This window comes from Trifolium pratense, linkage group LG1 (genome assembly GCF_020283565.1).
Source record: "Trifolium pratense cultivar HEN17-A07 linkage group LG1, ARS_RC_1.1, whole genome shotgun sequence".
Lineage (NCBI taxonomy): Eukaryota > Viridiplantae > Streptophyta > Magnoliopsida > Fabales > Fabaceae > Trifolium > Trifolium pratense.
This window is the reverse complement of record NC_060059.1, coordinates 43,438,355-43,582,533: the sequence shown is the minus strand read 5'-3', so window position 1 is coordinate 43,582,533 and position 144,179 is coordinate 43,438,355. Positions and strand designations below refer to the sequence as shown.

General features: G+C 35.2%; 9 protein-coding genes, 1 long non-coding RNA gene and 1 other non-coding gene across 29 annotated transcripts; 5 read left to right on the top strand and 6 right to left on the bottom strand.

Annotated features, from left to right (window-relative positions):
- Positions 1–5,680: 5,680 nt before the first annotated feature.
- On the bottom strand, positions 5,681–6,550 carry LOC123894598. Its single transcript, XM_045944639.1, has one exon. It carries the CDS (start codon positions 6,548–6,550, stop codon positions 5,681–5,683), a length of 870 nt encoding a protein of 289 aa, XP_045800595.1.
- Positions 6,551–11,439: 4,889 nt separating this feature from the next.
- Positions 11,440–18,505, top strand: LOC123918054 (OVARIAN TUMOR DOMAIN-containing deubiquitinating enzyme 10-like). 12 transcript variants are annotated; one of them, XM_045970081.1, is made up of 12 exons: positions 11,476–11,655; positions 13,347–13,440; positions 13,544–13,737; positions 13,835–13,986; positions 15,077–15,150; positions 15,615–15,669; positions 15,883–15,957; positions 16,059–16,132; positions 16,236–16,284; positions 17,496–17,580; positions 17,778–17,834; positions 17,945–18,505. In XM_045970081.1, exons 3-12 carry the CDS (start codon positions 13,716–13,718, stop codon positions 18,007–18,009), a joined length of 708 nt encoding a protein of 235 aa, XP_045826037.1. In that variant the 5' UTR covers positions 11,476–11,655; positions 13,347–13,440; positions 13,544–13,715; the 3' UTR covers positions 18,010–18,505. The 12 variants fall into 12 exon arrangements, with proteins under 12 accessions (XP_045825986.1, XP_045825964.1, XP_045826004.1 ...); XM_045970030.1 differs by having other exon boundaries at positions 11,440–11,655; positions 13,347–13,737; XM_045970048.1 differs by having other exon boundaries at positions 11,469–11,655; positions 13,347–13,737; positions 17,940–18,505.
- A 4,140-nt stretch (positions 18,506–22,645) lies between these two features.
- LOC123884941 (transcription factor TCP11) lies at positions 22,646–23,737 on the bottom strand. The gene has a single exon (XM_045934170.1). The coding sequence runs from the start codon at positions 23,641–23,643 to the stop codon at positions 23,026–23,028; it is 618 nt and encodes a 205-aa protein (XP_045790126.1). The 5' UTR covers positions 23,644–23,737; the 3' UTR covers positions 22,646–23,025.
- Positions 23,738–38,724: 14,987 nt separating this feature from the next.
- LOC123887316 (RNA polymerase sigma factor sigF, chloroplastic-like) lies at positions 38,725–44,451 on the top strand. Its single transcript, XM_045936620.1, has 9 exons — positions 38,725–39,091; positions 39,766–39,917; positions 40,169–40,293; positions 40,411–40,575; positions 40,681–40,972; positions 41,047–41,277; positions 41,960–42,100; positions 42,290–42,490; positions 43,827–44,451. Exons 1-9 carry the CDS (start codon positions 39,004–39,006, stop codon positions 44,112–44,114), a joined length of 1,683 nt encoding a protein of 560 aa, XP_045792576.1. The 5' UTR covers positions 38,725–39,003; the 3' UTR covers positions 44,115–44,451.
- A 6,454-nt stretch (positions 44,452–50,905) lies between these two features.
- Positions 50,906–55,084, bottom strand: LOC123923082 (cell division control protein 48 homolog E). Its single transcript, XM_045975723.1, has 9 exons — positions 54,865–55,084; positions 54,572–54,737; positions 54,121–54,349; positions 52,938–53,704; positions 52,630–52,851; positions 52,420–52,491; positions 52,054–52,335; positions 51,507–51,866; positions 50,906–51,419 (listed from the first exon to the last, which is right to left on the bottom strand). Exons 1-9 carry the CDS (start codon positions 54,891–54,893, stop codon positions 51,120–51,122), a joined length of 2,427 nt encoding a protein of 808 aa, XP_045831679.1. The 5' UTR covers positions 54,894–55,084; the 3' UTR covers positions 50,906–51,119.
- A 6,077-nt stretch (positions 55,085–61,161) lies between these two features.
- Positions 61,162–64,231, top strand: LOC123894591. Its single transcript, XM_045944627.1, has 5 exons — positions 61,162–61,521; positions 61,579–62,310; positions 62,359–62,952; positions 63,110–63,633; positions 63,745–64,231. Exons 1-5 carry the CDS (start codon positions 61,162–61,164, stop codon positions 64,229–64,231), a joined length of 2,697 nt encoding a protein of 898 aa, XP_045800583.1.
- An 815-nt stretch (positions 64,232–65,046) lies between these two features.
- Positions 65,047–77,085, top strand: LOC123894582. Its single transcript, XM_045944616.1, has 4 exons — positions 65,047–65,199; positions 74,725–74,949; positions 75,328–75,649; positions 76,544–77,085. The coding sequence occupies exons 1-4, from the start codon at positions 65,047–65,049 to the stop codon at positions 77,083–77,085; spliced, it is 1,242 nt and encodes a 413-aa protein (XP_045800572.1).
- Positions 77,086–93,265: 16,180 nt separating this feature from the next.
- On the bottom strand, positions 93,266–93,372 carry LOC123903369. Its single transcript, XR_006807946.1, has one exon. It is a non-coding gene; the product is annotated as a small nucleolar RNA R71 (small nucleolar RNA).
- A 24,705-nt stretch (positions 93,373–118,077) lies between these two features.
- Positions 118,078–122,894, top strand: LOC123902644 (membrane magnesium transporter-like). Of its 4 annotated transcripts, none has more exons than XM_045952422.1 (5): positions 118,079–118,328; positions 118,441–118,493; positions 118,594–118,694; positions 121,122–121,158; positions 122,859–122,894. In XM_045952422.1, the coding sequence occupies exons 1-5, from the start codon at positions 118,256–118,258 to the stop codon at positions 122,877–122,879; spliced, it is 285 nt and encodes a 94-aa protein (XP_045808378.1). In that variant the 5' UTR covers positions 118,079–118,255; the 3' UTR covers positions 122,880–122,894. The 4 variants fall into 4 exon arrangements, with proteins under 4 accessions (XP_045808374.1, XP_045808378.1, XP_045808377.1 ...); XM_045952421.1 differs by lacking the exon at positions 122,859–122,894 and adding an exon at positions 121,279–121,506; XM_045952418.1 differs by lacking the exon at positions 122,859–122,894 and having other exon boundaries at positions 118,078–118,328; positions 121,122–121,506.
- A 10,814-nt stretch (positions 122,895–133,708) lies between these two features.
- On the bottom strand, positions 133,709–137,099 carry LOC123894567. Its single transcript, XM_045944596.1, has 3 exons — positions 136,877–137,099; positions 136,212–136,801; positions 133,709–134,482 (listed from the first exon to the last, which is right to left on the bottom strand). Exons 1-3 carry the CDS (start codon positions 137,097–137,099, stop codon positions 133,709–133,711), a joined length of 1,587 nt encoding a protein of 528 aa, XP_045800552.1.
- Positions 137,100–138,866: 1,767 nt separating this feature from the next.
- Positions 138,867–141,287, bottom strand: LOC123903206. 5 transcript variants are annotated; one of them, XR_006807866.1, is made up of 7 exons: positions 141,254–141,285; positions 140,649–140,688; positions 140,482–140,542; positions 139,725–140,144; positions 139,448–139,597; positions 139,236–139,338; positions 138,867–139,144 (listed from the first exon to the last, which is right to left on the bottom strand). It is a non-coding gene; the product is annotated as an uncharacterized LOC123903206 (long non-coding RNA). The 5 variants fall into 5 exon arrangements; XR_006807865.1 differs by having other exon boundaries at positions 139,725–140,542; positions 140,657–140,688; positions 141,254–141,287; XR_006807862.1 differs by having other exon boundaries at positions 139,725–140,542.
- Positions 141,288–144,179: the final 2,892 nt, after the last annotated feature.

Genomic DNA, 144,179 nt, shown 5'->3' with positions numbered 1-144,179 from the left:
TTTTTCAATTATTGAATTGAGGACGTGTGCCTGCGTGCTTTCCGTTGTCGAGGAGTCGGGCTCGTTGCTAGGGGATCCGAGCAGCCTTTTAGTAGTGTTTTTTAGTTTGGCAATAACTTAGCTATAATATTGTTTTAATTTTTGTGCGTTCCAAGGTCGAGGAAGTTTCTTTCCTCGAAGATCCTCGAGATAATATGCGCCATTTTCTGTTTTATCTATGACGCGATATGGTCCTTCCCAGTTGGCTGCGAGTTTGCCATCCTGGGTGTCCTTAGCATTTCGTCTTAGGACGAGGCTGCCCACTTCAAATTCTCTTTTGATGACCTTTACGTCATGTCGGGCAGCTATTTTTTGTTTAAGGGTGGCTTCCCGAAGGGATGCCCCCGTGCGGATCTCTTCGACGAGATCAAGCTCTTCACGGAGAGCTTCGTCGTTCATTTCTTCTTCGAGCGGTTGCTCGGTTCGGCGAGATGGCTCGCCAACCTCCACGGGGATGACTGCTTCTGTTCCATATACCATTCGAAATGGAGTCTCCCCGATCGTGGAGTGTGGTGTTGTGCGATAGGCCCAAAGGACGCTCTCGAGCTCCTCGACCCATTTCTTTTTATTTTGGTCCAATCTTCGTCCTAGGCCGCGCAGGATTACTCTGTTGGCAGCCTCGGCTTGCCCGTTAGTTTGGGGATGTTCCACGGAAGTGAAATGTTGCTTGGTCCCTAGGGCAGCGAGGAAGTCTTGGAATCCTTTGTCCGTGAATTATGTCCCGTTGTCCGTGACGACGACTTGTGGTATCCCAAATCGGCAGAGTACGTCGCGTTTGAAGAAACGGAGTATCCTGAACGACGTTATGTCGGAGAGGGGTTCTGCCTCTACCCACTTGGTGAAGTAGTCCACGGCGACTATTAGAAACTTGTTTTGGTGGAGTCCCTTTGTGAAAGGGCCAAGTATATCCATGCCCCACCAAGCGAAGGGCCATGGCAACAACATAGATTTGAGCTCATGGGGAGGAGCTAAGTGCATATCCTCATGTCGTTGATATTTGTCGCATTTTTTGACATGTTCTTTGGCGTCTTGCTGCATGGTGGGCCAGTAGTATCCTGCTCGGAGAGCTTTCCTGGCTAGCGATCTCCCTCCCAGGTGTTGGGCGTTGATCCCCTCTTGTACCTCGCGCAGGATGTAGTCGACTGTTTCCTCGTCGACACATTTCAGGAGCGGGATTGAGAATCCTCTCCTGTACAATTTTTCGTCGAGGATAATGTAGGCGCATGCTCGACGTCTAACGATTGCGGCTTCCTTCTGGTCGGCCGGAAGGATTCCATTCGCGAGGAAGTTGTAAACGGGGGTCATCTAGCAGTTTTTGTCGCCGATGACATTTATGTCAAGGACGTTGGTCAACTTCTCGATGCTTGGTCGAGGGAGTATTTCCTGAATGACGGATTTATTTCCGCCTTTCTTTTTTGTGCTCGCCAGTTTGGACAGGATGTCTGCCCGTTTGTTATGCTCGCGTGGAACGTGTTGCACCTCCACGGACTCGAACTTAGTGATTTTTTCTTTCACTAATGCTAAATATTCAGAGAGATTATCATTTTTGGCTTGATATTCTCCCAACACTTGTGACGCGACAAGCTGTGAATCTGTATAGATTTTAATTTCTTTTGCCTCTATGTCCTCGGCTAACCGTAGTCCTGCTAGGAAGGCTTCGTATTCTGCCTGGTTGTTTGAGGTCGGGAAGGATAGAGCTAGGGATACTTCGATGATGATCCCGTTCTCGTTTTCCAGGATAATTCCTGCTCCTGCTCCTGTGGCGCTCGATGCTCCGTCGACGAATATTGTCCATTTGTCTGCCTCGCTTGTCGTGGAGGATGGACTCGTCATTTCGGCCACAAAGTCTGCTAGGACTTGTGATTTTAGCGCTTTCCTGCTTTCGTAACGAATGTCGAATTCGGAAAGCTCGAGGGACCATTTGAGCATCCTGCCCGCCATATCTGGCCGACCAAGCAATGACTTGATGGGTTGGTCGGTTCGGACTACGATTGTATGTGCTAGGAAGTAGTGACGTAGTCTTCTTGCTGCGTTGATCAAGGCAAGGGCCACCTTCTCGATTTGTTGATACCTGAGTTCGGTTCCCTGGAGAGCCTTGCTCGTAAAGTACACTGGTTTTTGTCCTTCCGTTGTTTCACGGACAAGAGCTGCGCTGACGGCCTCGGATGCGATGGAGAGGTAAATGTATAACACTTCCTCGACATCCGGGCGTGAGAGGATTGGGGGTTCGGACAGGGCCTTCTTTAGATGTTGGAGGGCCTGCTCGCACTCGTCCGTCCATTCGAACACAGCTTCTTTCCTTAGTAATTTGAAGAGGGGCAATGCGTGTTGAGCAGATTTTGCTACGAAGCGAGATAATGAGGTCAGCATTCTGTTCAGGGTTTGGATCGATTTTTTGTTGCTCGGAGTTGGGAGCTCCGTAAAGGCACGACATTTGTCGGGGTTGGCTTCGATTCCTCGTTCTGTTAAGTAGAATCCGAGGAACTTTCCTGCCCGTACCCCGAAGGTGCACTTCTCTGGGTTGAATCGCATGTTGTGTCTTCTGGCCTGCTCGAAGACCTTACGTAAATGGGCGGTATGGTCGATTTCCTCATGGGATTTTACGATCATGTCGTCCATGTAGACTTCGAGCATGTCGCCTATTTCTCCCCGGAATACCCTGTTCATCATCCGCTGGTATGTAGCACCAGCATTTTTTAGACTGAAGGGCATTACGTTGTAGTAATAGTTGCCCGACTCGGTCATGAAAGCTGTTTTTTCCCTGTCGGCCACAGCCATTGGGATTTGATTGTATCCTGAATATGCATCCATAAAAGACAATAATTTAAAGCCAGAAGAATTATCGACTAATTTATCAATGCAAGGTAAAGGATAAGAATCTTTAGGGCAAGCCCTATTGAGATCGGTATAGTCAACACACATTCTCCATTTTCCATTAGATTTTTTCACAAGTACAACGTTAGACAACCAGGTAGTGTATCTGGCTTCAGAAATAAAATTTGCCTCTAGGAGGTCTTTTACAGCTTTTTCAGCAGCCTCCGCTTTTTCGGGAGACTACCTACGCCTACGTTGCACTACGGCACTAGCAAGTGGGTCGACGGTGAGTTGATGACATGCGATGTTTGGATCCAGCCCGGGCATATCAACAGCGTGCCATGCAAACAGATCAGCATTTTCTCTAAGGCAGGCTTTCAGCTGCTTCCTTGCCAAGTCGGGGAGCCCTGTCCCAATCTTGACTCCTTTTCCTGGATCCTCGCCAAACTGGACTATCTCGAAGTCTCCATCAGGGATGGGGCGGTAATGCTCTTTGCTCGCCTCATCAGACTCCTTCTCCTCCTTCCTCAGCTTTTTCTCCTCCTTATGCTCTTTCTTGGAGGTGCGGCTGTCGAGATCAACTGAGGTCACATTTGGTGGGTGATCACTGTCGTTTCATGATCAAAATAAGTTTTTAATTAAGAAAAGTAGTAACAAGGTAGTTAACCTTGGTCGTCTCACAAGGACCTCTAATTTAATAATTAGTAAAAATAAGAACAATGAATAACACAATTAGATGGGGTTTTGGTTTTTAGATTGAAAGAGTATTTGAAATTCAATTGATAAAAAAGACGATCAATCCATTGGTTTTAGGCAAACTTCGTTCATTATATATCCATCATAGGTTACTGATATATTCGTTCAAAGGTCTATGCTTGGCTGGTTACTAAACTAATTAAACAAGTGATAATCAGGTTCGTAGGAATTCATTCGATTAAGCAAGGAATGTGTTCAACCAACCATGGGTAATGAACAAGCGCCATTAGAACACAGTTGATATCATTACAAAATTCAGCCAGCCCTTTTGGTAAGCGCAAAAGCTTATATCAATTCTATTCAAATTAATTTAAACAAGCGGAAAACTAATTCGAATAATCTCAACGGCATAAACCCATCACAAAATAATTAAGCATCATTAGCAATGAAATTCATACAGAATAAAGAGACATGAAATGATATAAGACAGCATAGACATGTAAACAAAATTATAATTAGAATCCGAACCTCAAGAACACATGAACGAAGTTTCCATATACCAATGAATCAACCTAGGGTTGCTAGTTCTCCATGAGAAAGTGGCAGCCTCTCTTTTCTATTTTACGTCAACTCTGCATAATGAACCCTAGGCTGCGTTTTTTGGCTTTTATAATACATGGGAAACGGGCTCTAAAAGTATCGGGCCGAAAATTAGAAGTTTAACCCGAAATTACATTATTATCACTAAGTCTGGAACATAAATGTGAATAAACGACTCCTTTTCGCTCTGAACTGGATTTCGACATCAACATGAAAGTTGTAGCTCTTTATCTTAGCTTTCCAACACATCTTCCCGCGCCTCAATCCGATATCCGTAGCTCGAGTTATGGTCTGCGCAATGAGAAGGTGTCAATATGTCATTAAATACGAAAATTGGTCAAGTAAATTCATTAAGGCTCAATTGTGACCCAAAACTTAGAAACATAATAAAAACTCGATATTATTGTAGAAAGACTACTAATATGCTAAATTATAATACTAGAAAATATGTGCCAAAATGCACTGATCAGTGGGGGCACACTTGGTGGTGCTTTCGGGGAAGGCTTTGGTGGCGTTTCCGGGGAAGGCTTTGGCTTCTTTGGTTCAGGAGCTTTGCCAATGAAATTGTTGCCTTTGGACGCTGCGTCGAAGCACCTCCTCGCGACTTCAATATCCCCGTGTAAAGTAGCAACCTGCCCCTTATGAGTGTAATACTTCATCTTCAGGTGGGCAGTGGAGGGGACAGCGATCAGGTCTGCTATGGCTGTCCCATCGATGATGCACTGGTAGAGGCAGGGGCAGTTCACGACCAAGAACTTTACTCTGATCGACTTGGCAGTGTCCTCGGAGCCAAAGGTGACGATGAGGTCGACATAACCCCAAGGCTTAGTAGTTGCCCCATTTAATCCTGTGAGATCTGAGCCCAGGTATGGGGTGAGATGTGTCTCGTCCAGCTGCAAGGTCCTGAAAAGACTGGCGTACATAATGTCGCAGGAGCTCCCCGGATCGATGAGGACCCGACGAACGTCCATGTTAGCCATGTCTGCCCGGACGAGGAGGGGAATTTGGAAATTGGCTGACCCACCAGGCAGCTCCTCGAGATAGAAGGCTAAAGGCATTGATCGCCCCTTCGCCTTATCCAGCGTTGCGTTCATGTTCGAGGACATGTCGATGAGCTCCTCGAATTTTCTTTTTATTGATCCGATGGTGTGCTTGTCCATACGACCACCGGATATGACGAATGAGTCTGTAAAATAGTCCCACGTGCTAAGCGTAGGACCAGTGTAGATGTCCCCGAAACAGCTGGGGATAGCAAAATCTTCTGGCCGGGATACGCTCATAGCTATCTGCTTGGCGTTGTTCTGCCCGACGGGTTATAGAAATACCTCCTCGACCGTGTGAGTCTCCGCGGCCTCTGGTCGAGGATCGTTGTTTCTTTTGACGAACTCTCTCAGTTGTCCGTTCCTTATCATTATTTCAATAGCATCCTTCAGCTGGATGTAGTCGTCGGTCCTGTGACCATAACTCTTGTGGTATCTGCAATACCTATTCTTGTCTTGGCCAGGCTTCAGAGGGGTTGGCTTTGGTTGCTTCACACCTGCTCTGTTGAACTCGGAGATGTGAACTTCAGCGAATACCTCTCCCCGAGATTTGACGAGGGGGTGTAGGTGCTGAATGTGCTTGTAGGGCCACGAGGCTCTCGTCTTTCGCCCCTCCTTCTGTCTCTGCCCCTCTCGCCACCCCTATCGCCGCCTCTGTCGTTTCCCCTGTCGCCGCCCCTATCATCGGTCCTATGGGAGGACTCGCGGGCAGGGTGGCCGCTTCTAGGTCGGGCAAGGCGGGCGACATCAGCTGCCTGGACTTCCTCGTACTCAATGTACTTTTGAGCTTTTAAGAGGAGGTCGTCCCAGGTGGGTGGTTTTTCTATGCCAACAGCTTTGGCAAAATCGCTGCCCGGGCGAAGGCCCCTCTGCAGCAAATACTTCTTCATATCGTCGGTCGTCTCGACCTGCACAACCTCTTTATTGAACCTCTCGACGAAATTGCGGAGAGTTTCTTCCTCGGCTTGGTATATGGCCTCCAAGGCATGCACAGTTTTTGGGTGCTTGCGGGAAGCAGTGAAGTGTCTACAGAACTGTTCTGTAAGGTCCCTCCACGAGTGGATAGATTGAGGGGGCAGGCTTTGGTACCATGCCATCGCTCCCTTCCTCAGTGTGGTCGGGAATAGTGTGCACCTAATGGCACCGCTAATATTCCTGAAATTCAGGTTAGCGTTGACATTAGCTATGTGATCGTCGGGGTCGGTAAAACCATCGTACGCGGGGAGCGTAGGAGGTCTCTCGAAGCCCTTTGGGATATGCTTCCTCAAGATGTCTTTGGAAAGGGGGCATCGGGGATCGCCCTCGTCACTCCCGTTGGGAGAATAGTCCTCGGAAGACCGAGGAGAATAATCGCCGGGCATTGGCGTTGGACTACGAGATTTGTAGTTGCGGGGATGGTAGCTGCCCGACGCGCCCTGCTTGGACATCTGCGCCAACCCTTGAGGTGAATGGCGGCGCGGGGCTTCGTGTTTCCCTTTCTTGCCCGGGGAGAGTCTACCCTCGCGATGAGGAGGAGTACGATCTCTCTTCCGAGGAGTAACTTCGACCCTCTCTAGATCGGGGCGTCGATGTTTGACGGCCGCCAGACGGGGAGGGGAAGGAGTAGCCCGGTGTCTCCGCGGGGGAGAGTTAGTCTTTCTGCGGCGCCGGCTCCTTTCCAGCGTGGCGATTCTTTCATTCTGTTCGTCCAGTCGACGACCTTGAGCCTGCATAGACTCAGTTGTTTGTTTTAAGGCTGCGATCTCAGGATTGGCCAACATTACGGCCTGCCCAGCGTTGTCTGTCGGGGTTTGTTTAAGCTGGGGGCGTTTGCCCACTTGACGTTCGGTCAAGATTTCAACGTCCTCTTCATCGGACGAGACGGAGGTTTCCCGGCCGTCGCGGAGGTCGCTTTCTGGACCACGTGTTGTGGTGGTATTGTCACGCACCGGTGACAAAACGGTGTTATGCTGCGGCGGCGGAGAGGGTGGAACGTTGAGAACGTTCTCATCGCCGGTATTGGTGTTGAGTTGCTGTGATGAACTAGCCATGATGGAAATTGTTGAAGAACGGAATCGGTTTTGATCTTTAGAGTCTTGAATGAAGACAAAAGAAGGGGAGGAACTCAGTCCCCACAGACGGCGCCACTGATCTAACCTGATGATCAGAAGAGGTTGATGGCCGGTCCGTTGAGCAAGCTTCCACACCGAATGGGAGGTTTGTACCTGCAGGTGCTCCGATGCCTAAGTCAGCAAAGAGTACAAGAGATACAAAGAGAAGAGAGAGAAAGTATAGTGAGTAATGAATCAGAATACCTGGCTCTCCTGTCTAGGAGAGCTTATATAGTGCCCCCAGCGCTGGGCCAAAGGTTGGACTATTGGGCCGGGATAACCGGCCCAATAGACTCAACTGCCAAGATAGTCCCTGTATCGTAGGGGAGGCCGTTATTTGCCTCTATCTTGGTTGGAGCCGTTCTGCTATTCGCGGGTAAAGGATAGGCTCCGTGATGGATGTGGTTGGATAAATGAGTACGTGTTAAACGTGCTGCTTAGCTGTTAAGTTATGGAGGAATGGATCAACATGTGTGGATAGATGAGCACGTGTTTAACGTGCTACCTATCCGTTATGCCGAGCAGGACACATCATTGGATGACGTGTCAGGGAGGTCTCCCCTTATTGGATTGTGCCCCAAATGTCGGGCAGAAGCGATTGGGCCAGCTCTTGGCCCAGTCCAGAACAGTTACTATCCGCATAGGTTGATATAGTGGTGATTGGTGAAGACCTGAAATCTAAGACTTGAAATCTTAGAATTTGTTTTTCTCAAGTTTTTTTTTTTTTTTGTCAAGTAGCCTAGTGGTTAGAAAATTCACCTTAAATTTAATTCTTTTGATTTGATCGGATTTTTGGACCGAATATTCAATCTTTAGAAAAAACTATCGTGAAGATTAGCTTAAGTTGTGACACTAATGCAATGATATACGTCTCATGCACCCTTACAACTTGCATGACTCATTTATTTATTTTTGATTAACTTGCATGATTCATGAATCATGATATACGTACAATACTATTTTTTATTATTGGCATGCATGAGTCATGATCATATTAAGTTACTATTTAAGTTAATGTATGTATTTTTTTTTGTTTGGATGTACTACTTGTATTTCTTCTTTCATGGTATATAAAAAATTTAGGATATATAAGGACTAAGGAAATAAAACTTTAGTCCAAAAAATGGCACATAAGAACTTCAAAAATATCAGTGCAACTTCAAAGTCAAAAAATAGGGTTCTCTTATTTTATAGAGAATTCAATAATGGATGATGGTTTAAATTTAGGATCTATTAAATTTGAGACATGTCTTTTATCAATAAATCAAGTCTTTAGAGTCGGTGTACTTATCGATCGTTAGTTGGTTTAGTGGTGATTGACGCTGAACTTGGTAGGAAGGACTGCGGTTCGATCCCCACAACTGCAATTGAGAGAAGACTGGAACCACTTGATGTCAGAACTGACCCCGAACCAAATTAAACTAGTGGTTAAAAAAAAAAAAACAATGTACTTTTCTATAGAAAACAATTAATTTGAGGAGCTAATTAACAAATTCTCTCCATAAATATTTAAGAGCGAAGATTCATTTTGATCTCTTACGAGATAATTATGTTTCTAACGAAAATAAAATTCAACTTAGCCCATACATTTTTATACCGAAGACGGTGGTTGTTATAATGAATCAAGGACTATCTTTGGTGTCGAAATGAAAATATTAAAAGTTAATGTAAGTTTTATTTTTGTAGAATCCGAATTGATCTTTCAGAAATTTGTGAGAAATCAAAATATATATTTAGCCGATATTCAAACTGTGATTCGATTGATATGTTTAATTAGGATCCAACCACCACGTTAATTAAGTGCTAATTATAACTGGTAATGATTACTCAAGGGAAGGATTATAATTTTATGGGTCATGCTAACCGGTGTTCTCGGAACACTAGTTAAGGATACCAAAAGGAATAATTTTTGCATTGAAAAGAGCATTTTTTATACTTATAAAAAGTATATTACACAATTTCCAATACATTCATACCTTATTTAGTTCCTTAACCAGTGCTCCAGGGACACTAATTAGCATTTTCCTAATTTTATAAATCAAATTGGTAATCTTGATTTGTAATCTCTGTGACTCTGTGCATGCCTAAGACCTAAAGTTTTAAAAAAAAAAATTATTCTCTGATTCAAACCTTCACAGTCACACACGTGATTGAGTTAACTTATTCATTGATTAATGACAGAAAACGAATATTGTACCGTCAGTGCAGTCCGCATAATGATATAAAGATTCTCTTTCAATTAGTCTTAGTATGTGACCTTAAAAATGGGAAATAATATAGATCCTTTGCGGTGACATATACCGTAAGGTAAATAAAATATCTTCATTTTAATGTGTATTATTTTTAAAACATTTTAATGTGTATTAAAAATTAAGAGATGTCATGTACCAAAAAAAAAAAAAAAAAATTAAGAGATGTCTCTATGAGGTAGGAATGACAATGAGTAGGGTATGGGTAGGGTACTATAGTACCCGTCCCCATACTCGCAGATTGAAAAAATACCCGTACCCATTCTCATACCCGCGTGGGTAACAACTTTTGCCCTCGTCCTCATACCCTATGGGTACCTAGGTACTCATACCCGTACCCGTTACCCGCATTTTTACTAAAAATAAATTGATAATTATAAAATATCATATAATTTTAATAGAATTAAAAAAATTTCAAAGATATTAATATTGACTAATGAAAATTATAAACAAAATTATTACTAACCTTATGTTAAAGTTCATATTTATGTTAAATATTCACATTATTTTTATATTATGTTATAAATAAACATTTTTATTAAAAATATATAATAGTTTAGTAGAGTTGTATTATTTTAAATTGATTTACGTATATTATAATATAATAATATAAATAAAATAAATAAATATATATTATGCGGGTATGGGGCGGGGTGGGTACTAAGGTACCCGTACCCGCACCCATACCCGTTCAGTTTTGCGGGTAATTACCCATACTCATGCCCGTACCCAAAATGCGGGTTTTTACCCTACCCATTATGGGTACCCTCTGGGTATGGGTCAAATTGTCATCCCTACATTATGAGCTTATCTCAGTTGTTATGGACATTGCACTATATGGATAGGAATTGGAGTTCGAACCTTAGATATTTTACTTATTCATCTTTAAGATGAATTTTCTAGTCACTAAAGTACTTGACAAAATAACATTTTAATTATAATTCTCTGATTTAATTCGTAAATAAATACATGCATTTTTTAAAGACTTTAACGAACCTACGTAGTGTTTTGCCATTGGAAAAAAAAACTATGCCGGTGTAAAGTAGGTTATTCTTCCACATCATGTCAATATGAGGTGATTTAATGAAATACATAGTCGTTATTGGATGACTGTGTAATTTTACATTGTTAGTGCATGTCCCATTTTCTCTTTCAAAATATTCCTCCATTCAAACCTACTCTAACAGATATGTTGTGAACATATTTTACACGATCAACCAATAACAATTTTGAATTCCATGACATTATTGACTCTATTCAACTTTAATGGTATGACATGGAAGAATAAACCATTCTCATTGAGTATCTATGTAAAATTAATTTACACCGACAATACACATGCTTTAAACTCTCGAGTTTAATGGAGATGCACCGACAGTGTAAAATAGTTGTACACGATCATTCAATACTCTTTATTCATGGCGCGAAAAACATGAGAGTGATTGGTTAATAGTGTAAAATTATTTTATACCGTCAGTACATATTCTTTTTTCTTTTTACTCTTTATTCTCACTTTTCTTAAAAAGTTTAATGGACACATACTAACACTGTAAATTAATTTTACATGACATCAAATAAAAATCAAACATCGGTCTCCGTGACGACATAGATATTATAAAGAGTAATTTAACAAAAATACATAATTATTACTGTATTTAACTAAGATTGCATATCCTATTTTCTCTTTTCTTAATACACCACAATTTGTCTTGCTTCAAACCGGAAAAAAAAAAAAAACCATTTAGTCAATACTGCACCAAACCAATCACATCACAGTCATTGTATTTCATACCTTCTTCATTCAGCAACCAATCACAACCGTCAAATTACATAGCATTCGTAAGCTTCCTTACAACCATAATAAAATTTAATTAATTAATTGAATCATATGGTAGGCAATTAATTTATGTTGATTTAGATGTTATCAATTTTCTTGTTAATTAAACAAATCCAATAGTAAAATGCCGCCCAAACATCGAACTCTATATAAACGCGTCAAACTGCGTTTTTTCTCTTCTTTCTTTTTCAACAAATAACAACATTCAATTCTTCTTCATCCTTATCTTCAATTTCATGCTTCTCATGTTTAACCTCTCATTTCTTAATTGAGTTGCTGCTCAATCAAAGGTATGATATGAGAGTTTTCATCTTTGTTGCGTTGTTTGTGATTTTTCTTTAATTCTATTGTATTGTATCAGATCATTTGGTTTTGGTATTTGTATTCCAAGTTTGAATATTTTGTTTTGTTTTGCTTTGAATTTTTATTTTTTGTTCAATTGGTATTAGTATTATTATGACTTTGTTTTAAAAATTAGGTTGATTTTTTTGGGTTTCAATTATGGTTCATGTTGTTGTTTTTGCTAGAGTTGAATTGAAAGATGCAACAATACTTGATGTATCTTATTACACAATCACGTTATGGGGGTATGGATTAGTTTGTGCATGTTGTCCTTTTTATAACATAGAGATTCGGATTCGAGTTAGTTGATGATGATCCAGGTAATAATAAAGCTGGAGAAGTTTGTTTTGATTTTCCTTGGACAGTTGATGCAAATCTTAGTAGGAAGACTATGACCTGTTTGGATTAAGTTATCGGCTATTTTTTTTTTTTTTACCAAAAAGCCTTTTTTTCTCCACCACCAATATCCAGTCCACTGAACCACCTAATCTGGTTTGGGGTCAGTTCTGCCCCGACCGCAGTTGCGAGGGATCGAACCGTGGTTATCCCTACCAAGTCCAGCGCCAAGCAGAGAGAGTTTACGGAAACAACTTATGACATATCCATAAGTTGCTTTCAGATTATTTCTATAAGCTCTCCGAGATAGCTTGTGTAAACAACTTAGAGCTTATATAATTTGACTTTATTTTATCTTTTGTTATAGAAAAAGCTTATACATAAGCACTTATATGATAAACACTTTTGTGGAAGGATGCAGTTGTTTGATCTTAATAATTATGAATGAAGCATATGCTTGATGCTTTTTTTATATACCCTGGATTCATCCTCTCCACATGGCCTTATGATGAGAAAATTTTGTTTATATTTCTCTCTTAATAGTCATTAAATAATTCAGATCCTATTTTATGAACATTTATGAAGCGAGATATATATATAACATGATACTGAATTTTAACATTAGAAGGATTCATTTCCATTAAGAATGCTTTCTGGTCAATCCTACTGAAGCTATGTGCATTTGATATCTTCAATTCCTTCCCAAAACCATAAATCAAAGCAGATATTTAAGTGCATATTCGCATTGTTGAAATCAATTATCATTTTCTTTTGTTATTCAAATAATTAGCATCATATTATCTCACTGGAGTGACTGTATTATAACTTGTGTTAACTAAAATTGAAGTCAATTCCATGTCTGAAGTTGAAAGGTAGAGTCTTTGGTCAGTTGTGCCGGAACTGATAGTTATGTTTGTTACTGCATTTGGAGATTCTCTACAGATAGTTATGATCCAGATAGTTAAGTTTGTGACCATTGATTTTTCTTTTGCTCTATTTTTTTCATTAAAGTTTAATGGCAGCCATAGAGCATGAGAGTGTATATAATAAAAAATTTAACTTGTCAAAACCATTCTGATGCTAATTTTAGTATACAGGACAAACAAGTATATTTTCCCTTTCTTTTTGGAGATTTACATTCTTTGATTTGCATTATTTAATTTCTGTCCTCACTGGTACTCTTTAATTTGACAGACAATACCTGGTTTGATGTATTTCATGTTGTCATCTGTTCATGATAGTATATCGTTGTCTTCATTACAGCTAAAGCTCCAATCTCTAAATGCAAAACTTATTTTGGCAGGTGTGGAATCATTTTAAAGAAGACATTCAAATTCACTGTCATTGTTAATACTTAAAGATGGCTTTACATGAGCATTCAGATGTTTTTCAGTGGGGTATGAATCTATTTGATGTCGATCCTTGTTATAGTCCTGGATACTATGGTGACATAATTCAACATGACACTGGTGATGTCTACCATGAACACTACTTTCACAGCAATTATGATTCTGCTGAAAGTAACCAAGTAGAGAATGATGAGATCATTGCACGGACTCTTCAAGAAGAGTTTTCACAGCTTGAGATCGCTGATGAGCGTTCAAGTTATTCACAGGCAGATGTAGAACAGTTTAATGCTTCTGTGCCTTCATATGATTGGCATAACACACCGATGATGAACTATTGTTCAGGAGGTATCGGTAAATGTATAAAATTGTTGTGTTCTTATGTATAGTTGAATTTATGTTTTTGCATAATTTGGTTAATTCAATCAGAATTTTACATGTGCAGGTCATGATTATGTCCATGAAGGAGTTGGTGATGTAGAAACTTCTAGTTCAAGTAGTCCTGGTGAAGTTGGGGGATGCTCATTGGAGCTTGTTGACAATTATCCATTTGATGATGAAATAGGAAGGAGATTGAATGAGATAACTCCCATACCTGTATGTCTAGCTTCTTGATTTATGAGTGAATCGATAATTATATATTTGTCACCTTTTAATGGTTATTTTGTACTTTTGTCAAAAAAAAATGGTTATTTTGTACTAAACAACTTATTCACTATGTTCTATTTTTGTTAAGATGTAGCAATAATATTCTTTCCAAACTACATTTTCAATTCATTACATAATTTAATACTTAGAGTGAGTCATTATTTATTTATTTATTTATTTTTGTTTAAATTTTAACTACGGATTTTCAAATCATTTATTCCTATGGTTAAATAACCAGTCTTATACACACCGATGATGAACAAAAGTAGCTTCTAGTAGTTTGAATCTTCCACTTTGAGACAAAGTGTTCATTTCTGGAGGGGGTGGGGTAGAAACATAAAAAATACTAAGGGCATGTTTGGTATCAGAAAACGTTTTTTGTTTTCATTTTTCAGTACAAAACTTTCATCTTGTTTTCATTCCATTTCTTGTTTTCAAATATTTGTACAAGATAAAGTGAAAAAGTAAAGGTTATTTTCATTGTTTCCTGCACAATTCTTTGAAAATGAGAAACACACTAAAAGCAAGGTGACCTTTGTTATTAAAAATGAAAACAAAGTGTTTTATCCAATCGAACAAACCCTACTATTCTTGTATTGCCTTCATTCTTGCATAGTGGTTTCTTCAAACACTCAGTTTTAGTAGTTCCATATGTGGTAATTTTTTTTGTTTTAGGATGTATCCTTATGATAGAACAAGGGCAATTGTTTTGTTAGTTGGTTAGTCCATTAGTTAGGTTTGTTAGAAAGGATTAGAAGGGAATATAAATAAGTGAAAATCAGATTAAGGGATTCGTTGAGTAGATTATAAAATTTTGCAAGTGAAAGGAGAAATCCTTTATGAAGGGGAAATCCTTGGAAGAGAGACCTCAGAGACTGACCCTATCCTACTCTCAACCTATTACTCAATAAAATCACTTTTCTTTTTATTCTTTCTATCAATTTCTCTAGCTTCCTAACACCATATCTTATGATATTAGAAAGTTCATTTCTTTTGATCAGTTGTATGACCTGTTAATTTTATTTATCATCCTGTGTAGCACATTCCAAAAATTAATGGAGAAATTCCTTCTATTGATGAAGCAACATCGGATCATGAAAGGCTTCTGGATAGGTAATAGTCATAAGCGTATTTCTATTTGGTTTAAAGCTAATAAAAATGCTTCCATGATGTTTTATCATTATCCAACGCTTTATTAATTTCCATTACAGTGAACCGTTGTCATAGGTGGGCTTCATTTTGTATGTGTGCATGCCCCATTTTTTTTTGTTCTTTCACACTCTACAAAGTTTAAACTAGTTTAAAATTAGAGTTTAAAGGGGATGCACTGCAATGTAAACCACCTTTACACATGTGTTCAATGAGAAACAGTCATTATAAAATGTCAGCCTATACTTGTAACTTAAGAAATTAGGTTGTGTGAAGTGGAAAAATAAATGACTCCTATTGTATATCAGTGTAAAACTAATTTATAAAACTGACAGCCCCTTATTGTCAAAGAATTATTTGTCTTGTCTACATTTTCTTTGTACTCAACGTCAACATGCCAAATTAAATCAATTATATTTTTTAAACAGATTGCGATTATATGACTTTGTGGAGCATAAGGTACAAGGTGATGGAAATTGTCAGGTTTGTTGCTTTCAATATTTACTTTCACAATTAGTCGGTCTTAGAGCCGGATACCAAGTTTTAAAAAAAAAAAAATATATTCACTTTCACAATTTCATTCCTCGATGTGTGCAGAGTGACTTTATTTCTACATTTCAAATCATAAAATTCATTTCAGCTGATAAGTTTCTACATTCATCAATTAATAATTCTTTTAGCTTTATTTCTTATCAGTTTCGTGCATTATCTGATCAATTGTATAACACTCCTGATAACCATAAGTTTGTGAGACGGAAAGTTGTAAATCAGGTTCGTTGTCTAGCAAATTATGTTTCATCATGCTCACTTGAATTGTGATATTTTTGTGCATTATTCGTAGATTCTGATTAATTAATGGTTTTATCAAACAGCTAAAGTCTCATCCAGATATTTATGAAGGATACGTTCCCATGAAATTTAGTGAATATTTGGAAAATATGTCTAGGTAATATTTACATTATTTCTTTCCTCTATCTAAGTACCAATATAAAATATTTCATAAGAGCTAATTAGTAGCAGCTTTTATTTTCATGTTGAATGAAACCTAGGAGTGGTGAATGGGGCGATCATGTCACTCTTCAAGCAGCTGCAGATTTGGTATGAGTTTTGCAACTTACTATACTTCTATAGAACTTTGTTTGGACTTACTATTCATTGTAGACTTCTATCAACTTACTAAACTTTTAAGGCCCTGATTAGATAAACTACTTAATTAAGGGAAATACAAATAAGAAAATACAGACAAATAGATGAAAAGAAATAAGAGATCAAAAAATGAAATGCTACAAAATTTTAGGTAAAAAATGAAACATTACAAACTTTTATACAATTATTTAAAAAATAAATAAATTCAATTTTCCAGTACATATTAAATGTAGGATACGTTGTTAGTCCTATAAAATTGGGATCTTCTGAGTTTAGTCCCTATTTTAAAAAAGAAAGGCTAAATTGCTCTTTTGGTCCCTTAACTAATTTGTTGGTTTCATTTTGGTCTCATAACTAATTATTGTTACATTTAGGTCCCTTATCTAAACTCATGTTAATCAAATCAGTCCCTTCCGTTAACTGTTAACCTAAAATGTCTAAGGTGTACCAACATTGTAGGTGGGTACACCATAGACCTCATTATTATTATTATTTTTTATTGTAACTATTTGATTTATTTTGTCAAAAAATAAACCATTAAATCTTGTAGGTCTATTGTATCTAATAGTGCACCACAAATACCTAAGCGTGTAGTCATGAGTTTGATCCTTGACTTTTGCATACCGAACTCAAGGGAGGGGAGAAACCACTGTGTGTCCCACCGGTTCCCATTTCTTTTAGTTTATCCAGAGCATAGAAAATCTCAAAATCTCACAAGCTCTCCTAAACAGTCTCATACGTGTTTATGTTAGTAAATAGGGAAAAAATAAATGGTACGAGGGAAGGGGCAACGGATTCATATTAGCCTTTGGATGAAATCTTTATTTTATCCATGTATTACTTTTATTCATTTTAAAAACATAAATGACTACCCATGTTGCATCGTATTCGGTCGTGAGTGAGTTGTATTCTTCGCACCATATAGCAAAGCTCTAGTAAATAAGCTCAAATAAAATAAGTCAATCCAAAGTGATCATAAGTCTGTTCATATCATTCTCCTTTCAATTGTGCATGAGTTACATTTTCATTTGCCATTTTCTGCCAGTTTCTTCAAATGATGCAATTGTGAAGTTTACAATAATATAATATTTGAAATTAACAATGTAATATAATGATGTGCCTTTTACTGCGACTGACACCACTGATTTTTTCTCTCTCTCCAGTATGGTGTAAGAATATTTTTGATGACTTCTTTCAAGGACACATGTTGCATTGAGATTCTTCCTAGTTTTGAGAAGCCAAAAGGAGGTAAGATTTTCTTAGTAGTGAGGATTTAGCATATCCCTTACATTGTTTCTTGAAATCTTTCTGAACCTTAAACACAATTGGACATTCTTCTATTATCATTGGTGCTTCCAACTTTTTGGTGGCTCATAATGATTACTTTAGGACCTTTTATTTATTGTTCATCATATAATTATATGCATAATGTGTTTTTGTTGCAGTAATTTTCATAAGTTTTTGGGCAGAGGTGCATTACAACTCCATCTATCCTCAAGGAGGTATATCTTTACAAACTTTTCATACTTAGTTTGAATCTTTATGAGGTTCATTTGTTTATTCTTTCCCAAATATAGTGTATGATTTGGTGATATATCATGTATTAGTTCAGATATAACTTCATGTGAGTCAAGAAAGAAGAAAAGGTGGTGGAGCTTTGAGACCAAGCATCAATAGTGTGGCTGGCCTAGAGAACACCAATTTTCATTCTGCATCTGTGCCTAAAGTTTTGGTGCCCCTGCATTTTGGAGTTGGACCATTGGATTTTATATCCAAATAAATTCATCTAAGAGTTAGCCAAACAGTCAATAAAGATTCCATATCCAAATTTATCCCATTTCAATGCTGATGATTTATGCATTGGCATTTTGGATGTTTTCTGAAATAAATCAGTTTTTATACATAAAGGGTTAAAGTGTAACAGGTAAATAAATTACATAATTTATTGTGCCAAAGATTTTGTTTTTTTCATTGATTTACTTGTTTCGTTGATGCATTACTTTTTTGTAACATCTATAAAACATAGCAGTACTCCAATAATGCAATACTGTGTCACATGAAAATCTTTTGATGTTATCAATCACAATAGTCTAGGGAGTCTTTTTAATGCTGATTAAATCCCAATATTACAATTTCCCCTTATAGTGTAACGATGTAAGTAAGATTTCAGATAGCACAACATTTATGATAAGATGCTTCATTTTATTGTGTATGCAGCTTAATATATTTACCATATAATTTATGTCATTCCAATCAATATATCTTCAGAATCATATGCTATAAAATAGTACTCCTTAAAATCCTCTGAAAGCTTTGTTGTAGTTGTCCAAAGTGTCATTCACCATCATAGTACGTATATCTCTAAGCAGCATATGAATATCATGATCAGCAAGTGGTAAAGGGGACAAATCTCATATACTACGACCCCTAGCCAACTATTCATCAGCAAGTGGTAAAGCTCGATTGCAAGCTCTAAGTAGCCTTTAAAACTTATCACCATGAGTATGATGGAAGACATTGAAATATATTACTATTAGGGATCGCAGAAAAACTCAAACCCGAGAGATCTACCCAAACTCAAACTCAACTCAACGGGCGAAACCCGAGTTGACTGGGTTTGGGTTCAGGTGACACACTGACACCCGATAATATGGGTGTGGGTTTGTTATCAGTCAAACCCACACCCGAAACCTATACACCCACCCGAAATATGTTAAATTACCTAATTACCAGTGTTAAGTAAATGTTGTAATTTTAGTTGTAATTTAATTTCTTGAAAGTCTATGTTTGAATTTCCTTGGAAGACCTTAATTTTAGTTGTAATTTAATTCAAAGTCTATGTTGTAATTTAATTTCTTAAATTTGCAAATTATTTTCAAATGCGCTGCGGGTTTGAGTTTGGGTGGAAAAAATCCGAACCCAATGAGTGTGGGCGTGGGTTTTATTTTTCCACCCGAATAGCCTTTGGGTTTGGGTTTGGGTGATGATTTCGGGTGTGGGTTTGGTAAGTGTCAAACTCGCACTCATGGGAGCCCGTTGTCATCCCTAATTACTATCATATAAAACTAGCGTTTCTGGCCTCTTGGATTATAGTTTCCAAAATTGTTTTGGAATATGTTTTCCGAAATAACTTGTAGAACGGAAAACATTTTCTGAAATACAGGAAAATATAAAATAGGATAAAAAACTGACAATTTCATGTTCGAATGCATATAAAGGGACATTTTCCGAAAAAATTGTGCATTGGAAAACGCTTTCCGAAATAAGTTTAAGGGCAAAATTGGAAAGTTCGTTAATGTAACTTAAAACATAGTTTACTAAGTCACATCTCCATCCCTTCTTTAGTTGTAACTTCGTGATGTTGTCATTATACGACATCATATAGTTTTCGTTCTGACCTCTCATTCTCTGATATGTTAAATGTTGTTGATCAAATATTAATTTGGTAGATATGTAGTATTATGAAAATATGGCCTCCATTTGATGATAAGTTTGGTTGTTATTTTTCTCTTTATTTTCTTCTTTTGGCTACTGCTACAAGTAAGCCTTCACGAAATCGGGACACATTTGTTTGATGTTGTCATGCCTCCTTTGAGTCCAACACCCACACTCGAGCTGTTTGGGTCTTGACTAGACTTAACCCATAAGCCTCCTTTATTTGCATTAAAGGAGTATTTATAGGCCTCTGGCGCCGAGTCACGATTATCAATGTGAGGGCGAATGAGGTCGTTTCGTCATTGATGAGTGTTGGTCTAAATGTCATACTTTTTTTTTTTTTAGTTTAAGGTCTAAATGTCATACTTTATATGTTAATTAATCACCTCTTATTTTAGATGAGTGGTATATGTCTTTTTCTAGTTCAACTAAGGTCTCAAATTTTAATCTAAACATGGACATGCATCATTTTGAGTCCCATAACCACAAAGACTAAAGAGATTACTGATTAGATACAAAGCCGCAAGAGAGGAGCTCTCCACTCTCTCTAGAAATTAGAGTTTTTGGTTTTACAATAGTTGAGCGTCGCACCACCTCTAGTAGGGATCCCTCCTTTGCCGTAGGAGTTGATCCTCTTCGAAATGGAGTTTGTCCTCTCCCTTGTGGAGGTCCTTCTCCCATCTATGTGAGTTTTTCTTCTTTCTTCATCTCGGTTGTCTCCTTTCATTGTTCCACCACCAACTTCCATAATGTTCAATCCTCCCTCCACCAACAACCACCACTCTTTCCTTGCACGAATCAAGCATGCTGTTGTGATCTTAAATCGAAACCCAACTTCACTGACCAAGCATTTGGGGATCAGTGGCTATGAGAAAAGGCACCACCGGAGCCACTATCATCGTAAGAAATGAAATTTCTAAGAGCTTATGTTTGTGGATCTGTTATTTTTATTGTGTTGTATTGTTTTTATCTGTTTTGTATTGTGTGCTTAAGTTTAGTCCATTTTAAGTTTACTCATATGGTGTTTGATGTAAAGCCCCGAAGATGTTTAAATGTAATGGAAAATGTTTTGAGCAAGGATCTAATAGTGGCTGCAGCAAACCAGTCTCTCTTCTTCTCCACTCAACAAATGAATCCTTCACATGTGGTGAGTTTAACCAATTTCAAGAACCCGTATAGTTGAATTTCGCGTCCACAAGCCAAATAAATGATTTATAATTGGGTAGATTTAAAGATTGTGGTTCCTCAACCCACTTATCACTTGTGGAAGAAATTTGCTTAGGACCTTAGTTGCTTGGATTAAGTTATTGGCTTGGTACTACTCTATTGGTTTCTATTTTCTCAAAGTTTATTGATATTAAAATCTTAGTTTGCTTAATTGTTTGTGTTGTTTTAAGAATGTGGATGAGGAATGTCCTAACACATCGTGTCTCTCTATGTTTATAATTCATTTATCTTATCTAATGCTAAATGTTATATCTATCAAACCAAGAAAAGAGATATTATTGACCAGTCTTCACAATTGCGCAAAGAAAATATCCGATTTACAAAAATAAAATATATTCTCCTCTTCCTCCTTTGATGCACATTTCTTTCGAAGAGAGATCTTGTATCCGGGTGAGGATATAATCAAATATAGGAAAATTTTAATATGGATCACCTTTACAAGTGGTGAATCGTGGATCAATATTTTAAAAATATTTAAAATTTTAACGCCAATACGTTATTATCGAAAAGTATAAGTTAATGATTATCTTTGGTGATACTTCTTTGATTAAAATAACAAAAATTAAACGGTAATAACTTAAGTGATGGCCAACTAGAACTAACGTCAATTATATTACTCCATCCAGTCCTTATTATAATAAAAAATTTATTTTTTTAGGTTCATTGTAAAACTAATGTATTTAGACAACATTATAATCCAGATACATTAGTTTTACAATAAACCTAAAAAGTAAAACTTCTCTTATAATAAGGAGTAGAGGAAGTACACCCTCCGGACACAAATATAAGAAAAAATAACCGTTTACGCGGTGTTTAAGAAATTTAGTTAAGTGTACTTAATTTTCTTAATTTAATGCAAAACATGAATTAAGTTTACTATATTACCCTTTGAAAAGTGATTTATGACTGGGAAATCACATAAACTTTTGAAAAGTAAGATGATTATATAAGGATATATTATGAATAGTGGTAAATTCTAATATGGACCACTTCATTAAGTGGTCATGGTGGACCAATCATGAATAACATTATAACGAATACGAATTTTACAAAATCCACCGTTGGATTGAAAGTTTATATCATATCGATCGTCCATAGAAAAACTTAGAAAAATTAAAAATCATTTGATATGTTATTGAGACACATCAAGATTAACGGTTTATTAAATAATGTAAATATTGATGTGTCTCAATAACATATCAAATGATTTTCAAAAAAATTTTAAAAATTTATGAATGATCTATACGATATAAACTTTCAATCCAACAGTGAATAATTTCGTAAAATTCATATTCGATAGATCATTTGTCCACGGTGAACCACTTGTAAAGGTGGTCTACCGTAACATTAGCCTAGAAATAGTAGTATTAATTAGTTTAAAAGTAGTTGACAATTTGTGTTCAAAATTTGAAGTTTTTTTTTATTATATTTGTGTAGGAAGGGAGGATTGTTTTAGTTGTAAAAACCTATAAAAGTCATAATTTTTTAAAAAAAAAATTTGTTTTAAAAAATATTGTCGACAATAGTTACAATCACTAACCAATTTAAGGATTGGGCCACCATCGAATTAATCTTCCAGTTTCAAAACATACATAGACTAAGAACTTCAAGTACTCATGTCTTCCGAAAGGTGTCGGAACTCTATTTTATTTTATGGGCAGAATCGTTTATCTTCCCAATCATCATAGAACTTGATTAATTCATTGATTGATCATTTGATCATTAGTGGGTCCAAATCCAAAGTTTGTAAGTACATGTCCAACAGCCAACACAACAGCAAAGAGTAACATAGAAGTTGATACACTACATTTTAGAACTATTTTTATAAACGATCCATCATCATATAGATCATACTAATAGTACTTCATGAGCTTTCTCTAATCATTTTTACACATTGTGTTGTTGTTGTTGTTGATTTCAACAAACTCCAAAACTAACCTTAAAATTAATCAAAATATTAATAATAATAATAATAATAACAACGAGAGAAACCCTTAAATCTCAATGCTATTCCACAATCATACAGCAATGTCATTGTTCGTTAATGCTCAGAGATTCTTCTTGCTGATTCTCCTCCACCGAACTCGGTTGCAACAGCAACGCCGTGAACGGCATATGATGGTACCGATTCGGTACAGCATACTCCATTCCAGACGGCGGACATAGATCAAGCCGGCAACTCGGCTGCTGTAGCGGGAGAGCAGCAGCAGCAAACATTCCACCACCGCTGGGACCAACAGATGACACCGGCGGAGCAACATTGCAGGACACAGACGGCCTGGAGAAAGAAGACGCCGGCGAGGTTGTTGAAACCGGACCGGCGGGGACAGTGCCGGTACCAGTAACAGCGATGATAGCCGGTTCAGCTTGTCGGAGAAGCCACTCGATTGTTTCACCATCGGAACGGTGACCTAACTCACGTGTCAGCTGGAAAACTCTGGCAGCACAGAGAGGTGGCATACGGACACGGCGGCCACGGCCGTTCACTTTGGTGTGACGGTCTTTGGTGGAACGAGAGGAGGTTTTTCTTTTGACGGTGGTAAGTTGAGCATTGGGATCAGAACTGGTGGTGGCAACGGTGGTGGTGGAGACGGTGGAGGGTTTGGTTTCTGATTGAGAGAATGTTTGGAAAACAACTTGTGAAGACATTGTAGGGTTTGAAATTGATTTGGAGATTGTGAATTTAGGGTTTTTGGTGAAAGTGATGAGAATGAAAAAGTGTTGTCGTTCTCAGAAAAAGAGAATTGGGTTAGATTAATTTTGATGACAAAGTGAGGCCCAGTGAGTGGTTTATATAGTAGCGTTCATTTCAGGTTAGTGGGCCTCTTCACTACCACTAATTAATACAATATTTTATTTTTTTCACTAAAGCACAAATACAATATTTGTTCTTATCCAAAAAATTAGATGGTATTTAATATATTAGAGTTTTTACTTTTTAAATTCATTGATAATTTAACGTATCTAGTCCATATTATAAACTAGATACATTAGGTTCTCAACGAATCTAAAAAATAAAATTTGTCTTATATTAGGGTCTGTTTGACCCTACTTATTTTTCACTTTTTTTTCCTCCTTAAAAGTAGTAAAAAATTGTGTTTTTGACCCAATTTCTCGTTATTTTCCACGTCTTTAATTTATTTCTCTAATTCTTTTAAGGAGAAATAAAGTCAAATACAATTTTCTACTTCTCTATTTCTTTTAAGGAGAAGTAGAAAGTTATTATGATTATCTTTTTAGTACTAATTTTATTATGTGTCAAAAAAGTATTACAGTAATTTTAATATTTTTTCTTTTATAATTCTAAGAATAAAAATCTCTTTTGTAAAAAAAAAAAAAAAAAAACTCTGTTGTAAAGTCATTACGAACGATAAATCTCATGGAGGATTTATAATAGAATTTACTTTGATTGGTGTAAGTAAAAAATTTATATTTAAGTACTATATATATTTTTTTAAAAAACTTGGTATCTGACCCTAAAACCGACTAAATACATATATATTTCAAACATAATTGATTTTCTACATGGAGAACTAATAACTATGAAACTTACCGTCAAGGAACTATAAAACTTATTGAAAATTTACGATGAAATTTACTTCAAATCTAAATTACGAAATTTTAACTTTTTCCTTTTTTTACACAAACGAAATATCAACTTTGAATTCAGTTAAAGTGGATATGAGCAAATATTTTGTCAAACATAATTGTTTATTATAATTTTTCAATATTTATTAGGAAAAAAAATTGACTAACTTTTTAAACTTTTATTGACCCACTTTTATAAATTTAATAAGATACAATTTTATTTTGACTGACTTTCTAAGTTTTAATTAATTTAATTAGTCTCCGTCAAAAGAAATTAATTTAATTAGTAAAAGTTTTAATTAATTTAAATGAATTTAAGAAAAGATTCAAACAATGTAGAGGAAATTTAAGATCACTTATTTTGTTGTTTCGTTTTGGTGTGGTGTTTGTTCAGTTCAAATTGGTAGATTAGATTCGACTCGGTGTATATTCAATTAATGACTTTGTCATTGTCAAAAAAAAAAATCAATGACTTTGTTACAGACTTGGAGACATGGGTGTTCCGAGAATTTCAATTTTGTCATATTTTATAAGTGTTTTGCCGTTATATGTTATTAACATGAATATTGTGATTTGAGGGGAGCCTAAGCTAACAAAAATGATTTTGACGTTGACTAGCCGTTACATTACTTACCCTTATAGAGTTCCCAAAGATGTGGTGGTAAAATTTAATGATTTAATGTTTCCAACTGATTTTGTGATTCTTGATATGGATGAAAACATAGAGATATACCACTTATCCTTGGAAGACATTTCTTAAAACTGGTAGAGCTTTGATTGATGTGGAGTTATTTTTAATGTTTTTGAAACTATCCAACATCAAAATGAAAATCCTCAATATTACCTAGTTGTCGTGGTTGAAGAGTTAGTGGAGAAAATTACTTAAGATGAGCGTCACAAAGGCAACCCTTGAGTTTCAACTTTATTTTTTTTCGCTTTTATTTTTATTTCTCTTGAGCCATTGACTGTTGTGGGAGTCGAGTCTTATTTTGTATTTCCGTTTCTTTTATTGTTGCTCATTTATTATTAATGGATATTTCTGTTTTATAATGATTGTCGGTTTGGTAATAATTCTGTTTGAATGATAGGAATCTCAAAAGGCTTAGAAAAAATAATATTTAATTACATTTTTGGTCCCTTATTTTTAATTTAGGTTTCAAGTTGATCCCTTATCTTTTCTGTCATTCAATTAGTTAGTTCATCCCGTCAATTTTTTTTACTATTACCATTAAATTTGGACACGTGGCAAACAGAAACCACACTTGGACAATTGACACGTCTCACTTCCCCCCAATCACACAACCCGTGATTACAAATACTTCAAACAGTGAGGAGACAACTCCAGTAAAACAAATCTAGCTCCGTACTTAAAAGCTTAAGAGAGGTTTACTAATTACAACTCAACAAAATAGTTCAGCTCCAGCATCAATGTGATACAAGAGTGGCTCACAAATAACAATAAAAGACTAAAACCCTAAAAGATTCTTTTCTCAATAATAGCTTCAGTGAGTAAATTAGGTTTAGCGTCTTCCTTTATATAGTATTAGCACGTCATGAGCTTGATGAACAATAAGACTTCAAATAGTTGATCTAATGGTATAACCACCACACATATTTATAACCAAATCTTTTTTATTCCTTAAATGTTTTAACATTTTAAGGAGCAAGCAATGCATAAATCGCATTATGTAGGTTCTAGAAACTCAATGTTCAATCATTTTAATGAAATTCTGGCACGCAAGTAACAGATGTTGTGTACGATGTTTATAAACACAAGGATAATGACGGAATGTTGAGTCTAATGTTGCGACATCGTACCAACACAGAACATAATGAACAAGATAAATATAAACGACAGAAAATAAATAACACAAGGTATTGTTAACTCAGTTCGGCGCAACATCACTTACTCTGGGGGCTACCAAGCCAGGAAGGAAATCCACTATAATAGTGTTAGTTTGAATCCCTCGGCAAACACCTTAGTTTATGATTTTTCAGCTAATCACAATATGTGCTAACTTCTACATAGGGACTCTAGATATGAGACCCGTCTCACTTCGCCTCAATCACACAACCCATGATTACAATCAAAGACAAACAAGAAGGAGACAATTCCAATGAAACAAACCAAACTCTGTACTTAAAAGCTTAAGAGTGGTTCACAATTACAACTTAATTAAAACAGTCATACTCTATCATCAAGGTGATACAAGAGAGGCTCACAAATAACAATTGAAAGACTCAAACCCTAAAGACATTTTTCTCAATAACGGCTTCAGTACCCAAATTAGGTTTAGCGTCTTTCTTCATATACCCTTAGTGCAATATGGGCTTGATGAATAATCAGGCTTCAAACACAGCTGGTCCATGAAATATCCAGCACACATATTTTAGAACCAAATATATTGTTTCCTTAAATTTTTTAACATCTTAATGAGCAAGCAAAGCATAAGCCGCCTTCTGTAGGTTCTAGGAATACACGCGTCTTGGCGCACAAGTAAGTGTGAGTTTATTTTCAAATAAAATCTTGAAAAGATTTCACGCGAAACAGAGCACATTGTGATGTCGTACTCACATGTTATGACATCTGGTCCAATATCTTGCTAGAACATTGTCTTAACAAAATGTAGCCAACATACAAAAAACCCAACAATTCTAAGAGAAGGGTCAAGTCATTGGTTTTCTTTTTACATGATTCAAGGATCCAAAACATAGAAAATTTTCAAAATTTTGGCTCAAGGGGGTAGCCAAGGATCACACTATCACATAAGGTAGGTTATATTTGGCTAAGTAGTTCATCCAAAAAGAAATATGGCATTGATCATGTACATGATATCCAACACATTAAACAATATCAAGATTCAATTAAAATCAATCGAGTAAAACACGATTGTCGGTCTCTCGCATATATGAACAACGGAGTTGTACACATCTCACCTGGCTTGGTTATGTGATTCAAATTCAATTCATCATGTTCAAAAGAAATCATGGAAATCATGTTATCAAGAGCAACCCAATTTATAGACATGTTACTATCATAAGCATATTTCAATAATAAATCACAAGTTAGCAATCTAATCATTTTGAGTTTCATGCTATCTATCATCACTAGGGATGGTAAAAATATTCGTACATGCGGATATCCGCAGATAAAATTCGCCACAGACATGGAGTGGATAGTCTAATATGGATATTCGAGGGTAAGATAAATTGATATTTCAACCACCCTATAGTGGATACAAATGCAGATTTAATGATATCCGTACCAGTTAATAAATAAGAAAATTATTTAAATATTCTTAGTTATCAAATATAAAAGCGCCTTTTTAATTCTTTAAAATTTTGTGATGGACTTTGTTTTGATTAGAAATGAAATGTATGAATATTATTATATTTTGGTTGAAAAGAAGGAAAATAAATGTGTTGACTTCTGTTGTTAAATGGAAAGTAAAAGGGTAAATGATCATTTACCCCCTGCAAAATAGTCAAATTTTCGTTTACCCCCTACGCAGATTTTTTTTCTGTTTACCCCCTGCAAAAACTAGATTCCCTCATTTTGCCCCCTCGGTGTACGGCAGGACAAGTGACTGTGCAAATTTGCTGACGTTGCTTGTACACGTGGAAAAAAATCATCTATATTTATTTTTTAAATTCCACGTCAGATAATATTTTTTTCCTACAAAATTAAAAAAAACGAATTTCCTTATTTATTTTTTTTCCAAAATAAAAAAAAATCCTACCAAAAAAAAATTAAATTTTTTTTCCTAAAAAATAAAAAAAAAATGAATTTTCTTATTTATTTTTTTTCGAAAATAAAAAAATCCTACAAATCAAATTTTTTTTCCTACAAAATAAAAAAGAATTACTACAAATAATTTTTTTCGTACAAAATTATTATTTTTTCCTAAAATAAAAAAAAAAAACAAATTTTCTTATTTTGCTCCCAAAATAAAGATCTACTCCCAAATAAAGTTTATTTCCAAAATAAAGATTTTAAAGATTTATTTTCAAATCTTTTTGAATTAAAAAAAACAAAACTTCACCAGAATTGTTTGCTTCCACCGTCGTGATCGTATTCGTCGTCAACTTCTTCAATCGTCAGAATCGTCTTCTACTTCGTTATTATCTTATGCTTCTTTCTATTTTTCTAGTTCTAGGGCAAATGGTTTTGGTAGAATAGGAAAACACAAATAAAACTTCTTTTTCTATTTTTTTAATTCAAAGAGATTAACAAAAAAATAAAGATTATGTTTTTTTTTAATTCGAAAAAATTTGAAAATAAATCTTTAAAATTTTGATTTTGGAAATAAACTTTATTTCAGAGTAAATCTTTATTTTGGGAGCAAAATAAGAAAATTCTTTTTTTTTTTATTTTGGGGGGAAGTTTTTTTTATTTTTTTTTGTTGGAAATTTTTTAAAATTTGTTTGTAGGAAAAAAAAAAAAAATTTTTGTAGGAATTTTTTTAAAAAAATTTGTGGGAAAAAAAAAATTGTTTTTTTATTTTGTAGGATTTTTTTTAAAAAAAAATATATTATCTGACGTGGAATTTAAAAAATAAATATAAATGATTTTTTCCACGGGTACAAGCCATGTCAGCAGATTTGCACAGTCACTTGTCCTGCTGTACACCCGAGGGGAAAAATGAGGGAATTTATTTTTTGCGGGGGTAAACAGAAAAAAAACCTGCTTATGGGGGTAAACGAAAATTTGCTTATTTTGCAAGGGGGTAAATGATCATTTACCCAAAGTAAAATGTATGAATGTGTTAATAAATGTAAAGGTGTTAGAGAAATGTATGAATATTATTGTATTTTGGTTGAAAAGAAGAAAAATAAATGTGGTGACTTTTGTTGTTAAATGGAAAGTGAAATGTATGAATGTGTTAATGTGTTAATAAATGTAAAGGTGTTAAATTGAAAAGAAAGAAAATAAATGTAAATGTGTTAATCAAAACAAAGTTCATCAAAAAATTCTAAATAATTAAAAATGCGCTTTTATATTTGATAACTAAGAATATTTATATAATTATTTTTTTTGCTAACGGGTACGGATATTTGCGGATACAAATATCCGCGGATACGGATACCATTAAATCTACATCTGTATCCACTAACTATCGGGTAGTTAAAATATTCATTTATCTTACCCGCGGATATGCATTAGACAATCCACTCCACATATGTGGCGAATTTTATATGCGGATATCCACTGGTACGGATATTTTTGCCATCCCTAATAGCCCTATCACCTCAATTTGACAGCAATTCTCCACAATATAAAAAAAAATCATCGAATTAAGTGAAAATCTTCTGCATACAAAACACAAAGGAAAAAAAAAATATTGAAAAAAATTCACTTGCTCCATATGTCCTTGAGGGAAGTAAAAAACCCTTTGACCAACACCAGGAACATCCACCAATGGTCCTGCAGATGTCTTTCATAGTTGATGCTATGGAAAACATGTGCGGGACCATTGATTGATGTTCTTTGTGTTGGTCAACTGATTTTCTACTTCCCACAGGGACACATGGAGCAAGTGATTTTTTTGTTTTCAATTTTCCATTTTTTTTCCTTTGTGTTATATGTAGAAGATTTTCGCTTTATTCGCAAAAAAATTTATATTGTTGAGAATCGCGGCCAAATTGAGATGATATGGTTATAATTTGAGTCATGAAAATTGAGAAAAATTGAAAAAATTCACTTGCTCCATGTGTCCTTGTGGAAAATAGAAAACCCTTTGATCAACACCAGGAACATCCACTAATGGTCTTGCACATGCTTTCAGTAGTTGTTCAGATAAGAACTATAAAAATAATTAATGTGAAAACCATTGGTGGATGTTCATGTTGTTGAAAAAGGGTTTTCTACTTCCCTCAAGGACACATGGAGCAAAGTGATTTTTTTTTTCTTTTCAATTTTTCATTTTTTTTCCCTTTGTGTTATATGTAGAAGAAAAAATTATATTAAAGGCCTTTTCTGGTGTAATGTCTCCGATGAATATGATTTTCTTTATTAAAAATATAGATAAAATTGTGCATAAAATATGATATGATTTTGTTCTTATATTATAAAATGGTAAATATGATTTATGTGAAACTATAAATGACAGCCACTTATCAATATATAAATAACCTATAATTAACACAAACATATAAATAGCCTCGAAGCAGACATTGTCTAATGTGAACAAGTTAAATAGTTATGAACCATGCAAAAATGTGTTTTTCACTATTGGATCAAATAGTCCTATCATATATTATTTGGTTCAATGACAAAATTCACTAATCTAATGATGAAAACTAACTTATTGTGGTGCAGGAGTTATCTCACTTATGTACCAATGAATTGGCCATTGAAGTAATGAAAATCATGTAAGATAATGGAATGACTACCTTTTTTCTTTTAGTTGATTATTAATTACCTTTTTTCTGCATCTGCATCTTGCCCACATTCAACTACGATGTCTCCAAGCTCAATCAATCTAAAAATAATAATTGTTTATAGGTGTTAGTTAAAAATTATATTTTAAGAACATTGAACATTAATCACACTTGTTATCATTTATAACAAGTGAAATTAAAATTATTTACTCAAGGTATGTTTCATCAATGACAAGAACAAATAATAAACCCAAAACTAAAACTTAAAATATTACCTGCCGCTATTACTAAATGAAAACTCATAGCCATTAAGATATTTAACACAAAGAATTCATATTATCATTTATGTAGGTTCATTGGTAATGGCATAGAGAAGTCCTGCATGGAACTTTTACGTGTTTCGAGAATTGATTTGATATAATATACGTAAAATATAAAATTTTAAACAACATCAAAGTCATATATTTCTTATATAATAAAGAGTGATTTGACAATATACATACTTTACAAAATAAAAACAAGTGAAAATATAAAGGAAAACACCAAAATAAAATTTTAGTATATTTTAAAGAATCACAATTTTATTCTAAAAATACTTAAGTGAATTTTTAGAATGAGAATAAAATGAAACATTGCTACTAGTATTCTCAAACAAAACAAAGTATTTGAAATTACATGTAGTTACAATCAGAAGATCATGTAATTAATTGGCTGCAATTATGCTAATAGCTTAGAAAATTTCAAAATATGAGGATCAGACATTTCATATCTTGTGGTTTATCAAAATATTTTGTGTAAATATAATCCAAATTATGGTCATAAATTCATAACCACCAAAATAGATTTGTTGTAATAATACCACAATTTTTTTTGACAAATAATAATAATAATACCACAATTTAAAACCATGAAATCAAGCTATATAACATATGTAATTTCGTCCACAAAACAAAAAAAAAAAAGTGTAATTAAATGCAGGGCCGGCCCAATATAATGTGAGGCCTAAAGCTAACATTAAAATGAGGCCTAAAAAAAATTTAATTCTTAGTATAAAAAATGTAAGAAAGAATATAAAAATTATATAGATTTTTTGGGTAAATAGACGAAATGACAATTAAAAGAACCGGTGGTCATGACGTAAGAACATAAAAATTATATATATTTTTTGGGTAAATAGACGAAATGACAATTGAAAGAACCGGTGATCATGACGTCCACCCTAATAATATCAGCATTTGTTTTGCCAATTGAACTAGGACTTGTAAACGCAACGTAAAAGTTACTCATATTATATTGGAAGATAAACTAAAAAAAATTGTTAGAAAAAATGAAACAAGTACAATATCAGCTGTATAGGAATCAATGTTGTTACCTCACGCTAAAAAATGAAACCAACTAGGCTACGTAGCATAATCTAATTCTTGTCTGAGGCCTAAACTATATATATTATTAACAGAGATGTTTTTTTTAGGCCTTAATTGCTTTGATAAATAACAAAATATGTTGGGGGCCTAAAGCCCTATCTTTGGTGGCTTTGCCCAATGGCCGGCCCTGATTAAATGCCAAGTTTAAAGGCTCACCTTGCTAGCCTAAAAAATGTGTCAATCGTTTTTTTGAAAGGCAAAAAAATGTGTCAATCTTATTCTTCAGTTTCCTTCCTAATCATCAATTGCATTTAGGATTTCTAAGGTTTAGGGTTTGAAGAATGATTGTTGATGGTAATCATGATGAGGCCGTGAGAGAAGAATGTGAAAGGGAGAGGAGTAATTAGGGTTTCACTCCCAAGCCTATTTATAATATAAGTGAGGGATAATTTACCATTATGTCCTTATCAAACCCCAAATATTCTATCATACCTTTCTTTTTTAATATGGTATTTAATTATTTAAAAATGGAGGTAAATAAAAAAATATCAATTAATTAAGGAAAAAAATAATCTGCTAAAAATCCATCCGTAGAAATCAAATCAAATCAAATCGTTGATTTAAACAAAAAAGGTAAAAATGATTAAATTTTAAAAAATTCAAAGATATGCATTAATTTTACGGTTGACTAACTAGAGTAATTTATAATATTTCGTCTAGTCCTTAATATAAGAAGAAGTTGACTTTTTAGATACATTGAAAAGTGAATGTATCTAATCTATAATATAGTCTGGATACATCAATTTTTCAATGTATCTAAAAAACAAATTTCTTCTTATATTAAGGACCGGAGGGAGTAATATATACTCAAACCGTAAGTCACTAAGTTTGGTCTAGTAGTGAGGGGTTTGGGTGGTATGTTATAGGTCATGCGTTCGATGCCCAACTCATTGTAAACAAAAAAATATATACTCCCACCGTTCCTTTTCAAGTGTCGTTTTAGATTTCTACACACATGTCAATGCACAACTTTGATCACTAATATCTTTAATTATCTATTTAAAAAAATTATAAAAATTTTATATTTTGAAAATACTTGTCGAGACAAATTGAACAACATTATATGCTAATATTTATTTATACTAGCGGGCCAGGCAGGCGCGTTCCGCCCCTGCCTGTGTCTAACTTATATACAAAAAAAAATGGTAGCTATAGGAAGTTAAGGGCAATTATGAAATAATTAAAAAGTCATATAGGAAGTTAAGGATAATTATGGAATAATGAAAAATCTATCTCAAACTCAAGTATCCTTATTATATATATTGTTATAAATTTATTGTTAAGTGTTATTTCAAATGATAGTGAAGGGAAAAATGGACCCAAAAAAAGCCAGGCCAAACTCTTTATCCCCTTTATATATTGTTATAGATGTTATAAATTTATTGTTAAGTGTTATTTCAAATGATAGTGAATGGCAAAATGGACCCAAAAAAAAGTCAGCCTAAACTCCCTTATCCCCTTTATATATTGTTATAGATGATAGTGAAGGGCAAAATGGACCAAAAAAAAGTCAGTCCAAACTCCCTTATCCCCTTTATATATTGTTATAGATATATTAATAAAAAAATACAATCAAAGTAGATTATATGAATAGTATTACACGATTCTTAAACGATACTTAAAAAAAAAGTGAGTATTTATTTTGTTGGCCCCTGATTTATGAGGCTCACTATAACATTTATTAGCTTTTTTAGTTCTCTTCGGTCGTTAGTTCGGTCGTGGATTGACGTTTTGTCGATGGCCCCTCGAAACCTAATACTTTATTTAGTTTATTCATTTAGTTTTTTTTCTTTTCCAGTTGGTGGTCTGAAAGCGCGTTTCTCCTCTATGCAACTTATATGGCTCTTATATAGTATGTGTTTGAGTTGTGTGGGATGAAAGAAGTCATAGAGTATTCCAAAATGTAGAGAAATCTTTATTTCAACTGTTGGACAAAATCAAACTCTACTCTTATTGGTGGATGAAGACAAAGAACATTACTTTAGCCACAAATTTCCATAGTTGGTGGTCGAGCCCACTTGTCTGTTTGAATATCGACTAATTTGTTATTCTTGTTATTTTTCTGGTAGACTTTCTGTGTAAACTTACGTAGTCTCTTTTGCCACGCTTTGTGCTGAGAAGACCATATATTTTGTTTTAATATATATATATATATATATATATATATATATATATATATATATATATATATATATATATATATATATATATATATAGGGGGCTGCTAATTTAGACCCAGTTGGGTCTAAATTAGCAAGGTGCACCTTTTGAGTTGGACAAAAATACCCTTTCTTTTTATAAAAAAAAAAAAAAAACATATTGGCGCTGATCCAGTGTCGCGCGCCTACCGCAGGACCACCGTTACAGACCGTTGATTTCCATCAGACGGCCAAGAGATGATCTCATCATGGCTGTCGGATCAATCAGACAGTCTAGGTCATCCAGCTCCATGATAAGCCAGCGCGTGCACCACACTAGATCTGCGCCAGGAGAGAGAAAATTTTATTTTAAAAAAAGCAGGACACGTGTCAACTGCTGGGTGGTTGGCGTGTTTTTTTTTCATTTAATACTTTAAACTCAATTATTTCGTTGTAAATTAATTTTTTATTTTTTTATTTTTATACCAAAATTCATAATTTTTTTTTGTCTACAAATAGAGACTTGGTTCGTTTGATTTGGACACAAAAAAAAAACTCAATTTTTCACTACCTTTAATTATCTTTATATAATACTGTGAAACCATTTAGCTGGTAGAATGGTTTCACAGTATAACTCTCTGAAACCATTTTACTGGTAGAATGGTTTCAGTGAGTAATTTCTTAATTGTTTGCTTCTGAAACCATTCTGAAACCATTTAGCTGGTACAATGGTTTCAGAGCGTTGTACTTTGAAACCATTTCACTGATAGAATGGTTTCAGGGGAGTTGATTCTTAATTGTTTGCTTCTGAAACCATTTTACTGCTAGAATGGTTTCACAGTATAACTCTCTGAAACCATTCTTCCAGCTAAATGGTTTCATAGTAATATATAAACATAATTTTTCACTTCCTTAATCTCGTTATTTATATGTTCTATTGCATTTTAAATTATGTGTATCGTACTAAGTACGTTACTTGTGTGTTGTAATTTAACACGCACCACTCAATCAACTCACTGAAACCATTATACCAGCAAAATGGTTTCAGAATATAACTCTCTGAAACCATTCTACCGGCTAAATGGTTTCATAAGCAAATAACTAAGAATCAACTCAATGAAACCATTCTACCAGTAAAATGGTTTCAAAGTACAACTCTCTGAAACCATAGTACCAGCTAAATGGTTTCAGAAGCAAACAATAGTTTTTAATTACCGTTTTATCTCATTTAATTAACGAAAAATAGTTTCAGGTCTCCAAAAATTTCATAAAATATACCAAAAGTTCCAGAATATTATCTAATATTTTATTAGAAACAAATAAAAAAACAATTGGTTTCAGAGTACAAATCTATGAAATTATTATTATTATTTGTTAAATGGTTTTAAATAATCAGCGGAATTTGTGAAAATAATTTCATGACTTGAACTAGGGAGAGTGAGGTACACAAGAGGGTTCTAAATAATTCATAGTACTTTACATAAAATTTTGGAAATTTTTTATGGAATTATAATATTTTTAATTACCTTTTTAATCATTTAATTAACTAAAAATAGTTTCAGGTCTCCAAAAATTTCATACAATATACTAAAATTTCCAGAATATTATCTACTATTTTATTATGAAAAAATAAAAAAAAAGTAGAGCTTCCCTGAGGTCGCACGCGCCCCCACGCGCCTCCGGTGAGAGTGGGCGTGGGCGACGCGCACTGTTCATCGTCCCCCCCACCCGTTTTATGCAGAAACGGGTCGCGCGACCCGGTTTTTGACCCGGTTCGATCTCCCTCAATACTCAACGAAACTCGACGTTCCTTATATGGATTTTGATCGTTTTTCAATTTTACAAAGGTTTCCGGTATTAGTTTTTGAAATCGGCGTTCGATTCGCACGTAAAATGAGGTCGAAATTTGGAAGAAATTTAAAAAATGTAATAGTTGTTGTTGTTGCATGGGGGGCGCGCTATTTTGGGGGGCACGCTATTTTATGATGCAAATTACATACATGCCCCAGTTGCTCTATTGTTTCAAAAAAAAAAAATGGGTATTTTTGTCCAACTCAAAAGGTGCACCTTGCTAACTTAGACCTAACTAGGGTCTAAGTTAGAAAACCCCATATATATATTCCATTTTTGCTTGTTAAAAAAACATTCAAAAACTTCATTTTTGAAAAAAAAAAATAACTTCGAAAATCTTTGGTACTTCTTTTCGAAAAAAAAAAATTCTGAGAAAAATTTATGTTCTTTTTTCTGAAATAAAATTAAGGAGAAAAAGAATTATGAAAAAATTTCAAGTTTTTTTCCTTAAAACTTGTCGATAAAATTTCGATACTTTTTTTCCAACAAACAATTCATATCTATTCTTCACGAAATAAAATTCCAAATCTTTTTTGCCCAAAAATACCTCCTGAACTTCTTTTTACAAAAATATATTCGGAACTTTTTTTTCAACAAACATTTTTTGGAAAAAAAATCTCAGGAATTTGTTTCCCCAAAAAATTCTGAAAAAATTGAATTGAAAATGCTTCAGTTGGGGTTCGAAGGGGAAACCAATAATAAGGAGGCGCAAGTTAAATTAAGTTGATATTTATAACTTATTTTATAGGCTTCTTAACTTTGTTTTTCTTTGTTAAAAAAAAGTCCTTATTTTTAGAAGTACTTCTTTTAATTTGTGTTTGGTCAGACTTCTCCTTAAAATTACAAAAAAAATCATAAAAAAATTAGGTCAAACGATACCTTAATACGTCTCAAACTCATATCGCAAAAATTGGTTTCATTGTCTTGTTGACAGAAAAAAGTGCTTCATGGAACTTGTTCACCTACTCCCTCCGTCCCAAAATATAAGCAAAAAGGGGTCAACAAAAGTGAATGTATCTGGACTAAATTTTAAATCAAATTCATCAACTTTCGTTAACCACTTTTTGCTTATATTTTGGGACGGAGAGAGTATTTTAGAAGTATAACGGGGAACTAAAGAGCAATTTTCATGACCCAAATATTTTCAAAATGGGTATTCCAATTCAAAGCCCAATTGTTCACTAAGCATTTAATGCGAAGAATAAGCTATAATCCAAAATTACTTTTTAGGCCCTCCTTTTGCTCGAAACCCCCCCCCCCAAAATCCCAAAATGCCCTCAAAACCATTTCGGTAACTGCAATACGAATTCGCTTGCTTTGGTATGTAACTACCGAAATGGTGAAAATCTGACGAAATAACATTAATTTGGTTACTTTGGTACGTAACTATCAGAATATGCTTCGATTCGGTTTCTATCTACAAAAATGGTGAAAATCTGGCGAAATAACATTCATTTAGTTACTTTGGTGCGTAACTACCAAAATAGTGAAAATACGGCGACTGTTATAAATTTTCAGAAATTTGCTCATGGAATACAAATGTTTATAACATTCATGTTTCTTTTGCCTTCAAATTTTAAATCCATTTAATTTCTTTAGTACAATATAGGACAATTTCATTTCTCTCACTAGAGTCACAAGGGAATATATGTAAGTTCCTATACTTGCATCTACGTGCTACTGAAATATACTTAAAATGGATACCCTTGAATGGAACATATAGAAACCTTTTATCAATATAAAAGATAACTTTTACGGTAAATTCAAACACAAACAGGAATTACACACTAACAAGTTTACAATGGAGAAAAACATTCTGCACTACTTCCTTTGCATCAGCCGTTTGGAATACAAATACAAACATATCAAATCATTTGATTTGAATAAATTTTTGAAACACTTGAATAAAGTAACTTACATTTGAATACTAGAAACATTTCTAAAAATTTATAATAGTCACCAGATTTTCATCATTTTGGTAGTTACGTACCAAAGTAACCAAATTAATGTTATTTCGCCATATTTTCACCATTTTGGGAGATAGAAACCGAATCGAAGCGTTTTCGGAAGATAAAAACCGAATCGAAGCATTTTCAGATGATAAAAACCGAATCGAAGCATTTTCGAAAGATAAAAACCGAATCAAAGCGTATTCTGGTAGTTACGTACCAAAGTAACCAAATTAATGTTATTGTGCCATATTTTCACCATTTCGGTAGTTACGTACCAAAGTAAGCAAATTCGTATTGCAGTTATCGAAATGGGTTTAAGGGCAAACTGGTCAAGACGGGGGGCCCTGGGAGTATTATAAGAGGGCTTAAAAAGCAATTTTCGTGGGAAAAATAATCAAACCAAAGGTCTAAAATAGTCTTACGTTAATACAAAGCCTTTTTTTCCTTCTTCAAACTTTATCCATATCTCTATATCTATCTATCTATCTATCTATCTATCTATCTATCTATCTATCTATCTATCTAAATTATTTATCGCTGTTTCGCTTCATGAGAAAGAAAGAAACTTCTTCTTCACATGCATAACAAATTCATTTTCTTCTTCACAATGAACAAACACTACAACGTAGTGCTTGTATCTTTTTAGTATTATTATGGTATCCTCGTACTTCAACTATGGAATCTGCAAAGACTATGTTTTGTTCTTCTCAACCGTTTCCTCCAAGAATTCACCACTGGAACACTCTTCCTTCTTATACTTCTGGTATAGTACTGTTAATTTCAATTTCAATTACTTTGTTGGTGTTGTCTTTTATTACTGAATATTTTGTTTTTAAATTGAAATTGTAGTATAGTATTGGTGGAATTTGGAAATTCAATAATGTGTCAATATATACATTACCAATTTTCAGCATTATCCCTTTGAAGTTCCACTTATGCTATTTTTACCCTTATATTATCCATAGTTTCAATTAGGAATTTAGGAACCTTTGTAATGTTGTATTATATTCTTTCAAATATGGATAGTGAAGAGAGTTTCACACTGAATGAGATATGACTTGAATATGTGTTCAAAGTGAGTTAGGTTAAATCCAAATTTAAAGATGGTATCAGAGCCTATCCAAGATCAGTTGGACCACCTGCTATCTGGTCGGTAGTTCCAATTGTCCAGTCTTGAGCGTGATAGGGTGTGTTGAGAGTTCCATATTGTGATAAAGATTATTTTATATGTTTGGGCTATTTTTTTCTGGATTTTTCAGTTTATTTCAAGTTTTTTTAGTTTCATTGTGTTGTGAAGAATTTAGTTTACTAATTTGTGGATTAGTTTTTAAAGAAATACGGATTTAACTCGAATAGTGTGTGATTTGTGTCTTCCTTCCCTTATTAGCATGAATTGTAAATCTGTTAGTTACAATGCCTACATTCATAAACCTGCAGTTTTGATGCTCCGGGAACAAGTTGCGCCTACAGTCACCTCCTGGTGTACTAGCTTTTCAGCTCAGAATTTTCCTACTTCGGTTCTTTTACAAGAGCAGTGTGATGAGTATAGGCCTCCATTGCACATTTCTAAGAAAGACAAGACATGTCAGGTTTGTATTTTATTGATTTACCGTCAATCATAAGACTTAGGTTTCTTCCTTCATATTTTTTAGATTTTTCTTAAAACTAACTTTTGAGGCCAACTTTTAGTTTTCTTAGATATGATGATACAATCTTTTTTTTATATGGAATGTAGTTACTGCTCCTTAGCTTCTAATTTATAGATTTTCCCTACTTCATCACATAATGGCATAATACTAAATGGGCACACTCAATATTTTTTTCCTTTGTTTTACTTCAGGCAACATTAAATACAAAGCAGATGGATATGGTCTCTGTTCATGAAGACAATGACACCAGCAACGTTGATCAGGTAGCACGTGACTTCAGGAAGCACCTGCATCTCTTGCCTCATTTAGAAAACTTGTAAGATAAATAAAATTGTTCTTCCATATCAGTTCAATCAGTTAGTCATTATTGCTAATTGGAAATGTTTCCTATTCTAAGTTGTCTCCTTATAGCTGCATAAACTGTATGATGCAGATTAAGTTCCTCGCAAACAGGAGAAGTGGATGCTTCTTTAACTCTACAGCTTGCAGATAGTTTGCAATGTAATGCAGTTTCTCCCACAAAACACGCAGCCTCAGTAGCTGAAAACTTGAGATCAATTAAAGCTGATGAGGATGCTGACAATTCAATATCTTCTGGGTTAGTTTTATCTTCTTGGCCAACTCTGACATTCTTACTTTATTTTTCGTGTTTTTAGGTTAATTTCATTGGAGTTTAATGCTTAAACTTAAAAATTCGCTTCAGTTTAGCCTCTTCTTCCATTTTGGCTGAACCTTCACTTGGAAGAAATAAAACCGTAAGGTCAACACGACATCGAGAGAGACGAGCAAAAGAGAGAAAGGTACCGAAGTCAAAAGTTAAAGACAACGAAACTTACCTTGTCGGAAAGGATTCTAGACAGGAAAAACTACACGTACAAAAGAAGATAAATAAAGGATTGAATCAAAATGGTCTGTTGAAATCATTCTTGCAGAGTCCTGAAGCAAAACAACTTTTAACTTCTGAACAAGAGTGTCAGTTGGTTGCTCAGATACAGGTGTGATAGTTACACCGAATTTTGTTACTCCCTTAAATGAATGAGATGCTCTATTAATGTGGATTATGTAACAGGACCTATTGAGATTGGAAGAATTGAAGACAAGTCTTCAATCTCAATTTGGAAGGGAACCAACTTTAGCTGAATGGGCCGAGGGTGCAGGGCTTAACTGTCGGAAACTAAAGGCACAACTTCGTTGTGGTAACAGAAGCAGAGAAAAATTGATTCAAGCAAATGTACGCATGGTACACTATGTTGCTAAAAGTTACCAAGGGCGTGGTCTCAGCCTCGAGGACTTATTACAGGTAAATTTAGACATTCCATCGCCCCATTATACAAAAGGATATTCACATATTTTTTCCAGATCAGTTTTGTTTTTACATTGGTTCTCAACATAGAATAACCCATATATAAATGTTTGGCTAGAATTGGAGCATATATTGCGGAAAAAGTGCTTTTGTGTAAAGGGTATAACCATTGTCTGCAATCTTCTTTTCAGTTTGTGAATTATAATTACCAGCTATATCTTGTTAGTTCTGGTGGATCTTCATTGAGTTAGTTAATTAGTTTGGCCCAATCAGCTTATTGTTAACTTAGGTTGTGATTCAGTTATAACTACTTTTTGAGTGGGGTCGTATTCGTATATATGCTGTGAATTTCCTTTCCTAGAAAGTCTTGTAAACATTTTTTGTTGTTTCTCAATCTTGGTATCCAAACATAGAATGAAAACATCATTTTCATTGTGATAGTAAATGCAAAGCTAACTAACAATTATCTAACTACCTAAGGTTAAACTAACTAAAGGTTAGTCAAATACAAAGGAAAATAATAAAATGTTAATTCTCAACATGATCATAGTGATGGGATCGACCTCAGTGAAGATATGGGAGATCAATCTCGACAATTCTTGTGTGTCCAAGCTTTTACTTTCTGGAATCTTTCATCTGTCTATGCGTTTTATATTTTCTTTACCTTTCTACTCTGCAGGAGGGACGTACAGGTCTCATAAAGAGTGTTAAAAAGTTTAAACCTCTATCTGGGTCCCGATTTGCTACTTATTCATATTGGTGGATTAAACAAGCAATAAGGAAGGCCATATACAATCATTCCAGGACAATCCGTTTACCGGTAGGTTTAGTTGTTTAAATCTAAGCTTCACTCTTTTGAAATTTTAGTGTTCATTAAAAAATTTATGTGGTTGACAGGGAACAAAAATGATGTTACAATTGCATTAATATTTTCTTTATAGCATCTTGCTTTTTTGCATAGCGAGCATCAATTTCTATTTTGGTAAAAGAAATATTGTTATATCTCCAGGAAAAGGTATTTAACAAACTTAGCAAGGTAATGGAGGCAAAGAAATTGTATATGGAAGAGGGAAATCTTAACCCAAGCAAAGAAGAATTAGGAAGAAGGGTTGGAATGACAGCAGGCAAGGTTGAAAGTTTGTTATTTGTTGCAAGAACTCCAATTTCTATGCAGAAAACTGTGGGAGCTGATACGGATACAATTTTGCAGGTATTGTATGCTAGCTAATATGATTTCCACCTTGATAAGTTGCAGCTTCTTACATCTATGACGCCTAAAAATGAAAAAGCAAGTCCATTATATGCATTTAGAATGATTGGTGAATGTTTGCACAAATTGTTTTGCTTGTACTGAAAAGTAGTAAAGTCTAATTCATAACTCCTACATGAATCTTAAATTTTACTTGGTGATTGCATTCTTCTGTGTTTGATGGAAGAGAACTAGCAGCTTAAAGTATGTTAAGGCTTGTAGAAGCTGATAAATCAGTATCGGGTCACAATGCTGTGTGTTTGGTGCAGCGGTTACAAAAATTTTATTATGTTAAATTGATTCCGGCTAAAAGTGAGTTGAATGTAAAGTGATTTATGTTTGTATTCATTAAGGTAAAAGTGAGTTGAACAATAAATTCAAGATTAAAAATCAATTATATAGACAAAAAATCCAATTCTGGTGACAAAATCAATTCTTTTACTCGAAAACATACAAACATGTCAAATCAATTCTACAGCCCTAGAATATGTTTTGCATAAGCCTAACCAAACTTACACTTACTAGACTAGTAGTAACAGATTAGCCAGAGAAACATTGTAGTTGAAATTTATGCATTCAAAATTAGATTTTATTTCCATTTTAGGATTACTGAAATTTATGCTGGCATAATATACTAAAGAATTATGCATTAATGTTTGAAAAAATGATAAATACAAACATTAATATATATATTAACATATTTTTGTTACAGGATCCATATATTTATAGAGCTAGTTGCCAAAAATATAGCAGTGTTACCTTATAAAATTACAAAGTGTACAGAACATAATTGAGTTAGTAGCTGGTATTCCAATTCTATATTAAAATTATTACAAAACACGCGAATGGTCATGCTCCTATCCTATGGAAGCATTGACAATAAACAGTTTCAAAACTATAAGGCCAATAAAAGGTAATAGAGAAAATAAATATTTGTGTCAGGCTATTAAATTTCAAAATCGATTGCAAGTTGCCGTGAAAGCTCTAAAATCAAGCTTCAGCTGGAGTCATTTTTGGACAGTGGAATTTCTTTGTTTTCTTGAAATCGAAACAACTTTTAAAAAACAACGAATCACGTTTGAAGCAGGAAATGCACGTTGAGGCCATTCCAGTGAGACATACCATGTCATTGACAATCTATAGCTCCCTTCTAGTGATTGAAATGGCCATTCTTCCTTTTTTTGGTTCTTATCAAAAGCACTTGTTTCAAACTCTTGTATTAGCAGTTTATGGAATGTGATTCCATTTTTCAACATAGGAATTAGAATTGACTATCATCATTTTCTTATAACTGCAGGAGATTACTGAAGACACTGCAATTGAGAGCCCAAACATGAGTGTTTCAAAACAGCTTATGAGACGACATGTGCTCAATGTCTTAAATAAATTACGCCCTAAAGAAAGAAGGATAATTCGACTAAGATTTGGTTTCGAGGATGGAGAAGAAAGATCTTTATCAGAAATCGGAGAAATATTTGGCTTGTCTAGAGAAAGGATTCATCAGTTGGAGAACCGGGCACTCTACAGGCTCAAAAAGTGTCTTGTCAGTCAAGGACTTGATGCTTATGCAGACAAGCTTATATAGAAGAGAAGACACCAAGATTATGCATTTCATTTTATATGGTCGAGAGTCGCAGACTTTTTCAAGCTACTTTTTGTAGTCTAGTACCTAGATCGAGTTTTGAAAGGCGGATTTAACACTAAACAGCTGGAATTGAGGACAAATCAAAGGGCCTAATGGCTGGAAATTGTGGAAGAAATCAAAGTAACAGGCAAGACTTATACAAATGAGAACATCTATAGTAAAAATTATTTCAATGACATTTTTTCCAAAAAATAAACATTCAATAAATGGCATTTATATATGTTTAATGTGGATTTATATTATTTTTATTGAATTTTACATTCTCTGGTGGTGCTTATGTTAAATGTCATCATTGTAGTATTTCCAAATGCATTTGATTTACTTTCATAAAATTATAGATTTCATTCATTTGGAAAATTTAGTCAACAAATTTGTTGATGTTCAGACTTGATAATCAAGTCTAACTCATGCATTACAATAGATACTATTTCTACTACATAACTCTTATTAATCTTATTCAAACCACACTATCACCATATTCCGTTGTTGTTGGGAAAGACATGTAAATCATCGAGGTTGAATGTCAACAGAAAGTTGAATTTCAGAAGCCTCATTGATATAATATGCATGAAGAGGATGGTCATGCACCATTTCAACATTGAGACGACGAAGAGTGAAAGTATTAAGAGGAATGCCCCAATATCGTGAAACTTTGCCGTGCAGATCACTCACCATATCAGTCTCCCTCACCCTCACATACCCGTTGCTTCCGTGGCCAAGAAACTTCACCAGAACATGTAGTTTCAGGTCCGATGGTAGCGGATCAACAACAAGAGTAACTGTTTCTGTTTCATCTCCACACAAGGCATAGAATCCTATCTTTTTTTCATTATCCAACTCTATACCTTTGTACCAGAGATTTTGCCTGTGTACTCCCACCTCCAACTCTTGTTTGATTTTTCTTTTCAAATCAAAAACAAGTTCTGATGCCGTCATTTCTATTGCTGGTTCTATCTCTCCGCCGAGTATCTTAAAATATACCATTCTCTAAGCTTTTTATTTTTCCTTCTCTATTATAATAGCAAAGTTGTGTTTTTTCTCTACTCTAGATGAGTAGAATTATTTGAGAGAACTGTGAATTGCATGTTTTGATCACTTCAGTTACATTTTCAAGGGATGTTGCATGCGAACTTGGTTGGTTTAGCTCGTGAAAATTGAGAAGCTGAACTAACAAGGAGTCACAAACCTCGTGTTGTTATACAAATGTTGTGAACTTTCTGATACATTTGACATTTGATTTATGTGATTTTTTTGTTGTAAAGTGACATGTAATTAGATGCCTATATATTGTAATGGTTTTGCTAACTTGCACATAAAACAGAAGCGTCATGCTGTCACATGTCCTTAATGGTTGTATGCTAAAATATTTAAAAACTGAATCAAGAGTTTTATGGAAATTAGACTTGTTATGTTTGGTCTGTAAGACCTAACTCGACTAGTAGATGCTGATATTATTAGGTTAGGTTGAACACTTTTATTCGAATTTAATTGGATATTATTAGGTTAAACACTTTTAATCGAGGTTGATCATTGTTATCCATACTCGTTATGTATGTATTGTCATCACCTACTGTCTTTTTCTTTTTTTTTTAAAAAAAAAAAACAAAAACTAAAGATACCCTATGTGCAATTGCGAAAATTAATCTCTTGAAGTTATTGAGATTCATTTAAGGAGTTGAAAGATTAATCGCTTGAAATTACTAAAATTCTTTTAAAATGTTAACCAAGACATTGTGTTCAAGTGTTTAATGAGCTCCCCTAGGACGAATCGTTCGGGAGATCCTAAATTTGTTTGCTGATTGGAACATTTTTTTGTCAGGTTTTACTTCAACAAATGTTGTTTTATATATATCAACATTGAACCGAACTTTAAACCAAATAGTTAAAGAATTCAATTATCTGTCATTTGACTACACTATACAAGAGACAAATTAGAAGTCAAAGACCCTAATTATGTTACAAGAGACAAATTTGAAGTCAAAAACCCTAATTACGTCATTTGAAAAAGAAAAAGGAAAAAGAATTGATGTAACTTTTTTTTGGTCAAATAGAATTGAAATAACTTGGTCCCCGTAAGGATAGCTTAGTTGATATAGATATTGCATATATTAAGTAGAGATTGCAGTTTGAACACTGATATTTTCACTTATTTACCTTAAAACTAAAATTTAACTACTATAACTTCAATTATTCTGGTGACAAAAAATATAGTGCTTAGGATGGTAAAATGTATAATAACCAAAATCTAGGCTCATACCATTTTCCATATATGATATATGCTTATGACGACAGATGGGTGACAAAAGTAACAGTCAACACCTGGTCCAGAAAATTAGTGGCTTCTTACCCAAGAAGATTTATCTTTTTCTGCTGTATAAATAAGTACTTGCATATAGTGGAAACATATGCTTCCTTACATATATTTTGTTGTATGGTTTCAATTAGGCATAGTAAAAAAAAAAATATCATCATCATTCATGGCATTGCCAGTGGAAGAAAGTAACAACACAAACCAAATCACTGGAAACAATCATCAACATCCTTGCATGTCTTTTGGTCAGAAGTGTAATCGTGTTGTGATGAATCAGAGGGCAAAATTCTACATTTTTCGCCGTTGCATCGCGATGCTTCTGTGTTGGCATGAGCATGAGCACGAGCACGAGCACGACGAAGATTAGCAATGAACATAAGGAAAGGGAAAGGGAAGGGAGGAATTTTATTCACATAACAATTAATTAATTACCAAATGATATTATCGTTAATTATTAGTATTTTTATTATAACATTGGTATATTATAAAGTTTTAGTATGTACAATATAAATTATGTTAATTATATGTGAAGATCTGTTTCAACTAATTGCAAAATTATTGAGCAGATTCTCTTTTTCAAATGTAACGGGTCTCTGAAACTTATATAGATGATTATGTTCTATAAGTCCCTCACTCAGCATTTCTCTACATCAATTCTTAAGTTTTGATTTTTTTTTTTTTCATTTCTAAGGGTCTGTTTGGATTAGCTTATTTTTTAACTTATGCAATATAAATTAGGTTTTATGCTATTTTATAAGTTCACACTAGTGAAAATTGTATTTTTAGCTATTTTATCATAAACTACCTTTACAAACTTATAATAATACATAAAAATTGCATAAGCTGTTTGCATAAGCTCAAAAATAAGATATTTCAAACATGCCCTAAATGAATCCACAAGAATAGTCTGTAACTTGTTTAATTTCGCACGTGTTAAGAAGACTTGCTATGGTGTTTTTGGAGGTGATTCGCTGCACCCAAAAAAAGACTAAAAATGCGTAGTAAAAAAAAAAAAACTAAAATTGAAAATTACAAGCTTTTATATTAATCCATGAAGATTCGGTACGAATTTCTTGGCGGATTTCTTTTCACAATTGAATAATTTTATATGCGAGTTTAGTGTAAGGCTATAGTTCGTAACAAACGCATTATCGTGTTGTGAGGTGATTGGCTTCACACCCAAAAATTGGCTAAAATTGAAAGGTTGGCCTCTTAATATACAATAAAGAATTAGCGTTACGTTTGGATTAGCTTATTTTTAAATTTATATAAATTGTTTATGCAATAAAATTTAGGTCTTATGATATTTTATAAGTTCGTACTAATAAAAATTATATTTTTATAAACTATTTTATCGTAAACTACCTTGACAAACTTATAATAATACATATAAATTTCATAAGTTGTTTGCATAAGCTCAAAAATAAGCTAATCAAAACGGACCCTAGATCTGTGATTAAAGTATAAAGTGAGAATAAATAAGAATTATTTTAACAAATTTATGATTTGTTATAATGTATTGGCAATATTTACCTTTAATTTATTAATATTTTAAATTTTTAAATTTATTAATTAATTTTATTCACTTTATATTCAAGTAAATTGCTCGCTTTAAAGAGAACGGGCCATACATACACCTCCCGTAGAGCCTTAATTAAAAGTAGACCTCTAATTTGTATGTATTTAATATTATTACCTTTTTATTTAATGCACGAATTAGCACATGTGTTCCATACACTTTTTTCTTTTATGATTTCTTAAAAAAAATTGGTCGGTACAACTTCAATATCAAAAAAACATGTTTTATGTTATGGTGAGTTTGTTAATAAAAGATTTTTGCTGCTAAAAAAAAAAGTAAAAGATATTATTAGTATTATGAAAAATTTACAAAAAAAATAATAATTATATTCTCTTTATATGTAGGTATAGATTAAAAGAAAATATGTATTTTTATTATAAAAGTTTTATTAATTTTTTTATCTCAATATAAGTAATTATATTAAGAATAAATCGATAAATTAAAAAATATGATATTGTTTTAATAGAATTAAAAAGTTTTCAAAGATTTTAATGTTGAATTATGAAAATTATAAACAAAATTATTACTATAGGTACAAAAAATGGAGGGGCACTAGACCAAAAACCTCCTTTAACTATGCGGGTATATATATACTATGCGGGTATGTCGCGGAGTGGGTACTTTAGTACCCGAATCCGCACTCATACCCACTTTTTTTGCGTGGGGAATTACTCATGCTCGTACACTTACCCACAATGTAGGTTTTTACCCTATCCAGTGGGGATATTTTTTGCGAATACCTACTAAGTATGAGTCAAATTGTCATCTCTATGTACATGATCAATCTTTAATTTATTAATTTTTTTTGTGATTCCTAATTAAATTTATAGTAATATTACTCACTTTACATTATAAAATTATTTGATTTTTTAAAAAAAAATCATACAATATAGTGTCCCATGGAGCTTTTTTTTTGTATTTAACCTTATGATTCTTAAGGCAAGAGGTTTCAGTAAACCAGAATTCGATCGTGAGGTAAATAAACTTTGGCTAAGATTTTTTTTTTTTTTGAATCAAAACTTTGGCTAAGAATTATTTCCATAAAATATTGAACTCAAATTCTTCCGAATAATTTATTAAAGAGGAGCTAATGGGGTTTTAATTAAATGTAGATTTCTAATTTGTACTTGGTCAAAAAAAAAATTGCAGCTATTAATAGTACCATTTTAATGCACAAAGCCACAAACATCATCCGTTCCTTACTTTTTCTTTTCTTTTACTCAACATGCACTCCTTACCTCGGCATATGAATTTTTGTTGTTAACAATCTCTTTTATTTTTACAAAAACATAATCAACTCTTTTCATTAATAACAACAATTTCAATACAACAAAGAATAAAATCAAAGATAGCACGATTAGTGGAGAAATATTTGTTGGAAGATGTCAACTCTTTAAATAGATCTCAATTATTTCGAGTGAATTATTCTCTGCAGTTACGCGTGCAGGATACCTTTGGTTTACAAAAAAAAAAAACGCACGATTAGACCAGAAACTGATTGCCCTAGCTAAAGTATGAGCCGACATATTCGCTTGTCGTTTTACGAACTTTACCTAGGCATGACAATAAAACTAAATCCGCGAGTATCCGTCCAAATCCTACCCGCTTTGACGGAAAAAGTCCGAGTTGACTGTGTTTGGGTTCGGGTTTTCCCCAATTCCAAAAGACGGGGTTGGGGCGCGTAATGGGGACATTGATACGCACCCCGAACCCGCCCCACTTATATTAACATTATATTTCATCTCTTTTAAATTAGAAATCTTTAAACAATCTCTTAGATTACATTCATATGTTTATTTTTAATTTGAGTAATAAATAAACTATTTTCTCTATTTCTTATTTAAAAAAATATTGTTGAAACAAAATAATTTTGGTCTTTTAACTTTTTTTTTAATTAAAAAAAAAGTAAAATACAATCAAAATTCATGTGAAAAGATGCATAACGGGAATACCCGAACCCCGTCGGAGATACCCGATCCCCAATGGGTATGTGTTTGAAGTTATATGTTTTATCCCCGCTTGGAATTTGGATAGGTTTGAGGAAACCCAAACTTTATGAGTTTGAGTTTGAGTTTGGGAGGGCAAAATCTGACATCGCCCCGCTCTGTTTCCATGTCTAACTTTATCTCAACACAAAGCTCTTAAAAAAATTCTATTAAAATAATCTAAGGTTTATTTAGAATTTGAGGTTTTGATTTTTGTATTTAGAAGAAGATATGAGGTGAACATAAGATAGATTCATGATATTTGGAGGTATAATTGAATAGAAATTTTTTGTTAGGATGATAGATACATCAAAAATAAACACATTAAAATTTACAAAGAATTTTGATCATAAACATCACCATTTGTAATGTACCGTAAGTGTCAACACCCCTCCAATTAGATAAATAATTTTTTTATCAAGTAATTTAGTGACTAAAAATTTCTTCCTTAAAGAGAAACAAGTGGAGTGTCCAAAATTTAAACCCAACTGCTACATATAAAATCCGATTTCCCAAATAACTGTACTAGAAATTTATTTTATTTTGCACAAATATTCATATTTTGTTATTGAATTGAACAAATATTCTAGCCCTCAAATAACTGTACTAGATAATTCTGACGATTTTCAAAAGTATAATTAACGATCTGCAACTTGTTGATTTTCTGAGCTTATAACATCGATTTGCGTTCTTAGTATGAAAAGTAGGGATTCAAAACGAACATTTGAAACCGACATCTATATGAGAAACGCAAATCACTGGATTTTTTCTATTTATTCTTTAAGTTATGTAGAATCATTATTGCTGTTATAAAATGTGTACGCTCAGAAATACAATTGTAATGACACCAAAGAGCTGGAACCTGAGACCATATACGGTCCCAGAAACTGGCCAAATAATTGTTTCAAACCTTCAGAGAGGCTCACACCTAGTGATGTACCAATAACTTTTACGGAGCAATAACAAAAGTAATATAATGTAAGCAAGAAGATTTCTTACAAGCAAATGAAAAGGTACATAAATTAGGAAGCATTGTTGTTCCAGAACAAAAGATAGCAAATATCATTAAACTAACTGTAGAGGTCGTCCTCGTCAGCTCCCCCAGCACTTGCAAAAGGGTCAGCTGAAGCAGCAGCAGCAGTTCCGCCGGCACTAGAGTCTGCAAACCTGAACTCGCTTCCAAACCCTCTTGATTGCTGCAATGTTTGGGCAAACGCTTGGTACTTGCGAATGTCAGCGTCGCTTACACTCCTTCGTGCATATTTCATGGATTCTTCAAAATGTGCAGCTTTGATTTCAGCTACCTCATCTTCATTATCCTCTTCCATGGCCTCGGGATTTTCACTTCTCCTTCTTTCTCTCTCAATATCCTGCACAGAAAAATTGAGGGGGAAATTTAGTTTTGTATTTTATCCAATTAAAAATTTTCTACAGCAGTAATTAGTCAAGGCATGTACCTTCTCAATGTTCTCCCTTATAGCATACTTGCATGCACGTTGGCAAATCTCAGTAATATCAGCACCACTGAAGCCTTGAGTGTACTTTGCAAGAGCTTTGATGTCAACATCCTTTGCGATGGGGGATTTTCTCAAGGCAGCTTTGAATATATTATGGCGGGAATCCTCATCTGGAAGGGGGATATAGATCAACTGGTCCAGACGTCCAGGTCGTAGTAGAGCAGGGTCTATAATATCAGGTCGATTAGTGGCCCCGATAATAAACACAGTTTTCTTTGCTGACATTCCATCCATTTCTGTAAGCAGTTGATTCAAAACTCTGTCAGCAGCACCGCCAGCATCTCCTGAACTACTACCTCTCTGCAAGATAAGGCACACAACAGATTTAGTTTAAACACAAACACAGGAGCTTAAAGGCAAACTAATCAGCCCTCTATATTATATATTTTTTCTAATAAATACTACTATATTAAAAATAAGAACAGAAACGTTTAAGAGCTTCAAGAAACTGCTTGTTAATCTAATCACAGCTCAATAAGGTACAAACCTGAGTTGCTATAGAATCAAGTTCATCAAAGAATAGGACACATGGAGCAGAACCACGAGCTTTGTCAAAAATTTCTCTCACATTAGCCTCACTTTCTCCAAACCACATAGTGAGTAGCTCAGGACCTTTGATACTAATGAAGTTTGCTTGACATTCATTGGCGATAGCTTTGGCCAAAAGAGTTTTACCACAACCAGGAGGACCGTAGAACAGAACTCCCTTTGAAGGTGACATTCCAAACTTCTCGAATTTCTCAGGGTGTTCCACTGGATATTGAACAGTCTGCAAAAGAGAGAAACTGTATTAAAACCCAGAAGATGATGAGAAGAAACAAGCAATGCAATTCAATGCAAGAATTCAAGTTACCTCTTGGAGTTCTCGCTTAACATTTTCAAGACCACCAATATCATCCCAGCTGACATTGGGCACTTCAACAACCTGGATATCATTAGCAAAGACAGTTAGGAATAAATTTTTTGCAAGGTGTAATTCACAAAGATTATTGACCGAGGGAAGGAACAGGAGGACATCAGGTTTAGCATTGATATACAAACAAGAATATGCAACAATACTTACTGTTTCACGGAGAGCAGAAGGATTGCTTGATCCAAGTGCAGTCGAGAAATGTTCATTTGTGACTGCCATTGAGTTCAATATCTCAGCATCAATGGTTTCATCTTCTAGGTCAATCACATCCATTTTCTCTCTGATGCACTGAAGTGCAGCTTCAGTACACAGAGCAGCTAAATCAGCACCAACATAACCGTGGGTTTCCTTAGCAATCTTTTCTAGATCAACCTGCAAATTAAATAATAGAAAAACTTATCAGAATACAGAATGTGCAGATCAAAACACAACTAAGGGGGGTTAGAATTCAAACTCACATCTTCTGAAAGCTTCATATTTTTCGTGTGGATGCGAAGAACCTCGAGACGTCCAACTTCGTCTGGTACACCGATATCTATCTCCCGATCAAACCTTCCAAACCTACGAAGAGCAGGGTCAATGCTGTTGGGACGATTTGTTGCTCCGATAACTATAACGTGTGCACGGGATTTAAGTCCATCCATGAGGGTCAAGAGCTGGGAAACAATTCTCCTCTCGACTTCCCCATTTGTCTTCTCCCTCTTTGGGGCAATGGAGTCTATTTCATCAATGAAGATGATTGAAGGAGCATTCTTCTCAGCTTCTTCAAATGCCTTCCTCAAATTACTTTCACTCTCACCAGCCAGCTTTGACATGATCTCAGGACCATTGATGCAGAAAAAGAAAGCACCGGTTTCATTTGCAACGGCTCGTGCAATTAAAGTCTTCCCAGATCCAGGGGGTCCATACAACAGAATACCTTTTGGTGGTTTCACACCAATAGACTTGAATAATTGTGGATGCCTCAATGGCAGTTCCACCAGTTCCCGGATTTGAGCCATCTGCTTTCTAACCCCGCCAACGTCATCGTAACCAACCTCATCTAACCTATCCTCATCTTCCCTTTTAACAGGCTCTCCTTCACAGAAGATCTCAGTGTCAGGTGCAACGACACAATACTCAGCAGGGTCGCATTCAATAACCTTGAATTCCACACTTCTCATCCCCCCTCTAACAAGGAACATATCACCCTTCCTAACTGGACGATATGCCTCAAGGAAATAAGCTGCAAAAGAGAAACAGGATTAAGTATGCATGATGAGAAAGAATGCAAATAGAATTCATTCTAAAATAGAATCAAAAAGCATTATGTTAGTGACCCAAATCAAAATCAAAATAACAGTACAAAAGTTACAATATGTGCTGCAAACATTTAACTTTTTTCACTAAGTATTTGAAGAATGAGAAACAAAAAATTATTCATAAGGGTCAATGCTAACAAAACAAGATGAAAGTATTCTTTAGGACAGTGTGATTTAGTCATTGTCAAAATATGTTAAGTATCAACAACAGACCCAAAACAAAGCTATGAATATGATACAGTGAACTAGTAGTTGTTTATTCATAAAGGGCCATGGCGAAATACAAAAGCATGTTGTATACAAAAACAAAAATCAATACAAGGGGGAAAAAGTAACTCACGTTTTAAGTAAGCATCAAAGAGATTCCCAGTGACTCCTTCAATAGTATCATCCACAGGAAGAATGTGAACTCGCTTTCCATATTTGACATCAGGACATTGATGAACAGAAACAACATCTCCAAGTCTAACCCTAAGATTGTTTCTAACAACCTTATTCATTCTTATCTTTGGTTCCTCACATGTTTCATCAGCAAGTGCAATACAAATTGTGTCTTTTCTTTTCTTTCCCTAATAAATCAACATAAAAAAAACATACTTTATCAAACAAAACCCTAATTATAATCATAATCAACGAAGAAACACATCAAATCACACATGTTTATTATTCTAACATTATTGCAACTTAAATAAAAAAATAAAAAAACAAATTCAAGGTAAAAAAGTTAGATCCTTTAACTAATGATTTTAAAAATTAACCCTAGGGTTAGTTCGGTAAAGTATTATTATTACCTTGATCAGAATGGTATCACCGCGAAAGAGTGAAAGTTTCTCCATAGTATCAGGATGAAGTGCGACGACGGAGTTGTCATCGTTGACGGCCTCATCGACGACGAGACGATTCGGAGCCTTCTTCCGCTCGAGAATCGCAGTACTAAAGTCTCTTTTCGTTCCCTTGCTGAAAAGTAAAAAAGACAAAAAAAAAAAAAAAAAAAATCAGATTCAATGAGATGACAATCGAAATAGGAATTGGAATGAGAAAATCGTGAAAGGAATTGAGATCTGAGAAAGGAGAAGAAGCTTACGAATCGGATGATTCAGGTTGGTTAGCCATGGAAGAAGAATACGATGAGAATTGAGAATTGGGATTTGGGAGAGAAATTGAGATGTGAAAAAAAGTGAAATAGGAATAAGAATAGTTTAAGAGGGTTTGAGTTGTTAGGTATTATTTATAGTGGATGGATATTCTGATTTTTATGATGAAGTGAGGAGTTGGGTAAGCTCGGTTTCTTGTTACCAAAGTATATCTAAAAAGATTTACTTTATTTTTTGTTTTTTATATTTAGATTTTATATAAATAAAATTAGGAATAAACACTTGACCAAAAAAAAAATGTTTCTTAACAAATTTGAAAAAGTTAAAAATTTATTCCAATCTTTATTTTATCCATTTAGATTTTATATAAAAGATTTTTTTTCACTTGCTTTTTTTTTTTTTTGGTAAGATTCACTTGCTTTTAAATTAGAAACAAAACTAATCCCAAAAAAAAAATTAGAAACAAAAATCACATAAAAAAGTTAGCAATAAAATATCCCGAACCAGATTAAACCGGTAGTAAAAGCAAAAAAGATAAATTAAAAAAATAGCAATAAAATTGCTTCATAAAAAATTTGAAAAAGATAAAGATTTATTCCAATAATAAAACTTTATTTTAACGAATTTCAATAATAAAATATGTTGGATTGTTTTACAGATTTAAATCACATGCGTATAAAAAATAAATTAAACAAGCATGTTGTATTAATTTGTAATAGGGTTAAATATCAGTTGGTTTTGCTCAAAAAATTGTCAATTGATGAAAATCAAAATAATTTAATCTAGGTCTAATTTTGATCGCCTACGTCTTCCGTTTCTTTGTGTGTAGGGTCGTACAGTGACTAGAGCTATAAAAAAAAAGGTTGAGTCTATGGGCTGACCCATGAGCCCACAATTTTGGATGGGGTGGGCCTCAAAAGGGCAGCCCAAATACAATCGGGTCTTTTTTGCTCTAACCCATTTAGCCCATATGAAAATTGAGATGGCGGGGGCTAGCCCACTAGCCTTCTGGTCGACCCACTATTAAAAATAATATCAATGTAAACATAAAAAATCACAATATAATTAAAAATCTATTAAATCTAGATCTAATTTTGATCGTCTGCGTCTTTCGTTTCTTTGTGTGTTGGATAATACATTGACTAGAGCTATAAAAAAATAGGTCGAGTCGATGAGCCAACCCATTAGCCCACAATTTTGGATGGGGTGAGCCTCAAAAGGGCAGTCTGAAATACAATCGGGTCTTTTTTTGCCCTAACCCATTTAGCCTATATGAAAATCGAGATGGCGGGGGCTAGCCCACTAGCCTTCTGGTCGACCCACTGTCAAAGAATTTATGTGATTTTAAAAAAAAATAATAGCAACGTAAACATAAAAAATTATCATCTTGTTACAAATATATAAATCTAGATCTAAAATTGCCTTTGTATAATAACTGTTATTGACTAGGCCTAAGGCTCAATACACAAGGAACTCGTCCATTCGAGCAATGTACTCGACATATTACAATGCATGCCCAAGGTCGCACCCACCTATCAAACGGTCAAGGAAGCCTAAATGTTCAAGCCTGCAAGGAACTTGAAGACATAGTTAACATCCATTGTCTTCTTATAATGCTTGTAATTTTTGGGTGATTTCCACTCATATTCATTGAAGATATCTAGGTCCTTCCATATTCATTTAAGACAGTTAAAATATTTGGTCACTGAATCTTCACCTTGTCGAATCTTTCCTAGCTGGAGAGTTATTTCATACTCTTGAGATTGGTTTTCCAAATCAGAGTACGTTTGGGAGACATTATCCCATAAATCCTTTGGTGTAGCATAGCAAAGAGAGTTTGCACTTATATCTTTGATCATAGAATTGACTAACCATGTCACAACCATGGAGTTCTCCGCATCAGATGTATCAAAGTCTGCACCTTTCTTTTCTGGTTGTTTTTTGTCTCCAATGTTGTATCCAATCTTTCTTTTCCCCCTTGAGATACATGCGAACATATTGCGACCATCGAAAGTAATTACCACCGTTCGTACGAATTGTTGTGATCTAAACATGGTGATTTTCATGGTATGATCGGGCAAGTTGTGTAGACTGAGGAGTTTCAAATTTAGGTGAAGGTGGCGACTCAGAATCAGAACCTGACATATCATATAAGAAGAAACACAATAGAATGAAATGTATTTGCTTAATTATTTTCTCTATGCATATTGCATCAATTTATAGACTAGGACTCTGAAAAAGAAAAAAGATTATGCTGATAATGAATTATTCTATGATCTCCCTATGCATTAACTCTATATATACGTAACTATATCCTAATTTAGAATATTCATACGTAATGACACAAAAATAGTACTCCATCCGGTCACATTTATAAGAAAAAACCACTTCAAATTTTAGTCATTATTATAAGAAAAACTTAACTACTTTAAAACTAATTAATACTAGGCTTAATTAGTTAAATGGTCCCTTAAAGACATTTTAGGTTTCAAAATGGTCCCTTAAAGAAAAAAAGGTCCGGATTGGTCCCTTAAAGACATATCTGTATGTGACATTGGTCCTTTTCGTCAATTTTTAACCCAAAAATTATAAGGTGGACAAACATTATAAGTGGTCTACCAAAGACCTTTATAATTTTTTTAATCTTAACCATTTATTTTTTTGTTTAAAAGAGAACCATTGGATTTTATAGGTATATTATATCTTATGATGAACTACCAACACCAAATTTTGTTATACTTTTCTTCATCTTCTTTCTTGTCACATCTCTTCATGTTCATAAACATCTTCATACCTTAAACAAAAAAAAAACCAAATTTTAAACTCACCCAAAAATATTTGTTAAAACAAAACTAACCCAAAAATAAAATTACGTAATTGTGATTTGGGGCTTTTGTTTCTAATTGTGATTCTTTGTATCCAATGCTCTCCACTAGTTCTCTGTTTCTTTCATCCCTCGCCAACCCTGAATCCATTTCATTCTACTGTACAAAACTTATGTTAAATCAACTATAAATCCCCTTCATTCTATTACACAACCCTATCAATTTCAATCGATCCAGAACGAGGCTTTCATCTCAGCCAGTAACAACCTTCATTCCTCTTTCATGACTCTTTCGTTTCACCGCTAGTAACTGTCACACCGAACTCGTCGTACTACCTCCTCTGACACCACTTTGTCTTCCCCAGAAATAACATACAACCCAGAAAATTAAAAATTAAAAAACAGATAAATTAAAATCCAAACAACCTAAATCTAAATCTAAGTCTAAAATACACATTAACAGAATCCATAAATTATAAGTCAAAGTTTTGATTTTTAACCTAAATCTCTTACTTTGTTGTATCAGATCTGAGCCAAGTTTGGTTTAATTTCTATGTTTTTTAATTTCTGAGTTTGTTTTATCAGATCTGAATTCGTTTTAATTTATGGGTTTTTTTTCATTTTTGAGTTTGCTTTATGAAAATGTTGTTGAATTGAAGATGAAGAACGATGGAAAATAGAAGATGAAGAAAAGTAAAATGAGATTAAGTGTAGGTGGTTTATCATTACATCTACAAGATCTGATGGTTGTCTTCTTAATTAAAAAATCAAATGGTTAACATTTAAAAAATTAATGAGGTCTTTGGTGGGCGACCTATACAGTATAACATCCACAATGACACGTCACTTCATTGACGGCAACTAACGTTTTTGAAAAAAAATTGACGGAAAGGACCAATGTGACATACGGAAATGTCTTTAAGGGACCAATTCAGACCTTTTTTTCTTTAAGGGACCATTATGCAACTAAAAATGTCTTTAAGGGACCAATTAACTAATTAAGCCTTAATACTATTATTCCCAATATACTATTATTTAATTCTATTTTTTTAGGCATTTATTTCACTTTTACACTTTTCAAAAGGGGTAATATAGTAAACTTAACTAATGTTTTGCAAATTTGCATCAAATCAAGAAAATTAACTACACTTAATTAAATTTCTTAAACACCGTGTAAACAATTTTTTTTGCTAATATTTGTGACCAGAGGGAGTATTAATTACATGGATTAACTTTCAACAATATTTTTTCTATGTTGCTCGATGTCTGGCTTGAAAGTTAATTTCAACAAAAGTATGTTGGTTGGGGTTAATATTCATGATTTTTGGTTATACGAGGCTGCGTCAGCTCTATGTTGTAAAGTGGGAAATATTCCTTTTCTTTATTTGGGTCTTCCTATTGGGGGCGATTCGAGGCGTTTGGTTGTTTGGAATCGTTGTTGGCTCGTTTAAAAAATAGATTATCTGGGTGGAAAAGTCGTTTTCTTTCTTTTGGTGGTCGCCTAGTTTTATTGAAGTCCGTTTTGACCTCTCTACCTGTCTATGCTCTATCATTTTTCAAAGCTCCCTCAGGTATCATTTCTTCTATTGAATCTCTTTTAATTTTTTTTTTTTGGGGGGGGGGGGGGGGGTGTGAGGTTTCTAGGAAAACTGCTTGGGTTAATTGGAAAACTATTTGTCTACGTAAAGAGTATGGAGGTCCAGGGGTTAGGCAGTTGAGGGAGATTAACTTGGCACTTTTGGGTAAATGGTGTTGGAGGATGTTAGTGGATAGAGAGGGGATGTGGATTAGAGTGTTGGCAGCTCGGTACGGGGTGGAGCGAGGGCGACTGAGAGCTAGAGGGAGGCATGGGTATGTGTCGTGGCGAGAGATATCGAGTATTAGGGAGGGTGTTGGTGTGTCAGAGGGTAGATGGTATGGGGATCATGTTGTCAGGAGGGTGAGGGACGGTGTCAATACTTTTTTCTGGACCGATTCCTGGGTAGATGAGGTCCCTTTGAGTGAGCGGTTTGAGCGTTTGTTTGAGTTGGCTGAGACCAAACCGTTTACAGTGGCTGAGATGTTCTATCGAGGGTGGGGGATGGATGGGGCGGCCTAGGTGTGGCGTAGGCAGTTGAGGGCGTGGGAGGATGAGATGTTAGGGGAGTGTCAGTCTTTACTTTCTAACATTTCTTTACAGGCACAGTCTTCAGATAGGTGGAAGTGGCAGCCAGACCCCGATACAGGCTTCATTGTCCGTGGAGCATATCAACTCTTGATTACTTTTTGACTCGATTACTTTGGATGAGGCAAATCATTTCATTTGGCACCCTCATGTTCCCTTGAATGTCTCCATTTTTGCGTGGTGTTTACTGCGTGACAGGTTGCCCACTAAGTCAAACCTGGTCACTAGAGGCTGTTGGTGTTTTATGTTGGCCTCATTTTGCTAAAACAAATATTCAAGTTAGATGTTGAACTGAATGTTTCAACATCAGGTACAAGCAAGATGTTGGATAGAATGCTTCAACATTGGATACCACATCCAGTGGGCCGGGCCTGATATTTTTAATCTCGCGTGGAGTTCTATTTATGGAAATCTCGCCTTTTTACTTGTGCACCAAGCAGCACGCCTTTCCTAATGTTCTAGAAGGCGGCCATGACCTAGTTTTGTTTCAGAATGCATCAACTATTTATGGAAACAAAACATTTGATTCAAGAATATTCCTTGAAGTAACTTCTGGACCTGCTGCGTTTTTTAAAGCCCAATTCAAGACCTAGCTCGTGCTAGCTCAGGCTATATAAAGGAAGACTGAACCCTTGTGCAAATCACTGAAGCCGAAATTGAGTTTTACAAAGCGTGTGTTTAGGGTTTTAGTATTGTTAATTGTGTTCCTCTTCTTGTATTACCTTGATGCAAGATTAAGGACTGTGTGTTACTGTGTTGTAATATCTCCGGAGCTTCTAAGCAAGGAGATAGTGTGTATGAACCATTCCTAAGCTTTGAAGTACGGAATTGGTGGTTGTTTTAAGAAGTGTGTCTTCATCTGTAAACTGTAACGTGTACGATCACAGTGGCTGTGATTAAGAGGAGTTGAGTGGAGGTTCTCACACCTAGGTGTGACTTAGGTAGAATGTAGCACGGGTGGTGATTATGTGAGAAGTCAATAAACGGGGCGTTTATTGAGGGCTTTGAACTAATACTATCATAGTGGATTCACTCCTGGATTGGTATCCCCCAGAGTAGGCTGTTATGCTGAACTGGGTTAACAAATAACTGTGTTATTCTGTTTCGTGCATTTTACATTTCCTTACGGTTTGTCTAGTTCAGTGTTGAACACAGTGTTGGATCATCAGATCAAACATACAGTGTTGGAGCATCGTGTTCAACATCGTGTTACTAGTTTGCTAGAATTTCAATTGACATCAGAGCAGGCACCCTGTTCTGGATTTAGGGTGAGCTCCAGGGAAAGTACTTTCTGGTGAAATGAACAAGGAAGGAGGAACAGTTTCCAGACCGCCCCTACTGATAGGGCCTGAGAACTATGACTATTGGAAAGCTCGGATGATGGCTTTCTTAAAATCCATTGACAGCAGAACATGGAAAGCTATTGAAAATGGCTGGGAGGCTCCAGTTGTTCTTGACAAAGAAGGGAACAAGACAACTGAGGTTAAGGCTGTAAAGGACTACTCAAAGGATGAGGATGAACTAGCTCTTGGTAACTCAAAAGCTCTAAATGCCATCTTCAATGGAGTGGACATCAATATGTTCAGACTTGTCAAACGATGCACTGTAGCAAAGAATGCATGGGAAATACTAAGGAAAGCACATGAAGGAACAAGCAAGGTAAAATTGTCTAAACTTTAGATGCTTCGTGCAAACTTTGAAAACCTGTGTATGAAGGAAGAAGAGACCATTCATGATTTTCACATGAATATTCTAGAATTTGCAAACTCATTTGATGCGTTAGGAGAACCCATATCTGATGAGAAGCTTGTAAGCAAAATTCTCAGATATTTTCCTAAGAGGTTTGACATGAAGGTAACAGCAATAGAAGAGTCTCAGGACCTAGCAACTATCCAAGTAGATGAGCTAATAGGATCTCTTCAAACCTATGAGCTAGGCATGAATCAAAGAAAAGAAAAGAAAAATAAAAGTTTAGCTTTTGCCTCCAACACTGGAGAAGATGAAGAATCAGATCTGGAGAGTGATGAAAGTTTGTCAGAAGCAATGGTCTTGCTAGGAAGACAATTCAACACAATCATGAAAAGAATGGACAAAAAGTCTAAGTTCAATGTGCCAAGCATCAAGCTCGACATCAACAAACAGACCAATGATCAAAGAAGGGCTAGAAGTGATGAGAAAACCAGTCAGTCAGAAGCGGTCCAGTGTCATGAATGTGAAGGATATGGACACATCAAAGCTGAATGTCCTACCTTTCTGAAGAGACAAAGGAAAAGTCTGGCTATCACTTGGTCAGATGAGGATGACTCAAAGGAGGAAACTGAAAGTGGATCTGCAAAACATGTCAATGTGTTGACAGGTGTGTGTGAATCTGATGCTGAATCATGTGATGGAACATCCTATGAGGAACTACTTACTACCTATAAGGATCTGTTCATCAGAAGCAATGAAGTTTGCAAAGCGTTGGAAAAATAAAAGAAGGCGAATTGTCAACTGCAGGCTGAGAAGAATGAATGTCTGGTAGCAATTGATACTCTCAACAAAGAAATTGAAAAACTGAATGGTGACTTGGAGCATGCTAGAAAACAAGTCAGAGTTTATGGGTCAGGAGAAGAAAAATTTCAAGCCATGTTGTTGAAACAAAGTGCAGGAAAGAAACCTATTGGTTTTTACTATGAGATTGTTGATCAACAAATGAGATACAACAAAGCTACAATTACTACTCCCATTAATAAAACATTTCCTGTCAGTGTTGGTCTTTTACCACCACATCCTCCCACACATCAGGGAACTGATACTTGGTTAAAACCCAAACCTAAGCACCGTGTCCAGACTGGATCAATGTCTCAACATCCTCCTCCACATCGGTATAACTGGACTGGATCAATGCCTCAACATCCTCCTCCACATCGGTATAACTGGTCAAGACCTAAATCCAGGAAAAGAAACTGGAGATGTCATTATTGTGGTAGGAAAGGGCACATAAGGCCTTACTGCTATAAATTGTATGGCTATCCAAAGAATTCCCGGTCACTTGCACCTATGCCTGAAAATGTGAAGACCAAGAAAGAGTGGAAGGAAAAGGAAAATGATGTAAGTCTGATAGCTCATACATCACTACGAGCATCATCTAGACAAGATTGGTACTTTGACAGTGGATGTTCAAGACACATGACTGGAGTGGAAGGATATCTTTACCAACCTAAAATCCTATGCCACAAGTTATGTAACCTTTGGATATGGAGCTAAGGGAGAGATAAAAGGAATTGGGAATCTAATTGACAATGGATTACCAAACTTAGATAATGTTCTACTGGTAAAAGGACTTACAGCTAATTTGATTAGCATTAGTCAGTTGTGTGATCAAGGCATGAAAGTGAACTTTACTCAATCAGAATGCCTTGTTACAAATAAAGAAGGAAGACTCATGATGAAGGGAGTAAGGTCAAAAGATAACTGCTACTTGTGGGTATCTGAAGAAGAAAATTACTTGTCCACATGTCTCTTAAGCAAAGAAGAAGAAGTTAAACTATGGCATCAAAAACTGGGTCATCTACATCTAAGAGGAATGAAGAAGGCTATAGCAAAAGAACCAATCAGAGGACTTCCTAAGCTCAAGATAGAAGAAGGAACAATATGTGGAGAATGTCAGATAGGGAAGCAAACCAAGGTGGCGCACCCGAGGCTCCAACATCAGACCACCACCAGAACACTTGAACTACTACACATGGACCTAATGGGACCTATGCAGACTGAAAGTCTTGATGGTAAAAGGTATGCTTTTGCTTTGGAAGATGATTTTTCTAGATTCACTTGGATAGATTTCCTTAGAGAAAAATCAGACAGCTTTGAAACTTTTAGAAACTTATGCTTACAACTTCAAAGAGAAAAAGAGGTTGTTATTGTAAGAATAAGAAGTGATCATGGCAAAGAATTTGAGAATGGAAAATTCTTTGATTCATGTGCATCAGAAGGCATCTTTCTTGGATACTTCACAAACAGCAGAGCTTACAGAGTTTATAACTCTAGAACTAAAGTTACCGTGGAATCAATCAATGTGGTAGTTGATGATGCACCATCAACCAAAACAGCAGACGTGGAAGAAAATGTTGAATCATCCATTCAACAGTCAGATGATATTGTATGTGAAGAAGTTTCAGGTTCTAACAATGAATCTACTGATCCTAAATCAGAACCTGCCCGTGTCAACAAAGTCCCATTTATCAGGGATTCAGTTGAAGAAAATATTGTGAAGTTTGAGCATGTTGCTATTGAAGAACAGGTGGCTGACATATTCAGTAAAACATTAGATGTTGTTCAGTTTGAAAGGCTAAGGGGCAAATTAGGAATTTGCCTGCATAAGGAGTTGTAGCAGTTAAAGAGTTTTGAGCGTGCAACCACATTTTCACTTCGCTCCCACCAGTGATGCACGCTAATTCCGGGCAATCATATCAAAATTGCCATAACTGTGTCATAACATGCAATCAACTCTCTTTCACCTACTGTCACACTGATTGTGCTATGTTTGAAGTTCAATTCAATCAAAAACTATTTTATTTCAATCAGATTACCATGTCAAACTCTGATAATACTGTTGATGCTACTGTACAACCATTTGTAGTTGTGAATGATCATGTAGCTCCATCTGATAAGTCCATCTCTGATTCTGTTGTTGAGCTTGTTACTTTTTCTATCAAGGAGAACATTACTACTCTTGATGTTGCACAGGATGTTGGAACATCCTCTGTCCAGCCTAATCCAAATGTTGCCACTATCACTGAGTCTTTTGGTGATAGTTGTGATTTTGAGGCTGTTACTGAAGATGAATTGCAGGACAAAGAAAACAATGATATTCCTGCTGATGTTATTGAAGACTCTAAAACAGAGGAAAGTATAGAGAAAGTTGTCTCTCTTGGTGATAAAGATACTGAGTCTGAAAAGACAGTAGATGAAGCACAAGAGATGATTGATCTTGATGAGGTTGACTTCTTGGATGAACCTCAGCCAAAGACTGTTCATGGGAGATTGGAACAATGTTTTCTTATGCCCTTGTCATATTGTGCAAACAAGGGTAAATGTCTATTTTGTGAATGTTGACTATGTGTTTGTTGTGATGGAGGTAGTAGATATGCTTTACAACTTACAACCTCTAGTTAGCTGGATGAAAAGAAGTTGTAGTTTGAGCGAATGATTCATGCTCTGAAGCTTGAAGAAGCTGCATTAGAAGCAACTGATGCAGGTGTTGATGAGAATCTGAGTGTTGATGCAGGTGGTGATAATGAGGAAGAAGACTCTGAGGTTGAAGATGAGGGAAATGATTCCCCAAGACAGTGCCTCTGTGTAATGTTTCTTTTGGATTTCTTTTCCATGTGTGGGTTATGATCTAAATTTAAGAACCTTGTGTGCATCTGGACTGTGATATTCTGCATTATGTCTCTGGATATTCTGCTATTTCTATGAAGACCCTATTTTGTCTAAAAAGGGGGAATAGTTGGTGGTTAGTAGTGTGCAGTATGTTGATGTGCTATCTGATGTTGCAACATCTGATATGTGCCGTAGTACTTATGTTTGCCATGCATGAGTTCAGGGGGAGTAAGTTCTGATATGCACTTATTTAGGGGGAGTAAAAATGTTTGATTAAATTTTTGCTCATCTCTGATATTGAGAAGGAGGAGTATTATTTAGTGTGCATGATGTGCTGACAGATGCTCTAACATCTGGTGTGGGCACGGTAGGAGTATGTGATGTATAGTATCTGATGTATGTGCTCTGCATATGTTCTGAATGTGCTCTGCATGAGTGGTGTGTGATGTTTTGATACTCTGTTATGCATGGCTTGAAGGGGAGTAGTTATCTGATGTTTTATGATGTGGTGCTTAATGTTGAGACATTTGCCCTTCCTGTTGTGGAGTGTAGTATATGTTACGTATAGCAATGCTGCTACATTTTTGTATGTGAAGTAATGCTTCTGCTATTACAAGACTACGGATTGCTAGATACTAATATATGGATCTGTTATGCTCTGATACTCTGCACTATGGATTTCTGTGATACTCTTCTGTTTGGCATATTTTGTGGCTAAAAACGGGGAGAGGTAAGTGTGCTTGATGTACTGTTGATTGTTTGCTGAATCTGTGAAGAGTAGTGTTATGTGTTGTGGGTTGCCTTCTGTGGCGCAATGTTAGATGTTCTAATCGGTGTTGAATCATGTTACCTGATGTTCTGTTGAAAATGAACATCTTGCTTCCTGAGAGTTTATTGCTCTCAGCCATGAGGGAATTTATTTTTCCCCGGTGATTCTTTTTATGAGAATATTTTTCACTCCATTGGCGTTTTCCTGTGAGGCAAGTTGTGTTCACTATTCCGCTGTTGCACGCCTCTGTTATTCTTGTGTGATACGTCTCTTTGCTATTTTCATCTGAGAAGTTCTATTGAAAACTGCATTTGAAGATGTTCTACTTTACTTCATGACTGTGTGCTTATGTTGATTTGAAGAAAGGTAGGTGATGTATCACTCTAGATTAGTTGAAATGATCTTAGGTTGTTTTAGCCAAAAATTGCCAAAGGGAGAGATTGTTGGTGTTTTATGTTGGGCTCATTTTGCTAAAACAAATATTCAAGTTAGATGTTGAACTGAATGTTTCAACATCAGGTACAAGCAAGATGTTGGATAGAATGCTTCAACATTGGATACCACATCCAGTGGGCCGGGCCTGATATTTTTAATCTCGCGTGGAGTTCTATTTATGGAAATCTCGCCTTTTTACTTGTGCACCAAGCAGCACGCCTTTCCTAATGTTCTAGAAGGCGGCCATGACCTAGTTTTGTTTCAGAATGCATCAACTATTTATGGAAACAAAACATTTGATTCAAGAATATTCCTTGAAGTAACTTCTGGACCTGCTGCGTTTTTTAAAGCCCAATTCAAGACCTAGCTCGTGCTAGCTCAGGCTATATAAAGGAAGACTGAACCCTTGTGCAAATCACTGAAGCCGAAATTGAGTTTTACAAAGCGTGTGCTTAGGGTTTTAGTATTGTTAATTGTGTTCCTCTTCTTGTATTACCTTGATGCAAGATTAAGGACTGTGTGTTACTGTGTTGTAATATCTCCGGAGCTTCTAAGCAAGGAGATAGTGTGTATGAACCATTCCTAAGCTTTGAAGTACGGAATTGGTGGTTGTTTTAAGAAGTGTGTCTTCATCTGTAAACTGTAACGTGTACGATCACAGTGGTTGTGATTAAGAGGAGTTGAGCCGAGGTTCTCATACCTAGGTGTGACTTAGGTAGAATATAGCACGGGTGATGATTAGGTGAAAAGTCAATAAACGGGGCGTTTATTGAGGGCTTTGAACTAATACTATCATAGTGGATTCACTCCTGGATTGGTATCCCCCAGAGTAGGTTGTTATGCTGAACTGGGTTAACAAATAACTGTGTTATTCTGTTTCGTGCATTTTACATTTCCTTACTGTGCGTCTAGTTCAGTGTTGAACACAGTGTTGGATCATCAGATCAAACATACAGTGTTGGAGCATCGTGTTCAACATCGTGTTACTAGTGTGCCAGAATTTCAGAGGCATATTATCTTCTGCAGCTCATTTGTGTGTATTTGGTTGTGGGTGTTGGAACAAAATTGATTTAAAAATGTTTGCCCCTAAATCTATTAAGGTTTTGATGATAACAAAGTATTAATAAACAATTGGAAGGACTAAAAATTTAATTTAAGTGTGCAGGACTTAGATTCAATTAAGCTCTGATTAACGATCAGAAGATAAGGACTTCAGAAGTTTGTAAGCGTTCAGAAGATCGTGAGACTCAGAAGTTGTAATCTTCAGACGATGAAGTCTTCAGAACTTCTTAAGGTCTAAGCCTCATCAAACTTTGATGATCTTCTTGAAGTTTGTAAAGATTCTCTTTTGCAAGTCAACTCTTCTACCAATGAAGAAAAGGACCTTTCAAGCATGATCAGAACAGCTAATCTCTTTCTGTCTGTTCTCTTTTGAGAACGTGGGTCATCAGTGGTGTTAGCTGAATAAGGAAAGTCTTCTCTGCAGTAGTCAAAGTACCTGAAACTCTTACTTAGTTTTGGATACAACCAAACTGCATCAAGACAGGCTGCTTGAAGACAAAAGGTTATCTACTTCAACGGTCTTCTTTGCAACGACTCTTTTCTAGTCGTATATATACTAAAGGAATCAGTTGTAATTAAATATCAAGGATTATTAACACGCAAGAACAAACTCTGAATTCCTCATACAAAGCTCTGAACCTCTGAACTGTGTTGTTGCACTTTTAGTTCAAATATTTAGTATTTGTTCTTCTAGGTTCTGTTTAAGAGCTGTTGTATTCTTTCATTTACTTTATTATATCTAGTTCTTGAGGTAACTTAAGCTTGTGTGCTTAAGTGTGAAGTCTTAAGCTTGTGTGCTTGAGCATTGTGGTGAAGTCTCTTGCTTGTGTGCTTGAGCAGTTGTAATCTTGTGTGATTATAGTGAAATCCCTTGGAAGTGCAAGGGGACTGGACTACTCTCGTTTTGTGAGAGGAACCAGTATAAATTGCTTGTGTGATCTCTCTCTCTCTCTGAACTTTATTTATTGTGTTATTTATCCGCTGCTGTTGAAGTTAAGTTAAGAACTTGAAAAAGTTTTAAACTTGACTAAAACACAATTCGACCCCCCCCCCTTCTTGTGTTTTCACACCTTCAATTGGTATCTAGAGCTCTGGTCTGTTACTTTCACTTAACAGTGAGACAGTAAAGATCTTGTGAGAACACTATGTCTGGAGGAGACGATAGTAGCACTAGAACAACCGGTGAAGCCGGTGATGCCAGTGGTGCTGGTGGTGGTCCTAGAAATGCTTTTGGTTTTGACTACTTAAGTAATGAATCACATGAACATAGTGGCAATGGGAAAGACTGTATATCAATATTCAATGGTGATGCATCATTATTTGAGTGGTGGAAGGAAAGACTGTATAGCAATATTACTGCTATTGATCATGAGTTGTGGGATTTGGTTGAGCTGGGAGTAACTTTTGAAAACTTAAATGAACATGGAAGATTGTCCATTGAGCATAGAAAGTTACTCACACCAGCTAACTTAAAAACCTACACTAAGCATCATAGAGTAAAGGACATTGTTGTTGGTGCTATTAGACATGAGGATTATGTCCGAATAGAAGACAAGTCTACTGCTAAATCTATCTTTGACTCTATGTGTGCTACCTATGATGGTAATGAAAAGGTTCAAGAGGCTAAGGCTAGTCTCTTGATAAGGCAATATGAACTATTCACTATGCAACAAGATGAAAACATTGAAACTATGTTTACAAGGTTTCAAATCCTTGTATCTGGTCTTAAAGCTCTTAAGAGAAGTTATTCCACCTATGACCATGTTCAGAAGATTCTGAGAAGTCTTCCTATTGCTTGGAGACCTAAGGTCACTGCAATAGAGGAAGCTCAAAATCTCAAGACTCTGAGTCTTGAGGCTCTGATAAGCAATCTCAGAAGCCATGAGATGGTTCTGAATGCTGATTCAGAAGCTAAGAAGAAGTCCAAGTCTGTGGCTTTACAGTCAACTAGGACTCATTCTAAAGCTCTTAAGACTCAGCTTCTTGACCTTGAAGAGGAATCTTCTGCAGATGGTCAAGAGGAGGAAATGGGTGAAGATGAGTTTGCTTTATTCACCAAGTTTCAGCAATGGAACAGATTTAACAAAAGAAACTTCAGAGGTAACAGCTCCAGAAACTTTGTCAGCAAAAAGGATGATCAGAAGAACTGCTTCAACTGTAAGAAGCCAGGACACTTTATTGCTGACTGTCCAGAAATGTCTGCCAAAGACAAAAACAAAAGATACAGCTCAAAGAAGCAACAATTTAAGAGCAAATTGAAAAAGAGTCTGATGGCTACTTTTGAAGAGCTATCATCTGAGGAAGAAGTTGAGGAAGAGGAAGAGGCAAATCTAGCCCTGATGGCTTCAACTGACTCAGATGCAGACTCAGAGGATGAATCAGAATCAGATTCAGAAGTAACAGATGAGGTATTTTCTGACTGTTCTAAATCTCAACTTATAACTGCACTTAACAAGGTCATTGAGAAACATCTCAGAGTGTTAAGTAAACAAAAAGTTTTACAAGAAAAGCTTAACACTCTGACTGAACAAGCAGAACATTTTCAAGGTCTGTATCAAGAAACTCTGAATAGAGTGAATGACTTTGAAAAGGGTTGTGCTGTTTGTCACAAACCTATTGATGAGCAGGAAATAACTCTTCAACAGTTTGTGCATCTCAACCTTGGGAAGAGCAAAACTGCTAATAGAATTTATAATGTTTTGAGACATAGAGGAGAAGGACTTGGCTATGAATATGGTAGAACATATTCAAAGCTGAAGACCTTTGCCAAAAAGGTTGGAAAATCTTGGGTTTATTATGTTGTTCCACCAAGTGAAGAGGGAAAGAATCCTGGTACTGTTGAAAATGAGAATGATGATCTGAGTGATTTAGAAGCTGACAGCTCAGAGGAACCAAGTTCCTCAGGATCTGGAAAGAAAAGTTCAGAAGATAGAAGTTGTTCAGAACCTGAGAACATTAGTTCAGAAGTTCTGAAAACTTCAACATCTGAGACTTCAAATTCTGGAACCAAAGGAACTTCAGTACCTGAGTCTAGTCAATCTAAAAGCTCGGAAGTTTTTAAAAGAAAAAATTCAAACTCCAAACCTCAGATGCAGTACAGGACTCAGATTATTTATGATTCTAGAGTCAGTAGATATAATCAATCAGAACATGGGATTGGTAATAAATACAAACCCTGGAATCATAAACAATCCAAATCCTGGAATAATAACAGATCTCAAACAAAGAAAAGGTTTCAAAAAGGTTATTATTCTAAACCAAGATCTTTCTCTAACACTAAACAACATAGTAAGCATTTGTGGACTAACAAGCGTGGACCCAGAAGATGGGTACCAAAAGCTGAAATAATGTATCATTCAGATTTACCAACTAGGAAAGGATATGTCCTACCTAGAGTATGGAAACAAATCATATGCAAAGGAAGAAGGGCTTATGTCCTAGACAAATGGCTGACAAGTTCTCAAGTTAACAATCAGAACTTGAGAAATGAAGAGGAAGAATACTGGGATGACTTTATCATTAACTGTGATGAAGAGTTCTACCGCAATGATTAAAGTTGTTTCTCATACAGCCCGCCACTCAAAGAAGTATCATGAATCACTCATGGTATCTGGATAGTGGATGTTCAAGGCATATGACTGGTGACAAACAACTATTTTCTAAGCTGACTATGAAAGAAGGAGGATCTGTTGGCTTTGGAGGTAATCAAAAAGGAAAGATAATAGGTACAGGTACAGTAGATAATTCTTCCCTATCTATTAATGATGTTTGGTTAGTAGATGGACTCAAACATAACTTATTGAGCATAAGTCAATTTTGCGACAATGGTTATGTAGTTGTCTTTAATAAGGAATCATGTACTGTGTCTAAACAATCTGATAACTCCATTATATTCAAAGGTCTGAGAAAGAACAATGTTTATAAAATTAATCTTTCTGATTTGAATGAACAAAAAGTGATGTGTCTTTTGACCTTGAGTGAAGAAAAATGGATCTGGCATAAGAGGTTAGGCCATGCTAACTGGAGGTTAATCTCTAAGCTTAGCAAGCTTGACCTTGTCAGAGGTTTACCAAAAATCAAATATCACTCAAACACACTTTGTGGTTCTTGTCAAAAAGGAAAAATTACAAAATCATCTTTTAAACCTAAGAACATTGTTTCTACCTCAAGACCATTGGAACTTCTTCACATTGATCTGTTTGGGCCAGTTAACACTGCCTCTATCAATGGAAAGAAGTATGGATTAGTGATTGTTGATGACTACAGTAGATGGACTTGGGTAAAATTCCTAAGAACAAAAGATGAAGCATATGATGAGTTTAGTGTTTTCTGCAAACAAATTCAAAATGAAAAAGGCTACACGATTTTAAAAGTTAGAAGTGATCATGGTGGAGAATTTGAAAATGAACCTTTTGAAAACTTTTGTGAAAAATATGGCATCTTGCATGAATTCTCTTCTCCTAGAACTCCTCAACAAAATGGGGTTGTAGAAAGGAAGAATAGAACTCTGCAAGAAATGGCCAGAACCATGATGCATGAAACTAATGTAGCAAAATTCTTATGGGCAGAAGCTGTAAACACAGCATGTTATGTTCAAAATAGAATCTATATCAGATCTAAATTGAACAAAACTGCTTATGAATTGTTCAAAGGAAGAAAGCCTGATATTTCTTATTTTCATCAGTTTGGATGTACTTGTTACATCTTAAACAACAAAGTCCATCTAAAGAAATTTGATGCTAGAGGTTATAAGGGTATCTTTATAGGATATTCTGAACGCTCAAAAGCATACAGACTGTATATTTCTGAAACACACACTGTGGAAGAAACTATGCATGTCAAGTTTGATGACAAAGAGCCTGACCAAGTGTCAGAGCTTGTGGAAGGTTTGTCTAGATTTCAGGTATCAGAGGATCAGTATTCAGATATTCCAAACTACTCAGAACATCCATTCTCTGAAGAACCTCTGAACATAACAGTTCCTACAGACTCTGAACAACAAAGAACTGAAGCTGTTGGGTTTTTGTATATTGGCTACATTTTGCAAAAACATATTTTAGCCAAGTGTTGAGACAAGTGTGCTGACCCCAAGTGTTGTGACAAATGTTGTGACACTTTGGAACAACACCTGACTCTGTTCTGCGCGCGCCAGCTGGATGTTATTATTTTCTACTCAATCTTTTGAAGATCTGTTTGAAGAATTATGTCAAGGTTTCTTACAGAAGAAGGTGCACGTGTTTAATGTGTTTCATGAGGCAGCTAAACCCTAGTTTTATTTTCCAAAAGAATTATATTTTTGGAAAATATATTTTTGCGGTTTCAAAAATATAACTATTATTTTCAGAAATATATCACTGCTGCCGCAATTCTAGAAGCCCTAATTTTGTCTTGAAGCCCAAGTCGTTCTACTACTATAAATACGAAGGCAAGCATATGGTTTCAGGCATCTAAAATCGAGTCTTACAAAGCGTGTGTTTTAGGGATTTTAGAGTGTTAATTGTGAGCCTCTTTTGTGTCTCATTGATGCAAGCTTAGGACCTGAGTGTTATTGAGTTGTAAGTGTGAACTTCTCCTAAGCTTTGAAGTACGGAGATTGTTCTATTGTGTTGTGTGGTTTACTCGCAAGCTTTTAAGCAAGAGTGAATCCTAGTTTCTTAGGAGTGTGTCTCCACCTGTTGTGCTCGTGAAATTGAATAGCAGCGCTGTCTGTGTTGCTAAGGTGGGAATTGGGACGGGGTCTCATATCTAGGAGTTCCTAGGTAGAAGTGTCATTGGGTAGTGATTAAGTGAGAAGTTGTAAACGGGTGAGTTTAACTTCGAAGTAATACTGCTGATAGTGGACTTCATTCCTGGATTGGTATCCCCCAGAGTAGGCTTTAGGCTGAACTGGGTTAACAACTCTTGTGTGTTATTTACTTTACTGTTTGTATTGTTTTATGTTATTTGCTCTGTTTATAGACAAGTGTTGGCGCATCAGTAACAACATCTGTCTACAACAGACAAGTGTTGCTACACCTTGAGCAACACCTGTCCACTGTGTGCCAGGAATTTCAATTGGCATCAGAGCAGGCACCCTGTTCTGAATTTTAGGGTGAGCTCCAGGGAAATCGTTTCTGGCAAGGATGGACAAAGAAGGAGGTTTTGTTACCAGACCACCTCTCTTGGTTGGCGCTTCAAACTATGACTATTGGAAGTCTCGCATGATGGCCTTCCTAAAACAAATTGATAGCAAGACATGGAAGGCAATTCTGAGAGGATGGACTCCACCTGTGAAGATGGACAAAGATGGTAAACCAACTCTTGAGTTGAAATCTGCTGAAGAATGGTCCAAAGAAGAAGATGAGCTTGCTCTTGCAAACTCAAAAGCTTTATATGCGCTATATAATGGTGTTGACAAGCACATATTCAGACTCATCAAAAAGTGTGTTTGTGCTAAGGAAGCTTGGACAATTCTTGAGACTGTTCATGAAGGTACCTCTAAAGTGAAGCTATCTAAGCTACAACTCCTGACAACTAAGTTTGAGAATCTAAGAATGAATGATGATGAAACCATTCAAGATTTTCACATGACCATACTTGATTTTGACAATCAATTTGATGCCTTGGGTGAAAAGATACCTGAAGAAAAGCTGGTAAGAAAAATGCTCAGGTCTCTACCCAAGAAGTTTGACATGAAAGTCACAGCTATAGAAGAAGCAAAGGATATCACAGATATGAAGCTAGATGAACTGGTTGGTTCACTACAAACCTATGAGGTAGCCACAAATGAAAAGATGGATAAGAAAAACAAAAGTATTGCCTTTGTCTCGAATGCTGAGGAAGAAGATCAACAGAGTGACACGGAGTCTGAGAATAGCATCTCTGATGCAATGGTTCTTCTAAGAAAACAATTTAATAAGGTGCTAAAAATAATGGACAAACGTCCAAAGACAAGTGCAGCTGACATTGGTCGCAACACTTACAGGAATTTCAGAAAACCTGTAACAGATGAGAAATCAGCTCCAAATAAAGGTGTTCAATGCCATGAATGTGAAGGGTATGGACACATTAGAACTGAATGTGCAACCTTCTTGAAGAAACAGAAAAAGGGGTTAACTGTTTCATGGTCAGATGAGGATTCTGAAGGAGAAACTGATACTGCAAAGTCTATTCATGCACTGACAGGTGTATGCACATCTGACACTGAATCATGTGATGAAGAGCTGACCTTTGATGAACTTGCTGAATCATACAAGGAGCTGTGTCTAAGGAGTGAAGAAGTCTGCAGAATCTCAGAAAAACAAAAGGAGACAATCTCAAAGTTGCAAACTGAAAGAATTGTCAATCTAACAAAAATCTCTGAGATTGGTGTTAAGTGTGAAGAAGGGTTGAAAACAATTGAGGAGCAAAAGGCAATCATCGCCAATCTGGAAACAGATAAGCTTGAGCAACTAGCAGAAATATCTAAGCTGAATGAAGAGGTAACTGAATTGAACTCTCATCTTGAGAATCTAAAGAAGCATGTTGTTATGTTATTTAAAGGAACTGACCTAGATGAAATCCTAGAAAAACTACCTACCCCTAGTAGAGCCAAAACAGGCATTGGGTATGAGTATAAAAGCGTTAATAGAATTAAAGATTACAACAAAGATGGAAAATATATGCCTGAGATAAGTAACCAACCCTCTCCAACAATGTATGGAAAAATGTCACCACACTTGTCCACCGGACATCATACTACACACAGACAAGTGTTACCACATATGGCTCCACATCGTCAAAGAAGGCAGAATCCTAGATTTATACCAAGGCATAAAAGCAAATATCGTTCATGGAGATGTCATCACTGTGGAAGAAAGGGGCACATAAGACCTTACTGCTATAAGTTATATGGGTATCCAAATGAAACTATTCAAGAGAAACTTGATCCATCCATAACTAATGCAAAGAAGGAGTGGAAACAAAAGGTTGATGTAACCAACACCAAGGGTTGTGCAGCTGAAAGTTGTGAGAAAAGCTTGATTGCTCACACTTCTCTTAGAGCCTCATCAAAAGAAGATTGGTACTTTGATAGTGGTTGTTCTAAACATATGACCGGTGTTGAAAAATATTTGATGGATATAAAATCCTATGCAACAAGTTTTGTAACATTCGGAGATGGAGCTAAAGGAGAAATTAAAGGTATAGGAAGGCTGATTGACAATGGTCTACCTAAACTTGAAAATGTTCTTATTGTAAAAGGGCTAACTGCTAATCTAATTAGTATACGCCAACTATGTGATCAAGGCATGCAAGTCAACTTTACAAAAAATGAATGTCTTGTTACCAATGATGAAGGTGACATCCTGATGAAGGGTGTTAGATCGAAGGATAATTGTTACTTGTGGGTTCCTCTAGAAGAAGCTAATGTATCTACATGTCTCTTAACAAAAGAAGATGAGGTTAAGTTGTGGCACCAAAAACTAGGACATCTTAACCTGAAGAGTATGAAAAGAGCTATATCTGAGGAAGCTATCAGAGGCTTACCAAACTTACAAATACAGGAAGACAACATCTGTGGCGAATGTCAGATTGGCAAGCAAACCAAAGTGTCGCACCAAAAGTTGCAACACTTGTCTACTTCTAGAGTTCTTGAGCTACTACACATGGACTTGATGGGTCCTATGCAAGTTGAAAGCCTTGGAGGTAAGAAATATGCTTTTGTTGTTGTTGATGATTTCTCTAGATACACTTGGGTTAACTTCATTAGGCAAAAATCTGAAACCTTTGATGAATTCAAAGATCCTTGCTTACAACTTCAAAAAGAAAACGACTGTGGTATTTTAAGAATTAGAAGTGACCATGGAAAGGAGTTTGAAAACTCTAAATTTGCTGAGTTTTGTGCTGCTGAAGGAATAGCTCATGAATTCTCTTCACCTATTACACCTCAACAAAATGGTGTGGTTGAAAGAAAGAACAGAACTTTACAAGAATTTGTTAGGGTTATGTTACATGCCAAAAACCTTCCTTATAAATTTTGGGCTGAAGCTATGAATACGTCATGTTACATCCATAATAGAGTAACATTAAGAACAGGTACTGCAACAACACTGTGTGAACTATGGAAGAACAGAAAGCCTACTGTAAAATATTTCAATGTGTTCAGATCAAAATGGTACATCTTGGCCGATAGAGAACCTAGGAGGAAATTCGATCCCAAAAGTGATGAGGGAATATTTCTAGGTTATTCAACCAACAACAGAGCCTATAGAGTTTTCAATTCTAGAACGAAAACCATGATGGAATCAATCAATGTCGTAATTGATGATACTGATTTGACAAGTATAGATTCAGCTGAAGAGACAGATGTAGTCACACCTGTCCCAACACCAGATGATGATCAAGCTGAATATGATTCTATTCAAGACTTTGAGCCTAATACAGAGAATTTGAGACCAAACAAAGGTCCATCAATCAGAGTTCAGAAGAACCACTCAAAGGAAATCTCTATTAGAAATCCTGACCAAGGAGTTACCATAAGAATATCTACATATGTAATTCTCAAGAATTTGAAAGAAGAAGCTCAATCTGGAAAGTTAAGGGGCAAGCTAAGTATTTGCCTATTTAAAGAATTGTAGCAGTTACTGCATGTAACGCGTGCAACCGCCTCTTTTCCCTCTCTCCATTGTATGGTGCACGCTAATCAAGGGAAATGTGATATGAATTCTTCCTCTAAAGTTAATGTTAATGTTGGTACTTCTGGTAAAGTCATGATTGACTATGTGATTGATTGGTTCAAGAAAATCGTTCTTGAGACTAATGTTGTGCAAGATGTTGACACATCTTTGGCCCGAGAGAATAAACAAGGTGAAACTGTTCCTGAAATCCCCGAACATGTGATTGTTCCTGGAAATGAAAATGGTCAGGTGATGACTGATAATAAAGAAGAAGTGTGTGACGAACACACTGATGCTAATTCCCCATCTAATGAGAAAAGTTGTTTGAACTTGAAGAAGTTCATATTGGTTGAATGGTCCCTAGAAGTGGAGGATGGACTATTCATGGCAGGGCGTGTAATAGACCTGTCCATTATTATTCAGGCGTGTAGCTTTGGTGATGATTTGTTGTATGGTTTGATTTATTTTCAAACCTATATTAACCTGTTGGACCTAGAATGTGGAGTGTGTGAAAAGGTCATTATGTTGTGCCTGAAGTTTGGTGATGAGTTTTCTAGTTCGAATTCCGCTGCATATATATCTGATGGAAAACTCATGGTGGTTTTGGGTGCTGAGTATGCAAAACTATGTTGTTCTTTGAAGCTGTATCCCTTGGTGAGGTGATACTCGATGAGAGATCCAACTAACTTGTTAGAGATGCCAAAGATACTTGAGGGTGATCTCAAGTCCACTCATAAAGGCACTCATATATGAAGTTTGTTGAAGAGAGATCTGAATGAACTTATGAGCAATTTATTTTTGCTTCTAATCCTAAAAGTCAACCTCCAGTGGCTTTGATAAAGGATCTCTTTGTGTATTCCTTGAGAAGGAGACTGATGTCCTCCCAAATGTTGGAACATCTGACCAGCAGATTATGCAGTTATTAAGGGGGAGTCCTTAATCTGAAGCTGGAAGACCTTGAAGACATGTCAGACTTAATGTCTTGACATCTTTATATTGAGAATTTATTTTTCTCAATATGAATGGTGGTATTTCTCTGAAACGGGATGAAGGTTGTTTACTCTAACTTGATATCATCAAGTCTATGAGAGCATGGAACTCTTGTTCTGCTGTAGTAAAAAGCACTTCAAGGGATTATGAACATTGGAGCTGTTTCAACTTATGTTCAATGGTTAATTGTTATCTGTACTTTGGAGCGTCATCCAAATCACCTAGGATGAGCATTTTAGTTGGGAGCAAATGATTATTGTTCTTTGTTATTGAAAGCTGATCAACTACTGATGGTTGATTCTCTTGTGTCCCTCTGCTATTGTTAATTATGAGTTACTAAAACCACAAGTGAGTTACTGCTGATTCACTCGTGGAACTCATCCCTAAGACGGATGTTGTGTCAGATGTTGATGCATCTATGACACTGGAGACAAATGTTGTACCATGTGTAGGTACATCTACTCAGCCAATGGTTGGTACTCTCACTAGGAAGCAGATGAAAATTCTTATGTTCTGAATGTGTTTCTGATATTGTGTGCTCATATATGTGATATTCAGAGGTGATTACTACTAGTATATGTGACTATTTCAGACCTGTTTCTGAAACTTCTGGTTTGAAGTTCTTATATGATTGTTGAAGATGGATTTGGTATATGCCTCTTGAAGTTGAAACTGGTTAATCTTCATCTGTGTGTGTGTAACTCTGAGCTAGATGTCCTGGAAATTATGTCACCTGACAGGAAGAAATATGACATGTAAGTGTTCCTTCTTAGATGATGTCTCTTTCATGATGTGCAAACAAGGGGGAAATGTTTGATGTGGTGGATATGATATGGTTCCTCCACTACTGATTTATATATGATGAGGTATGTATTCCATTGTGTTATCTTCGGTTGTAGTAGTTCTGTGCACAAAGTAGTTGATGTGCTGAAGATAATATAGGTTTATGCCTTATGACTTATAATCTTCATGCTATATTGCTGGAGTTTGGTTCCGGTATTGTGGATAACAGCTTGCATGTTCTCTTTCCACTACTTTTGTTCTCCACATCTTTTGTGGGCAAGGCCCTGAATTTCTAGCACCTGTGTGTGCTCTATGGTCTGTAATAACTGCACACTGATATGCTCTGGTACACTATGATTTCCTATGCATGATGTTTGTCTAAATTGTGGCTAAAAAGGGGGAGTAGTGTGTGTGTGTGACAAGTGTGTGGACAGATGTTCTCACATCTGGAGACTGTTGACTGTTTTTGCATGAATTGTTCGTATGCTCGTATTGAGGGGGAGTGTGAGTAATATGCATGTACTGAGGGGGAGTAGTGAATATTCTTTCTCTATCTGGTGAGTGTATGCATGAATTCAGGGGGAGTGTGAGTGATATCATCTCTTGATCGCCTGAATGTATTTGATGACAAATGTTGTGCCAAGTGTTATGGCACCTGACTATTGAGTCCACTATCTATTATGACTGAGAATTTATTTTTCTCAGATGTTTATGGGAATTTATTTTTCCCTGTTGTTCTTATGTTGAAGGGATGCGCGTTAAACTATTAGGAGTTTATTTCTCCTACTTAGCATCTACTATGGGAGTTTATTTCTCCCTTGTGTTGTTCCATGAGGCTAGTTGTTTTATTCCGCTGTTGCATTGCCTCTGATGCTACTTAGTAGTTTTACTATGTGTTACTTTCTTTCCTAGTTATGTGATCATGTTGACTCGAAGGAAAGGTAATACTGTATCTCTCTATATACTGGTCTAATATTGTTTTAGCCAAAATTTGCCAAAGGGGGAGATTGTTGGGTTTTTGTATATTGGCTACATTTTGCAAAAACATATTTTAGCCAAGTGTTGAGACAAGTGTGCTGACCCCAAGTGTTGTGACAAATGTTGTGACACTTTGGAACAACACCTGACTCTGTTCTGCGCGCGCCAGCTGGATGTTATTATTTTCTACTCAATCTTTTGAAGATCTGTTTGAAGAATTATGTCAAGGTTTCTTACAGAAGAAGGTGCACGTGTTTAATGTGTTTCATGAGGCAGCTAAACCCTAGTTTTATTTTCCAAAAGAATTATATTTTTGGAAAATATATTTTTGCGGTTTCAAAAATATAACTATTATTTTCAGAAATATATCACTGCTGCCGCAATTCTAGAAGCCCTAATTTTGTCTTGAAGCCCAAGTCGTTCTACTACTATAAATACGAAGGCAAGCATATGGTTTCAGGCATCTAAAATCGAGTCTTGCAAAGCGTGTGTTTTAGGGATTTTAGAGTGTTAATTGTGAGCCTCTCTTGTGTCTCATTGATGCAAGCTTAGGACCTGAGTGTTATTGAGTTGTAAGTGTGAACTTCTCCTAAGCTTTGAAGTACGGAGATTGTTCTATTGTGTTGTGTGGTTTACTCGCAAGCTTTTAAGCAAGAGTGAATCCTAGTTTCTTAGGAGTGTGTCTCCACCTGTTGTGCTCGTGAAATTGAATAGCAGCGCTGTCTGTGTTGCTAAGGTGGGAATTGGGACGGGGTCTCATATCTAGGAGTTCCTAGGTAGAAGTGTCATTGGGTAGTGATTAAGTGAGAAGTTGTAAACGGGTGAGTTTAACTTCGAAGTAATACTGCTGATAGTGGACTTCATTCCTGGATTGGTATCCCCCAGAGTAGGCTTTAGGCTGAACTGGGTTAACAACTCTTGTGTGTTATTTACTTTACTGTTTGTATTGTTTTATGTTATTTGCTCTGTTTATAGACAAGTGTTGGCGCATCAGTAACAACATCTGTCTACAACAGACAAGTGTTGCTACACCTTGAGCAACACCTGTCCACTGTGTGCCAGGAATTTCAGAAGCAACTGCTGGACCTGCTGTTGATGAGTCTGAAGATGATGAGCCCCCAAGAAACACTTTCAAATACAAATCATCACATCCAGAGGAACTGATCTTAGGCAACAAGGATAGTCCAAGGAAGACAAGATCTCAACTGAGAAATGAGGAATCTTTAGTTGGTCTTATCTCAATGATGGAACCTTCAAAGATTGATGAAGCTCTGAAAGATGATGCTTGGATTGTAGCAATGCAAGAAGAGCTGAATCAATTTCAAAGGAATGATGTATGGACTCTAGTGCCCAAACCTTCACACAAGAACATTATTGGAACAAAATGGGTATTCAGAAACAAGCTGAATGAACAAGGTGAAGTGGTAAGAAACAAGGCTAGATTGGTTGCACAAGGTTATAGTCAGCAAGAGGGGATTGACTATACAGAAACCTTTGCACCAGTTGCTAGACTTGAAGCTATCAGGTTACTTCTATCTTATGTTGTTAATCATGGAATAACCTTATATCAGATGGATGTTAAGAGTGCCTTCTTAAATGGTTTTATTTCTGAAGAAGTGTATGTTAAGCAACCTCCTGGTTTTGAAGATATCTCAAACCCAGAACATGTTTTCAAATTGAAGAAATCACTGTATGGTCTGAAACAAGCTCCAAGAGCTTGGTATGATAGACTCAGTAATTTCCTTCTTGAAAAGGGTTTTGAGAAAGGGAAGGTTGACTGCACACTCTTTAGAAAAACAACCAAAGAAGACATTTTAATCATTCAAATCTATGTTGATGATATTATATTTGGTTCAACTAATGCTTCCTTGTGCAAGAATTTTTCTAAGATAATGCAGGATGAATTTGAAATGAGCATGATGGGAGAATTGAAGTTCTTTCTGGGAATTCAAATTAATCAGAAGAAGGAAGGAACTTATGTTCATCAATCAAAATATACCAAGGAATTTCTGAAGAAGTTCAACCTAGATGACTGCAAGATAATGAACACTCCCATGCATTCAACTACTAACATGAGCAAGTCAGAAGATGAAGGAAAAGTAGATCAAAAGGTCTACAGAGGTATGATTGGTTCCTTACTCTATCTGACAGCCTCTAGGCCAGATATTTTATTCAGTGTTTGCTTATGTGCAAGATTCCAGTCAGATCCTAGAGAATCTCATCTTACTGCTGTAAAGAGAATCTTTAGGTATCTGAAAGGAACAACTAATCTTGGACTTCTCTATAAGAAATCCAATGATTATGTGCTAAATGGATTCTGTGATGCTGACTATGCTGGAGATAAACTTGAAAGAAAATCCACAAGTGGCAATTGTCAATTTGTTGGTGAAAACCTTATCTCCTGGGCTAGTAAGAGACAAACTACTATAGCTTTGTCTACAGCAGAAGCAGAATACATTTCAGCAGCTAAGTGTTGCACACAACTACTCTGGCTAAAATATCAGTTAGAAGATTATCAGGTAAGCAGTCACAATATTCCTTTATATTGTGATAATACTGCAGCCATTCATTTATCAAAAAATCCTATCCTACACTCTAGAGCCAAACATATTGAAATCAAACACCATTTTATCAGAGATTATGTTCAGAGAGGCATTATAGATATTAAGTTTGTTGATACTGAAAATCAATGGGCTGACATATTTACTAAAGCCTTACCTGTTGAAAGATTTGATTTTATAAAGAAACATCTGAACATGTTTTCAATCTCTGAATGAATTTTTTTTTTTTCTGGCAATTAAAGTGTAAGAGGTTATGTATATCAGAACTTATGATTCAGAACATCTGAAACACAAGCTCTGAAGTACTTAACTCTGATAGAGAATTTTAAATATCTCAGAGGCTCTGAACTATTTAAGTGGGAAACGTTTAGTATTCGCTGCTGAACAGGTGTCCATTAAAATAGCAGTTACCGAGTAAATTTCTGCACGTGGTCTACGTGTGTCAGGTAGTGGGTGGTTAATGATGATTTTTAGTATTCAACTTTCTGTCAATTAGCGTAACTTCCCAAATTTGCCATTTTTTGTGTTAACTGTGTGCATTTAAATAAAACTTACACAATACACTTGCACACTTCTCACTCTCACAACCTACACTTTCTTTTCTCTCTAAACCTTCAACAAAATTTTCTTTCTCTCTCATTAGTTCCTACCCTCACCTAAACTCCATCATGGCTGGTTCTTCGTCTTCTTCAACAACAAAGATTCCTCCGTTCATGTTTAGAAATCTTCAAATCGTTGGGAACGAAATGGAGTTTCCAGAATCTGAACTCATCTTTCTCTCTAAGAAGATGATAGACTTTGATAGTTTGAAGGCAAATGGGTTCGATGTGAAACAGTACTTCTCCACTCAAGGTTGGGATAAGTACTTCAACATGCTTAATGGTCCTATTTACCCAGATCTCTTGAAGAAATTCTGGATGAAAGCTAAGGTTTTTGATAAGGCTGAAGCTAAGCAGGAAGAACTAGCTGCTATTGAAAGAGATCCTAGTTTAAAAGGTAAATCTAGGAAAGAAATGGGTTTACTGGAGTTTACTGGAAAACAGATTAGGTCAAATATCTGTGGTATGAATCTGGCTTTCTCTCCTATTCACTTCAACGCTTTGCTTGGCTTGGATAACTCTGGGATAGAGTTAGATGTTTTTGAGAAGGACACAAGGTACAGAGATGATCTTCTGACTCTGATATGTACAGATCTGAAACTGAAGGGTAAAGTCAAGGGTTTGACTGATGTCTGCAGAGTGCTATTCAAGATCATACTAGCTGCTATCAGTCCACGAGTTGGTGGTACTGATACAATCTCCTGGACTCATCGTCATCTGATCTACTTCCTTCTGAAAGGAACGAAAGTGAATCTGGGAGAATACTTCTTTGAGAGGATCTGTGAAGCAATCTTCTCAAGCAAATCTCAGAGGAAAACAGCCATCGCTTATCCAAGATTACTCTCAGACCTTCTTTATCAAGGTCATGTTGTTCAGAATCTGAAGAAGTTCCATCTAGAACTTGTGGAAAAGAAGTTCACTCCTGAGATTCTGAATGCAAGTTTTCTAACCAAGATGCGCATCATCTCATCAAAGTTGGTTCAACCTCCACAAGAATTTACAGCTAGTCTTGAAGATCGACTGTATGTAGATGGTTATCCAGTAATCTCTGAAATGGATGTTGAGCACATCATCCAAGATTATCTGGAAGTACTTAGAAAAGAAGGGTATACTGTTGATAGGAGTATGGTCCCTCCAGCTCCTGTAAACATGTACAATCCTAAGAGGAAACCTAAGAGGAAAGCTGAACAAGAAAAACCAGATCTTCTTGCTCAGAAGAAGGTTAAAGTAGAAGAAACTATTGCTGAGCAAAGAACAAAAAGGAAACATGAAGCTATTTCTGGAAAAGCTGCTGCAACTTCATCAAAGAAGCCTATTGTTATTGATGAAGAGGAAAGTGAAGAAAGTGACTCCTCTGAAACTCAGTCTGATTCAGAAACTGAGTCTGATGAAGAAACTCTGAGTACTAGGATGCATCAGAAACAAGTTCCTGATCCCAAAGGTAAGTCTCCTAAGTACATCTTTAACGAAGCTGAAATTGGAATAGGGTTTACCAAACCTCTTAGAACTATTCTTCCCAACATTTCACCTTCTGATAACCCCCTTTCTGAACTAGAAAAACACCTCAGCCCTGACCCCCTCAATAATCAGCCTCTTACTCATGAAACCCACAAATCTTCATCACCTCCTAAACCAAAATCACCTCTACCTCAACCTCAACCACAAAAAGAATCACCTGACATTCCACCATCTGAACCTCAACCAGATATTCCAACTGCTGAACAAACCTCTCCCACCAAACAACCTTCTCCACATAAATCTCTTGAACCAACCTCTGAACACATTTATCCTGAATCAACATCTGACATCTCATCTTCTGAATCAACTCCTGAACCCAACCCTAATCCAAGTGTTGAGCATGCTTCTCCTGTACGCATTCATACTTGTGCCCCTGAACCTTCAGAAGCAGAAGTTGTCATCATTGACAACCCTGCTAATGAATCCACAAAACACTCTACCATTCCCAATATTTTACCCTCATCCTCTGACCCTTTTGGTAACCTCTCCAATCAGCTTTATGATGATTTACTTAGGTTATCATACATTCAGGACAGGTTCTTGGTGTGTCCCTCTGATGTGGATATGGAGGTGTCACTAATCAAGGCTAAAATCTGCAATGCTCTGGATGCTATGGGTGATGAGATCAAGACTGTTATTGGACAACGGGATTTGGAAGTGGTACATCTGCTGAAGGACAGCTTAGCAAGAGCTAGTTTGAAAAGACTGACTGGGTTTAACCATGAAGAGCATGAGCGTGCTAAGCTGGCTGCTATTGCTGCTACTGCAAGGCATATGTCTGCTTTTAAGGAATGCTGGGTGGATTCCAAGCTTTTCAAGAGTCTTGAGGATCAAAGGATTGAGAATGAACGTCTGGCTGAAGCTGCTGCAAGACTTGCTGAAGAAATCCCTGAGATGAACCAAGAGGATGCTCCAGATGCTGATATTCTGATGATTGATTATCCAGAGGAAGGTGAACCCTCCTCTGATAAAGGCAAGGCACCTTTGGTTGAAGATCAGGCACCTTTGGTTGAAGATCAGACACCTTTGGTTGTAGATCAGCTGCAGATTCTTCAAGAAGCTCTGAGGGAACAACAAGAAGGTTTGGAAAGGTAAAGGACAGCTCAACTCAATTTGGAATCTAAAGTGGATGGTCTAGTTTCCAACGTGGGGTCTCTGAATGACAAATTTGACCAGCTCTTAGCCTTTCTCAAAAAACCTTAGGATTCTTTGCACTTTATGTCTTTAATGTTATTTATCGTCTGAACAATCTTATTTTATATTTTCACTTAGTTATTGGTTTGATATTTTTTGTTGTTGTGTGATGTTTACTTTTATTTTCTTTGATAAACAAGAACATAAAAACACAAGATGAATTTAAAGAAAATTTTTATTAATGATCTAACAATGTTGAGTACATTGGTACAAAGAAAAAGACGACCTAATCCTAGTCAGATGGATAATACTCAGAATAAATCTCAGATTTCTCCTCAGCATCCTCTGATGAAATTGTTGAGGCAAAATGCAAAATCCCAATTTGATGTTTTAAAGATAACAAACATCTTAATTATATTTTAAATGTAATTCTGATCTCATTGTTATCTAACAAGTGCTCTTGAGTGTTTTAATTAGTCAGGAACAATTAAGCTTCTAATCTCAATGATATTCATTATGTTTTGGCAAAAAGAGAAGCTTCAGGATCAGTCTGAGAATGATCTCTGGTTTAATTGCAACATTCTTCTCATGAACAAGAATAAATGCAAAAGTACTTATTTCATTAAGTCAACCATATACAAGACAAAGAAGCACTTTATCTTGGTTTTAACTCACAAGATCACAACAGTTCATGAACATTTAAGGCAAGGAATAAGTTGGAAAGAAAGTGACTTTCCTCTTTGGACAAAGTTAATGATCAAGCATGTGCAACATGATAATTTCTCAAGGCATCATCTAATCAGGTGTATCAAGAATATTTGGACAAGAATTACATAGACCAATAAGGATGAGACAACACACATTCAACTCATAGTTGTCATGTACCTTCAATGTCATTATTTAATGAACATTCTCCAAGAGATTAATTGTTAATCAAGAAAAGGAAGTACATGGAAAGGACAAGTGAATAGTTATGCAAGGACATCACAGCTGCATTCCCTTCACACTACAGCTGGCCACAGGTCTGCATCATTCTCCATTTGAAGATCAAGTGCAAAAATCGCCCAGATTGGAGAACGATCTCAGAATGATGCTGAGAATGACTGTCCTTTGCTTTTGGAGTTGCAAGCTCATCTACAGCTGGCCAAAACGTGCCTAAATGATCTATAACGGATATACTTGGTGAGGAAGCAATGAACAACTATCTACAGCCCATTGCAAGCTGTCATTTTGGCCCTTTTAAGTGAAAATATGAAGAACAACAGGGAGAACGTTCTGAGAAAGATCAGTTTGAGCTTATCCACTCAACAATTCAGCATGAGCTGTCTATTTTGAATCAACTAGCCGTTGGAGAACTTCCTTTGGGACCAAGGAACTGAAGACTCAAGGTTCAACTATAAAAGGAAGGCTTTGGCAACATTGAAGAGCAAGAGTTCAATTTACAACAATCAATCTACTTGTCTTTGTGACACAAGTTTTAAGCTCTTCTTTAAAGATCTCTTTCACTCCATATTTTGTAATTATCATACTAGGATCAGTATCCATTTTGAGTGAACAAAGAGAGATTTTATTGTAACTAGCTTTTCAACTTAGTTTGAGTGAGAAAGCTTTAAGATCCAAACCATTATCAATATTGTAAAGATTGGCTCAAGTCAATACGTAACTATTGATTGAGTGACACCTCATAAAGTCTAGGAAAGACTTAGGTAGATCAAGCAAGTGAAGCTTGGAAGATTGTGATCTTGGATTAGATCAAAGAAGAAGTGTATCTTGAGATCGGTAGAATCTCTTAGTGGACAATCTCACAGGAGCGTGGGGACTGGAGTAGCCCATACTATTAAGGGGTGAACCAGGATAAAATTATTGTGTCTCTTCTCTCCCTTAAACTCATATTAATTTTGTGCAAACACTAACACACACAAATCACTTATTGTTTTTGCTTGCAGCTCAGAGATCGTTCTAAGATCATTCTCCTAACTTATATTATTTATTCTGAGATCATTCTAACATATGTTTTGATATCTAATTTTTAAAAGGACAATTTTTAAAGGTTCACAATTCAAACCCCCCTTTCTTGTGAAAAACTTTGCTACTTCAATTGGCATCAGAGCTCTGCCTCTAAGGTTGAGCATCTAACAAGTGCTAGAGGAAAAGATTCAGGAAGGAAGTAATGAATAAAAGCGCAAAGTTTATATCAGAAGGAGGATCTTCTCATAGGCCACCACTATTTGAAGGAGATGACTACTACTATTGGAAAGACAAGATGGAACTATTTCTTAGATCACAAGATACGCACATGTGGACAATGATTGAAGTTGGTGACTATACTCCATTAGTAAAAGACTCTACTACTCCAAAGACAAAAGATGAAATGACAACTCAAGAAGCAGATAGGGTACTTCTAAATACTAAAGCTCAATTATTTATTAAAAGTGCTTTGTGTAGGGAAGAATATGACAGGATCATGGAATGCAAAACGGCCAAAGAAATGTGGACAACACTCCAAACTCACCATGAAGGAACAAGTCGTGTCAAAGAAACAAGAATTGACATTGGTGTTAGAAAATTTGAGCTATTTGAAATGAAGGAAGATGAATCAATTGATCAGATGTATGGAAGATTCACAATTATCATAAATGAACTTAACTCATTAGGGAAGAAATTCTCTATACATGAAAGAGTAAGAAAAGTGCTTAGATGTTTACCAAAGAGTTGGAGACACATAGTAACAGCAATCACAGAGTCAAAAGATCTCACTGAGGTTAAATTAGAAGATCTCATTGGATCTTTAAAAGCTCATGAGTCCATTCTCCAGGAAGACAAACCTATGAAAAACAAGATGATTGCATTAGATTCACAGACTAAAGAACGTTCTAAGAACAAAGAAGCAGTGGAGGAAGACAACAAGTTTCTTCAAGAAGATGATGAAGAAGAGTTAGCATTTTTATCCAGAAGGATACAAAAGCTAATGATGAGAAGAAATCAGATTAAGAAGAACTTTCCACCAAGAAGAAATGGATCTAAACCAGAAGTAGATATCAGCAAAATACAATGCTATGGATGCAACCAATTTGGACACTACAAGAATGAATGTCCTAAACAAAAGAACTCTCCTTACAAATCCATGATGGCAACCTGGGATGAGTTAGATGAAGTACAAGAAGCAGAAGAAGAACAAGAAGCTAATGTATGTCTCATGACAAATGCAAACATTGAAGAGGTAACTCTAGATCCTTGTTCATCTTGTCAAAAAACTGAACATCTCTTTGATAATCTTTTATATGACTCTCAAATTCTAAATTCTAAAAATGGTCAACTTAGAGATGAAGTCACTAAGTTAACTAAAGAAAGAGATGAATATAAATCTGATAATGATATAATGAAACAGATAATCAAAAATTAAAGAACTTAGAGACAATAATAAAATGAAAGAATGTTCTATGATTCAAAAAGAGAATATCACTTTAAAACAAAAAGTGTCTAAACTTGAAAAAGATTTAACAAAGTTTGTCAGCACCACAGAAACTTTTGAAAATATATTGGGATCACAAGGTAATTCATATAATAGAACTGGATTGGGATACAAACCTTTTCAAAATAAGAAACTAATTGAAAATGTTTTTGTTCCTCATAAAGAAAAAGGATTTCAAAAATATAAATGCTCATTCTGTCACAAGGATGGACATCTTGAACCATTTTGTTTTAAAAAGAAATCTCTTTATAGATCAGAACATTCTCAGAACAATCTAAAAAGAAATTTTTATTCAAAACCTCCTTATAAGAGATCATCTTATCAATATAAGAAGATGCCTTATAAGAGTACTAACCTTCAAGGACCCAAAAAATTATGGGTACCTAAGAATTTATTAAATTCAAATACAGGAATGTCATCTAGCAATGAAGAAAAAGCCTTGGTACTTGGACAGTGGTTGCTCAAGACATATGACAGGAGATAGACAAAGCTTTCTTTCATTTGACAAGAAGGAAGGAGGAACAGTTACCTTTGGAAACAATGAAAAAGCAAGTATAAAAGGTAAATGTACTATTGGTAAGAATAATTCTGCAAAAATTGAAAATGTTCACTATGTAGAAGGACTTAAACATAACTTAATTAGCATTAGTCAATTATGTGACAATGGTCTTGAAGTTATTTTTAGATCTCATACTTGTGAAATAAAACAATCTGACAAAACTCTTTTCTATGGATCAAGAATAAAGAATGTATATGTCATATACTTAGATGAACTGCCTACTGAATCCTGCTTTGTTTCTCTTGAAAAAGACAAATGGATTTGGCATAAAAGGGCTGGACATATAAGTATGAAGACTATGTCAAAACTCTCTAAACTTGATCTAGTTAGAGGCTTACCTGATATTAGTTTTGACCTGGATAAAGTGTGTGAATCTTGTGCAAAGGGCAAACAAGTTAAAAGTAGTTTTAAACCAAAAGATTTTGTTTCAACGAAAAGACCTCTTGAACTACTTCACATAGATTTATTTGGACCTGTCAAAACTACTAGTCTTGGTGGCAAAAATTATGGTTTTGTCATAGTTGATGATTTTTCAAGGTTCACTTGGGTGTTATTTTTAAAACATAAAGATGAATCTTTTGAAGCTTTTAAAACATTCTGTTTACAAGTTCAAAATGAGAAAGGTACCAATATTGTCTCTATAAGAAGTGATCATGGAGGAGAATTTGAAAACTCTCACTTTGAATCATTCCTAAACAATAATGGTATATCTCATAATTTTTCTTGTCCAAGAACTCCTCAACAAAATGGAGTTGTTGAAAGGAAAAATAGAACTTTACAAGAGATGGCAAGAACTATGATTAATGAGTCAAATGTTGAAAAATATTTTTGGGCTGAAGCCATCAATACTTCTTGCTACATCTTGAACAGGGTTACCATAAGAAAAATTTTGAATAAGACACCCTATGAACTTTGGAAAGGAATTAAGCCAAATATTTCCTACTTTCATATTTTTGGATGTTATTGTTACATTTTGAATATCAGAGACAACTTAGGTAAGTTTGATTCCAAATCAGATAAGGGAATATTCTTAGGTTACTCTCTAACCTCAAAAGCTTATAGAATATACAATTTGAAAACACAAGCTCTAGAAGAAAGCATGCATGTCAAGTTTGATGAATATGAAGATATATCATATACCAACACCTTTAATGATGAAGAAGAAGTAAGGAATGAACAAAGTAATGATGAGAATCAAGAACTGATAACACTGAAAAATATAGTATTTATTTTATAATATTAGTTTAATATTTTATTATTTTCTTTGCATTTTAGTAGTATTATTATCATTTTTATTGTGTATTACAGGTATTTCCGGAACTTCTCGAAATAAAAAAAAAGTCACAAAATTAATGTCAAAGTGGATCAAAAAGACATTGGATCAGATGGAAGAGAGGCCCAAAAAGAAATTGGACGAACAAAGCTAGCCCACAAGCACTTGGCATGTGCCAGGCACATGTGGTCCACACAACAACACATGGCGTTGGCCATGCTTGTGGCACTCGCCACACACATAAGACATGGCGTCGGCCATGTGCCTTGTGGCACCCGCCACAGGCTTTGCACACATGGCGCCGGCCATGTGCCTTGTGGCACCCGCCACAGGCTTTGCACACATGGCGCCCGCCATGTGCTTTGTAGTACCCGCCACGTAGTGTTTCCTTCCTACTTTCACGGGCACGTTTCACACGGCTTTATCCTCAACTCAACTGCTCCTCAGATTTCGGCGTTCCTCAGATTTCGGTGGAAGCAACTAAGATATGCACGTTTCTTATAACGGAACAACGGATTCGAAGGAGAAATTTGTATCTCATAAAGACTATAAATAGAGAACACCAGTCAGTGTTTTTCACACATTATTCTACGCAGACTTAAAAGAAAAAAATTCAGTTTAAAATTTTAGTTATTAAGTGTTTTAGTTTACGGAGCAAAAAGGTGTGGTGTTGCTGCTTACACTTCCAGTTCCAGTTTCAATCAGTGTCTTTGATTTCCTTTGTTCCGGTGTACCTGTATTTGTAAGTTTCAATAACAGTACTTTTATTTTATTCAGTTTCAATATTATTATATTCCAGTTTGATATTCGTATGCTCTGTTTGATTTACGGTTACTCTGTTTAAATGTTTCGTTTAACTAAGAATTATTTAATCAGTATCTTGTCAAATAAAATCATGCGCAGCTAAATCTATTTAACTGGAATGTGAATTAGGAAGCTAATCTGGATTTGCTAATTAATCAGTGACTTACGTTTTTAATCTAGTTTTCTGTTCAGTTTTTAATAGTTAAATTAAAGATTTTGCACGAGAGTGAAAATTAACTAAGGTATAGATTAATAGCGCGACAGTGTGAGATTTGTACCGGATAGTAAAAACTGAATATTGATTTTAAACATCGCGACAGCTCTTTAAAATTAATTAAACTATATTAGTTTTCAAAAAGTATTTTATAAATAAATGTGAGAGCGAGAGTAAAGCATTCATTTATATAATATAGTATTAGTTCAATAGCGCGACGGCGTGAGACTATATTTTTAAACTAATATCGTTTTGAGAAAACTAGATCTTTTTAATTAAATTGAATTGATTTTCAAAAAGTATTTTTTATAAGTAAGTGCGAGAGCGAAAGTGAAACATTTATTTTATAACTATACGATATTACTCAATAGCGCGAGAGTGTGAGACGCGTATCTTTTAATCAATTTCAGTTTATTAAAAAGGTAACATTATTTCAAAACACAGTTTAATTACCGAATCCATTGAAGCAACTTAATTTACATTCCGGTTAGTTTAATAATATTTTATTCAACACAGTTAATTTAATTATCTAAAACGCCTTCTTTAATTAACATCTAGCCTTAACCTTACGATATATTAAAAACATAAGCGAAATATTAACAAATTGTCCCTGTGGGATCGATAATCTTTTATAACTACACGATATACCTGTGCACTTGCAGAGTTATACCATCAAGTTTTTGGCGCCGTTGCCGGGGACTAATTTAGTCAATTTTCGCTAATTAGTTTTTAATTTGTGACGATTACGGCAACCCTTTTTCTTAGGTTGTATGCCCAATACTCGTAACTCCGAGGAACCATTACAACAACCTATACCCGAAATAGAACGTTTTATTCATTTTAAACGTCGAATCCGCGAACTTCAAAACCTCTTACCCATGGCTAACAACGCACGTCCTCTTAGGGACTACGCCGTTCCTTCCGAAGAAGAACCGCATTCGAGCATCGCGCCCCCTAACATCGAAGCAAGAAACTTCGAGTTGAAACCCGCTTTGTTGCAAATCGTGCAACAAAACCAGTTCTCTGGTTCCCCTACGGAGGATCCTAACCTCCATTTATCAGTGTTTGTGCAGTACGCAGACACGATCAAAGCCAATGGTGTCGAACCCGAAGCAGTACGACTCCGTCTTTTCCCGTTCTCTTTAAGAGACAGAGCTAGAGCTTGGCTCCAAGCTCTACCTTCGAACTCCATCACTACATGGAACGAATTGAAGAAACAATTCTTGGCCAGATATTTCCCGCCAAGTAAGACAGCTATGCTAAGAGCCCAAATCAACGGATTTAGGCAAAAAGAAGGAGAATCACTTTTCGAAGCATGGGAAAGATACAAGGATATGATGAGACTCTGTCCACACCACGGTCTAGAACAATGGCTCATAATCCATACCTTCTATAATGGGCTGCTTTATAACACAAGACTAACCATAGATGCAGCCGCCGGTGGAGCACTGATGGATAAACCATACCAAGAAGTCACCCAGCTTATAGAAAACATGGCCCAAAACCATTATCAATGGGGAAGCGAACGCGCTGCTATAGAAAAATCCCAAACAAAAGGCGGTATATACGAAGTAAGTGGCATAGACCATGTCAACGCCAAAGTGGAAGCCCTTACTCAAAAGTTGGAGAGTTTAACCCTGCCAACCACATCCACCGTAGCTGCAATCCAACCAAATTGCGAAGTGTGTGGAATCCCTGGTCACGTACCATCAGATTGTTCTATATTAGCCGGACTCGACCAAGTGCACTATGCCGCTCTGTCCAATAACTATAATCCTGGCTATAAGAACCATCCTAACTTATCTTATAGGAACAATAATACACTCAATCCTACTCAAGCACCTCCAGGTTACCAAAAGCAAGGAGCACAACCAGCCGCACCTTATCCACCAAGGAAGTCTAACTTCGATATTATGATGGAAAAATTCTTAAACCAAAACATTCACACTAATGAATTGGTAAAACAATTAGCAACTAAGGTTGATGCCCTAGCCACCCATAACAAAATGCTAGAAACACAGATTTCCCAGGTGGCACAACAACAAGCAACTATTGCCGCCCCAGCTGGCACATTTCCAGGACAACCCGAGCCTAACCCAAAAGGGCATGCGAATGCCATACATGCTATAATCACAAGAAGTGGAAAGGAGTTGCAAGGACCACCTGATTCTGGAGTAAAAAACTCAGAAAGCGCTAAGATAACCAACAAGGAAGCCGAGAGTAGTGAACCACCAAAAGAGCCTGAGAAAGAATCCGAAAATCCCCAATTAGGAGATAAGGAGGGGACAACCAAAAAGCTTACGCCTGCTGCACCACCTGTTTACAAAACACCTATCCCTTTTCCTCAAAGATTAGCTAAGACTAAAACTGAGGGACATTTTAAGAAATTTGTAGAACTTCTGAAGCAACTAAACATAACCATACCTTTCTCAGAAGCAATAACACAAATGCCAACATACTCAAAATTTCTTAAAGAAATTCTGTCAAACAAAAGAAAATTAGATGAGGATAGTACAGTCGCACTTACCGAAGAATGCAGTGCCATATTCCAAAACAAAATGCCACCTAAACTTAAGGACCCAGGAAGTTTTTCAATTCCCTGCGTAATAGGCAACTACGTAATAGACAAGGCACTATGCGACTTAGGAGCAAGTGTTAGTCTCATGCCCCTCTCAATCAGCAAAAAGTTAAAATTGAGTGATCTAAAACCTACTAGGATATCTCTTCAACTAGCAGACCGTTCAGTTAAATACCCTGTAGGTATCCTAGAAAATATTCCAGTAAAAATTGGCCAACTCTATATCCCTACCGACTTTGTAGTAATGGACATTACAGAAGATTCATGTATTCCAATCCTTTTAGGAAGACCATTCCTAGCCACTGCAGGAGCAATAATAGACGTTAAGCGAGGAAAACTTACATTAGAAGTAGGCGAAGAGAAAATTGAATTTATTCTTTCTAAATTCATGCAAACACCAGCTGTCGAAGACACTTGCTATGCCATAGACATAATTGATGAGTGTGTTAAGGAAATAGAGAAAGAACTACCTCAAGAAATAGAAATTCTAGAACCTCCTATAGATGAAGGCCAAGCTTCATTAAAACTTAGTGTAGAAGATAACTTGAGAGAGGAACCTCCATTCGAACCCAATCTCACGCCGGAACCTAAACAATCTTCGCTAGAACTCAAACCGCTACCCAAGAACCTTAGGTACGAATATCTAGACGAAAATCTGAGTCGCCCAGTCATAGTGAACGCTGACCTAGGCCCGATAGAAACAGAAAAATTATTAGATGTCTTAAGAAAATATCCTTCTGCCTTAGGTTACAACATCTCAGACTTAAAGGGAATTAGTCCCTCTGTGTGCATGCACCGAATCTTATTAGAGGAAGATGCAAAGGCTTCGAGAGAACACCAAAGAAGGATAAACCCTATCTTAAGCGAAGTAGTTAAGAAAGAAGTGCTGAAACTCTTAGACGCAGGCATAATATATCAAATATCTGATAGCAAGCGGGTCAGCCCTGTTCATGTAGTACCAAAGAAGGGAGGACTAACAGTTGTCAAAAACGAGAAGGGAGAATCTGTACCTAAGCGAGTGGAATCAGGATATAGAATGTGTATCGACTATAGAAAATTAAACAAAGCCACTCGGAAAGATCATTTTCCTTTACCGTTCATTGACCAAATGCTCGAGCGTCTAGCTAAACACTCCTATTTTTGTTATTTAGACGGATACTCTGGATTTTTCCAAATCCCGATACACCCCGACGACCAAGAAAAGACCACCTTCACATGCCCTGTAGGTACCTTTGCCTATAGACGTATGCCTTTTGGATTATGTAACGCCCCTGCAACCTTCCAACGATGTATGATGGCGATATTCGCAGATTTTATAAACAATATCATGGAAGTATTCATGGATGATTTTTCTGTGTATGGGGAAAGTTTTGAAGGATGTCTCGCTAATTTAGAATTGGTATTACAAAGATGTGTTAAAGTCAACCTAGTACTCAATTGGGAGAAATGTCATTTCATGGTTCGTGAAGGACTAGTCTTAGGACATATAGTTTCTAATAGAGGAATAGAAGTGGACAAAGCTAAAATTGAAGTAATAGAAAACCTTCAACCTCCAAAAACCATTAGGGACATAAGAAGTTTTTTAGGACACGCAGGTTTTTATCGTAGATTCATAAAAGACTTCTCTAAAATAACTAAACCCTTAACAGGCCTTTTAATGAAAGACGCCGAATTCATCTTCAACGACAAATGTATGGAAGCATTCCAACACCTCAAGCAAGCCTTGATTTCCGCACCTATAATGCAACCTCCTGATTGGAGTGAACCATTCGAGATTATGTGTGACGCCAGCGATTACGCCGTAGGAGCCGTTCTAGGACAAAGAAAGGATAAAAAGCTACACGCTATCTACTATGCAAGTAGAACTCTAGACGCGGCACAACTAAACTATGCTACCACCGAAAAAGAACTCTTAGCTGTCGTATTTGCAATCGACAAATTCCGCTCATATTTGGTAGGATCTAAAATCATCATTTACACCGATCACGCAGCAATCCGATATCTTATGAGTAAGAAAGATGCAAAACCAAGACTTCTAAGATGGATACTGCTGCTACAAGAGTTCGACCTAGAAATCAAAGACAAGAAAGGCATAGAAAATACGGTAGCAGACCACCTGTCTAGAATAGAGGATATTAGGGAAGAACATATCCCAATTAACGATGACTTCCCTTGTGATAGACTGATCGCCCAATTAGATTTTTCCTCCAACAAAGAAAAAGCTCGCGATGAGAAAATAGAAACCATTCTTGTCCAAACTACAGCCCCCTGGTACGCTGATTATGTTAACTACATAGCTGCCGGAATAATGCCACATGAATTATCTTATCAACAAAAGAAGAAATTTTTCCATGATGTTAAACAATTTTATTGGGACGAGCCCCTTTTATTTAAAAGAGGCGCCGACGGAATTTTTCGTCGATGCGTCCCGGAAGAAGAAATGGAGAGTGTCATTACCCATTGTCACGCCTCACCTTATGGAGGGCATGCAAGCACTTCTAAAACCGCTTATAAAATCCTACAAGCCGGTCTCTATTGGCCTAACCTTTTTAGAGATGTTCACGCGTTTATTGCAAAATGCGACCAATGTCAGCGTACGAGAAACATCTCAAGAAGAAACGAAATGCCACTCACAAACATCCTTGAAGTAGAAATCTTCGACGTTTGGGGTATAGATTTTATGGGACCCTTTCCATCCTCATCAGGTAACAAGTTCATACTCGTAGCAGTAGATTACGTGTCAAAATGGATAGAGGCAATCGCCTCTCCCACTAATGATACACGAGTAGTCGTTAAGTTGTTTAAGAAAATTATTTTCCCTAGATTTGGAGTCCCCCGGTTAGTCATAAGCGACGGCGGCTCTCACTTTATATCCAAACAGTTAGAAAACCTATTAAAAAAATATGGAGTGAGACATAGAATTGCAACCCCATATCACCCACAAACAAGTGGCCAAGTAGAAATCTCTAATAGAGAAATCAAAACAATCCTAGAAAAAACCGTATCCACTTCTAGAAAGGATTGGGCCACCAAACTGGATGATGCACTTTGGGCATATCGAACCGCCTATAAAACACCCATAGGGACAACTCCATTTAAACTCATCTACGGAAAATCTTGCCATTTGCCGGTAGAATTAGAACATAGAGCCTATTGGGCAATTAAAAATCTTAACACGGACTATCAGGCTGCCGGAGCAAAAAGAATGCTAGAACTAAACGAGCTAGATGAACTTAGGCTAGATGCTTACGAAAATGCCAAGATTTATAAAGAAAGAACTAAAAAATGGCATGACGGGCACATACTGTAACGACCCAAAATTTAGTATTCGTTATTTAATTATTTTATTACGCGAGGGCGTGATTTATAATTAAATTATTAAGCGGCAAATAATCATTTAGCGCGAACGTAAGTTAATGAGCGAGAAGTTATGTTGATTGGGCCTTGGGGCGTGTAAGTGGTTATTGGGCTTAACCAATTGGGCTTTGATCCATGAGAATAGAGAGAGCTATAAGTAGCCAAGTCAACCATGAATAGTCTCATAAGTTGCAATTCTTGAGAAAGAGCAAGAGGAGGAGCTCATGAGAAAGAGAGGAGCTCGTGGGAGAGAAAGAGAAGAGCAAGCTTGTGGATTCGTCGAGCTAAGGTACGAGAGTTAGATTACATATTCGTGAGTGATTCGAAAGAGGGGAGGATGTCGATTCCTCCATTCCCAAACTCTTTCCACTCTATTTTCTTGTGGGTTTTGTGGGTGATTTTCTTAATAAAAAATGGATTCTTTTGATCCTAACATGTGTAGTGAACTCATGGTAGATGAGGTAAACAACTTTGAGGAGTTGAAAGTGGGTATATGTAGATGTTTGATCAATGATTTGCATGTGTTGTTAAACTTGCTTAAAATGCAAGAAATTGGTATGAATTTGTAAGTGTGATGTATGTGGGTGTTTGTGAGTGTTAATTAATGTTCATAAGTACCATATATGCTTGAATTAGCTGTTTATAAGAATTTATAACATGTCTAGATGAATTTTTGAGTGGATTTCATGTTAAACCGCCTTAGAAAACTCAAGAACAGATATTTTCTGGTGTGGTTCGCTACCTGTTCGCTACAGCGAACGTGTTCGCTACGGGTTCGCTATCTGTTCGCCATGTACCTGTAACCCTCTGATGTAGTTCGCTACCTGTTCGCTACAGCGAACGTGTTCGCTACGTGTTCGCTACGGGTTCGCTACGGGTTCGCTACGGATTCGCTTAGCGAACAACACTGTGACAGCAACTTTTTGATAATTGTTTTAAGTGCAATTAGGCACTTGTAACATGGTTTAAGGGTATCCTTACATGTTTGTTGATACATGTTGATGTTGTTAATGCTTATTGTTAATCGTTATATGATTCGCACGCGTATGCAATGACTTGTAGTTCAAGTGACTATGTTTATGTTTTAACATTAATTTGCAATGTTAAGGAAATGATGTGTGTTTTATGACATAAGTGTAAATGAAACTTTATGTGTATAAAAATGGTTATGCAGATAATTATCATGTGAATAATTATGATTTGAGTGATAGGATATTGTGTTATCCTAATGTGTTAGATGTTGGAATTGTGTTTCCGCATCAGTGAATGAATAGCTTCGAGCTAGATAGCGTCATGTATTTGATGTGTTTAAAAGTAATCATGCATTCATGAATAATTGTGTTATGGGAATCATGTGAATTCCAATAATTGATGAAAATGGTTTATGTTTATGAAAAGTGGTCGAAGATGGGATTATGTTATCCGAGATCTGGAACCCATATCCAAACATGATATAAAACTGTGTGACTCCTCTTTATGGGAGAGATGGTTGATGATAACCATATCCTACATGATATAAAACTGTTATTGAGCTTATCCAAGGGAGATAAGGTGGTTCGGTAAGTTCCGACGCATCCAACAAGATGTAAAACTGGGTTCATCTTAAATGGGGTGAATAGCAGCATCCAACATGATGTAAAACTGGTTTGGTCCACCATTGGTGAGACGCTTATCCTGCATGATGTAAAACTGCAGATGTAGAGTCCGTGCATGACTATAATCTGAACAGTCCGTACATGACTATAATCTGAACAGTCCGTACATGACTGAAAACTGAACAGTCCGTCATGACTGAAATCTGAACAATGTAAATTGGTACCACATGCATTAGTCGTGTCTAGGGATGACATGACATTGGATAATTGGCATTAGATGCATTAGGGTAAATGCACATGTATTTGATAATTGTTATGTGACAATATCTGATTGGATTGTAATGTGTTTTCCGTATGTGTTAAGCTTTGGTATTTACTAATTGTTTAATACTGTGATTGTTGCCATGACTTGGTATGTGAGTAGAGTCCGTCATGACTATAAAATGAACAAGTGTAGAGTCCGCCATGACTATAAAATGAACACTTTAGTAGTGTCCGAGAAGACGTGAAACTATATGATTGGTGTGTTTGTAAATGAATGATTAATTGGTAGTCGTATTTGACGATGTATGTGCGTGAGTTAGAAATGTATGATAGCGTGTGAAGTGTGTAGTATACTACTCACACTTATATTTATGTTTATGTTTTCTAACTCTCTGCTTTGTGTTAATTGCTGGACCTTTGGGGGTCCAGGTTGACAGGTTATGTGTTAGCCTCGTCCGAGTGCAATGGTGAAGCTCTGCTCTGATTGAGACACGGGAAAAAGGGGTTTTTATATGTATATGCATGTAGTCCTCTTAGTATACTCTGTTGGTCTTAAGCTTTCATTTGAAAAGTATCCGTTTTGTATAACTAATAACGCATCGTTTGATGCGAGGTTTTGTTTTTAGTTCATTCGAATATTTTACTAGACAAATGTATTAGTATTATCTTTGAATGAAGTTTGTGATATTCAAACCAGCGCTTTATAAATCAGATTTTCAATTTTTCCGCTGCGTATTTTCGAAAAAGATTTTATAAAGGCAGAGATAATTAAATAACGGGTTTGGGTGTTACACATACTAAGGAAAGAATTCAAGGAAGGAGAACTCGTACTCCTCTTTAACTCTAGGCTAAGGCTATTTCTCGGAAAACTTCGTTCCAGATGGTCAGGACCGTTTAAAATAACTAAAGTCTTTAAAAATGGGTCCGTAGAAATCAAGAGTAAATCAAACGCAACATTCATTGTTAATGGACAGCGTTTAAAACACTACTATTTCCCCAATGACGGAGATCACTACTCAAGTTTAAAGTTAGATGATCTCCCACCTGAAACCTAGACGTTGACCGGATTACTGTCGAGCTACCGACACTAAACGAAGCGCTGCATGGGAGGCAACCCATATGTGTATTTTCCATTTTTCATATGCTTTATTTTTATTTTTTGTTGATCAGCACTAACTTGTATGATTGTTTTCTCTTACTGAAAATAGCAGATACTGAATTAATTTTAAAAAACGAAATGGAGGACAAAATGATAGTTAAGTTCAGAAGCGCCACACAGAAGCAGCGTTACGAAGACCTTTCCCACCGAGTGACATCATTCCATGCTTTTCCAGACAGTTACGCCTTAGTAGCTTTAGGAATTTCTGAGAGCGTGAGATTCTTGATTAACCAACTAGGTTGGGACCGCTTCACTTTTTCCAACCCACCCACCTACCGAAATCTGACTCTGGAATTCCTGAGTGCATTTAGGTATGAGCCGACACGTGGAAATCCCATACATGGAGGTCTTGTCAGTTTTAGATTGTTCGGAAAATCCTACCGTCTTACCACCCGAGAAATAGCTGAATACCTAGGAGTGCCTTGTGGCCCAGATGCTTTCACTAAGATACAAGAAGATACTTTTATGGAAAGTGAGCTTCAACGCTTCTGGGGCAGCATTTCGGGCAACCCTAACTCACCCCCCGATGAAAGACTAAGCACAGCAATCCATAACCCGGCAATAAGATACTTCCACATGATTATTGCCCACACTTTCTTTGGAAAACCCTCCAACGTCACAACCGTCAGTAGGGAAGAACTGTTCATAATGTTTTGTGGATCACAAAGTCGACCACTCAATGCTGCATCCTTCCTACTTGACAGCTTAGCCAAATTCACCAAAGACCCAACTCGCCACATAGGCATTGGTGGTTTTGTCACCATCATAGCTAGAGCCTTAGACCTCTACACCCCCCTGTCACAGATTGACCTCTCTATAGGAGTAGAACCCATGGGAATTGAATATTGCTTCAACAACCACCTGATAGGAAACCTTGGCCCTGATACCTTCCAGTTATTGATCAACCTTGAGCCTGTTCATGAATTCACTCTGCCGTACAATACCAAAACTAGTGTACACGATAAAAAGAATTGGCTCTATAACTTGGAGGGACTAGATGAAACTGACCCCGAAACACCACCATTTTACTACATTCTTAATGACCCAGAACCACCACTTTTCTTTTACACACCTGCACCTCCATCACCTACCCCTACAGCTGCTTCTACCTCACCACCTGACTGTGCAGTTGCCATTGCCGGCATGCAGAAAGAACTCGTTGCTCTTCGTACGGATCTTGCAACTTTAAAAGGAGATTTCTATCGATTCATGGACTTGGTCATAGAACAGTTCGATCGTTGTTCGGACCAGATTCGCGCCATTCAACTGCCTCCCGCTGCGCCACAACCTAGTGGCTGACGACAAACATCTGTCTATTTTCTTCTTTCGCGCCGAAACACCTCTTTGAATAAATTTGCGCGAAAGAAAACATTTATTTCCCGCTTTCAGTATTTTATTTTTTTTATGCATCCAAACTATTTAATTTTCCTGCATAAATTTCTCAATTAGATACAATTATTTTATTTTGGTATTAATAAATTATGCAAGTATTTTCATGTTAGATTTCCTTTCTCTGCATGTTTCATCTATCTATATATATACTATTCAACTTAGTTAAATCTTTCGTACTGGTTTGCTGCTATGGTCAATATCCAATTATAGTATCCACATAACTGTTTAGTCTAGTCAAAAGCATTTCTTACACACTGCACAACAAGAAAATTTATCAGCTCACATGACCCTATATGCCACAAGCTAGACTTAATTTTCTGCAAGTCACATGCACAAGTATCATCTTTTTTTTATAATTATTATGAACATGCAAACTCATGTGACCGGCAAGACTATATAAAGATTCCTTCTTTCACTACTACACGCCATGCATTAATACCATTTGAGTCACATACCCAATAACACACTATAAACCACCCAATATAAAGACAAAAGCATAAATTGTGTCATGCATCACAACATATGGCCGGCGCCACACACACATGTCAATAAGCATGTGGCGTGCGCCACACAACATATGGCTGGCGCCATGCCTTATGCCAAGCTTTCCTTAAATTTCATTTCATTCAACACTTCTCCTAATTAATTCACCCGGCCTTCCAGTATCATATCTTTTTGCAACACTTTTGTTCAAATTTAGTCCTCACAAGTACACACTTGCACGAAGCTTACAAAGGAAAATACAGTTATAATGGCTCAACCAGACTATGAAGTCATCTTTAGGAAAGGCAGAAATGAAAAGCAAGCTAGTCTTTACCAAGAGTTAAGCACTAGAGAAATTGTATCAACCAGGTATTGTGATGAAGCTTGTTTAAAAATGTTAGGTTTGTATGATAGTGTCAATTTTATGCTTGATTCTCTCCATCTCAATTATTTCCTATCACAAGCTAACCCAGTTTATGTTCAATTGACACTTGAATTCCTAAGTTCACTCAAAATTTCCACTGTCCTTGGTTCAAACAGTACTAGTGGGACTATAAATTTTAGAATGTTTAATCATGATTATGCTTTTAGTTTCCACGATATGGCTGATCTTTTACACTTTCCTCACACACATGTGGTATGTGAAGTCACCGATGATGAGTTATGGTCAAAAACTTTTGTTTATATGTGGAAAGCTCTCACCGGTAAAAATACTACTAGCTTTGAGGGTAACCGCGCTTCGGCAATTCATAATCCGGCCGTTCGATATTTTCGCCAGTTACTAGCTGGCACTATTTTTGGTCGGGCAAATTCTAACAAAGTGAATTCAAAAGAGCTTTATTATTTGTTTGCTTTTGTTAAGAAAATAAAAATTAATTCTGTTCCGTTTATGTTTAATCATATGCGCTCAATCATTACTTCTCAACGCGGAACTATCACTTTTGGTGGATTGATCACCACAATTGCTAAAGCCATAGGATTAGAACACCAACTCAGAAATCTTCCTTCACTGCCTATAAGCTCAATTGACTTTGATATGGTAAAGAGCATGAAATTAGTAAAGGAAGCAAAGGATGGACATTTATATTTAATGATTAATAATAATTTTTTCCGTGAATTTGTTTTTCCTAACCCAGAAAGGACTGACGTTCGTGGTTTCAATAATTTTTTGTATTTTCAACCTGAAGATGAAACCCCCACGAACAATTCTGATAATGTTGCTGCTGATTGGGGCCACACTTTTGTTCCACCTGCACACGACACACCTCTTTCTAACCCTTTTGCAGGTCCTTCTTCCTCATCTCGCCAGAGCACCATCGATGATGTGCTTAATGAGTTGCGCGCCCAAAATGCTAGGAATGAAGAGCGCGATGGCCTCTTTTATGCAATTCACCAACAACAAGAGGGGATGATGGAACAAATGAACTCAATGCAAACACAACAAACTCTTATTCTCCGAAATCAACACCAGTTGGAGGCTGCCCATGCACGACAACAGCAGCAACTCGATCGCGTCATTTATGACATAAACGATTTGAGATTGCAATTTGACAACTTTCATAGATACCCGCAGCCTCCTCCATGATTCACCATTTTTCAGGTTACCCGTTCCTTTCCTTTCTTTAAGTCACAACATTGGGGACAATGTTGGATTTAAGTTTAGGGGAGGACTTTACTGCTTTCACTTATCTTTTTATTTTTTATTTTTAGCTTATTTATTATACAAATAAATTTTTCAAGTTATTTTCAATTTTTCCAAAATCTTGAGCCATAACAAATTTTTTTTTCTTTTTGAGAAACAATACAATTTCGATGTTCCAAAAAGTCACTGACGTAATTATGACCGAATTTACTTGTAAGTACGTTTTCTTACTAGCTATATCATTTTAACACCATAAATTTCTTAATTATGTAGATCAATTTTGATATTTGCCTTACCCGAGCTTAAATTTCTTGACTTTACTAATCCTTGAGTAAACCATTAGGTAGTCGGCACCATCTAAGATCACTATCTAAGTGGTAGAGTCGACGAATATAAGTGAATGATTTCGAAAAATGATGATGATAAGTAATAAAAAAGGTAGTATAAATCTGAAAAGGGGACTACGCATTCTAAGTCAGGTGACCCTCACCCGGTCATTTAGCCCAACTGCGAATCACCTCTAAGATATAAAGCTATCCTATGTCAAAAAGGACAATAAGTAATATGAAAAAGAATCGGATCATAATCACTAACAGACTCACTACCATGTGTGTGTGAATAGATAACGGGCTTAATGTGATTACCAAAGGTTTAAAAGGGATGAAGAAAGACGAGATTAAAGTTAAGTTCGGGATTGGCAAAATAGTTCAGAACGGTCTATATAAGGAAGAAATTCATGATCGTATGTGATTTGTGTTTTTATGATATCTTTAGTGTGATGAATGAACTTGCTTGTTTTATTTGGTCAAGATTTAAATAGGTGACTAAAGGGACGTCTTATGTCATGTTTTTCTCTATCTCTAAATGATATATCTTTTTGCTTGAGGACAAGCAATGGTTCAAGTTTAGGGGAATTTGATAACACTGAAAAATATAGTATTTATTTTATAATATTAGTTTAATATTTTATTATTTTCTTTGCATTTTAGTAGTATTATTATCATTTTTATTGTGTATTACAGGTATTTCCGGAACTTCTCGAAATAAAAAAAAAGTCACAAAATTAATGTCAAAGTGGATCAAAAAGACATTGGATCAGATGGAAGAGAGGCCCAAAAAGAAATTGGACGAACAAAGCTAGCCCACAAGCACTTGGCATGTGCCAGGCACATGTGGTCCACACAACAACACATGGCGTTGGCCATGCTTGTGGCACTCGCCACACACATAAGACATGGCGCCGGCCATGTGCCTTGTGGCACCCGCCACAGGCTTTGCACACATGGCGCCGGCCATGTGCCTTGTGGCACCCGCCACAGGCTTTGCACACATGGCGCCCGCCATGTGCTTTGTAGTACCCGCCACGTAGTGTTTCCTTCCTACTTTCACGGGCACGTTTCACACGGCTTTATCCTCAACTCAACTGCTCCTCAGATTTCGGCGTTCCTCAGATTTCGGTGGAAGCAACTAAGATATGCACGTTTCTTATAACGGAACAACGGATTCGAAGGAGAAATTTGTATCTCATAAAGACTATAAATAGAGAACACCAGTCAGTGTTTTTCACACATTATTCTACGCAGACTTAAAAGAAAAAAATTCAGTTTAAAATTTTAGTTATTAAGTGTTTTAGTTTACGGAGCAAAAAGGTGTGGTGTTGCTGCTTACACTTCCAGTTCCAGTTTCAATCAGTGTCTTTGATTTCCTTTGTTCCGGTGTACCTGTATTTGTAAGTTTCAATAACAGTACTTTTATTTTATTCAGTTTCAATATTATTATATTCCAGTTTGATATTCGTATGCTCTGTTTGATTTACGGTTACTCTGTTTAAATGTTTCGTTTAACTAAGAATTATTTAATCAGTATCTTGTCAAATAAAATCATGCGCAGCTAAATCTATTTAACTGGAATGTGAATTAGGAAGCTAATCTGGATTTGCTAATTAATCAGTGACTTACGTTTTTAATCTAGTTTTCTGTTCAGTTTTTAATAGTTAAATTAAAGATTTTGCACGAGAGTGAAAATTAACTAAGGTATAGATTAATAGCGCGACAGTGTGAGATTTGTACCGGATAGTAAAAACTGAATATTGATTTTAAACACCGCGACAGCTCTTTAAAATTAATTAAACTATATTAGTTTTCAAAAAGTATTTTATAAATAAATGTGAGAGCGAGAGTAAAGCATTCATTTATATAATATAGTATTAGTTCAATAGCGCGACGGCGTGAGACTATATTTTTAAACTAATATCGTTTTGAGAAAACTAGATCTTTTTAATTAAATTGAATTGATTTTCAAAAAGTATTTTTTATAAGTAAGTGCGAGAGCGAAAGTGAAACATTTATTTTATAACTATACGATATTACTCAATAGCGCGAGAGTGTGAGACGCGTATCTTTTAATCAATTTCAGTTTATTAAAAAGGTAACATTATTTCAAAACACAGTTTAATTACCGAATCCATTGAAGCAACTTAATTTACATTCCGGTTAGTTTAATAATATTTTATTCAACACAGTTAATTTAATTATCTAAAACGCCTTCTTTAATTAACATCTAGCCTTAACCTTACGATATATTAAAAACATAAGCGAAATATTAACAAATAGTCCCTGTGGGATCGATAATCTTTTATAACTACACGATATACCTGTGCACTTGCAGAGTTATACCATCAAGAACCTACAGCTCAAGGACCTCCAAAGACTTGGAGAACTGTTGGTTATCATCCACCAGAACAAATTATAGGGAATACTGAAGATGGTGTAAGAACTAGAAGGGCTTTACTGAACAAGGAGAATAATCTGGCAATGATCTCTCAGATAGAACCAAGATCAATAAATGAAGCTATCACTGATGAATCTTGGACTGAAGCCATGAAAGAAGAACTCCTGCAATTTGAAAAGAATGAGGTTTGGAATCTAGTACCACTTCCACAAAATCACTCAATCATTGGAACAAGGTGGGTCTTCAGAAACAAACTTGATGAAAATGGTAAGGTAATAAGAAATAAAGCAAGACTTGTAGCTCAAGGATATAATCAACAAGAAGGTATTGATTATGATGAGACTTTTGCTCCAGTGGCTAGATTAGAAGCCATTAGAATTTTACTTGCATATGCTTCACACAAATGTTTTAAACTTTTTCAAATGGATGTGAAAAGTGCTTTTCTAAATGGTTTTTTAAATGAAGAAGTTTATGTACATCAACCTCCTGGGTTTATTGATCAACAAAAACCTAATCATGTTTTTAAATTAACCAAAGCTCTTTATGGACTAAAACAAGCTCCAAGAGCTTGGTATGAAAGATTAAGCTCATTTTTACTTGAAAATGGTTTTTCTAGAGGAAAAATTGACACTACACTTTTTAGAAAAATTGATAAACATGATTTACTTATTGTACAAGTATATGTTGATGATATTATATTTGGTGCTACTAATGAAAAGTTATGTGAAGAATTTTCTGAACTTATGCAAAGTGAATTTGAAATGAGCATGATGGGAGAACTTAGTTTCTTTCTTGGCTTGCAAGTCAATCAACATGAAAATGGAATTTTCATCAGTCAAGAAAAATATATAAAGGATCTTCTCAAGAAATACAAGATGAATGAGGCCAAGATAATGTCAACACCAATGCATCCATCAACAAGCTTGGAAAAAGATGAAAAAGGAAAAGATGTATCTGAAAAGGAATATAGGGGAATGATTGGATCACTCCTATAGTTAACTGCAAGTAGACCAGACATCGTTTTCTCAGTAGGTCTATGTGCTAGATTTCAAACATCACCAAAGGAATCTCACTTAACTGCAGTAAAAAGGATTTTTAGATATCTGGTTGGTACACCAGATGTTGGTCTTTGGTACCAAAAGAAATCACATTTTGAGTTAAGAGCATTTTGTGATGCTGATTATGCTGGTGACAAAGTTGAGAGGAAAAGCACAAGTGGAGCATGTCAATTTCTTGGGGAAGCTCTTGTAAGTTGGTGTTGCAGAAAACAAAATACCATAGCACTTTCAACAACTGAAGCAGAATATGTATCTGCAACAACTTGTTGCTCTCAAGTAATATGGATCAAAAATCAACTTGAAGACTTCTCATTAAGGTACACAAAAATCAAAATTTTATGTGATAACACTAGTGCTATTAATCTGTCAAAAAACCCTATTCAACATTCTAGATCAAAACACATTGAAATTAAACATCACTTTATTCGTGATCATGTTAACAAAAATGATGTTGAATTAGTTTTCATTGATACTGAAAATCAGTTAGCTGATATTTTTACTAAGCCTTTAGTTGAGGAACGATTCAATTTTATCAAGGAAAAGTTAAAAATCATCAGAAATCCAAGCCAGACTTGAAATATTAAATTACTTAGTCTTTTTGCAACCTTCTGAGAACGTTCTCAGATCTGCGTTTAAGTAAATTTTTGAATTTACTGTCAAACGGCTTTTTCCTTGGTTTTTGCTTTTTAAATTTATGATAAGCATTAAAGAAGATATGTTCTCCTTCTCCTCATTGGCTTACCACGACCAATTTCTCTTTCTCCTCTTTTCTTTTCTAAAATCAAGTACAATAACTCACTATTCATCTCTACCATCAAGTACACCTAGCCTACTACACTCTTCCTCCTTCCCAAGCTTCCACCTCTTTTTATACTCACCTAAACTCTTCATTTCATCACATCACCTTCAATCAATTATCTTTTCTTCTTTCTTCAAAAATGGCACGAACTAAGAATCCAGGAAGAAGAAGTACACGAGCTCTATTTCCACCTCTACCTTCATCCTCATCAAACTCTTCATCTTCATCAGAAACTTCTGACTCCTCAAACCCTCAAACCTTTGATCAATCCAATTTCTATGATCCAAATGAACCCTTAGATCTGCAACCTCTTTCTCAGATTTTTCCACCCAAATTAATTGAACCTCCTTCACAATCAAATGTTAAACCTCCTGCAGAACAAGCTGATGAACCTTCTGAGAACGATCCCTCAGAAGAAGAAACCATCCAACTTACCCAGAAACCTAACCCTAAAACTGATGGTACCACCACTCCTAAACCTACCATTGTTGTACCAAGTCAAGCTGAAACTCCACCAATCGTTTTCAAATCTAAGAAAGCCAAATCTTATGATTCTTCAAAAATCAGAAGATCATCTCGTATTATGTCTGGAATTGGTACAGGAAAGAAACCTGTTGTTGACAACACTGTACACACAATTCATGATTCAGATTCTGATAAAACCATCTCAGATTCTGAACTTGAAAAAATTGTGCTTGAACCTCTCACCTCATCAAAATCTGTACCTGCAAAACATTCACCTGTTTCAATCAAAAAGGGTTCTGCTACTGCTATCAAAGCCCCTAAGAAAAAGAGCTTACCTAAAAGGAAAAGACCTCAAGGAGAGCTGCTTGAAGTTCCACTCATTCATCAAGAAGAAGAAGCTAAGTTTGATCAATATTGGAAAATCAAACTTGTTGCTTCTGGAAGAGTTTATGATTTTGAAGAAATTGCTAAGGGAGGAATAGACTTGCTGAAGTTTGTGGAACCACAAGGATGGACAAAATTTTTCCAGATGAAAGATACCACAATGCCTCTGTTGGTACAAGCATTCTATTTCAATGCCAAGATACATCCTGACAAAGATTTGATCATCTCCAACATCAAGGGAGTCGAAATCCATGTTACAGCAGACTCAATAAGTAGGCTACTTGAAGTGAAGAGAAATGGAGAAACTCTGTATGGGAAAGACTGGTATGCAGCTCAAAACATAAGCAAAGATGCTTTGATCGTTGAAATGTTTACTGATGAAGGAGCTCATAGGGAACAACCACCATCATCTCTGCTTAAGAAGGAGTTTAAAATCTTCCACAACATGTGTCAACATTCCTTCTTTCCTAGGACAGGAAGCAAAGATAAGGTAACTGATAATGATCTACTTGTCATGTATCATCTATCTAAAGGTATTCCACTAGATTTACCTTATTTGATTCTGCAACACATGATTACAATTACAAATTCTGGAATCAAAAAGATAGCTTTACCTTATGGAATGTTACTCACTAGAATTTTTAGAGATAACCATGTGGATGAGTCTAAACAACTCTTTGATAATCAATGGTTTACTTTTGGAACAAAAAATCTGAGTCACATGAAAAAGGAAATCACTCCTGGCAACACCTCTACTGATACTGGAAACAAAAGGAAGAGAATTGATCCTGATAACAATTTGGATATGCTTGCTAAAGCATCTGGAGAACAATCTGAGAATGTTCTCCCAACTGGTGAAAATGTGGATATTCACACCACCATCTCTGATACACAGCCAATCAATTTGAATACATCATTGAATTTAGGACCAACTTTCTCAAATGAAGTAGAAACTTCATCTCAACAAGCTGGAAAGATTCTCCAAGGGTTTCATTCTACAACTGCTCCATTCAACACCTCTGTGTTTTCACCACTTATGTCATCATCTCATGGAAGCCTGCAATCCATGTTTAGCACTGATTTTGTAAGGAATTTAATGACTTCCAACAGCCCTGATCCATCACAAATACCTGTTCCCATCTTCTCTGCTGGTACACTACCATCTTTACCAAATTCTTTTGCAACTTTGGACTCTTTTTGCTCCTCTGCAAATGCTGCTGCTGCTGCTACTTGGTCTATGCCTGCTGGTTTTGAAGGAAATTTTCAACATGAGGCTGGTACTTCCACTGATCCCAGGCCTCCCAAACGTACCAAGATTGAAAAGAGAGTGTCACAGATGAGAAAGGATTTAACTCAGCTGATGAGAGGCATGTCAATGCAAAATGACATGTTAATGTATATTATGCTTGAGTTTCAGATCATGAGAAACTGGTTGAATGAGTGTGTTTGTACTCCTCTTCAGATTGTTCCACCTCCTCCAAATCCACCACCACCTGTTGAGCCATTCCCACAACCTGAAAACTCCACATCCTCTGATGATTCCAGCCCCACCATTCCTGAATAAACTTCTGCTGCAACCCTCTTTTTTCTACCCTTTTCAATGATGACAAAGGGGGAGAATGATTTGAGAAAATGAGGGGGAGATTGAACTTGTCTTTTTGAATGCTTAATCATGTTTTAATTTACCTGTTTAGAGGATTAGATATTTTGGGAAGTTCCTTTTGCTGCTATAAGAACTTCTCCTACTATGTTGTTATTTTCTAAACTAGGATTTGTGTTTTATCTTTTGCTTGAATCATTATGTGTTAATCATGAACTAGAAATCATGTTGGATTCTCACTTTGTGAGCTTGATGATTAATGAAATCTATTTTGATTCATATTATGTTTTTTTTGCTCAATTCTTTATGCTTAAGCAATTATGAAAATTGGATGCTTGAATTGAGGGGGAGCTTGAAAATTAAAACACTAAACAATTTATTTGTGTTTACTAAATTGATTATATCAGAATCCCATTTTTAAAACATAATTCAAGAAGTTTGTCATCATCAAAAAGGGGGAGATTGTTGAGGCAAAATGCAAAATCCCAATTTGATGTTTTAAAGATAACAAACATCTTAATTATATTTTAAATGTAATTCTGATCTCATTGTTATCTAACAAGTGCTCTTGAGTGTTTTAATTAGTCAGGAACAATTAAGCTTCTAATCTCAATGATATTCATTATGTTTTGGCAAAAAGAGAAGCTTCAGGATCAGTCTGAGAATGATCTCTGGTTTAATTGCAACATTCTTCTCATGAACAAGAATAAATGCAAAAGTACTTATTTCATTAAGCCAACCATATACAAGACAAAGAAGCACTTTATCTTGGTTTTAACTCACAAGATCACAACAGTTCATGAACATTTAAGGCAAGGAATAAGTTGGAAAGAAAGTGACTTTCCTCTTTGGACAAAGTTAATGATCAAGCATGTGCAACATGATAATTTCTCAAGGCATCATCTAATCAGGTGTATCAAGAATATTTGGACAAGAATTACATAGACCAATAAGGATGAGACAACACACATTCAACTCATAGTTGTCATGTACCTTCAATGTCATTATTTAATGAACATTCTCCAAGAGATTAATTCTTAATCAAGAAAAGGAAGTACATGGAAAGGACAAGTGAATAGTTATGCAAGGACATCACAGCTGCATTCCCTTCACACTACAGCTGGCCACAGGTCTGCATCATTCTCCATTTGAAGATCAAGTGCAAAAATCGCCCAGATTGGAGAACGATCTCAGAATGATGCTGAGAATGACTGTCCTTTGCTTTTGAAGTTGCAAGCTCATCTACAGCTGGCCAAAACGTGCCTAAATGATCTATAACGGATATACTTGGTGAGGAAGCAATGAACAACTATCTACAGCCCATTGCAAGCTGTCATTTTGGCCCTTTTAAGTGAAAATATGAAGAACAGCAGGGAGAACGTTCTGAGAAAGATCAGTTTGAGCTTATCCACTCAACAATTCAGCATGAGCTGTCTATTTTGAATCAACTAGCCGTTGGAGAACTTCCTTTGGGACCAAGGAACTGAAGACTCAAGGTTCAACTATAAAAGGAAGGCTTTGGCAACATTGAAGAGCAAGAGTTCAATTTACAACAATCAATCTACTTGTCTTTGTGACACAAGTTTTAAGCTCTTCTTTAAAGATCTCTTTCACTCCATATTTTGTAATTATCATACTAGGATCAGTATCCATTTTGAGTGAACAAAGAGAGATTTTATTGTAACTAGCTTTTCAACTTAGTTTGAGTGAGAAAGCTTTAAGATCCAAACCATTATCAATATTGTAAAGATTGGCTCAAGTCAATACGTAACTATTGATTGAGTGACACCTCATAAAGTCTAGGAAAGACTTAGGTAGATCAAGCAAGTGAAGCTTGGAAGATTGTGATCTTGGATTAGATCAAAGAAGAAGTGTATCTTGAGATCGGTAGAATCTCTTAGTGGACAATCTCACAGGAGCGTGGGGACTGGAGTAGCCCATACTATTAAGGGGTGAACCAGGATAAAATTATTGTGTCTCTTCTCTCCCTTAAACTCATATTAATTTTGTGCAAACACTAACACACACAAATCACTTATTGTTTTTGCTTGCAGCTCAGAGATCGTTCTAAGATCATTCTCCTAACTTATATTATTTATTCTGAGATCATTCTAACATATGTTTTGATATCTAATTTTTAAAAGGACAATTTTTAAAGGTTCACAATTCAAACCCCCCTTTCTTGTGAAAAACTTTGCTACTTCAGAAATTTCTATGGGATCTGGGTTCTGCTCTTCTTCTTCTTCCTGTTCTTCTTCTGGAACATAGCCCGCCAAGAACTCAACGTAGTCAGCATCATCTTCATTTTCTTCAGCTTCAGAATCTGATGAAATGATTATAATCTCAGCATCTTGTGGTTTCTTGTTGTCTTCTTTATCTTTCTCATCTTTTTCGCGTTCTTCGTCTTCTTTCTTTCTCCGAAACTCTGCAATACGTGAACTAAATCTTCTCATTCTTCTTGATTCTTCTTGACCTACTTGTTTATTATTTTTTTCTTGTGTGAAGAATGTCTGTTAACTTGTTCACCTTTTATAAATCCTTTAGCGCGTTGTTTTTTGTTTTTGAAATAAATTCACCTTTGTAACAACCACTCTTCTTCTTTGACTGTCTTGGTTATCTAAATTTTTTTTTTTACTTTTTGATAATGACAAAAGGGGGAGTAGTTACGCATTAATTGATAAGTGATAAGTTTCAAAGCTGAAACCACGCTCTCGCTTTTATCCGTTAAGTTAAAAGCTGTTTCTTTTAAGTTGTTTTACGTATTTCAATGTGGAGACTAAGTAAGTTGAAACTGAGATAAATTTCATAAGTAAGGATAAGTTAAGAGTGCAATTTTAACTTAGCCTTATGAGACTTAGGGGGAGAGCTTGCAAACCTCTCACTCTGAAGAAAGATATGAAATTTGTTTTATTTCAAATTATCTTAATCTTATACTAAATTAAATTTTCATGGATAAAACTTAAAGCTTAGGCTTTATGGAGTATCAATCTTAGGGGGAGCTTGCAAACCTCATAAACCTAAGAAAAACATGATAAGTTAATTTAACAACAATTGTCAATTAATACTTATGTTTGTCATCATCAAAAAGGGGGAGATTGTTGGAACAAAATTGATTTAAAAATGTTTGCCCCTAAATCTATTAAGGTTTTGATGATAACAAAGTATTAATAAACAATTGGAAGGACTAAAAATTTAATTTAAGTGTGCAGGACTTAGATTCAATTAAGCTCTGATTAAAGATCAGAAGATAAGGACTTCAGAAGTTTGTAAGCGTTCAGAAGATCGTGAGACTCAGAAGTTGTAATCTTCAGACGATGAAGTCTTCAGAACTTCTTAAGGTCTAAGCCTCATCAAACTCTGATGATCTTCTTGAAGTTTGTAAAGATTCTCTTTTGCAAGTCAACTCTTCTACCAATGAAGAAAAGGACCTTTCAAGCATGATCAGAACAGCTAATCTCTTTCTGTCTGTTCTCTTTTGAGAACGTGGGTCATCAGTGGTGTTAGCTGAATAAGGAAAGTCTTCTCTGCAGTAGTCAAAGTACCTAAAACTCTTACTTAGTTTTGGATACAACCAAACTGCATCAAGACAGGCTGCTTGAAGACAAAAGGTTATCTACTTCAACGGTCTTCTTTGCAACGACTCTTTTCTAGTCGTATATATACTAAAGGAATCAGTTGTAATTAAATATCAAGGATTATTAACACGCACGAACAAACTCTGAATTCCTCATACAAAGCTCTGAACCTCTGAACTGTGTTGTTGCACTTTTAGTTCAAATATTTAGTATTTGTTCTTCTAGGTTCTGTTTAAGAGCTGTTGTATTCTTTCATTTACTTTATTATATCTAGTTCTTGAGGTAACTTAAGCTTGTGTGCTTAAGTGTGAAGTCTTAAGCTTGTGTGCTTGAGCATTGTGGTGAAGTCTCTTGCTTGTGTGCTTGAGCAGTTGTAATCTTGTGTGATTATAATGAAATCCCTTGGAAGTGCAAGGGGACTGGACTACTCTCGTTTTGTGAGAGGAACCAGTATAAATTGCTTGTGTGATCTCTCTCTCTCTCTCTATGAACTTTATTTATTGTGTTATTTATCCGCTGCTGTTGAAGTTAAGTTAAGAACTTGAAAAAGTTTTAAACTTGACTAAAACACAATTCAACCCCCCCCCCCCCCCCCCCCCTTCTTGTGTTTTCACACCTTCAGTGGGGTGGCAGAGTCGGCTCATCACTTATTCATCTCCTGCATCATTTTTGGTTATCTTTGTGATCTAATTTAGACTTGGATTGACATTTCTTCGGTGGTTTCTACTTCTATCCGGGATCATTTTGTCTAGTTTACTCTCTCAGCTGGTGGTCTAAAGCACGTCGGTCTTTTTTACAACTCATTTCGCTTGCTAGCGTATAGGTTGTGTGGACGGAAAGAAATCACAGGTTATTCAGAGGCTCAGTCAGTACTATTTATCAGTCGTTGGACAAGATCAAACTTTTCTCCTATAGGTGGTTGAAGACGACGAGTGTTACTTTAGTCTCAAACTACCATATTTGGTGGTCTAGTCCTTTATTATGTTTGAGCCTTGTATGATTGTTTATTTCTTTCTGTGACTATTTGTAAACTCTGGTAGTCTATCTTGACACATCTTGTGCTAAGAAGACTTGTTTGTTAATATATCTCATTTTGACTTGTTAAAAAAAAACAATATTTTTTCTATTTATATCTAAGTATCTTTATTTAAGGTAAGTCATAAATTCGACTATTCGCTAAAAAAAAAAGATGAATTTGTAAATAACATCCAAGTAAATAACATAAAAAACGTCCCTGTGAGCTTAGCTTAGTTGGTAGGGACATCGCACTATATGTGCATGAGCCCGAGTTCGAACCCGTGACACTCCACTTATTCACCTTTAAGGTAGATTTTCTAGGCACTAGACTACTTGACAAAAAAAAACATGAAAAACATATTCATGCCTACATATAATGTGATAAAATAAAAATAATTGAAAATACTCATGCTTTTTAATCCATATCGTTGACGACCTAATCATTAGTTGAATCTATAGTTTAACAAAATGAATACCACAACAAGACGAGAAATAAAAAGAACACTGCAACATCGTTGACAACCTAATCATTGATTGATTCTATATAGCTTATCAAAGTTGATCTATCATCGCAACAAGATGGAAAATCAAAAGAACACGACACCAAAATGAGAAACCAAACAACGCCATAATGAGACGACGAAATTATGAAAAGAAACACCAAATAAAAACAAAATTTATATGTGAACCACTTGTTTAGATTAAAGGATGATATAAAAAATTGCACATGAGTGATTTTGTGTCAAACAATGACCAAAACCATCAATCTTTGATGAGTGAAGAATAAATAAGTTAATACAAACGGATATGTTTGTGAAAACTTATGGATTTTAACATAAAAAATTATTAATTTGCATATGATATTTTCATAAGGTCAAAAATAAGTCATATTCAAACGGACTTTATTTAAGGTAAGTCGTAAATTCAACAATATTTTTTCTATTTATATCTAAGTATCTTTATTTAAGGTAAGTCATAAATTCAACCTCACTAAAAAAAAAGAATTTGTAAATAACATCCAAGTAAATAACATAAAAAACGTCCTTGTGAGCTTAACTTAGTTGGTAGGGACTCAGACTATATATGCAGGAGCCCGAGTTCGAACCCGTGACACTCCACTTATTCACCTTTAAGGTAGATTTTTCAGGCACTAGACTACTTGACAAAAAAAACATAAAAAACATATTCATGCCTACATATAATGTGATAAAATAAAAATAATTGAAAATACTCATGCTTTTTGATCCACATCGTTGACGACCTAATCATTAGTTGAATCTATAGTTTAGCAAAATGAACACCACAACAAGATGAGAAATCAAAAGAACACTGCAACATCGTTGACAACCTAATCATTGATTGATTCTATAGCTTATCAAAGTTGATCTATTACCGCAACAAGACGGAAAATCAAAAGAACACGACACCAAAATGAGAAACCAAACAACGCCATAATGAGACGACGAAATTACGAAAAGAAACACCAAATAAAAACCAAATTTATATGTGAACTACTTGTTTAGATCAAAGGATGATAAAAAAATTGCACATGATTGATTTTGTGTCAAACAATGACCCAAAACCATCAATATTTGATGAGTGAAGAATAAATAAGTTAATCCAATCAGATATGTTTGTGAAAATTTATGGATTTTAACGTAAAAAATTATTAATTTGCATATGATATTTTCATAAGGTCAAAAACAAGTCAAATTCAAACGGACTTTATATTGAAGTGATCGGAATATTCATTCATCCGGATCTGTAACACTACACCAAATCTTTAATTAGATTTGCATTAAATCAAACTTAATCTTATGACCTGAAATAAATGAACACCGTACCGATATACAAATATTTCACTACTTTGTGAAATAAATAAACAATAAATAAATAAATAAAACAGGTAAATGTTTTTTTGATTTATTAAATTAAATTGTGCTCCCATTGGTTTAACCAAGCATCTACCCTGTTTAACTCAATTGATTAAGAACAAAATTGCAATTAGCAAGTTTTGATCTGCCCTTAGAGCTAATTACAGCTGTTGTTTACTTCTCCAAGCGTGTGCATCCGTTCCTCCTCGAAATCTCCTACCTCTGGCTGTCCGAGACAAGACAATCATCACCAAACAAAATCAAACTGAAAACAATGGGTTTAGGTTTCGCTATTGGATTCATCGGTGTTCTCATTCTATTTCACGCCGCTTATTCAACCATCCAATGTATGCTCCACGCACCAAAATCAATAATTGAATTTTGATTATTTTTTTAGCGAAAAAAAGTTTAGTAATTTGATGATTACTTATCTGAAAATTGTGGTTGGTTTGATTTCAGATAGGACTTTGTTGAAGATTACAGAAGAAGAGTTTTCTGGATCTCCTTTGAATGTGAGTTTTTTCTTTTTTTTTTGGTTGATTTGAAAAAGTAAGTTTAATCTGTGTTTGGTGTTTATGGGAATTTTCTGATTGTTATATTTTGGAATTGTAGGTTGTGATTGAACTGTCTTTAGGATTATTGCTTTGTACTTGGGCTGCTTTGACTGTGCCAGGGAAGTTTTTGTGCATCCTCCCTCATTCTGAAGAGAATAGGTAACTCCTTGTTTCTCTTTTTTGAAAGCTGGATTTTATGTAGATAATGCGTTTAAGCTCGTTGTCGATTTGATTGTGTTGTGTTACTGATTATCATTGGCAAGAGGTTATTGTGATTTTAGCGAACTAGCAGCTCGATAGAATCTATGTCTAGAAAAAGTTTACATACTTAGGGCTTGTTTTAATAAACAACTTAATTGGACGTTTATCATTTAAGTGTTTATGTATAAGCTATTTCTTTAGCAAAATATAAAATAATTTCAAATTGTTTACTTATAAGATATAAGCTGTTTTTATAAGCTGTCTTGAAGAACTTATGAAAATAAGCAGAAAACAACTTATAGACATGTCATAAGTTGTTTCCATAAGCTTTTCTAAATAGTCTCACCAGTACTTATGCCAGTGAATAAGCTAATATAAGTCAATCTGAACATTGACTTCGAGAACGTAACCTATTTTCTTTGAGACGCATAATTGTGATAACTTACTCTTTGCCGTTTTTTAGTATTGCCCTTTTATGCTTGGTAGGTAATATAGTGGTTAAGTCCTGTTGCTTATAAAAACTATCTTAGGATTTTATTGCAAGAGGGTTGAAATAGATAAGAATTGGAAGTTAAGATGGTTGGGAAAGGAGATTGATATGAACTGAGTAATAGCTTCTAGTCCGCGTCATGCTGAGTTGCTCTTTTTCCTATATACTTACAATTGGCATAGTTCATAAATATGTGGGTGATGAATTACTTTTGACTTGAGGAGGATTGATTTTAGAAATTAATTAATGTCAGAAAAGATAGTTTATGTTTGAGGTGTTAGATTTATTGTTTAGACGAATTGTGAAACAAGTGAGGTCAAAGTGCAAAATTGAGTGTACCTTTCCTCCTGACAGGAATAGATTTGGGTAGTGGGAATGGGATAATAGGTGAAGAGAGAGGGAAAACATGAGAAAATTGTGAGTGAGGTTTGGGATGGTAGAAAACAAGCCCCTGAAAGTGCTAGCCGGTTCTTGGACAATCCCGTGCCTGAGACTGATAAGGCAAGCCCCTCAAAATGGTAGCCATGTCTGTACATTTCCTCGTAAAGCCCCTGAAAGTGCTAGCCTGTTCTTGCACAATCTCTTGCCTGAAACTAACATCTTCTCCATATAAGCAAGCAGTGGGGATTTTAGGGTTTGTGTCACATTTTTCCTGAATCCTGCCTGTCCTAAATTGAACACCCATGCGAGGGAAGTAATTCCCCCCATCCCCTTTTTCCTTCCATTCCTCCTCTCCAGTAAACAACTTCCAATAGTATGTTTCTGCTTAGTCATTCATATGATCGTTTGTTGCACTCCCCATTAATATATGGCATGTTTGTATAAAAACATGCCGCCTAATAATAAGCCAAGTTCTTCATGTTCACACACCATTTTTTGGACACCATTTTTTATGCCTATCAAGTGTGAGGGAGTACTAAAACTTTATGGTCTAGCCTTCATTCTTTTGTTTTATGATAGATATCAATACTAGAATTGGATAAATTGAATGAAATAGTGTATAATAGGAATGTAAATTGTACTCAACAAGTGGAATAATAACAATAAAGCTGCAAACAAGGAATAAAAGAAGATAACAGAATGATGGTGACACTATCAATCCCAAAGAGTACGGAGACTCTACCAAATCACCAAACAAGGTGACCCCATTGACTCTAACAGGAAACTAGGCTAAATTATTCCTTTCTTTTGCTACTCTTTATATAGTCACTAATTCCATGCACTCCTCATGCACATGAATGCACATGCTCACATCTACTGCACATGCTTTACTTGCCACCTATTCCTTCCTTCTCACCCTTCCAACGTTTTCTCGAATATACCCTCCATACCTTGGGCTTAAAAACTCACATCAAGGCAAGGCCCACATCTCTATCATTTTACATTGATGAGATTGAGATGATAAAATTTAGCGACGCAAATGGTGTTTATGATAAAACATTGCATTTGAGAGGATGTTAAGAGGTGGGTCCAAATCCAAAACTTTGCAATTGTTCTCCCTGTTTGGCGATTGTAATCTGTTCGTAGTACTTTGTCTTTACTACGTGACTGTGACTTCCATGGGATTAATTGGATCCCAAATCCTAATCACTACAGTTTATTATCTTGGATGCAGGATTGTTTCTTTACCTTCCAACATGGACTTCATGATCTTCAACCATCGAGGCAAAATATTTCCGGTTGAATTGAACTAGAAGCTTGGACATTGAAGACTTTTCTATAATTGGATTAAGGACCTTCCTTATTCTAGAGAGATATTTCTTTTCTCAGAAATTGATTTGTTTTTTAAACATTTGATATATCTGTTGGACGATGTACTAGTTTTTTGCAGCTTTCTTTTGTAGTACATACTTTATGTTTTTTTTACTAAAGACGCCTGTCTGTTATTTGGACAGGATTTTACTACTATCAGAGCCATTTATTTATGATGAGGTAGGCAGACAGCCACAAGCTGACCATACTTATGTGAATGATTTGCTTAAATCTTGAATTAACTTTGGAGCCATAGAATGGTAATGTGCAAAATAAAAGCAAATGATCTTGTTTTTCTAGGTGAATAAGTTGCTTGAGCTTGGTTAGGTTAGGCTGGAAATAAGGTGTTCAATACTAATATGCATGTGGCAGAACATATTATCCTTTGAGAGCGACGCCTCATGCCTAAAAGGTACCAAAGGAATACCAGCAAGCTAACCACTTTAGCCTTGCTGATAATCAGTTTGAAATTCAAACTGTAAACACAATCTAATCAAAATCTACAACAGTGAGTTCTTGTGAATTTTCTATAGACTGTTTGAGAATAACTCAACCCTCTTCTATCGGCTACTTTGTCAAGAAAAGATGCCACTTTGAAAGTATCTTCTTCTCATGTATTGCATCCAAAGACTCTATTGAGCTTCTTCGCTTGAAATGTACAGTAGGCTTCACAGAAGAAATGACGCATTTTCCCTTCAAACCCACCATCATCATCTTTTGCTGCTCCACAATGCTGCCTCCAAAACGAAAGTGAAAAAAGCCTGCGTACCCACTCTTCTTTGCACAAACCACCACCACTCCCAAGCATCTCATTTGTAAGAGCAAACCCTCTGAAACCAAAACATTGTTTACATCAACACCCTAAAGCTTAGACTGCAAGGCATTCGAAGAAAGACATGTCATCAAATTTTCTTAAACTAGTCGGTTTTTAAAATAGACATATATCGTAGGCGGTCAATGATTAAAACCAAACTATGCTTTTGTTGAAAAATCAAATGGCATGTTTATTTATGAACCCTCCGGTTCCAAGGGAAGGGGACTCCGACTTAGTAATCTAAAATTCGGCTGTGATGTAAGTAAAGTTTTGCCAAAAATAGTTTTCACCAGGAATCGAATTCGAGTTCTTCCGAACAATTCGTTCTAAGGGAAGTTTATTAAGCACTTGAGCTATTTGAGGCCAGTGTCTTGGTTATCAGTTTAGATGCAACATAAATATCAATTTGCTATGTGAATATAGCCACTTCCTATTATTTACTTTTTTTTTAAAAAAATAATTATGACTTACTATCCATTACCAAAAAAAAAAATCATGTCTATGCCTTTTTAATCGGAATCTTTGAGTCCAAAAACAAACCGGAGATAAAAGGTTAATAAAGATAAGTTACCATCTAAATCAAAATCAAAATAATAAATAGATTTAGTCAAAAGATCTTGTTAAAAAAAAAGATTTAGTCAAAAAATAAAATAATAAATAGATAAGGAGTAAATTCAAAAAATCAAATAAAAAAAAAAAAAACAGAATCCGAAGATTTTATTTATTTTTTGATAATCAGAATCCAAAGACAATGGGTGATACTCTATAAATAAGGAAACACAGTAAAGATCCCTTGAAAATTTTGGGTATTAAATATCAGTGTCTCTCGTTTGTTTATTTGAAGGTTCTTCTGCTTCACATAGTAAAAGATTACTTGCCCTGCAAGGAAAACATCTCAGTCGCTTCAGCCCTTTATCTTAATCTTCTTTGCAACGAATAACAATCAGTAACAATCGTCATTTTCAATGGCAAGTACTGAAGCGGAAAATGGTAAAATCACACACCTGTTGTTGTTGTTGTTGTTGTTGTACGCTCCCTTCTATTCTAACGTCAAAGTTTTTTACAGGTGGGAACAAGAACAATGTGATGGAAGAGACCGGCTTAGGACTCGCCTATCACAAGGCTGAAAACTGTTGTAAAAATTGTACCTAATCACAATATTCAGCCATATATTAATTTAAGTAATTCAACAAATATTATAGAGAATAAATTAAAATAGAGTTCAGAGGAACTTATCTCTTGTGAGTGTAGTAATTTGATGTAGACACCCGGATAGTAAACAACGAATTAGACCTGCAAAATATCAAACCGTGATGCAATACCTGAGGCGTGCTGATCGTACTGTCCTTAAGGATTTATCCGCCTCATAAGCGCAAATCCCTCAGGATTCAACCGGTCCTTCCCGGATATGAATCATATCCGAGGTGACAGAACTAGCAAGATATAATAGACACCGGTGATCTAACCCAAGAAGTAGTAACTCAATTGTGTGTGAAAGGGATGAACTCTTTTTAACAGATGTTCTAAACAATGAGTATATTTTCCTGCATGATTTTTTTTTTTTTTTTTCATTCTCACGGTTTAACCTCTCCCCCCATATTCATATATGCTTCTACATGATATCTTACTGTATTCTCTAATTAACAGTAACAAAATTAATTTTGTTCCAAGCATAACTCTCAAATCCTAGTAATTAGGATTAAAAGACAAAGTAATAGGAATTAAAACAAAAACGTGTACTTGACAAATATGTTATGACATGGTCAGAAATTAATTAAGTAATTTAATCATCATATAATAATTAACTTTAAAATAAATTATTTATAAAATATCCAACAATCCCCACAATTTATTTAAAAGTTCAAAAAAGTACTAAAAAACATTTCCTGGATTAACATCATTGATGTAATGCATCAAACTGGTGTAGCAAGCTATATGAATCAGTCATAGAATGATAGACTTAACACACAGTGAAATTGGTGTAGCAAGCTATATGAACCAAAGTCACTTGGTGTGTGTTAGCGGTCTACCACCCACATTACACCCCACAATTCTTGCTGTTGACGCTATGGTGCGCGAATAGGTCGTGCGCGTGCCTGGATTCTTTCATGAGTGCTCTAGAGATTTCGACAAGATCTCATTCAAGCGGCCCCACTTGACACTCAAATAGGTGATTTCATCAAGTGCATGCTGCAAATCATACACCACCCATAAGGGATATGAAATTCATTAAAAGCTTTATAGTAAGCTTAACCTCTCAATAATGTAGTGTCTAGCACTTTCTCACTCACACCATAGGAAAAGGACTAAAACAAAAATTAATTAATTAATTTTTGGTGCTAGCAGATCTAACAATTAACTTGTTCTTACCCATATGAACCTTATTCATGGGATCTCCAATCACAAAGGTTGGGTTCCTATCACTTGTTAATTTCAAATGGCTTAAGTCCAATTCCCCTCGATGTGTCACACGATTATTTCATCCCAGGGGCTTTGTTTAGTAGTTACTTTATACACAAATGATGAAGACATAATTTTCTTTCATCAAGTAATATTGACTAAGACGTCTCAAAGTCAATTAATTTCATATAATATTTATTCAAGTCTATAACAATAAACTTGTTCTTCACAATAAATTCACTTATCGATTTTATTCTCATCGGCTCTTATATTCAATTAACATCATTGTATTATTTTAATACAATGGCTCATCACTTTAAGTGATATCTCATATATTATCAAACTGACTTTCATCATAAATAATTCATCAGGTCTACTTGAAAGACTAAGCGACACCAACCCACATTTGGTAACATAGGTGGATTTTTATTCAGGTCTACTCAAATAATTTCTCAAGTGACAGTGTCCCCATAATTGGAACAATTTATAATTCCGCATAGAGATATATTTTCTCTTACACAAATTTCACTAAACATCATCGTATTATTTTAATATAATGGATAATCCACAATTTCACATACATCATTGTATTATTAATACAATGGATAATCCACAATATACCATATTATAGTTTATGGTTGTTCAAAAATATTTCATGCTACTTACAACATATTACTGCATTTCTAAGCGACAACATCTTTATGACATATGTATCTCTATAAGTTTCTCAATGTCTCCCAAATTTGCTTCATTACTGCTCTACAAATTTACATGCTTCAATGGGACCAAATATTACTGCATCACTTGAATAATAATTAGCGGACAATATAAACATTGAATCACCAAGTGCCATAAAGATTAAAGATATATAAAACTTTTACATCAATTTACATTGACTCAAAAATATATCGTTACAGAAAAACTTATCCATAAACTTCTCAATTATAGTCAAGATAAATTTTGACGGTATGAGATGAGCCCCACATCAAAACCATTTTACACAAATTGAAGTGCACATATCAGATTTTCTTAATATGGAAATTACTATTCAAACCATAGTATAGCTAGTATTTATACGATACTAGACAAACATAATCTCAGTAATATAATAAGTCATATCAACAAGCAAGGACAATTAATCCATAAAATTAGAACAATTCTACCATCTAATTTCACCAAAAGTTATCAATTGTCATCTCCTTAACACTCTCATATATAGAACATGTACTTTGATCACTATTCTTAAATTCTATACAAAGATAATAATATTAGGGTCATTAATTGATTCCAAATTATCACAAAATTTTATCACAAATTTTTCATATGCACAAATAAATTATAGTTTTCAAAAGCCTATATTCAGTACCAAAACATGGTCACAGAAAATAAATCAAGTTTGTCAAGGTACCATAGAAAACAAAGAATTATGTAGCCTATTCAATTCCAAACTACATAGAATCATATTTATAAGCAATACCAAGTTCTCAATTTTGAACGGAGTTAACAAGAATCAAAACTCTCATCAACATGTGACATTCGTCAATAGGTATAAAGATAAAAAGTAGTATGCAGAACCTGTTTCGGCAATTATAGAAGAAGTGTTAAGATAGAAAAGAGAGGGAAAAATAGAAAGAAAGATTCATCTTATTGAATTGAATGAATTCTAATACAAGATCATAATCCTTATATAGTGTAGATTAGGATCTATGATAAGCTAGTGTGTATCTAACATATGCTAATCCAAGCTTGGACATGAAATGATTGAACTTGGGCACTGGTAGAGCCTTTGTCAAGAAATCTGCTAGCTGATCCTGTGTGGCTATGGGAAGTAGTTGTCATAGTCATACCCCAAATTTTAACGTTTGTTTCCGTGTTATATTATTTTCGATACAATTATCTCGCAAAGGGTACTATTAGTTCGTGTGGTAATGAAGGGAGTATTTAAGCAGTCGTGAGTGCAAAGTCATGGGTTTGAAACACATTTTGTGCATTTCTTATATTCATTTTTATTTTATTTTTTATTTTTTATTTTTTATTTGGTTGTCTTACTAAAAAAAATTTATATATCTTTAAATTTATTTATTTCAGAGTTTCTTTTTTCACATGAATATTATAAAAAAAAAATATAACAATAACGTAAAAAGGAAAAAACAGAGAAAGGGAAAAATTTTGCTAGCAAATCTCAATCACGTAGATTTATTCCTAAAATAAACAATCAGCCACTTTTATTAGACAGATTCAAGCTGAAAATAAAACAATCAAGAATCAATCTCTAACCCTAATCTTTACCTATAAATAACCCAAGTCCTACGCAGAGAAAGAGGACAGTGAGAAAGTGAGAAAAAAAAAGCCACCAGAACCGAAATAACATAAAAAACAACTTTACCCAAACAAAAAAAACCAGTAGCAAGAGAGGGTTCTTTGACTCGTGGAACTCGCTGCAGTCCAGGTAAACTCTTTTCTTTAATTTTTCCAACCTCTGATTGTTGTGTTTATGAGGTATATACGATGTATTTGTTTGATTTTTGAACTGGGTGTGTAGTAAAAAAGATAAAAAACGAATAGATCTAAAGTTTTTTTTGGTTTGAAAACAGTCGGGTTTTGCCGCTTTAAGAGCCTAATTCGGGTCTAAAATTAGTAGATAAGAACTTAGGAAGGAATTTGGAAAAAGTAAAAAAAAAAAGGGGGAAAAAGTGGTTTCCGGTAGCGGCGGCGCCGTGCCGGTCCGGCAGCACCGCGCCGGAATCTGGGTCTCACGGTGGTGTTCCACCGGAAGGGATGAAGATTCATCCCTGTTCTTGATAGCCAAGAACCCTAGAAGAGCAGAGAGAGAGAAATTGAAAGAAGAGAGAGAAAAAATCTGAAAAATGAAGGAATTTCGGTGGGTAGGAGTATTTATAAGCCTTGGATCCAGTGTGCGCGCGTCCACGGTAGTGCACAGATTTAAGTCCGCTGATTTCCATCAAGCGGCCCTGGTTGGTTCTCAGCAGAGTCTCATCAAGACCGTCTGATCGATCAGACGGCTGAGACCTTACCCTTGTTTGTTTTGTTTTTGGCAGCGCCCTGGGCCCTCTTTCTGGGCTTGGGCTCAGACTTCTTACGTTATCAGCACGAGCTTACCAACTGAGGTACGCAATTCTTATTCTATTTTTATGAAATCATAAGTAGTTTTTATTTTTGATTATTATATGATTATGAATCGTTTGAACTTTGTATACTTATAAAGATCAAATAATAATAACTAAAATTAAATAAATAAATAAGCATCATTCCTTTATGTATTTAATTGATTCAATGTTGTTTACGCTTCGTGATATCCGACATTTGTATGGTGAAGCATAACACTTTGATCATTAATATTACATAAAATGTTGATCAATTATTTATTTATTTATAATATGTATCTTGAATGTTTGATATTGTTTGAGTTTCGTGACCGACAATAGTCTGGTGAAGCATCATTATGCTTCGTGACCGACACCTGTATGATGAAACATCGACACTTCGATCATCCAAAAGAACATAAACATATTTAAGAATTCATAATCTTGGTTCCTGAAGAACCTAGAAAGTTAATACATGAATTCCCGAAGAATTCATAATCTTGGTTCCTAAAGAACCTATTCTTAGTTCCTGAAGAACTTAGACATTTAATACATGAATTCCCGAAGAATTCATAATCTTAGTTCCCGAAGAACTTAGAAAAAATTAATTTTGTTCCTGGAGAACTTACGAAATATCACCATTTATCACCATGCATCCCTAATGGATTGCACATCAAAAATATTTTTATGTGTTATATAGTTCATGAAGAACTAATAAAACAACTTCTTTTTCTCTTCAATGAATTCTAGATGAATTCAATATTCATACATCCTTGAAGGATTGTAAATTGATAGTGATTTATTATATAATTCCTGAAGAACTCATATTATTCTCTATGGATTCCTAATAATTCAAAAGGGTAGTTCATGAAGAACTCAAGATTATTCCGTGTGAATTCCAGAAGAATTCAATAATTTAGTACATTACTAATATATTCATAGGTACCGATAATAACAAAAAAAAAAATGTCATTCATATGTTAATTTGGTCAATCAATCTCATTGAAAACAATTGAATGCCTTTTATTTATTTCTTTTATTGTTTTCAATTTATTACATTATCGGTTAAGAAAGTATTATGATTGATTCATTTGAAATTAAATGATTTGTTTTGAAAATAAAATTAGTTGATTTGACAAATTTTCAAATATCAATTGAAATATCATATCGTTTAATTTCTTTTGTGATTTCTATTAGCCAAATTTTTGTAATTGTGATACTACCTATTACTTTTGGGATTTTTGCAAGATGAAATCAACTTGACCTTTTAAATCATGAATTAAGGGGTTATTTATTTACATTATTTTTGACAATTGTGATGTTTCCTGTTACTTTCATATACTAAGTTTGAATGTTACTAAAATAAAAGGTGTGCATGACTTAATACTTTATTCATTTTATTTTATACGATAACTTTGTACTATGTGTTATTATGAATTAATTCAGCTACTACAATGTTTAAGGTATGAATTGTGTGTTACTAAGAAAATATTTTTCTTCCATAATAAATCAATTTAATTAATATTTTTTTCTTTTGAAAATAAAATTATAATTCATACCTTAAGCATATCTTTTTTTTTCTTTTGGAAATAAATTTAATTATAATTTATACCCGAAATATTTTTTTTATATATTCAATTCAAGAATATTTTTTTTTTGAAGAAAGAATTCAAGAATATTTGTTTGATATTAATATCATATCCTTGGTTTGTGGAATTTGAATTTATTTTGTGAAATTTTTAAATATTTGGTGTTGATTGAATATGAGAACTGAGAATCATATATAATTTTAAACTATATTAATCTCACAATTTGATCCTAAAATATTATATGAGAAACTTTTTTTTTACATTAAAAGTTGTAACACTAATGTTAATTATTTTGTTAAAGTGTTCTATTTGAAAATTTATTTTAGGCTCAATTTTGTTAATTATTACACCAAATGTTTTTTTTACGATAATTATTACACCAAATGTTATTCATATGAATATTTGTAAATATTTTGTAAATTTTATATTGTCTTGTTATTTGAATACTCACTTGCAAATTGTTATTGAAATTATTATTTTGAGGAACTATTAAGACAATTGAGTATTAAATTATCCTTACATTGATTTATTATAAGAGTTTTTTTTTATTATTATATATTGGTTTACCGTTGATTTGTGGCTATTTGAGATGACTTGTAAAGTCATCAAAGTTTATTGGCTCCATTTGCAAGGAAGAATTCGAGTGGCAACCTGAAGTTTGCTTGGAGCTCATTGATATAAATGTACAAATGATTGGTAAGGGCATTCACTCCCTAATATGATGAAACGTTTTTAAACGGACATAAATGACAATAGTAACTTCAGCCCAATAATAAGGGAGATGTTGATTTGCAGACCAATTAATTGCATAAGTATAATCTTCTTTCATTCATATATGAATATCAATATGGAAACAAGAAATGAAGAGATGTTGAATATTTCTATATATTACTAATTTACTACACATATTTTGGATAAACTAGGTGTAATGAAAAAGTTATAAACCAGAAGTTTATACTACACTTTTATATATAATAATGCAATTGAAGCACAAATTATTGTAAACCAGAAGTTTACAAATCATATTAAATTTATTGTTGGCAATACTGGTTGGGTCATCCCGGATTTATTATGATGCGAAAAAAAACTATAAATATATAGTGAAGGGCCTGAAGTTCCTTCATTCTAATAATTTTTATCAGTTACTAATTCCCAAAAGAAATTGATAATTTGAGATTTTTGACCATTTAGATATTTTGTGACTTGAATTGATGCATCAACTAAATTGGTCACATGCATGTTTACTCACAACCAGAAGTTTGTGAGTTTGTTTTCTCAAATAGTTTTGCTAAGATCTCATTTTCTGAATTCTTAGAAAATATTTGATAAGTATCGTATGTCAATTGAAATCGATATCGAATAGAATATGATCATACAAAAATGGACTAGAAGATCCATTCTTTAGACGTCTAAAGTAAGCACATGACTGATACTTATGAGATCATAACTTCTAATTTATATTTTGGGAACATTCAAACATGTATATTGAGATACTAATTCGTATCAAGCCAACAAGTTATTATAAGTTCTCTCCTAATTTACAATTTGAACTTTGTTTATAAACATGATTCCCATATAAGCATTTTTGGATGTGTTGTGTATGTGCAATTGCTCCAATAGAATGCATTTAAACGGTTCTTAAAGAATATTGGGAAAATGTATTTGATATGAATCTCCATCTATTATAAATCATCTTGAGCCAAAAATTGGAGAATTATTTACAGCCCTGTAGGCTGATTTTCAAGTGATGAATTAATTTTCCCAATATTAGGGGGGGAGAATAAGCAGCTGAAAAATATGAACCAGAAGTTCAAATGAATCACTTGAAATAAATGAATGTTATTATCTCACATTGATCCTCATAGTTTGAATCAAATGTTCAAAATATAAATCATTTGTAAAATTTATGAAATCAACTATTAGCTGCTAATGCTCCAAACAAAATGGATGTCCCTGTTGGACAATCTTATATTGCAAATCAGTATTAACCACCCTGAAGTGTGGTAGATCAGTTGGTTCCAACGATAAAAATCCTCAAATAAGAAAAGGAGCTAAAAAGAAAGATGACCCAAGTGAGGATATGAAAACTTCAAAAGAGTATTTGACATAATTGAGTTTTAAGTTCCAGAAGAACTTCTCAGGTACCTGAAATTTATGATAATAAAGAGATCTTGACGAATTATGTCATGAATGAAAATTATGTCATGAATGGAATATGATGGAACCGGAATGAAGTCAACGTTGATGATATTTTTATATATAATATAGCGCTATTTGTGAAAAGAGTTAATGAGGATCATGAACTAAATTCTATTGAGAATTATAGACAATGATTGTCTAAATGAAAACGCAATTGCTACGTAATTAAAGTCACTTTGCAAAGTGAAGATTTTTGGACCAGCAGTCCATACACCTGAAGATGTAAAACATGATAGATACGAATTAATTTTCGTGTGAATAGAAAATGTTGACATACAAACATTAAAAGCTTGATTTTTTTTATTCAAGCATATTGGTAAAAGTTTGCCATTGAATGTGAAGAGAAATATTCACCTGAAGTGAAATCAAAATCCTTCTCTTACTTGATTAAGTTTCTTAACACATGGAAAATTCAATTTATTTGAAAAATGTGTCACGATATATTTGTATGGCTCACTTGTTAGTGTGAATTATATAAAACTCCTTGAAGGATTTAATTTCCACGAGACATACATTTCAAACTATTTGAAAAAATAAAATATACAAATATTTAAAGTTTGACTCATTATTAAAGAATAATGATAAACGTCTGGTCTGGATTATGTAAAAATTGGCTCAACTGTTGAGTAGCAAATGTGATGTCTGGTCTGGTGTTGGTGAGGTACAATAGTTTTCCAACAAGTCTTCTATACAAACTTATGTCCTCAAATGGCTTACCATTATCTTGATGTAGTTTGATGGATGGATCTAATGGTGTAGAAGCAGGTTTAGATCCAAGCAAACCAGAATCATGAAGCAAATTCAGGCAATACTTTCTCTGAGATATACTTATCCCTTCTTTGGAGTGAGCAACTTCTAAACCAAGGAAATATTTCACCACACCTAAATCCTTAATTTTGAAATTGTTATCCAAGATAATTTTGATTCTAGTTATCTCTTGTATATCAGTACCAGTCAAAATCACATCATCAACATATATTAACAATGCAGTAAAGTGACTTTGTTGATTGATTGTAAATAGAGAATAGTCAGATGTGGATTGTGTATATCCCTCCTTGACTAACAAGGATGTGAGTTTCTCATACCACTTGCGACTAGCCTGTTTCAAACCATACAAACTCTTGAGCAACTTACATACTTGATTAGGCTTGGCACACTGAACACCATCTGGGATTTTCATATACACATCTTCTTGCAAGTCTCCATGTAGGAAAGCATTGTTGACATCAAGTTGATGCACAATCCAGCCCTTAATGGATGCAATAGCAAGTAACATTCTGACAGTGGTAAGCTTGGCTACTGGTGAGAAAGTATCAAAGAAGTCTAATCCCTCTATTTGATTGTAACCTTTAGCTACAAGTCTGGCCTTATATCTTTCAACAGTTCCATCAGATTTATGCTTAATTTTGTATACCCACTTACTCCCAATAGGTCTGATATTGGGTGGTAAGTCAACAATTTTCCAAGTACCAGTACGAGCTAAGGCCTCTAGTTCAGAATTCATAGCCTGAATCCAGTGTTCTGACTTGCAAGCTTCACTATAGGTTTTAGGTTCTGTGTGTTGTGTGAGAGACAAAGTGTAGACACTATGTGAAGAAGATAAATGATCTAAAGAATGAAATGAGGAGATAGGATAGAGTGTACCTGAAGATGAAGATTGCAGTGAGTCACCTGATGAATTGCACACAAAGTCAGACAGATAAGTAGGCTTATGTTTCACTCTTGCTGGTCTAACATTTGGTGGTGGAGGTGGAGATGAATCACTTTGAGGAGAGACTGATGGTGAGGAAGGAGATGGAATATCAGTAGGGTTAATGGCTTCATTGGTGTGGTCAGTTGGTAGTGTGGTTAATGGCTTCATTGTTAAGTCATTAGCAGTGTCAGTAGGTGTATGAGTATCTGAAGGTGTAGAATCAAAAGTGGAATGGTAATGCCAATGAATAGATGAATTATTGGTAGTATATGGTAGAATGTGATCAAAATGAGTGACATTTCTAGAAATGAAAATGGTTTTAGAATCCAGATCAAATAGAATAGAGCCTTTGACCCCTTGCTTGTAGCCTAATAAAACACATTTTCTGCCTCTTGGTGACAGTTTAGATCTGTTAATGTTCAAAGTAGATGCATATGCAAGAGATCCAAAAACCTTTAATTCATGCAAATTTGGTAAAGATTGATAAAGCATTTCATATGGAGATTTATTTTGAAGGACAGGAGTAGAAATTCTATTCATGATGTATGTAGCATGTAAAACTGCAAAGGACCAAAAAGTTTTAGGCAAATTTGAATGATACAATAGAGCTCTAGCAATGTTTAAAATATGTTGATGCTTTCTCTCTACTCTACCATTCTGCTGTGGAGATTCAACACAGCTAGTTTGATGTAAAATACCTTTAGAAGAATAAAAATCATTCATAAGAAACTCAGGACCATTATCTGATCTCACTATTTTGACTTGATGATTAAATTGAGTCTGAATCATTTTTATCAAATTTACAACATGATTTCTTGTCTCAGCTTTTGATTTCATTAAAACAATCCAAGTATATCTGCTATAATCATCTACAGCAGTAAGAAAGTAAGAATGATGATGAAAAGATTTTATTGAAATAGGACCCCAAATATCAAAGTGGTATTACATAGGGAAGTTTTTTGTGCTTAGCAAGGTGACAAATGTCACATATTCCATTTGGATCTGCTATTACATAGGGAAATTTATTGTGCAAGCTAGCTAATCTAAGGTGGGAAGGGTGTCCTAATCTGAAATGCCAAAGAGCTGACTTAGGGATAGATTTGTGGTTAGATCCATCAATGGATGCCACATGAGCTACTTTATTTGTAAGCTTGAGATGATACAATCCATCATGTTCATCAGCTGAACCAATCATCTTCAAATTCTTCTTGTCATGAATAATACAGTGTGAATTAGTAAAATTGACTATATAGTGAGGTGACTGACACAATTTTGAAACTGCAATCAAATTAATGGAAAAATTTGGAACAAATAGAACATTAGTAATGACAAATTGTGGTGAAAACTGAACAGTACCAAAAAGTTTTGCAATAGCAAAATTACCATTTGGAAGAGTAATATTGATAGGATTAATTTCAATGTATGATTGAAACCAAGATAAAGAACTGCATATGTGGTGACTAGCACCTAAATCAATGATCCAAGTACCAAGAACACATGCATTATGAAGGGAATGAGATATACCTTTGTGAATCACTGATGTATGATCAGTGACCATAGAAGAACCAACCTTAACTGAACTTGCAGAGGCAGAAGTAGAAGCAAGATTAGAATTCTGAAGCAGTGACATTAGCTTATCATACTGCTCTTGAGACATTGAAGGAGGAGCAGCTGCAATTGGCTCAGAGGAGGCTCCCTGATACACCTAAAAATATGCTATTTATTTAGTTAATTTACTATTATATTTTATATGTTTTTATTTCGATTCCAAAGTTTTATTATATAAATAGTCACTTATTTCTCGTATTTTAAATAAACAGATAAAATGTGTACGAGTTGAAGAAAGGAGCGAAAACGGACCGAAAAGGAGCAAAAATGGACAAAAGGCCACACATGTGCAGCCAATTGGGCCACACATGTGCAGCCCACAAGATGCTCGCCAGCCAAGCCACATTGGCGACCGCCAACTGGCCCATAATGGCGCCCGCCAGCTGCATCCAAGTGGCCCTCGCCACTTCCTTCAAATCATGGCCATCCAGTTAATCAAACGGCTAGGCGAGATTTTCACCAAAAGTCCCACATCGGCCAGATTCATGTTTTTCCTCCTTGTATTTTAGTATAAATAGGCTAGTTCTCTTCACTCAAAAACATAACACTTGACTTGGAGAATTGAGAACTAGGCTTAGTACCACAAGGTTTTCTTCTCTAAAGTTGAGAGTTTAGTATTATTTTATTCTCCATTGAGAATAAAATAAGTTTTTTTTATTTTCTACCGTTACGCTGTCGGAGTCCGTACTCGAGATTCCTTTTGTTATTTCAGGTTCTTATTTTATTTTATGGTCTTATTTATTTCTTGTCTTTATTTTATTGCTTTTATTTTATGCTTTTAATTTCTGTTTTTATTTTTATTATGTCTTTTTATTTATTTGCTTATTTTATTTTATGTCTTTAGTTTTAGTTATGTCTAGCTAAATTTAGCGTTGCTAGGATGTGTAGTTAGTAGCTAATAGGGGTTCGGTAGTTAATTCGTGCTTAATAGTTTTCAACCACCAGTTTTAAATAAATACGTTTTCAAATAATTCGTCACGAGAGTGAGGATTGTTTTAAAGGCAATAAACCAACATTGACGAGAGTTGAGGTTTAGGGTCGGATAGTTAAAATTGACCGTTAGTTCTAAAGTCCGCGAGAGCTATTTAGGATTAATGAGTTTTATATTGGTTTTCAAAGGTACTTATATAGGTAAGTGAGCGTGTGAGAGCTGAGCATTTATTTTATCTAAGTATAACGCTAGTCAAGATTTGCGAGAGCTGAGATTAGTGTTTTTAAATCAAATATAATTCTTGAAAACTGGCAACTGTTTTATTTTCTTAAGCAGTTTTTAATTAAACGTTGACTATAATTCGTCACGAGAGTGAGAATTAATTAAAGTAAAAATCAATAGAGCGAGAGCGTGAGATTTCTACTAGATAGTAAAAACTGAACATTAAATCTAATTCGCAACGAGAGTTGGGATTAGAGTTAATTAAATTATATTGTTTTTCAAAGAGTATTTTATTAGCGGGTGTGAGGACGAGAGTTAAACACCACCTTTATAATTTATAATACTAGTCAAGATTTGCGAGAGCTGAGATTGGTATTTTTAAATCAATATAGTTTCGAAAATTTAACAGTTTGTCTAGCACGAATTAAGCATTGAACCCTCTGAAGCAACTAATAACACGTCCTAGCAATATTTTATTTACATATAAAAAAATCTAAAAAATATTTATTTTTCTTATTTTAATTATTCAATTAATCAAAATCCTTTAAATCATTAGCCTTAGATTTACAAAGCAACACTAGAATACGGTAGGTCGATTATTGGTCCTTTGGGTTCGATATCTTTTAAAACTACACGACACGACTGTATACTTGCAGTCACGTTGCCGTCTCACGATCACTCCCTCAGTTGCAGCATTAGCAGATGCAAACTTCTTCATATGTGGAGGAACACCATTCTTCTTGAAGCAATTCTCAACAAAGTGATTATCCTTACCACAATAAGTGCAATTACGAGGAGGCTTGGAACCAGAAGCAGCTTTATTTGACTTAGCTGCATTGACAAGAATCTTAGATTCATCAGGCTCAGAGAAATTACCTTGGCGTTCATGCTGAATCACCATATGAAAAACTTTGTTGATTGAAGGAAGAGGATCAATGAGCAAGATCTGTGACTTCACAGTTGAGAAATTGTCATTCAAACCCGTAATGAAACGAATTGTTTGAAGAAGAGTGTGATTCCTGTGTGCAGAACGCATAGCCTCACAAGCACATCGTTGGCGACAAGTACAAGTAGGAAAAGGAAGATACAGCTCCAATTCTTCCCAAAGAACTCTGAGATCAGAGTAGAAATCAATAACAAAACGATTTTCTTGCTTCAAAGCATGAATTTCTTGTTGCAATTCAGAAATTCGAATCAAGTCACCTTGAGAGAAGCGTTCACGAAGATCGTTCCAAATGTCAATGGCGTTTTCAAGAAAAACAACTGATTGAGCAATTGAAGGTGAAATGGAATTCAAGATTCATGAAGAAACCAATTGATTGCAACGGTGCCACGCACGAAACGCAGGATAAAAGTCATCTTCAGGCATAGGAAGAGAACCATCAAAAAACTCGAGCTTCATCTTAGCTCCTAACGCACGTTTCATCGAACACGCCCAAGACTGGTAGTTAGAACCGGTGAGAAGTGGCGTAACTACCACAGAACTAGGTCCATCACCAGGATGAACGAAGTAGGGAGAAGAGTTATCAAGAACAGGATCGGGAGCGTTGCGAGGAGGCATGATTCCGTCGGAGAAGACGATCGGAAACAGCTAACAGAAAACGGTTACGGCAGCGGAAGAAACGGTTACGGTGGATCTTAGGGCGGTTGATACCATGTTAAGATAGAAAAGAGAGGGAAAAATAGAAAGAAAGATTCATCTTATTGAATTGAATGAATTCTAATACAAGATCATAATCCTTATATAGTGTAGATTAGGATCTATGATAAGCTAGTGTGTATCTAACATATGCTAACTTATACTACAAGTTAGTTACAAAACTAAACTAACTATGTACATTTTTCTCTATATCCTCATTCCTTTGATCATTTCCATTGATACTTAACAAGAAGCAACGACTACTCACGATGAGTCTCACGGTTTTGATGGAGTCCACTAACCCACTCTGATCAGTTTCTATAAAGTTTCCAATTCGATATAAATTCTGACCAAGGGCATAAGATAAATCCTTAAGATTGTTGTAATTATTGTACCTAATCACAATATTTGGCCATATATTAATTTAAGTAATTCAACAAATATTATAGAGAATAAATTAAAATAGAGTTCAGAGGAACCTATCTCTTGTGAGTGTAGTAATTTGATGTTAGACCTGCAAAATATCAAACTGTGATGCAATACCTGAGGCGTGTTGATCGCACTGTCCTTAAGGATTTATCCGCCTCATAAGAGCAAATCCCCTAGGATTCAACAGGTCCTTCCGGGATATGAATCATATCCGAGGTGACAGAACTAGCAAGATATAATAGACACCAGTGATGTAACCCAAGAAGTAGTAGTAACTCAATTGTGTGTGAAAGGGATGAACTCTTTTTAAGAGATATGTTCTAAACAATGAGTATATTTTACTGCATGATTTCTTTTCTTTTTTCATTCTCACGGTTTAACCTCTCCCCCCATATTCATATATGCTTCTACATGATATCTTACTGTATTCTCTAATTAACAGTAACAAAATTAATTTTGTTCCAAGCATAACTTCCAAATCCTAGTAATTAGGATTAAAAGTCAAAGTAATAGGAATTAAAACAAAAACGTGTACTTGACAAATATGTTATGACTTTGTCAGAAATTAATTAAGTAATTTAATCATCATATAATAATTAACTTTAAAATAAATTATTTATAAAATATCCCACAAAAACTTCCAAGAGTGATATTCTGAGGTACATTACTTGTTTCTTCTCACACTAGTCTTTTCTCATAGTTAGATGAGTTCATAATAAATGTACTATCACTACTAGAAAATTCGTTTTTAGCGACCGATTTAGAGACTGATTTTCATCAAAATCGGTCTCTAAATCCGTTAGCGACCGATTTGGCGACCATAAAAAATCAGTATCAATGACCCTGGTCGCTACTCTGTTTTGACCAACCTAGCGACCGATTTTGTAGCGACCAAGTTAGCGACTGGGTTTAGAGACCGAACTAGTGACCGAACTTAGCGATTGGCATAGAGACTGAGTTTGCGACGATTGTTGCGACGTATTGCACGACGCTATAGCGACTGATTTAGTGACTGAATTTAGCGACTGATTTAGTGACTGATTTGAAATTAGTTACAATGTTCATTGCGACCGATTTTACGACGCTTTAAGGAAAAACCGGTCTCTATTTCGGTCTCTAAAAATGAATTTTTTAAAATTATTAATATTATTAATTTTTTTACTCAATTATTAATATTATTAATTTACAATCACATGAAAGCAATTAAACATCACACAACAATATGAAAATAATATATATTTATATTTAAGTATATTGTCATCTACTTATCCAAAAATACATAATCAATCCAAAAGATAACCAATAAATTATCACTACTACGCTTGCAAGGGTCATCAGTGAATACTAAGATATAACAATACAAAAACTACATCATAGAGCCAAGATGCCTCTAAAATACTAAGATATAACAATAGTAAGAGATATAACAACACATAATATCCCACTTCCTCTATCTTGTGTCCATTTCCATAAAAGAAGAATTTTGAGCGGGTCAAATTATATTAAAGAAAGAGCATTCCTTGTTCAACTTGTAAAATCTGCAAATTGGAATAAATATATCAGATAAAAACATCTATATACATTAATAAAATCCTACAAACAAATTTAATCTAAAGAAATAAGCCCTACACAAAATTCAGCGGTGCTAAGAAATTAATTAGGCATGGAAAATGATGGAATATGTGAACAGAACCTCATGATCATAGTCCTTCAACCCAATTTATTAAAATCCCTGCATATATGTGAATTACAAGTTGAGATAAGTTATTAGGCACCAAGTACTAATAAGAGGTGGTTGTATTATTAGTTTACTATGTTACAAATTTGCAAACTTCACACACCTTGGTGTCTTCAAACTTATAACCTTTAGGATCTTCAATTGAAGCATCACTTTGCATAAGGTTCGCAAGTCATTCTTTTCAAACTTATAACCATTAGGATCTTCAATTGAAGCAGTTACAATACTTTGACAGACTCCAATTCTCCGGTAACTTGAAAAGTGCAATATAAAACCACAATAATATTAATTTGCTAATCCATTAATTCACTACCAGAGTATGTGCAATAAAATGATAAAATCAAGAGTTCAACAACAGCCATAGGTGAAACTCCACATACCTTGGTGTCTTGTACTGATTAACTAAATCACCTAAAAAAGTTAAGAACAAATAGGCACCTGAATCACATATTCAGTATCAAATTTCAAAGGGCATATATACCTGCGCAAACAAATATTATAAAAAGCTAATCACTTAATTGAAATGGAAAAGACAAAATCATGGTCAAGTGCACTTTTAGATTTTTCTGATTTCAACATATTGCAATTTGATAAAGCTAGATTTTGGTCTGCATAGATTGCTTCTTTAAATCTTGTAAGTGCCCAAACTAACAAAACAACACGAACCTATACATATTAGCTAAATTAATGAACTTCCCACAATCTATGTTATATAAATAACTAACAGTACATTTTCTTCAAAGAAACATATGGAAAGTCTTGATAAAATGCTGCTACAATTTGGAAAATTTCTTACTCTTCTGCATACACAAAGCCACAAAAGAAGGCTTAGGTTGATTCATACCTCAAAGCCAATTATAACATCCCAATTACAATGGCTAAATCAATCATCATTGAGTAATATTGAAAATCAATCATTAATAAAATTGCACATACTTTGACCTTAGGATTATAAACATGTGGTAGAGTTCAAAAATCCTAACCACCTTGTTATAGCATACCAAATCCTAGAGGCAGACTAACAATGAAGGAACAGGTGTACCTCAGTTTCAGCGGTACTAAGTTATCAAGTTTCATTATTTACTAGAAGTTATCAAGTATAAGTTAAGCACGGAGAAACAATCGATATAAGCATACCAATACTGGCTTATTGTTTTCAACTCCTTTGTAGCATTCAAAAGCATAGCCAAAAACACTCCTGCCATTACATCAAAGCACAAATAAAATCAATAAATTTCAAATATCACAAATGTAAATAATCAACATTATATAGATTCAAAATGTTATGACAGTGCAAAACATACACAAGCACCTAAGTAAGAAAGAATCCTATCATTTTGTATCCTGAAATCAAAAACCAAAGATAACCTGTTAATTAACCCAAATAGGATATAATCCAATTCAATTCAACCCAACTGAAACTCAAAAACAGATCAGTGTTTTTGTTTTTTAAACTGCAAATATATTAATAGCTCAAACATTAGCACAAGTGCCAAAGATAAGGATGAAGTACACAGAAGCCCGCTACCAAAGCACAGGCTGCAAAAGTACATAGAAGTACATAAAAAACACCAGGACTTACAAAACAATATACCACACCTTAAACAGAACAAAAAAAAACATCCACCCCACATTACAAACCAAAACACATAAATAATATAACACTAAAAAATCATACCCCACGCAACACATATATAATGAAAACACTAAAAAACAAAAATCAAAGCCACTTGCTAAACCCAAGAAGCAACTAAACAATAAGACTTCCCTTACTGCATTGATTCTTAAAAGAACTTAATTACACAATAATGTAATTCAATATAACAGTGAAAATGAAACTTGAAACTAGCATAGCAAATGTTTTTAGCAGTAATGTAAGCAAATTCAGTATATAGGCTATCGAAGTTACCTGCTTAAGGAATTCTGCTCCAAAAGCCCTTGTGAATTGTGATATTCAAGTAACCTTTCACTCTACCTTTAGTTACCGCGGAAGGATCATCTGAATCCTCCTGAAAATCACGAAAAAAAGCAAAAAAGTAATTAATATGAATTTTAACAGAGCAATTTTCATCGAGTAAATACTCAAACTATAGTCTCCAAATTATAAAATATTACAATATATACTTGTATATACTTGAAATACAAAATCTGAAAATATTATCATTATAGTCTCCGAAATGTAAATAGTGGGACGAACCTTTTATACGACGAACAAAACATATTCATCAGGACTAAATTGATCAACGAACAAATCATATTCACGAGGACTAAGGCTTGTTCGGGTGGTTTTCTATTTTATGTTTTGAAATTTTCAAAAATTAAAACCTATTTTTAGTTTTGAATTTTAAGTTTTGAGTTCAGTTTTGAAATTGTAGAGAAAATATGGTTAAAGATTTGAAATGTGAATTCCAAGTATATATAAATAGCCATATTCCAAATACAGGAAGAGATATCAGTTTGACAATGGCTTTTGATTTCCCCGACAGGTTGTCGTTAGCGCGGAATTGATTGAGCACTATGATATTTCTGGTTTATATATTCTGAGGCCTTTGGCGGTGGAAATATGGGAAACTTTGCAAGTATGTAGTTTCTTAATGATATGAATGCATTTATGTTTATCGTACTTGTTTTATACTCGAGTAACTAGCTATAGCATAAAAACGACTGCAAACAATAAAATAGGCCAAAAACCATAAAAACGACAACCAACACTAAAATTGGCCAAAACCCATAAAAACGACTACAAACACTAAAGTTGCCCAAAAACAATAAAAACGACCCAAAAATAGGCCAAAAACCATAAAAATGACTACAAACATTAAAATTGGCCAAAAACCATAAAAACGACTACAAACACTAAAATTTGCCAAAATCCCATATATCGACAGTAAAATAGGCCAAAAACATTAAAAACCACTACAAACACTAAAATAGCCCAAAAACCATAAAAACGACTACAAACACTAAAATTGGCCAAAAACCATAAAAACGACTACAAACACTAAAATTAGCCAAAATCCCAAATATCGACCCTAAAATAGGCCAAAAACCATAAAAACAACTACAGACAATAAAATAGGCCAAAAACCATAAAAAACGACTACAAACACTAAAATTGGCCAAAAACTATATAACCGACACTAAAATAGGCCAAAAACTATATAAACGACACTAAAATAGGCCAAAAACATTAAAAACCACTACAAACACTAAAACCCATAAAAATGAATACAAACACTAAAATTGGCCAAAAACTATAAAAATGACTACAAATACTAAAATTGGCCAAAAACCATAAAAACGACTAAAAACACTAAAATATGCTAAAAATCATAAAAACGACTACAAAAACTAAAATTGGCCAAAATCCCAAATATCGACCATAAAATAGGCCAAAAACCATAAAAACGATTGCAAACAATAAAATAGGCCAAAAACCATAAAAACGACAACCAACACTAAAATTGGCCAAAACCCATAAAAACGACTACAAATACTAAAATTGCCCAAAAACAATAAAAACGACCCTAAAATAGGCCAAAAACCATAAAAATAACTACAAACATTAAAATTGGCCAAAAACCATAAAAACGACTACAAACTCTAAAATTAGCCAAAATCCCAAATATCGACCCTAAAATAGGCCAAAAACCATAAAAACGACTACAAACAATAAAATAGGACAAAAACCATAAAAAACGACTACAAACACTAAAATTGGCCAAAAACTATATAAACGACCTTAAAATAGGCCAAAAACATTAAAAACCACTACAAACACTAAAATAAGTCAAAACCCATAAAAATTACTACAAACACTAAAATTGGCCAAAAACTATAAAAATGACTACAAATACTAAAATTTGCCAAAAACCATAAAAACGGCCCTAAAATAGGCTAAAAACCATAAAAACGACTACAAACACTAAAATATGCTAAAAATCATAAAAACGACTACAAAAACTAAAATTGGCCAAAATCCCAAATATCGACCCTAAAATAGGCCAAAAACCATAAAAACGACTACAAACATTAAAATAGGCCAAAAACCATAAAAACCACTACAAACACCAAAATTGGCCAAAAACCATATAAACGACTACAAACACCAAAATTGGCCAAAAACGATATAAACGACCTAAAATAGGTCAAAAACCATAATTTGGCCAAAAACCATAAAAACGACTACAAACACTAAAATATGCTAAAAATCATAAAAACGACTACAAAAACTAAAATTGGCCAAAATCCCAAATATCGACCCTAATATAGGCCAAAAACCATAAAAACGACTACAAACATAAAAATAGGCCAAAAACCATAAAAACGACTACAAACACCAAAATTGGCCAAAAACCATATAAACGACTACAAAATAGGTCAAAAACCATAATTTGGCCAAAAACCATAAAAATGATTACAAACACTAAAATTGGCCAAAATCCCAAATATCGACCCTAAAATAGGCCAAAATCATTAAAAACCACTACAAACACTAAAATAGGCCATTAACCATAAAAACGACTACAAACAAAAATTGGACAAAACGACTACAAACACTAAAATTGGCCAAAAACTATATAAACGACCCTAAAATAGGCCAAAAACATTAAAAACCACTACAAACACTAAAATTGGCCAACCTCCCAAATATCGACCCTAAAATAGGTCAAAAACCATAAAACGTCTACAAACAAGAAAATAGGCCAAAAACCATAAAAAACGACTACAAACACTAAAATTGGCCAAAACCCATAAAAACGACTACAAACACTAAAATTGGCCAAAAACTATATAAACTACCTTAAAATAGGCCAAAAACATTAAAAACCACT

Coding starts and splice junctions, on each gene's coding strand:
- LOC123887316 (XM_045936620.1), top strand. CDS start 39,004: ATGGAATCTGCAAAGACTATGTTTTGTTCTTCTCAACCGTTTCCTCCA. Junction 39,092..39,765: donor TCTTCCTTCTTATACTTCTG/GTATAGTACTGT, acceptor ATAAACCTGCAG/TTTTGATGCTCCGGGAACAA. Junction 42,491..43,826: donor ATACGGATACAATTTTGCAG/GTATTGTATGCT, acceptor TTATAACTGCAG/GAGATTACTGAAGACACTGC.
- LOC123894567 (XM_045944596.1), bottom strand. CDS start 137,099: ATGCCTCCTCGCAACGCTCCCGATCCTGTTCTTGATAACTCTTCTCCC. Junction 136,802..136,876: donor TGACTTTTATCCTGCGTTTC/GTGCGTGGCACC, acceptor TTGCTCAATCAG/TTGTTTTTCTTGAAAACGCC. Junction 134,483..136,211: donor CTGCAACTGAGGGAGTGATC/GTGAGACGGCAA, acceptor GCATATTTTTAG/GTGTATCAGGGAGCCTCCTC.
- LOC123894591 (XM_045944627.1), top strand. CDS start 61,162: ATGAACAAGGAAGGAGGAACAGTTTCCAGACCGCCCCTACTGATAGGG. Junction 61,522..61,578: donor CACATGAAGGAACAAGCAAG/GTAAAATTGTCT, acceptor CTGTGTATGAAG/GAAGAAGAGACCATTCATGA. Junction 62,311..62,358: donor TGTTCATCAGAAGCAATGAA/GTTTGCAAAGCG, acceptor TGTCAACTGCAG/GCTGAGAAGAATGAATGTCT.
- LOC123894582 (XM_045944616.1), top strand. CDS start 65,047: ATGATTCATGCTCTGAAGCTTGAAGAAGCTGCATTAGAAGCAACTGAT. Junction 65,200..74,724: donor CCCCAAGACAGTGCCTCTGT/GTAATGTTTCTT, acceptor GAATCATACAAG/GAGCTGTGTCTAAGGAGTGA. Junction 75,650..76,543: donor AGCTAAAGGAGAAATTAAAG/GTATAGGAAGGC, acceptor CATTAAGAACAG/GTACTGCAACAACACTGTGT.
- LOC123923082 (XM_045975723.1), bottom strand. CDS start 54,893: ATGGCTAACCAACCTGAATCATCCGATTC. Junction 54,350..54,571: donor GTGATACCATTCTGATCAAG/GTAATAATAATA, acceptor TTGATTTATTAG/GGAAAGAAAAGAAAAGACAC. Junction 52,852..52,937: donor ATATGAAGCTTTCAGAAGAT/GTGAGTTTGAAT, acceptor TTTAATTTGCAG/GTTGATCTAGAAAAGATTGC.
- LOC123918054 (XM_045969993.1), top strand. CDS start 13,404: ATGGCTTTACATGAGCATTCAGATGTTTTTCAGTGGGGTATGAATCTA. Junction 15,151..15,614: donor CATGAAAGGCTTCTGGATAG/GTAATAGTCATA, acceptor TTTTTTAAACAG/ATTGCGATTATATGACTTTG. Junction 17,835..17,944: donor CTCCATCTATCCTCAAGGAG/GTATATCTTTAC, acceptor GTATTAGTTCAG/ATATAACTTCATGTGAGTCA.
- LOC123902644 (XM_045952418.1), top strand. CDS start 118,256: ATGGGTTTAGGTTTCGCTATTGGATTCATCGGTGTTCTCATTCTATTT. Junction 118,329..118,440: donor CGCTTATTCAACCATCCAAT/GTATGCTCCACG, acceptor GTTTGATTTCAG/ATAGGACTTTGTTGAAGATT. Junction 118,695..121,121: donor CCTCATTCTGAAGAGAATAG/GTAACTCCTTGT, acceptor TTATTTGGACAG/GATTTTACTACTATCAGAGC.
- LOC123884941 (XM_045934170.1), bottom strand. CDS start 23,643: ATGTCTTCACAAGTTGTTTTCCAAACATTCTCTCAATCAGAAACCAAA.
- LOC123894598 (XM_045944639.1), bottom strand. CDS start 6,550: ATGCCCGGCGATTATTCTCCTCGGTCTTCCGAGGACTATTCTCCCAAC.